The sequence below is a fragment of the Cupressus sempervirens genome, chromosome 3 (assembly GCF_028749045.1).
Source record: "Cupressus sempervirens isolate cs-2001-9-10 chromosome 3, ASM2874904v1, whole genome shotgun sequence".
In the NCBI taxonomy this organism is placed as follows: domain Eukaryota; kingdom Viridiplantae; phylum Streptophyta; class Pinopsida; order Cupressales; family Cupressaceae; genus Cupressus; species Cupressus sempervirens.
This window is the reverse complement of record NC_143120.1, coordinates 899385827-899526898: the sequence shown is the minus strand read 5'-3', so window position 1 is coordinate 899526898 and position 141072 is coordinate 899385827. Positions and strand designations below refer to the sequence as shown.

General features: G+C 35.8%; 1 protein-coding gene across 3 annotated transcripts; it reads left to right on the top strand.

The window, feature by feature from the left end:
• Positions 1-33049: 33049 nt before the first annotated feature.
• Positions 33050-111097, top strand: LOC149569699 (vacuolar cation/proton exchanger 3-like). Of its 3 annotated transcripts, none has more exons than XM_089822420.1 (14): positions 33050-33258; positions 33597-33698; positions 34609-34860; positions 35125-35192; positions 35322-35350; positions 35959-36155; positions 36283-36495; positions 56617-56745; positions 63787-63903; positions 64062-64115; positions 74256-74372; positions 96104-96197; positions 110328-110413; positions 110694-111097. In XM_089822420.1, the coding sequence occupies exons 2-13, from the start codon at positions 33600-33602 to the stop codon at positions 110348-110350; spliced, it is 1392 nt and encodes a 463-aa protein (XP_089678546.1). In that variant the 5' UTR covers positions 33050-33258; positions 33597-33599; the 3' UTR covers positions 110351-110413; positions 110694-111097. The 3 variants fall into 3 exon arrangements, with proteins under 3 accessions (XP_089678546.1, XP_089678548.1, XP_089678547.1); XM_089822422.1 differs by having other exon boundaries at positions 33563-33698; XM_089822421.1 differs by lacking the exon at positions 33050-33258 and adding an exon at positions 33276-33510.
• The last annotated feature ends 29975 nt before the right edge of the window (positions 111098-141072 follow it).

The following is a 141072-nucleotide window of genomic DNA, read 5'->3' as shown; positions in this document are numbered from 1 at the left end:
TGTTTTGTTTCTTAATGAAAATATGATAGGAACTCATAATATAACAAGAACCGTTAATAGTCTATTGAATAATGATGATAGTTTCCTAAGTGAATTCCAAATCATAAATTAACAATGTGAATCAATTTTACTGAATGAATGAAAAATATGATAAAGCATTAGTAATCATATCATCCAATAATAATGATAATGCAAATCAGATTAATTAAAACAAAATATTATGCTATTAAAACTTCAAACACACCATAATCAGATAACAAATTATAGGAAATGCACTAGATATTGCAAGAAGTGGGCCCCCTCATCACTTCATTAGGTGGCGAGATTAAAAATGTTGAACATTGGACTGATCAACACACATGATAGTTTTTCTTATTTCTTATATATAAGTAGCTTACAACAAACACAAACCAGAATAGAGATTTTGTATAACAGACAAAATAATAGCTAACATACATCCTTATTGACAGGTTGTAGGTAGTTGCAGCAGAGAATAGGAAATGTCAATTTTGGTCCTTGCCACATATGAAATCCTTCATCTTAAATCTGAGGCGGAGAGGAAATTTTTTGCATCACGATTTTCCTTAGCATCTCCAGCACGGGTTTGTCTATTCCAATAACCATAAAAATAATACACGTGACACCTTGGTCGGTAATGTATTACACTACTCTTTGTAGACTTATTATAGAAAATGGTGAAAATAGAAGAATTTTCATTTTCTCTAAAAATGGACAACTCCCTCTCCATTGAATGGTGTTATCAAATAATTACTTTGAACTCTTTCTCTTATTCTAATGACATAACCATATGCCATTGTGAAATTTGGAGCCATCGCGAAATCTAGAATAATATTCTAATATGGTGACATGAATAAATTGTAGGCCATCATCATACACAACAATTCCTATATGAAATGTGATAAGAAGAACTTGTGAAATGGGCGACAAGAACATGTGCACCCATAAATCAATCTTTTGCAGGAATAAAGATTAGTAAAAAGCAGTCAATGATGGACTTTCCATATTTTAATCCCAAACTATATTAAATAGTACTTGTAATGCCTACCCCTAGTTGACTTTTTCTTGTCGTATTCTCAGATTCTTTTGGGTATGTTTTCTAATTGGGTTTTATGATTATTGGTACCTGAGTACCATATTTTATTAGATGTACTTCATATTCAGTTAATTTATGTGATGAGTTATTTAGTTATTTCAATTATTTCAAGATTATTTTGATGATGATATATATGTTCATTTAGTGACTTTTAGTTATTTCATGATGTTAGTTAGATGAATGATTTATATGTAGTTTTTATGGTTACTTACCCCATACTTGCATGTGTATAGTGTACGTGTATATTTTACTTTATGAATGACGTTCTTGATATGGTCAAGGGAGGGAGTCGTAATCACCTGCTAGTAGGAACCTACACGATGCACCACTTCCTGCCATTTCCTTTTTAGTTTAGAATATATTTGTTTCTACATGTGTGGATTTTATGCATATTATAGATATCGAGTATTGACTTCTTTGAATTGCTAGGATGAGCGTACCCTATCGCAGTATTTCAATGGTATAAGTGGGGAGATAACTCTTGAGTCCAAATCCTAACCTAAGCCAATTGTCCTATAAAATAGGACAAGTATTTGAGTTAGTTTCACCTTTCCAAATTCATCAAGTGACGTGAATTCATGATTCTAACCTTAGAGTTTGTTTTGGTATTCTATTCTTTATGATAGATTTTCATATTTAGTCTTGTGGGTCTATGATGATTTTTTGTTTTAATTAAATCAAATTAAAAGAGTATTTAATGATTTAATTTAATGAAAATTTTATAAGAAAAAAATCAATACTTAATTAATTGAGAAGTTAATTAAATAAAAGAATTAAATTTAAAGATTTAGTTAAAGTTCTATTTTAGGCTTATTTATATTTATTTAATATTATTATTATTTAAGAGTTTTATTTTAATTATAAACTCTAAATAATATTATTATTTGAATTAATAAATATATTATTAAAATGTCTTATAATTAATTAAAGAAAGAAGTAAAATTATTTAATAAAGATAATTTAATTAAATAGAAAAAAGATTGTGCATGAATGTTAAAATATAATAACAATTAAAGATCAATGAGTCTTCTCGCGTGATTGCACAATCGAAGCCCTAAATTCAGGGGAGAACTCTTTATCAGAGATCTAGAGCTCATTTTGAAATAACATGGGTTTTGGAGGAGCAATTTCGGAGAAGAAGGGTTCTAGAAAAAAGGAATTGTTTGTGTGCTCCGTGTGTTTGTCGTCTTAGCATTAGATCCAGGTAGGATCTTGTGGGTTTATTTGTACAATGGTTTTTCATTCTTTAGATTCTTGTCTTCTTTATGTCTAGATAAATATGTTTTTAGAATTTTTAATTTGGTTGAAACCCTCGTGTTGAAATTTACTATTCTTTGTTCTTGAATACGTCTATGAACGAATGAATTAGATTGAAACCCTTGTGTGAAAGAAAATTGATTTCCGTTTTGTATTGTCTACGATTTAATTTGAAAACCTTGTATGCAAACTATTATTCTTTGACTTAGATATATTTGTATATGAATCAAAAATCCTTGTTTGGCAGATTTTATAAATTCATAATCTAATTGGTAAAAATTGGGATGTGGGGTTTGAAAAGAAATCCATATTTGTTTTACGAGTTTTAACTGTTTAAATTTCATTGCCCTATCAGATCTAGGCTAGAAAATTGTTATATATATATAATTACCACAATAATTTATAACTACTATGATAATTATTAAAATATACATTTTTATAAACTAATTGTGATATTTCATTGGGGGTTTGTTTGATTTAAAAATTTAAAAAAAAAATATATATATATATATATTTTATAATTTTGAAGGAGGGTGGGAACCCCATCCCCCACCCCTAGTTGCCATTAAGAAGCGATTGTCCCAAGGACAGTGTGCTGCCATTAAGCATGCGGCTATCCAAAGGCAGTTTGCTGCTACCAAGGCAGCGTATGTAACCTTCCCTTATGTGGGAACATGTGATTCATATCGCATTTCTTATTTTTGTGATTTGTTATATATATATATATATAATTCTTTTGTTGATATATATTAATAATATTATTAATAGTAAATAGTAATTATTAATTATTATTAATATTATTATATTAGTTAATTTAATAATAATTATTAATAATAAATAATATGTTATATATATAATTTTATTATTGATTAAATAATTATTAGTATTTTTTTATCGGCAAATGACCAAAGCCTAGATTAATTATTATTATATGTTAAGCAAAGGTAGATTCGAACCCAAGACCTCCCACATGAGAGGCTTGCAAGTTACCATTGCGTTATAGGCTTTTGTCTAAATGATTATTAGTATTAATAATTTAATAATAATTAATAATATTTTAATAATAGTATTTAATTATGAGATTTTTGTAATTATAATTAATTGAAATTCTAATTAATTCGTTATTACAATATAATTGTGAGGCAAATGGGTAATTGTAAATTGGGAAAATGGAAAATGGTTATCTTTAGCAAACTTGGGTTGTGTTGGATGGCTGAATTTAATTATGAAAATTATTTACGAGTATTAAAACATATTTGAAAAGTAAATTGATAATTGAAAGTTGGGAAATAATTATTTTAAAGTAAACTCAGATTTTACTTGATGATGTACTTATGGAAATGATTTTTATATCTTTTGATTATTTGAAAACCTTTACAAGTATAATCATTTGAAACAGAAAAAGAAAACTGAAACCCTGGTTGTTATTAAATCTTGTGTTTTGAAAATAAATTGAACTATGAAACAATGTTTAACAACTTTATATGAATTGTTGAATCGTCTGGGATTCTAGTCAACTTAAAAACCTTAGTAGGTCTAGCAACTAGAAAATGAAAATTGAAACCCTGATTAAAATCGAAAACATTATCAATTGTTATACTTGGAAATGAAAACTAAAACCTTGGTTGTTATCGAATCTTTGTGTTTTGAAAAACTTTTTTGTTATCATACTTTCAAAAGACAAAAACTGTTATGTGTATGTTTACTGAACTCTTATGTTTTGATAATGAATTGAACTATGAAAACTATGTTTAAACAACTTGTTATGTTTTGTTGAGTGTTGTGACTCGTGTGGATTTAAGAACTTTAGTGAATCTATAATACGTGAACATGAAAATGGAAACTTGGAAACCTATAGTAAAAATTAAACTTGTGTGTTTTCCAAAATCTAATGAACTATGAAAAGTTACTATTGTATGTACTGTATGCGATGTGTGGTTTATTGATGTTGGTTTCGAGGTTGACATAACTTTGGCCGGTCAGGATGTTTACCAGAGACTTGGGAGTTTTGTTCTATGATGTCATGATGATGTTATGTATTTGATCTTTTATACCTCACATGGTGATGTGTCATGTGTGTGTTATGATGAGTTTGATCAGATATTTTGATGTCTTTTCTAGTTCTTGTGTATAACTAAGGTGGATGATGTGTCTTTCTTGATATAACCTTTGAGTCTTCGATCAATTATCCTTGATTGCTTCCCAATTGCTTGTATAGGACTGAGGTGATTAAATGATTTTTTTGGTGATGTCATTTTATGATACGGTTTGGTTTATGTTTACTTGATTTTGGATCAGTCCTTTTAGGATAATCGTATTAGTGAAATCTGTGATTTGGATCAGTGATGTTTTCTATATCTTTCTAGTTTTTTGTTTAAGAACTAATGTTTGGTTTTTGTCATTTGAGATCTTTTGCTTTTGTCGAGCTTACGGTAGGTTATCTATATGTCATATTGGGAAGTGGCTTGCAATAGAAGCCGAGGTCCTAAAGAGGCTGGCATGTAACCCATTGTAGGTTATTTTAATAAGTGATAACATTTCATTAAATGGGTTAAAATAAATTAATAAGATATTGGTACCACAAAAAGTCACTAAGGGGGTTTAGAGCATTAAAAGACTACCAAAGTAACCTTAGAGCTGACTTGTTAGTATGCCTTGTCTATATGAAAGGATATCGATGCCGCATAGAGACATTAGGGGGATCTAGAGTCCGTAGTGGCTGCCAAGGTGACCTTAGAGTTGGGTCTTGCGATGACACTTTCCCACTTGCATAGTAGTTTTCCTATGTGTCTGTGTTGCCTCTGGGTTTAGTTGATACTTGTGTCTTGGTACCCTTTGAGATAGTTTGCTTTCAGGTGATTCCTTGAACCTAGATGTTGGTTTTGATTTTTGACCTTGTTGTCTGTTTGGGACTTGAGTTCATCTCCTCAGAGCGGTGGGAGTGGGCCATTTAGGTTCCATGAGGTCGAGTGGTAGTGCATTTTCTTATACCATTAAGATCCAATCGTTGGATGTCGTTGCTAGAAATGCTTTTGTAGATGTTCCATTCAATGTGATATTGTATTTCTATTGGATTATTATTCTCTCAGTGTATTGTATTTGATATCATAGATCTTACAAGATGGTGTAATCTATTTCATTATGTATATTATTTCAACCTTTCATACCTTGTAACCTGTATAATGGATGATAATGCATTCAATTTATGCCAAGTGGCATCCTGTAATTGTATATTATTTAATTGGAATTGTTCTTGTAGTTATTATTTGATGTGGATTTGTTATACTGGATTTAGCATTAATTTAACTTAAATGTGATTCAACATCACAGAACCCTAAGAGATGTAATTTGTTTATGTTAGTTGTTATGTATGTGATTTAATGCTTCCGCTATTATTTTATCTCTTGTTGTTATGCTTCTGCTATATTCTATTTGTGGTTGTTAAGTTATTATCTTAATAAAAAAAAGTTTGGCAAACTCAATGAAACTTTAGGTTAATTTATTTTCGGTTCCCTAGTGGGGCATTACAGTACTTATATATATATTAAATCATATGCAATGTAAAATAGTAGAATGGGACAAAATGGGATGGAAATGGAATAGGGAAGTAAGAATGAAAGCACATGAAATGGATTAAAATATGGCATAAAATGGATCATAAATAGCTCTCATCACATACTTCCAAACTCCAAACATCTCGATCACAACTACCATTCAACCTCTTAACACTTACAAAACTTTTAATACTAACACTCGGTCAATACTAACATTTCAAACTGATATCAACATACATATCTTTGTTCAAACATAAAATTTGTCCTTGCACATCCTTTAACATGCTAATATGGAATTCAATGCATTCAATATTAGGAATTGATGTAAGATTTATCAATTTGAAACATAGTTCCATACATACCTCTCTTTACTTAGTTTATAATAGGGGAATCACTTGATCCATTAGATTGGGTGATCTCGGCATTAATTGTACTGCTAATTTCCTCTTCCTTCTTTCTCTAGGTTTGATTCACCTGGCTTCAAGTACTTTTCAACTCCAACTAATGCTTTATAATTGTCTTGTTCATGGTTGAATACTGGTGATCGGTTTATGCAAGTCGACAATGGTAACACACTATGCCACCATTCATCTAACTTTTGGATTTACCTTTAAAATATGTTTTTGTACAATTATTTGCAATATGACTATACTTTGCACATAATTGACAATTATACCATGTATTATAATACCAATTGATCTTGTTTAATTGCCTAGCTACATTACCTTGATTCTTAGATGTCCAATTTTGCTTAGCATTAGATCTACAATATTGTGCCCTATAACCATACTTCTAACATGAATAATAGTATCCTTCAAATATAGAAGTATTTGATGCCTTGCTAATCTTTGTTCTACACTCATGTGTTTGATGACCTCTTTTGTAATTGAAACAATGACCATTGAGCTTGGGTTTAAGATTTACCAAACTTGCTCTTGTAGACATTTGTTGCGTGGCATAATTTTCCACAGTGATAACATGTAGGCTTTTTTTTCCTTTGGATTTGTATTTCTTTGTTCTCCCTTCTTAGATGACTCTCCTTGCTTGGTATATCCTAGTCCATAAGTATCACTAGGTCTTCTTTGTGCTCTCATATACTTATCAAGCATCCTTATTGCTTCTTTAGGTTGTTTATCCTTTCAGTGAACTCCCTTTCAACTTTCAACTCAATCTTCAATATGTCATTCTCAGATTTCAAATTTATGATCTCGAGCTCCTTTTCTATGATCTCTTAAGTAGCTCCTAATAGATGATTGATGATGTCAAAATGATTATGTGCCAAAGCTTGTACCTTAGAAATCTTCTCATCCAACCTTTTAGTCATATGTCTCTTATCTTCTTCAATCCTAGCTTTGTCATATTTAGCCTTTTTCTTTTGTTCATTGATTTCACATAACCTTACTGACATCATTTCATGTTCTCTCTTTAATTCTTTTACTTCCTAATTCAGATTGTTGTTCCTTTCAAATAGATTTGCTATTGTTGCAAAAGTATCACTTGATCTACCTTCATTGCATATGTCCTCAACACTTTCTTCTTTGTATTGTGTGTCATTTTGTTTGATTTCCATATCCTTCCTTTTTTTCAAGATCTTCCTCAGTTCCTTTTTAGAAACCTTGACTTGCTCCAAGGCAATCTACAAATCAATCTTCTTATTCTCAATTGTCTTTCCCAACTAATAGTCTTCCATCTTCAAGATCTTGTCTCTCAAGTGGTTAGACTTGTGATAAGAGAACCAATACTCTAATATCAATTGTTGGAAATGAAATGGAAAATAAAGATATTGAGGTGGGGTGAATCAAATTCTATAAAAAACTTTAACATTTCAAACATTAACCATATTTGATAATTTTACCTTTGACCCTTATACCAATATTACCATAAACCAAATCAAGCATTCACTACAATAAATCACTCGATCTAATATCTAATTGCATGAATAACACTCATAACACATCAACAACTCATAACATATGATGCAAAGATTTGGTAATGCAAAAACCCTCCAAGGTCAAGGTAAAACTAAGGTAGGGATGACATCCACGAAGTTTTCACTACTACAGCAATAAATTTTGTTTGTTAGGCCTACAATTTTGATCACTTATGATGGTCTACCCTATGTGAGGTATGCTTTCTTAAGAGCTTACAAGACTTGTTCAATCTAGCTTGATTAAAGAATTTTACCTCACAACTAAGTGACTACTCTATTAAGAGATTTGCAAAGGTTTGTTAAAACCACTATGTTAAGAGATTTACAATGTGAAACACTTGTTAGAATGTATTAGTACCTGATACTTCAATTTACACTAAAATGCTAATTATAGATCTCCTCTGTACAATAACTGATCACTTCTCACTTTGGACTTCATCGCTTCTCTAGATTTCTCGGCCACTCTTCTTGATTCACCTACACACTTTCATACAACACAATACTTAGTCATACAATGCTTCACACATGTGAACTAGGTCATAAACCCTTCTTAAATAGACATTAAGTGAAGCTTATAGAACATCATCAATGATCTAGATTTATTATGTTTGCCTCTTAGTCCTTGCAATTTTCTAATTGGTTACACTGATTGCATAGGGATTAATGATCCTCTTTGAAATATGTAATAGCCTCCATAAGTAACTCCTTGACCATATAAAAGTATCTCCAATACAACAAAAATGGTTTACCTCAATGATTGTGCCATAAAAAATAATCATGTAAAAATTGGTTTACTCAACACTTGAACTTGTTCATGCTCAACCATGTCTAAATCAATATGCTATCACTCAGGCACTTCAACTCTTCTCGACATACATTGTTTCACTTAGTCTCTATCAAACTTAGCATAAGAATAAACTTGTCTTATATATTGCTCCTTTGATAACTCGATTAATATTGGAGTACTCAACAACCACATAGTTTCTCAATAATAACTATTTCCTTGACATAAACTGATATATATATATATATATACACACACACACACATACACACGAGCACACACACACACACATATATGTATGTGTGTGTGTGTGTATATATACAAGTCCTTCATTACATTGCTTGGCCTGTATAGGACGACTCAGTCATAGTGATGACCAACCAACCTTGCCTAATGAATGACTAAGTATTTTGCACTAACTGACAATACCATGATTGCTTTGAGGATCAACAATTATATTTCATTGGCTCTTAATAGAGTCCATCCTTTCACCTTTTATATCAGTACATCATCTTGTGGGCATCATTCCCTCCAGGGTTTTACCTCTTATCAAGAGTTTCCCTGATTAATGTATCTCGTCTTATTATGCATGGCTATCTTTCTATGGTTGTTACATATATTTCTTATATGTTTCAAAATTAATAAAGACATATCCAGAGTTATTTTAAATGAATAACTGACTCACCCCCCCCTAGTTATCTTGGTGGAGTTTCTTTCTAACAATTGGTATCAGAGCATCAAGTCCTTGAAAGAAAAGTTTAACAACTTAAGGAGATCCATGGTCTATTTTGGTAAATAAAGTCCAAATTTTGATGAAATAAATAACAATGGATGGAAGGAGAAGATAAAGACTTGTTTGCTATGCATGGGTCTAGAATTTTGGTTGGTTACTATGAAGAAGAAGAATATGGTAGATAAAGACAAGCTTGAATCTTGTGAACAAAGCGAAAAATATATATTCATGCATAATATGCTCACTAGAGGAGCACTATTAACAACTCTTCCTAAAATTGAATATGGAGACATAAAATATTTAAATCTTACACATGCATTTTTTATTACTTTATAGAAGATATTTGAAGATGATGAACGTGCCAATAGGACTAGATTGTAGATTTGGATATGTATGTTTTAAGATGCTAAAATGAAGGAAGATGAAACTATAAGAGGATATTTCAGTAGGATATCTGAGATTGTTATAGGAATCAATAGTTGTGGTGGAACTAAGAAAGAATATCAGATTTTGAATACTTTGACACCTTCTTGGCATCAGGGGGAACAAAAGATTGAACACATTATTCCTTATGCACCTAACTTTACAAAAGAAACTCTTATTGCAAGGTTGTACTCATCTAAATTGTGGATGAAACCTAATGAATAATTTCCTAGAGTCAAAACAAATTTAAGTGCACAAAGAGACAAACCTACATTGATAAGAAGTGCTAGTACAAGTGGAGATTATGCTAGTGGAACCCAAGCAACAAGGAAAGAAGAATATAAGCAAATTGATGAAGGACTTGCCCTTATTATGAAGAGAGAACCTAAAGGTAACAAAATTATTGTTTTTTGGACACATAAAAAACTTGGCCATAATTCTTCCAAATGTTCTAAAAGAGAAAAGAAGTTTAAGCATAGAAAGCCTTACAGATCAAGAATACCTAAGGATGGCTTCTTTGTTAATGAGGATGATGAACTTGATTTTAAGATGGTGAATTTCCTAGACGATGGTGACGATGAGGATGATTGAATAGAATTTGTTGTTATTAAAGAAGAAAGTCCTCAAGAAGAAATAAAAGAAGTTAAAGAAGAATAAGCCTTAGTATCATGTATTGAGAAGAAAAAATCTGATTGGATTATAGATAGTTGTTGTTCCCATCATATGACTGGAGACATGGAAATTTTTTGTTGATTTCAATAGTTATGATGGAGGAATGGTTAGAGTGGAAATAATGCAGCATGTCATATAAAAGGAAAAATATCTATTACTCTTGAAGGAAAGAATAACATTGAGGTGTTTACATTGTAAATGGATTAAAAGATAATCCTTTGAATGTTGGACAACTTGTTGACAAGGGATATCAGTTGCAATTTATAGAGAAGACTTGCATTATCAAGGATAAGAATGGTACATTGATTGGTACTAGTACAAGAACAAGAGGTAACATATTTTAGTTGAACCCTACTAAAATGATATGTTTGGTTGCTAAAGTGGATTAGTTGGTTATGGCATGAGAGATTTTTCTATATAAATTTTGGTAACATTGTAAAGGTCATTACTACATTTGCAGTTAGAGATTTGCCTGAGATTGTGAAACCTATTAATATGATGTGCAAAGAATGTGTGTTGGCAAAATCAAAGAAAATTTCATTTCCAAGCAAGAAGTTTACTACGTTAGTGAAGTTGGAGATTATGCATACATATTTGAGTGGTCCTACAAGAATAAGAGCCTTTTATGGTGAAAGATATTTTATGTTTCTTATTGGTGATTTCACTAGAATGATGTGGGTTGCTTTACTTAGAGATAAATTTGAAGCTTTTGAGAAATCAAGATATTTTAGAGTAGAATTGAGAATGAAAATGGATTGACGATTAAATTCTTGAGATCAGATAGAGGAGGGAAATTTATTTCAAACAAGTTTAATATCTTTTATGAGGATAATGGTATAAGGAGACAACTTTCAACCCCTAAGACTTCGTAACATAATGGGATAACAAAAAGAATGAACATATCAGCAACAAAAATAGCTAGAGAAATTATGTTTGAAAATGATGTATCACATATATTTTGGAGAGAAGTAGTAAACATCACAATATACACTATGAACAAAGTGCATATTAGACAAAGTACTAGTAAGACACCTTATGAACTTTAGTTTGGGCATACACCTGCTATGAAATAATTTTGAATCTTTGGGATTACATGATAAGAGGGATGATGATATTGGAAATTTTGATTCTACAATTGATGAAGGAACATTCTTAGATATTCATTGAAAGAAAAGCATATAGATGTTTTAATCAAATATTGAAAACTATTGTTGAAAGTGCTAATGTGATAGTTGATGAAAAGTTTAGAATTTAGGACATAATATTTGATTATGATTCTAATGGATAAATTAATCAAAGAACTAAATATCAAGGAAAAGAGCAAAGAGAAGAGCCAAGTCCAAAACCTAGAGTAGAGATCATAATTGAGCAAGTGATGCCTAACATAAATGTGTCAAAGAATCACCACGTGGAACAAATCATTAGATGTGTGAACAAAGGAGTTATGAAAAGAAACAAGGTTAATGAAGAACTATGTTTAATTTTTCAAGTTGAGCCTAAAAATTCTGACGAAGCTTCTAAAGATGACTTTTGGATAAAAGCTGTGAAAAGGGAATTAGAGTAGATTAAAGAGAACAAGACTTGGGAAATGGTTCCTAGACCTAATTATGACAATGCTATTGGAATTAAATGGGTATTTAGAAACAAGGTGGATGAACAAGGTGAAGTTGTGAGAAAAAAAGTAAGACTGGTCTGTAGAGCATATTCACGACAAGAAGGAATTGATTTTGAGGAAACTTTTGCACTTTTTGAGGAAACTTCATACATAAGCTACAATAATATATCATACCTATCATTGATACACCTTGATTGCTCAATGCTACACACATTATACCACACACCATTACACTTTACTCCATACATTATCTATACAAATACAAAAGGTTCTTTTTTATTTATATCGATATTTGATCTTACATAAGTTGTCTTCACACTAAACTTATGATATCACTAATGCAACAAATATTAAAATCACACTTAATTCAAGGTATCAGTCTTAAATCTAGGACATACACAAGAGAACACACTTTAATACAACCCTTAGATAGGCTAGGATTAAGATACAATTCATGTTGCATTTGTCGAAGCCATCTAAACACCATAACCAAGGCCAAAAGTTGGATACGCAGAATAATTGTTACTGCAGATGGGATACCATCACGAACATAGTTGGCCAATGCATCGATCCATCTTTGACATACTAGGAAACATAAAATGTTTCTTTCTCAATCTTCCTTATACTCTTGGAACTATTAAGCATCCATCGATGCCACACGGTGTCAGTATGAAGGTTTTGACATCAATGACAACCAATGTCAATACTCCCTCACATATTCTAACAACAACCATCTTCATGCAATGTAGGTGTGTTGGAGACTACGATTGGAGCAATTGTTATGTTGTCATTGATGTCAAACATACTGGAGAGACATTTACTAATATAGAGTGTCATATATATTGATTGATGAAGAAGATTTGAAAAGAGAGATAACTAGATGATCTAGTGAAGTTGTTGAGTAAAAAAGAGTAAGTATGTTGGAATTACAATGAGCATTTCATCAATTAGTCTTTGACAAGATGATGTATTGTTTAATCAGTGTATATGTATAAAAGAGAAGATAAGTAATTGAGTAAATTCTTAATCTTGACTGAGTGATAGTTTTACAAGGCTAATGAAACAATTTAGATTAAGGAACTTAAGAGTTAGTCGAGTAAATAGTATCAATCGAGTGATAGTTGTGGTCGAACAAGTTGAAGAAGGAAAATGTAGTAGCGACCAAGCGTAGTGAAGACCGATTAAGCTAGTGAAGGAGAAGCATGAGCATAATCACAAGATGATAGATCTAGTATCTTCCCCAAGTTATGTTGAATTTGATGATGTGAAGGAATGCACAACTACAAAGAAAATGTGGGACAAGTTGGCAAAAATCCATGGAGGAGACAAAATTGTGTTAAGGGCTATAGCTAAAAGTTTTAGAGGTAAATTGGATGACATGAGAACAAAAGAAGGTGAAATTGTTGCCCAATATTGTGGTTGAATCAAGGAGGTTGTGAATTCTATCAAAGGATTTGGAGGAATCATATACGATGAGACTGTGATAAGTAAGATATTGATGAATATACTTCCTTTCTATGTAATTAGAGTATCTACAATTCAAGAATTGAGATGTACAACTAGTAATGATTTGACCTTGGATAGTTTAATTAGTAGACTCACTACATTCGAATTATCAAAATTTGATAATTATACGCTATCTAGTATTGAATGTGATTTCAAGTCTCAACTAACTCTTGATGGATCTAAGAGAAAGTGGAAAAGTAGGCATGTGGACAATGATAGTGAATCAAATGATGAACTTGATGAGTTATAAGCATTATTAGTAGTAAGGCTACCAAGAGGAAAAGGGAAATACAAAGGTAAAATCCCTATTATCTATTTTACATGTAACAAAGTTTTTCATATTACTACAAGATGTCCTAACAAAGATGAAAAGGAAGGACAAGAAATACTGAGAAAGGAGAGACAATAGAGACAATCGAGGTAATAAAGACTACAAAGATAAAGGTAAGAAATCTTGTTACACTATCAAAGAAGATGGTTCTGATGGTGACATTGATGAAATTACAAAGAAGTTATTTATGTAGCAAAGAAATACGAATCTGATAAAGATGAGAATACTGCATTGATTTCACATGTGAATAAGAATGACAGATGGATAATTGACAGTGGTTGTTCACATCATATGACTAGTGATACAAGTAAGTTTGAAAAGTTAGAACATTATAATGGAAGTAATGTCAAGTTTGAAAATTATGCACCATGTTATGTGAAAGGTAAATGATCAATTATACTAAATGATAAGATCATATGTGACAATGCATATTGGGTTGATGGTTTGAAATACAATATGTTAAGTGTGGCACAGTTGAATAGTTTAGGCTACCGAGTTGAATTCCAAAATAGAAAGGCAAAAATTTATGATGTTGTTGGTGAACTAATTGGAAGTGGTGATCAAACAAGAGGTAAATTGTTTTGTCTAGACTTGTATGAAGATACTTGTCTATTTGCACAACTAGAAGATATTTGGTCATGGCATAAGAGGATATGTCATGTGAAATCTGATAACTTGGTAAGCATTAGTGAGATAAAAAGAGTAGGAGGACTACCGAGATTAAGAAAACTTGGTAAGGTGATGTGCAAACAATGTCAAATGGGAAAAATGACAAGTCTAGTTTTGAGAGAAAGATTGATTGTTCTAATGATATTTTAGAGTTAGTTCATATCGACTTATGTGGTCCTACTAGAGTGCAAAGCTATTATAGTGACAAATATTTTATTCTTCTTGTTGATGACTTTTTTAGAATGATGATTGTGATATTTCTTAAAGAGAATCCAGATGCATTTCAAATATTTAAGTGGTATTTGTTGAAAAAGAAACAAGAAAGAGAATCAAGTGCTTGAGATCAGATAGAAAAGGTGAATTCACATTAGACGAGTTTAACATATTATGCAATGACAAAGGAATCAAGAGACAAATGTGTGCACCAAGGACTCCACCATTAAATGGAATAGCTAAAAGAGGGAATAGATCAATCATGGAATGTGTAAGAACATTGATGATGAAGAAGAATGTTTCACAAATGTATTAGAGAGAAGTTGTAAGTACTACAGTTTATACTCTGAACTGCAAGCTAAGAAAGGTACAAACAAAACACCTTTTGAACTTTGGTATTGCTATGCACCTAATGTATAGTATTTCAAAGTTTTTGAAAGTGAGTGTTATGTACTAAAAGATGCATGGAAAGGAAAACTAGATGAAAAGAAGGATGAAGGTATATTCCTAGGATATTCCAATAAAAGCAAGACATATAAGTGTTTGAATTCTAACACTAACAAAGTTGTGGAAAGTGTAAATGTTAGAGTTGATGAATTTGCCAAAAACAATGAAGAGAAACACAAGAAAGAACCTAAAAATTACATAAATTTTGTCTACCTCTACGAAGGAGAACCAAGTTCATTACCTAAACTAGAGAAAGAGGTTGTTGAGCATCAATAGGCAGGCACTGTTGAGGTTCAACAAAAAAATTTGTCAAGCATCAACATATTATTGACCATTAGGTTGTAGGAGTCGAGTCACAGAATGAAGAAGTCGAACATCGAAGAGAAGAAATCAAACATCAAATGAAAAATGTTGAGTTACAACCAGAGATACCTGGAGAAGATGAACAAGTTGAACCAAGTGAAATAAGAAGACTTAAACTTGTTCCAGTGAAGTATGTGAGAAGGAACCATACACTAGACCAAATCATTGGAAGCAAAGATTCAAAAGTCATGACAAGAAGTAAGTTAAAAAATGAGACATGTTTATTCTGTGAGGTAAAACCTAAATCTATTAAAGAAGCTTTGGAGAATGAAGATTGAATAAAGGCAATGAATGAGGAAATTTATCAAATAGAGAATAAAAAGACATGGACATTGGTACCTAGACCAAAGGACAAGAATTTGATTGGAACCAAGTGGGTATTCAGAAACAAGCTAAATGAAAAAGGTGAAGTCACAGGGAACAAGGAAAGATTAGTTTGCAAGGGATATGCACAAGAGGAAGGAATTGACTAAGGAGAAACGATTGCCCCAGTTCAAAGGTTCGAAGGAGTGAGAACTTTTCTTGCATATGCTTCTTACAAAGGTTTCAAAGTATACCAAATGGATGTTAAATCTTCTTTTCTAAATGGAATCTTAGAAGAAGAAGAAGTCTATATTGATCAAACTAAAGGATTTGTTGACCCTACCATGACAATATGGCACATAAATTGCACAAAGCATTATATGGTTTGAAACAAGCCCGTAGAGCATGGTATGAAAAGTTACACACTTATTTGGTGAAAACTGGTTTTGCAAAAACTAATGACAATAAAGTGAATCTAAAAATAAGATATTGCTAGCTGAAATTTTTGTTGATGATATCATGTTTGGAGGACATGATATGATGTGTAAATCATTTTCTAATGACAAGAAGAAAGAATTTGAGATGTCAATATTTGGAGAGATTAAGTTATTGTTGGTTTACAAGTCTATCATATGAAGAAATGAATCTACATTACACAATCAAAGTATATCAAGGAGATATTAAAGACTCTTGGGATGGAAGACTCAAGACCAATTGGAATACCTATGGTTATTGGTCATAGATTTTCAAAGCTCGATGATTCTATTGAGGCGAATCAAACATTATACATGTAAATAAGTGGAAAATTGTAATATGTTGTACATAAAAGACCTAATATTGCATTAGCAGCTAGTATTGTTGCTAGATTTTATGCTAATCCTAGATAAAATCACATGATGGTTGTGAAAAGAATACTGAGATATCTAAAATGTACAAAATACTATGGATTATGGTACAAGAAAAGTGACAAATTTGAGTTGAAGGTTTATATAGGTGTTGATTGGATGGGAAACATTGATGACATAAAGAGTACAAGTGGAGGCACTTTCTTTCTAGGCAAGAGATTTATTTCATAGACAAGCTAGAAACAAAGTTGGATTTCTCAATCCACAATAGAGGTTGAGTATGTTGCAATAGCAATTAATTATTCTAATATTGTATAGATCAAGCAATTATTGAAAGGTGTGAAGGAATAAATTACTAAACTTGTTGTGATATATTGTGCTAACACAAGTGCTATAAACATATCAAAGAAACCTATGATGCACACAAAGATGAAACACATTTCTCTCAATTATCATTACTCCAGAGAGTTGGTACAAGACAAAGAAGTGAGACTGGAGTATGTGAACACAAAGGAACATATAGTTGATATATTCACTATGACATTACCTAAGGATGCTTATAAGTATCTAAGAGGCAAGTTAGGGTTCCTTCCCATATTTGAGGAAAGTTGAGAAGAGATGCAAGATTGCATCTAATGTTATGATCAGAGTATCTTAAAAATTTGTGCAAGAAGTCACACTTTAAGAGCTACCTAAAGATTGTGAAAAAGATGGACAAAAGCATAAGCAAATGAGACCATAAGGAGTTAAGAGGAAGATTACAAGAGGTGATATTTCAATATCAATCAGAATAGTGACATGAAGATGATATGTATGATGAAACCAAAGAAAGTCGAACATATGTAAAGAGGGAGATATATGTTATGGATGAGGTCTTTGGCATTGTTGTCAAAGACAGAGAATATGTATGTAGTCACCATTCATATCTAGAGGGAGAGTATGTACTAAGATATAAGAGGAAGATACGACAGTTACAATCAATTGGTATCATAGAGGGGGAAGTGTAAGTGAGTGCATGGATGAGAACCATAATGAAACTAAGGATATTAATGAAGATCTGTATCAAATCAAAAAGGGATTTGATAATGATAAATCATGAGAATGTCTTTTGCATTTGCATTGGAAACTACAATTAGAATAATTGTTATGTTGTCATTGGTGTCAAACCTACTAGAGAGACATTTACTAATAGTGTAGAGTGCCATATCTATTGATTGATGAAGGGGATTTGAAAAGAGAAATAACTAGATGGACTAGTGAAGTTGTTGAGTAAAGAAGAATATGTATGTTGGAATTACAATGGAAACTTGATCATTTAGTCTTTACAGTGTCAGTATGAAGAGTTTTTACATCAATAACAACCATGTCAACAATCTCTCACATATTCTAACAACAACCATTTTTATGCTATGTAGGTGATCTTGTCAAAGATGCTCAAATTTTGGCTAAAGGTTCATCTCTTCATGTTATTTACTATTTTGAATCCAATTTTAGTACAATTATATTCTAATATACAAGATTTTTTTTTTTTTTTTTGATTTAATATATTGTAAATTTAAGTAATTTTCAACTTCTTTGCATTAAAAATACAATGAAAATATTCTACTCATAGAACTAGTTCTACACTAGCATAATGTCATGAAAAAAATTAAACTTAGAAAATAAGAAAGATTTTCGATCTAGTCACATTCATTTACATTAGCAATAATAACTTAAAATATGCCTTGATCACTCTTTTTGAAAGCTTGTCAAATCAAGGCATCTCTTATGTAGGTTTTTGTTGAATTCTAGTTTATTCCTCAACTTAATGTAGCATTCTAGGTAAAGAGCCCTAACTATACCCACCAGCTTTTTTTAATTTCTTAGATAAAATTCTTCCACGTGCTTTGATCAACATTTTCCCCCCATACCCATGTTGATTTTGTTCTACACCAAATATTTAAACCCACAACATTCATTGCATCAATACCAACACAGAAAGGGCTACCCTCTAGAATTTAATTGACAACGAATATATGTCATTTTCTATCGTTATTTTGCCCCTCCACACTTTTACTAATTACTCTTTTTTTAAAACTTGAGAATATAGATCGAGTAAGTCATACATATCTTATTAAACACATTATAAATTAATTATCTTACCATACTAAAAATAATACTCTCATATTTTCTTGACAATAATGATGATATAAATGATTTTGTGTCTAGATGAACTAAGATTTTTTTTATAAATTCACTTATAATTTATGAAAATAATTAAATCTATGAATCTAATTCAATTTATTACTCATCCTTTCATATTTCAATCTAAACCATTGCTTAATTTCATTTGGCATGTTGCATCGCCAAACACAAGTGATAATAAGTGAGATATTGTGTTGCTAACTATTTTATTTTATTTTTTAAAATAAGAACAAAACCTTTTTTTTATAGGTAGTGGGTCCAAGCCTAGATTAGTTATTATTAATTATTGAAGTTATTTATTATTATGTGTTAATCTTGAGTAGATTTGAACCAAAGACCTCCCAAGTAAGAGGCTCACAATTATTATCATTGTGTTATAGACTCTTGCCTATAATAGGGGCTTAATTTATTAATGACATTGTAAGGATAAAATCTTTCATGGTTAAAGTGAAATAGCTAGGTTTAAAAAAATATAAAAGAAGAGATGGGACATATTACAATAGCCAATTGCTATGTAAAACTAAGAATAAATGAGATTTGAGATGAATACAATTGAGCTTCATGCACTTAATTTTTTTGCAAGGCCTTGGATAAATTATGTTAAAGTTGATGAAAGATCAACCCCACAACTTCCAAGAATGACCTACATGCAAACACTTATCACAGAAAGAGAGAACCAAAAGCTATGGAGGCTAGAATTCCCAAATCCATAGATGAGACATTCTTGATGACCAAAAAAGAGATTGCTATAATCAAAAGTGAATGAATTATTGTACTTAATTATAAAGAGAGATCATCTTTATGAAGGATATCAAAACCCTGAAAGGTAAAGCCTAGGTTGCATGATAATAATTAATAAAAGAATTAGTTATTATATGCCTAAAGTTTAGCTTAAGTAAAATAATATTAATTAGAAAATATCCAATTTCTATAACACCCCCCCTTTCAATAAACTTAGGGAGTAGCCAAAATCCTAGAAACTACAACTGAAAGTAAATTTGGGTCCCGACAACAAAGCTTGTGAGGTACCCAGGCATAACCAAATCTCTGTAAAGAGGAGAAATAGAGAAAACTATATTAGAAAAATCCTACTCCATAAAGAGATGGAAAGAATGCCGAAAGAACTACTAAAGGACTGAAGAAGCCTCTAAACTAGGGAATTTCCTAGAAGATAGGAACAAAAGATGATCATGTAGAACACCACTGAAGCATGTAGAAGATGCAAAGCTATGTCAAAAGTAATTGCTGATATGAAGAACCTCCACTAAAATAGAACCTAACCTGGTAGAGAAGACAATAATTTGCATGAACTCTCTCAAAAGACACTACTCGAAACAAGAAGCACACAAAGGAAAATAATTGAACTTGAAGATACATATGGCATGAAATATCAAAGCCTAAAGAGTTGATCAATCGAACATAGAAGGCTACAACCAAAGTAGGAACAAAAAAAAGAGTGTTTATATGGTAAATGATCCATCTAATTGATATGCATAGGTACCTAGGCATTGCATCCGCCTAGTACATAGGAACACATATTGAATACATAACTCACTCTATCGAACCAAGTGTAAGATTTTGCAACCTAAAGCTACAAAATAAATTATGAATCTACTAAAAGAATGAAGCTAAATTACAAATTAAAAAAACTAGAGTAAACAGAGCTACTAAAACAAAAAAATCTCTTTCTCATGGATTTATCATAACCTTCATTCATATGCATTGATACATACAATCTTAACTATCATTTCATTTACGAAATTGATGCAAAAGCATCTTGGGTTTGCTCGGTGACCACTTTGGAGTTCATGGGAGGAGGCTCAGTAGTTGCTTTGGAGGGTGCTTGGACTGGTACTTGGTCGAAGAAGGATTGGTGCTCAACATGGTCTATGGAGCTCGGCATGCTCTTGGAGCTCAGCATGGTCTATTGTGCTCGACATGTATTGAGTTCAATGATATTTGGGAGTTTGTTGTCACTCAACAATCTATTGGTGTTGACTAGAGTTCTTGTTGCTTTAATGCATGTAGTGTGTGATCATCTCACAGATCAATCTGGGGGTTTTTGCGGACCTATTTGTGGTCTTGGTTATCTCTCCCATGTGCATTTGAATTTGTATTATAAACTTGGGGCTTGTCCTAAGTATTTTGTGTGGCTATTGCATGTTAACTACGAGTTAATGCTTCGTATTTAATGTTTGTTGTTAGCCAACTTGTGGCTTAAATATGCATTTAATGCAAGGGGTTTATTTAATTTATAATTGCTAGGCCAACTTGTGGCTTAGTTGGGTATAAGTAGGGGGTCTTGTGGAGTCTTTTAGTCATTCATTCATGGAGTGATTCATTCATTCAGAGGGAGTGGATCCTAAGTTCAGTATGGAGTAGCTGAAGGGCGAGTTTTCCCGAGTCTATGGATAGAGTGCCGAATGTGAGGCAGTTTACAATAGGATTGTGGTAGAGTTGTGAGTTTGGATTAAGGAGCTAGTGGTTGCGGTTTGGAAACAAGAAGGTTGCTTGGTGGCTTGCAATCACAAGTTGAGATCTTGGAGGTTTCTACTAGATTGCTATTATGTTACAGATTTGGACTAGCTAGGGTTTGGATTAGATCTTGCAAAACTATTATTGTAATAGTTGTTGTATTTGGCCATAACCCAGAAGGCCTTACAGCCGAGCATATTGCATGTAAACAATTATTATATGAATAAAGAGTTGTGATTGGTATAAGATCTTGCTTTGCTATTGTGTTTCTGCTGAGTGGTTATTTTTTGGGGGCTAGGAAATCTCCTTTGGGGATTCTCTTGCCTTGCACTGCATTTGAAATCTCAGTGAATAGTGGATTGATCTGTTGTTCTCAACAAAGACTTCGCATGTGGGTAACAATCCACCATTCAAGATGAATTAAACAAATTCTTATCCGTAAATTGCGGATAAGAAATTGACTTAGTGTATAGTTGGAAATATAAATCATGTAGTCGCTTGTAGTTTGAATTAGTACCAACATCCCCCCTTAATTCTAACTAAGGAGAAAAGAAAAATCTAATCAAAACAAAGAGGAAAGAGGGAAAACCCAGTGGGAATAAACACCCCCCCCCCCCCCCTTCCCTCAAAATAAATACTAATAAAGCATTAAAACTACCATACTACAATTTCTTTGACCCCAACAAGATCTCTGAGAAAGTAAAATGGAAGAGAAGATAGATCCCTCCACAATGTGTAGTGAATGGTAGATGCTTGACACTATTTGCAGAAGGTGGTCCATGATCTTTGAACAATATTCTTCCCTTTAGGAAGAAACATAACTGAAGATGTATGAATGAAGTCTCCCTAATCTTCAAAGAAGTATGTAGGAAGAAATCTCAAGATGTATGATGCCTCTGAAAACTGCTCCATGGTCTCTATGTAGTTCTTGAAATGGCTAGAATCTTTTAGAAACTATTGTAGAACATAATAAAAAGACACATTTATCTCCTCAAAATGTTGTGCAAAAGTATCCAAACTCGTATCAATATGTGAAGAATGACCATGTAGAGAAGGAAGAAGAGGGAAAGAAGGTTCCCTCACAACAACTGGAGAAGAGTCACCTTCATCAAAGAGATGTATGAAATCAATACTATCATCTAGATCTGAAATGAGGGATTCTACAAACAAAAATGATATGTTTGATAGAAATCTATCCCAATGAACCGAATTAGGAAGACACAAAAGATCCTGCTACAAAGAAACATTGGAAACCTTTGATGAAGCAACTCTAATTTCTGAAGAAACAACATGAGCACTAGGGTTATTAATAAATTGATCATCCAAGAAGGATGTGTCTATACAAGATGGGGCAACTGAAATCTCAACATCATCCATAAAAGCTTGGTTATCCAAGGAATCATCACTTTCAGAGGGAGAGTCAATGTCTCCATACAATTGTTGGATGATGGTCTTGGCAATGAAAGGGCACTTTGTATGCCCTATATGATATAAAATATCCTCATAAATAGTAAGACATATTAGTCCATAGACAATATAATTACTATTAAACCATATAATTTTCTATTCATAATCACTGGGCTCAGAAATGTGTATGAGGAGATAGGGTAAAAGATCTTGCTCAAGGTAATGATTCTCTATCCCCTTTTTCCAAGACAGCTAATTCTCTGAGGTAAGCTTGACAATGTAAGGATGAAAATAAATACTAGACATCATTGATCTTCCCCAAAAATGGAACTCTATCTTAGTTTGTGTTTACAAAAAAAATCATTAACAATCCCCAATATAATGAATGAGAAATCCACTCTAAACAAGCTTTGGTCTAAAATACTTGCAAATAACATGGATACTTCTTATTCCAACTCCCTATGCTCTGATACCATGTAAAATTTTGCAACCTAAAGCTACAAAATAAATTAAGAATCTGCTAAAAGAATGAAGCCAAATTGCAGATCAAAAAAGTAGACTAAACATAGCTACTAAAACAAAAAATCTATTTCTCATTTATTGATCATAACCTTCATTCATATGAATTAATATACACTATCTTAACTACTGTTTCATTTAAGAAATCTCAGTGAATAACACATTGATATGTTGTTCTCAACAAAGACTTACACGTGGTTAATGATCCACCATTTGAGCTAAATTTAAACAACTTCTTATCCATAAATTGTGGATAAGAAACTGACTTAATGTAGAGTTGAAAACATAAATCATGCAGTCGCTTGTAGTTTGAATTGGTCACCAACACCAAGGAAGCATAATATACAACAAAAGACCCCCCTCTAATGTAGACAAGGGTGAGGTGACAAACAAATGAAAAAGTGGGTCAAAAGAACTACATGGAAAGGAACCATGATCAAGATGCACAAAATAATATAGATGTGTGTATGAGGTGATCAATCTCAAGCATGTCATGAGGCTATCACCATAGAAGAGAAACTTGCTACAATGAAATATGGCAAACAAAGGCAAGACATAAACCTCCCATGACACTTTAATCAAAGTAGTGCATGTATAAATATGACACAAGATATAATGAATCCCAAAAATACAATAATCCACATGATTGACCTCATATGACACTACTTGAATTAGAAGGCAAAATAAGACAAAACAAGTCAAACAAAAATACAAATGAAGTATGGCACTTTATCTCAGTGTGTTTGCAAGAATGCATACAATAGATGTCTACAAAGACTAGAAGAGACACAAGGCTAATACAATAGATAGTAAAACTCATGATGAATCATCTGAAGAACTAAAATCAATCCCTAGACCTGAAACAACTAAGATATCCACCAAAATGCAAAAATACAAAAACCTAAATAGAATGTGGCTAGAGTATAATCTGGAAAAACAATTAGCATCACTGGAAAGAGCTTTGAAAAACCTTTTCAATGATATAAAGAATTCCAAAATCAAAGATTAGATGCTCAAGATATGTCTCCTAGAATGCAAAAATAAACTCTTGACTTTGATAGTAGAAAAAATCCATACAAAAGCATAAAAATTGAAAAATACATGCACCACTGTGATGGGCTTAGAACCAGTTTTGCAGCAATATTTCATTTACAAAAAATGAAGTCTATATGTTCGAGATATGAGCAAAAATGGGAAGGTGGGTCCAAACAGAACTAGAATGGGTGACATGTGTGTTGATGTAGGCATTGGTGTCAATAAGTGACAAGCCCAAATTTGATGGTCAAATGGTTGTCGAGGCAAAAAAATGCCTGAACAATGACCCCTACTGGAAAAAAAACTAGTCGTCAGAAATAGTATGACAAAAAACAAAGGGTCAATGATGAAAGAAAAATTCAGTGGCCAAAATAGACATGTCATAAAAAACATGTACATGTGCTTGGAATTTTTTTGCCAAATAAGTCTATTTCTCCAAACTGTTAATAAAATGTTGAAACCATCATTGGGCATTCCAAAAAACCACTCCAGTCAAAAAATTGCATAGAAAATCTTATGCAAACCGCCATCAAATTTGCAAAACAAGGTTGAAGACCACCTTTGAGAGATGGTATGGATGCATGAGAGGGTACGCAAAAAATGATAGGCCCTATAGGTTATGTTGCTGACCAGCTATCCAAGTTGAGGCAATAAAAAATGTGACCCGACACCAAGGATTGCACGAAAATGATTGAATTTTAGGAAAGCCGCAAAAAAATGCTCAAGTCATGATTGGTTGGATCACCCAAGTGTGACATATCCAAGTGCTGAGAAAATACATCACCGAAGTGTGAAATTTGCAGTTACAAGGGAGCCTACTGGAAAGCCACGTGGCATGAGCAAAAAACTGTGACACATTTCTCTAAAAAATCATGCTTGGCTCCCATAATTACAACATTAAAATCACTAAAAAGGGCAGGATCACATAATTAAATTCATGGACCTTTCAGAGGTGGACAAACAACTCCTTTCACAAAAAGCACATTGGACGTAGGAGGCCTATGTCGCAAGGACACCGATGGCGATAAGGTTGTATGCACTTTGGGAGTCGTTTGATGACAAGTTGGTGACCTGTATAGAGAACAAGACACACAAGGTTAAAAAACCAACTCACATAGGGGTGTAGGTCACTTGGACTCTTCCAACGAGAAGGTCTAATAACACAGGGTCCAAAAAAATGCCAGAGCCAACACAAAAGGCCAAGGATAGGGGCAGTGGGCCCTATGCTTGCGAAAGGTTGGAGTATGTGGGTGTATAGGGCTCGAGGCCAAAAAAAAATTTTCTTCTTCCTTTTCCACAAAAAAATAATGCCTCCCCATGCACTATTGAATTTAAAAAGGACAATGCCTTTTTAAATAAGGCAATCTTTACAAAAATGTTTTGATTTTTTTTAATTCAAATAAAAATCACCCCTTCGATTTTCATGCCTAGATCACTATGGCTTGGGTGATTTTTTTTTTTTGCCTCATATTTCAATAGCATCCAAACTTAACATATTTTATATGGAAATAAGGGTTTTCAAATGCTTTGAGCTCAACAATGATGTCCATTTGGGCTCAAAGTGCTCCAAAATAGACCCAAAAATAGACCCGTAGATTTGATACAAAATTCTCTGAGAGACACATATCTGAAAATCGATGCCAAATATCTCACAAACAGAACATGGACATGAAGATTTAGCGTTTTTCTACCATGTTGAAGTTGATGAAAGATCAACCCCATAGCTCCCAAGAATCACCTACATGCAAACACTTGTCACTAAAATAGAGAAGCAAAAGCTATGGAGGTTGGAATTCCCAGATCCATAGATGAGACATTCTTGATGAGCAAAAAAGAGATTGTTATAATCAAAAGTGAATGAATAAGTGTAATTAATTACAAAGAGAGATCATCCTTATAAAGGACATCAAAACCTTAAAAGGTAAAACCTAGGTTACATGATGATAATCAATAAAATAATTAATTATTATATGTCTAAAGTTTAGCTTAAGTAAAATAGAGTTAATTAGAAAATATAGAATTACTCTAACAAATTATATAGTTGAAAATTGATCTGCAAGCTTGCAAATTCAACCCCACCCCATAATTTCTTCTTCTTATGGAAGTTCAGACTTGATGTTTGTAGATCTTTCATTATTGCAAAGAAACTAGCATTTGTACTAACAATGCAAAAACCTAATGGTATTGATCAAGAATATTTATATTTTGCTATGTAGAGATATTCACCTTAATAAATCTTATTAATTTAGTTAGTAGTTTTAAACAAAAGTTGGAGAATTCTTAACAAGACATTGGTGTGGTTAGTATGATACACACAAATGAGATGCAATTTATTAAATTTGGAATAACCTAGTCCAAAAGTTTGGGTTGTCCCTTGTGTTGATGTAAGGATTGATACGATTGATATAAGAGTTAAGCAACAATATAGGTCAATTCCTTCACAACAATGAACACCATAAGCCTTTGTTATACTATTAAGACATATCCCACATGCTTTGTGAACATAATAACTCTGCAAAAATGCAATTTTATAATTATTCCAAATACATGATTTAAAAAACTTTTAATATTAGAAACAAAAAAGAAAAACTTATAAAAAAATGAATCAACTTAAAATTACTTTAAAAGAAATTTGAAAAGAAACAATAAAATAATTTCAAAATTAACTCAAATTAAAAGTATTTTGTCTAATGCAAAAAAATATCTAACAAAACTCAACTTCAATTTGTAATAAATAAGCTAACACTAGTATCAAGTGTGGAATATTAACAACTAAGAAAATTAAAGATGTGATTTGGAAATTGTTTGCATATATATTTTCCAAGAATTGTAAAGAAGACAATCTTTTAAACATTTTCAATACTCATAAAGAAGTATTTGTTACCATCACCTAGATGTAATAAATGCCAAGTGTTCCTCTAATTCTCATGAGATATGGGTTCTTGTGAACATGAAATACAAATTAACAAAGTTGACTAAAAATCTATACAATTGAATCTTTGATAGCAATATTACAAAATTCCCAATCGTATACTCTCTCACAAAGAATCCTATCAACTAATTAATGAAAATTGATTGGAAGAGAAAAAGTAAATTTTTTTGGAGGGGGAAATTACTTGAGACAACCATTGATAGATTGATTGAAAGAGAAAACTACTAAGGATAACCATTTTGATAACGTGTCTACCACAACATTGCCTTATCATTTGATATGTGTAATTTTGCATTGATCAAAGTATTGCAATTATTTCTGAATAATATTGATTTTTTTCTGCAAATGCTATATCAATATTGATCCTACCATGATTACCCCTACAATTATTAACGAATCACCTTCCAAATGTAACATTTTTATCCTCTTTTTTTTACCAAGTCTTACAACTTGTAGAGTAACTAATGCTTCTTCCACATTGTTCATCACATCCTTGACTCTTTTAGCTTCTAATCTCAATATATTTCCTCGCTCATCCCTAGTAGCAAAAACTATACCGCTTGGTCTTGGATTTCTTTTTAGACAACCATCAAATTTATTTTCAATCCGTCCATCTAGAAAAATCCAACAATTTTTTTCAATTTTCTTAAATGCAAGATCAACCCAAATTTGCCCCTTAATGTGTCCAATAAGCAATACTTTTTTGATTGACAAAACTATTATAAAATCAATTCTATTGATATTAGAAAAGATTTTCCTATCAAATTTAAAATCATTCTTTGATAGATATTAAAGTAGCCAATCTTGGCAATAGAACTTCTACATTGTTTGATTTATTAAAACTCAAGAAAATTGATATCATACACATCTTCAAATCATACAAACAATTATGAATTATTAAAAGGAATTGTGCATAATTTGTATATAGAAAGAACATTCTTGCCATTTGAATTATAATAACTAAGCCCTATAAACTATACAAGGGGACTTTACACTTCTATTACTTTAGATATGTAGATTTGTTTATTTTTCTTTTTTTATATCGCTTGGATTACTAGTTTATTTTCCTAGTTCCTTGTGTGTAGATGGGTAGTTACTTCAAGGAGACAAACAATCTTTATATTTTATGCTACAATCTTCAAATGGATGATAACTATTGCGCAAACATATGCATGCTATGCATCTAGTCTTGTCAAAGATGCCCAAACTTTGGCTAAAGGCTCATCTCTACATGCTATTTACTATTTTGAATGCAATCTCTTATAATTCTATTCTAATTTACAAATAGAAAATAATATTATTTTAATTTAATAAAATATTAGTTTTTAGTAATTTTCAACTTCTTTACATTAAAAATATAATATTTTGTTGGAATATTCAAATGGGAAGGGTAATTTTGAAGTTGGGGGGAGGGGTGAATAAGAAGTACCACACCTTTTAACCTTTTAAATCCTTTAAAAAAAATATCTGAGAGTAAATTGCATGCATGTAAACATATTAAATAATCATAAAATAAACACATGCATCAACACACATAACACTAGATTTGGTAACCCAGAAACCCTCCAGGAATAAGAAGGTAAAACTGGGGTGCGGATGATACCCACAAAATCACTGCAGCAATAATTGTTTGACCACTTCTGATGATCTGCCCTATTAAAGGCTTTACACTGTGTCAATAGTGACCTGGTTAAAGTAGTTAAAAACACTTTACATGAAGTGTCACCTTGTTAAAGGATTTAGTCACCTCTTCAAAGAATCTACAAAATAACTGTTGAGCTAACCTATCAACATAAGGTTTTCTCTATCTAATACAATTGTTAGAGAGTATTATAAATCTCTAACTTGATTCCTTACAATCTTCAATTGCTGATTTCAGGCACTTGATTTGCTCATTCTGATGTGATCCTTGCTCGATCTGATGTCTAATTGTATCCCTTGTACTGTTCTGATTAACTGGATAAGTAATAGTTGTTCAATTTACTAAGTCTGTGATGCCCTTGCTGTTTTGCTCTGTTTTGCAACTTTTCTATCTGCTTAGCAACTTCCTTAACTTCTCTTCAACAACTTAAAATCGTGGAGTCTAAGCCTTCTTATAAAGACTTCATAGACTTAGGGTTAGGTCCATACTGAATCCTGAATTCCCGCTCATTCCTTGCATTTTTCTCATTGGTTGCATGCCTTCTCCATTTTTTTGATTGGTTGCATGCTGATTGCATAGGAAATATACAAGATTGGTTCTTATCCTTATTCTCCTTCAAAATCCTTCTATGTCGGCTCCAAAAACAGTTTACATCCGAGTTTGTGAGGGCACAAACTCATATGCTAATTCTGTGTTACTTGACACATACTGGACTACTGGTGCTCGGCACATGTACTATCCTGGTTTGCTCGACACCTATTACATTATGTCTTGCTCGACATCAACTGTGACTTGGCACTTATATGTTACTCAACACCTAAATAATGCTCGACATACATAGTGTACTCGACTTCAATGTAGAAAATGGTTAAGTGTGTTGACACTCAAATGTCAAAATCATTCTAATACCAACATATTCATGTCTAATAAAAATATCACATTCATAGAACTAGTTCTACACTAGCGTAATATCACGAAAACAATTAAATTAAAAAATAAGAAATGTTTAAGATCTAGTCACTTTTGGTTACATTAGAAATAATAACTTAAATATACATTGGCCATTCTTTTTGAAAGCTTCTCAAATAAAAGCATCTCTTGTGTGGGTTTTTGTTGAATTCCAATTTCTTCCTCAACTTAATGCACCATTCTAGGTAAAGAGCCCTAACTATACTCACAATGTTTTTTCTTTATTAGCTACAATGTCTTCCACATGCTCTGATCAAATATTTTTCCCCATGCCCATATTGATTTCATTCTTTGCCAAAAATTTAAAACAATAACAATAATTGCATTTGTACCCACATAGAAAGGGCTACCCTCTAGAATTTAATTGACAATGAATATATATCATTTTCTATCACTATCTAGTCCCTCCTAAGTCTAGGTCATATATGTCTTATTAAACACACTATAAATTAATTAACATATCATATTTACAAATAATACTCTCATATTCCATTGACATTAATGAGGGGATAAATGTTCTTGGGCCTCATTGAATCAAGATTCAACTTATAAATTCACTTATCATTTATGAGAATAATTAAATTTTTGAATATAATTAAATTTATAGTTTATCCCTTTATACTTACATCTTAACCATCGTTAAATTTCATTTCACATGGTACACCATTAAATACAAGTGATAATAGGTGAAATATTGTACCATTAGATGTTTATTCTTATATTTAAAATAAGAACACATGCTTAATTTATTAATGACAAGCTAAGCATAAACTCTTTCATGGTTTAAGTGAAATGTCTAGGTTTTTATTTAAAAAAAAACGTTATGAAAGAAAAGATGGATACAATTGCAAAAGGCAATTATTATCTAAAACTAAGAAAAAATGAGATTTAGGATTCAAATGCAATTGAGTTTTTCGGACTTTATTTTTTTGCAAGACTTTGGATAAATTCTATAGTTGAAAATCAATCTCCGTAATTGCAAATTCAAGCCCACCCATCAATTTTTCTTCTTGTGCAAGTTCAATCTTGATGTTTGTATATCCTCCATACTTGCAAAGAGACTACCGCATGTTGTAACAATTAAAAAACCTAATAATTTTGACAAGCATTTTAAAAAGATTGTTATGCAACAAAATACACTTTAAATAAACCTTGTTGATTAAACCAACTATTTAAAATGATATATCTTAAATGTTTCACACACACAAGTAATTCTACAAAAGTGTACTTCCAAAAACATGACTTAAATACTTTTAATATAAGAAACAAAAAGGAAAACTCATAAAAAAAATGAATCAACTTTAAATTCAATTTTTTTGTTGAGAGAACCAATAACATAATTTCAAAATCAACTCAAATTAAAAGTTTTTTGTCTAATATGAAAAATATCTAACAAAACTCAATTTTAATTTGTAATAACAAGCAGTACTTGTATTAGGTGTATAGAATTTATTATAAGAAAATTGAATGTGATGTGGAATAATTTTGCACTAGTATTTTCCAACCGTTTTAAAAAGGACGATTTTTCCAATATTTTTTTAATGGTCATAAAGAAGTTTCTTCAAGCATCACCTTGATGTAATGAATGTGAAGTGCTTCATTTGTTCTCATGAGAGATAGATTCTCATGAACTACTACATACAAAATACATTCACAATTTTGACTCAAAAACTATACAATTCACTCTTTGATTAAAAATAACGATATTGTAAATTTTCCAATTGTAGACTCTCGCACAAAGAATTCTATTAGCTAATTAATGAAAATTGATTAGAAGAGAAAATTAATGAAAATTGCTTGGAAGATGAATCAACTTTAACTTCATTTTTTGGTGTCGAGAAAACCAATAACAAAATTTCAAAATCAACTCAAATTAAAAGTATTTTGTCTAATATAGAAAAATATCTAACAAACCCCAATTTTAAGTTGTAATAAAAACCAGTACTTGTATTAGGTGTGTAAAATTTACTACAAGAAAATTGAATGTGATGTGCAATAATTTTGCACTAGTATTTTCCAATTGCTTTAAAGAGGACAACTTTTTCAATATTTTTTAATAGTCATAAAGAAGTTTATGCAAGCATCACCTTGATGCAATGAATGTGAAGTGCTTCATTTGTTCTTATGAGAGATAGATTCTTATGAACTACTACATACAAAATACATTCATAATTTTGACTCAAAAACTATACAATTCACTCTTTGATTAAGAATAACAATATTGTAAATTTTTCAATTGTAGACTTTCTCACAAAGAATCCTATCAGCTAATTAATGAAAATTGATTGAAGGAGAAAATTAATGAAAATTGATTGGAAGGGGAAATTACTTGAGACCCCATTGATAAAATGATTGGGATGGAAAGCTACTTAAGATAGTCATTGATCCAATAAATATGAAGTATTTCATTTATTCTCATAAGAAATGGATTCTTATGAACTACTACTTAAGAAAATACAGATTTACAATTTTATTTCAAAAACTACACATTTTAAGAATAACAACAATATTGATGAAAGTTGATTAGAAGAGAAAATTAATGGAAATTGTTTGGAAGGGGAAGTTACTTGAGACCCCACTGATCGATAGATTGGTTGGGTGGGAAACTACGTAGCCATTGATAATGGTGGACAAGCAAAGGTACGACAACCCGCCTCCCAATAGTTTGACTGCGACACCCTTGGTGGGTCAAACTCAAAATTAAGTCCTCATAATTTATGCAGGCCGCTCCAATCAAATCAACTTTGTTATGGTGTTGTCCACTGCGACGAACTCGAAACAGTGGAGAAAAGAACGACAAAACAAAGCACCATTAATATCTTCGACAAGACCATTCTAAAGTTAAGCGCCCATGATTTATAATATTCACACTACAGTTCTTGCGCTGTACATTTGATGGCCGTATGCCAGTATGTGATGGGCAAATTTGACTGTCGGATTTAGGCGGTTTTGCGAAAAAAATTCTTTTCAATTGAATATAGAGTAGTATTTTGAATTTTGCGTCATACGCGCAAGTGTGGATGAATTTGATGCGGGGCTTGAAAATAATGAATCAACGAGGCGACGGCAAAGTCGTAGAATAGTATATTGTTACGATTTAATGCCTTCCTCATCGCTAATTAGTTTGTACGATGTTTTTCAAAATGTGGGTATTTCCGCGTAACTTCCTGTTTTTCCTTGGTTTTCAACCTTGCGACCTAATTCTTCTGCATGGCTTATTAGAAGACCAAATTTTGCTTGTCAAATGGAAACTCCTGGTTACTTGTCTGTACAGCGTAGTACCGATTGTTTTATGGATCTGTTAGACAGGCAAAATTCGGTTATAATTCTTCTCAGGTATGTCATGCTTCACGAGGTGCTGTTTGTATTTGTTTTTTGCTTTTCCCGACCGAATGGTTTCCGGACTTTCCAACTCCCCGTTATCGCTTGACGGTTATATTTTGCACCGAGATGTTCGGCGTACTCTGTCTTTGCGGGTGTTGGGCTATCTTTGAGTGTGTGTGGAATATGATCTCGTGGGATTCGAACCTCTGACCAATTGGTGTCATTTAGCTTCTATTTGGACAGAGGGAGCTGCTGTTGATACTTGTTGCGTGCATATTGTTTTTGATATTTGCTACTTGTCTTTCTGCTTTAGTAGGCGCTTGTTGATGTTGGTGCCACGGTTTTGGCAGAAAATGAGTGACACGTTAGACGGAGGACCAGTTGAGAATTCCATACACATGGCAAGCGCGCCGGATTTAATCTATACAAATGGAAATGAGCCTCAATTTGAAGTAAGTTCTTTTCAAAATTGGATTTGGTTTACGCCTGTAAATCAGTTAAGAGCATGAGACACTTGTCTGTACTTAGTAGACAAATTTAGGTTTAACGATTATAGGTTTTGATTTGATCCTTTTGGTGTTGAATTTAGGTAATTGTGATTTAAGTTTGAATGTTTTGATGTTTTGGGTTTAGTTGCTAGAATTTTGAGCGATTTCGAAATGTATGTGCGTTAAATTCTGTTAATTTTGGCTTCAAATTTAAGGATATTGTTGTCTGTTATCTGTAATTATTGCCTTTGGGGTGTTAGTCTTAAGGGACAGATTATATGTCACACACAGCAAACTTTGCTTTTTGTGTTTAAGCTTTTGTTTATTCTAGATTGAAGAATCGTAAGGCCCTGTTTATCCATCATAACGTTGAGAAATTTGTCTGGCCAGAGATGAATTTGGTATCCAGGTGGATATGTTGAATATTACAGGACTTGAGTTGTTTTTTAGCATTTCTATATCGTTTGCACTTGAGGTGTTTTTAAGCATTTCTATATAGTGCGGTTTAGCTTTTCAGATCATCAGTTTTAGTCAGTTGTGGATCCTAGCATTATCTGTTCTCAACATTCCTTTGATGTAGGAAGCCGGCTTGTAGTTCTGACCAAAATGAATTATTCCATCTTTCTTTTAATGTGTCGCATTGTATACTATAGTAGCAATGTCATCCAAATGCCTTCAGTCACCTTTTGCCAATATTTCTCAAGTTCATTTATTCCATTTTTCAAGTAAGCTTTATGCTTTTTAGGTGCTTTTAAAAACATATTCTGTTTGAATGCTTGTAAATTTTAACGATCGTGTTTGAACACGGTATTCTCTTTCAGCTGCAACTTCACCTTTGTTCGCATTGATTGAAAGTTTATCGTTATTTCTACAGATGGGTCGTATGGCATGTGAAGAAAGTGGATGTGAGGAAGAAAAGCTTATGGATAATGTTGCCACCAAAGCCCATAAGTCGAAGACTACGACAGACCGAACTCTGGATGATGTACACAAGCATTGGAATTTCAAACTACTAAGATGTCATCTATGGAGAAGCATAGTTGTGATTTTCTTCCAGAATAAAACCAATTTGTTGTTTCCCTTCGGTCCTGCTGCTGCCATTGCAGCTTCATGGAATATGAAACATGTAATGCAAGTTATAAACCATACGCTTACTATTTTTATCTGTCTCCAGTGCCATTGTTTTCTAAGATTTCTGTTCTAGTGTACCAAATAATAAATGATATTCAGTTGCTTTTCTACATGCATCTTTTCTATTTGTTGTCGAGTAGACATGAAAAAGAAATGCTTATTAACTACTACTGTCTTGAGGACACAAGATTAAACGTATGTCTTTGTCGCGCTTATGCTCTTTTCTATACTATTAAGCTAATATTTGTTAGCATTGCAGGGTTGGGTATTTCTTTTCAGCCTGTTGGGTATAACACCTTTGGCAGAACGACTCGGGTTTCTGACTGAGTGCGTGCTGGCGTTCCTTTTCCTGTATAATAAAACCAGTCTTGTTTCATTATTTGTTAATCTTATTAATTACAAAACAGGAAATAATTGGGATAGCGTGTCCTGACTTCTTTAACTTATGTAATGCAGGCAGTTAGCATTTTATACTGGCTCTACAGGTATATTAATCTCTTGATTACTCATTCCAGTGTTAGATGCTTGACAAAGGCACTCTGGGACAATTGATTTTTCAAAATTTCATTAATGTTCTTACTTGTATTAATTGACAGTCTGTAAACAATTCAAGTCATTTAGATTATCATAATTTTTTTATTAATAGCAGTTAATATCTCTTAATTACAATTATTTGATTAAACCGCCTAGACAACACATCGTGTATATGTTCAATTTCATTTCTCGCTCTATGCAACGACGTGGTACTTTCTTGCAGAACTCTGTTTATCTTGGTTGTATGTTTTCTTCTTAGCATAACGTTATGGTACCACATTGCATATTTCTCCATTTCCTTTTGTCAGTTGTTGCAGGAGGGTTCTTCTAGTATGTATACCATGGTCATTGACGATTCCTTGATTTTGCATATGCTATATTTTTCAATTTTTTTGATGGAAACATGTCAATTTCGGCATCTCTACCTTTTTTCAATTTCTTCTATATTATTTTTGTAAATATCTGGACAATACATATTATGATACTGGCCAGTGCCCACTATTATGTAATATGTGAAAAGTGTTCGGTGACATAGGTTCTATGATTTTTGTCGTTGCAGTTGGAGGGCTTCTGAATGCCACTTTTGGAAATGCCACTGAGATGATCATTTCTATATACGCACTAAAACATGGGATGATTCGTGTTGTACAACAATCTTTGCTCGGTTCCATACTTTCAAATATGTTACTTGTGCTTGGTTGTGCCTTTTTTAGTGGTGGCGTTGTTCACACTAGAAAAGATCAGACCTTTTGTAAGGTACATTTTGTTCTCATATGTCAGTTTATGCCATGCAAATCAAATTATGGTGGTATTTTTGCAGATTTAGCAGTTTATTTGCACTTTTACTAAGAAATCGTTGAAATGATTATCATGTTTTCTACAGGGAGCTGCTGCTGTTAACTCCGGACTATTGTTGATGGCTGTTATGGGACTACTTTTCCCTGCTGTTCTCCATTCTACACACACAGAACTCCATGCTGGACGATCAGAGTTAGCGCTTTCAAGGTTTACCAGCTGCATCATGCTCATTGCATATGCAGTCTATCTGTTCTTCCAGTTGAAGAGTCATCGAGATCTTTATGAATGCTGTAATGAGGTTCGATCTATTGTTTTACTGTTATTACTGAATATTTTATTTTTCTAGTCTTGATCTCGTGCTTTGCTTTCTTCATGTAGTCCTGTAGCTTTGCTCCCAATCTTAGCTATACAACTGAAGTCTAAAAGTATAGTTTAATATTGTATATTTTTACGCCTGATTGTCAAATGCAAATCAAGAGTGAGTTTCTGATGTTGGTAGGACTAAAGATTTTTTTCTTCTATGTAAAATCAAGAACCTATGAGCCACTTGTGGCCTAGCTAAGTTGCTTCTAAGGTACGTGAGAATACAAAGGCTCACTAAACTCAACAACTAAGTTGCACTTTGTGGGTGTGGGGGTGGGGGTGGGGGTGGGGGTGGGTGTGTTCATGTGAAGTTGAACATGGTATTCACCTAGGTAGTGTCATATTAGTCCTATTTACACTTACATAATAAGCATACTTATGTCACTTAAATTTTTGTCTCTTATCATATGATTATGAGGCATAATTTTCTCATGAAACTAGTTTCTTTTTGCATTGAATGATTTCTTCAGCATCGTTTTCTATTGCTTTTCTCTTGTGGCGAAGGTTGTTTCGGTTGTAGGTGATCCTTGGGCTAGTGTGGAGTTGAATAACAACTCTTACACTCAATTTATTTATAAGCTCAAATGATCATCACATAGAAGAGGAAAATGCAAAGCTAGAAACATGGAAATGCGAATTTGAATATTGATGAAATTTGTCATTTGTGCAACAGTTTTATTTTACTTTTTTGTAATTGCTGTTTTGTTTTAGCTATGTATGAGACATTTGTTTTACCACATGGGATGATTTACACCATTGCAAGCTACCAAAATAACCCGTCGCTTTTGATGAAATTAGTCATTTATGGAACTGCTGTTTTGTTTTAGCTGCATATAAGACATTTACTTTGCCACATGGTGTGATTATGCACCTTAAAAAAGTACCAAAATAACTCTTCAATTAAGTACAGATTATGCAACCTCTTCTTCTATGCATCATTATCTCTACTGCTACCCTCTCTTCTCTGCATCATCACCTTTGCTTTTGCTTTGTTTAGGCGTTTGCTTTTGCTTCCTATAGGCCTTGCTCCTGCCAACTAGTTTCTTATAACACCAAGTCTCAAAAAGAGGTATGCCTTTCAAAGCCTTGTGGAGAACCCAATTTTGGATATATATAGCACAATTAATGGTTACAACTCCAAATTGTGGACCAAGAGAATGAGAATAAATCATGAAGCCAGCCATTTCCTTAAGGGTCCTATTTTTCCTTTCAACAACACCTTTTTTTGTGGTGCTTATGCAATTGAATCTTAAATATCAATCCCTTCAAGAGCACACGATTGCACACCTTGCTTGTTCACATATTCCTGACCACTGTTTGTAAGGAGAATCTTGACACACTTTCCAAAGTGCTTCTCAACATAAGCCTTGAAGTTCTAAAGCTTGTCACAGACTTCATTCTTCTAGCAAAGAAGGTAGACCCAAGTGAAGTCAAGAGTAGTCATTAATGGAGGTAAATACACAACAAGCCACACTAAAAGACAAAAATAGAAATGGACCTGCTAAATTATTCTGAACCAATCAAAGAACTTCCAAAGCCCTCCAAGACTTTATCGAAACTTCTTTTCAGGATGCTTACCCATAACACAGCTTAGATTTACGCCATTTGAAAAGTTGATGCAAGGGAAACTTGTACCCATTTCCTATGAGTTGAGTTGCTGAAAATAGTGGTAGTTAAGATGACCAAACAACTCATGCCATAATTTACCAAAATTTACCATGTGAGGAATACTGTAGACATGGCAGAAAGTGGGAGAATGAATATAGCCAAGTCATGATTGGCATGTCCCATTTGCAACCAAGGCATATTTTCAAGTTCTTTGATCACAATTTTGTCGAGAGAAAACTCAACTTTTTTGTCCATCACAAGATGAGTCATTTGGTAGACTGAAAGAAGGCTGGTAAATGAGTGAGTAACATCGAGAATATTCTAAAATGATCCATCATCCATGTCAACCGATCCTTTGCTTTCAACCTCCATTTGTGTATCATCACCCCATTATCCATGTAATCAAACTTTTGTTTTCAAACTCCATTTGTCTATCACCACCCATAAGAATGTATGGTATCATGTAAGGATCCAAAAAAGAAAATTGTTCTCTACCGAACCTACACAGTGTGAAGCACCGATATAGTATCCATTGTTGTGAAGATCTTGTAGTTGCATTAAATGCTCGTCTTTTCCTTTTTCTTTGATCGTGAAGAAGTAGAAGGTGATGATTCCTTTTTGTAGGAAGGTGGCAAATTGATGTGATGCTTCTTGATGATGTTTGTTAATTCATTAATTTCCTTAATATGGCGCAACAATACTCACCATGACCAACTTTCTTGCAATATGAACATGTTGCTTCCCCATTTTCATTGAATTCTCCTTAATGAAAGAGGATGAAGAGGCTCCTTGTGAGAAAAAAAGTGCTCCATCCTAGTGTCTATCTAATGCTTCGATTGTTTTTGTTTTTTTTTTAGAATCTTTCCCATGACGAGCCCCCAATGCTTGTGACTTTAATCAAAATTTGTTGTTCAAACATCAATGTCGTTGTAAATGAATCAAATGATGGTGGAGTACAAGCACTACCCGTAGTTTCCCAATGGGTTTGGAAACAAGAAATAAAAGCTACACAACTAGAGGGAATCTTGTCTAACAAATTGAAGACAAATAGTGCATCCTTCTTATCAATGCCACAATCTTTGAGTTGGGCTCTTAGTTTATTTGGCTTAGTTACATAGTCTTGGATTGTATCAAAATATTTAGGATCTAGATAAGTGAGATCATGATCGAGTTTGTATCTGCTAACCTCAATTTTGCCATACAATTGAGAAAGTTTATTCCAAGCATCTTTAGTTGTTTTATGCTTATCAATATGAAATATAAGATCAACATAAACATATTTTCTTATATTTCTAAGATCCATAATACTTTTGATGAGCCAATCCAATTAAATTAGGATCTAATGGTTCTAGTTTGGATCAATCAATCTAGTGAATACCTTTTTCCATTTGTTTTGTCACACGTTTATTTTCCATGTTGCATAGAATGTAGAGTTAAATGATTCAACTCTTTAGATTTAGTGTGTCACTTGCAAAACAAAGGCTAAGTAGAATTTTGATTTCAATGCTTATAATTGCCCCAATTATGCAAGATTAATTCTGATCACATGCAAAAGACCAAATCTATGCAATACAATTGCCAAAATATACCAAATAAGGCTATGTTTTGAAACTACAACTTTTGCTTACAATAATGTGTTGAAAGTACAACATCTGCTTATGATAGTTATAAATAGATAGCACCACTAAGAAGTAGCAAACTACTTCAAAAATGAATTTGAAAAGGATTCTGTATGAGCCCTAATGGAGCTCAAGAACTTCCAAAAGTTGGGATTATGCAACAACACCTATGACAAATGGTTTTTAAAAAAATCCATGCATCAAAATAAAAAATGTCTTCATCGCTACAAAGAGCACAAAAAATAGCCAAATCTAAAACATTGCTTAAAAATTGGCGATTTGAGACCAAGTTACAAGCATTTGAAAATTGGCTTCAAAAGTAGATTGCCAGCCATGAGGGTGGGTAAAAAGTAGATTGCCAACCATGAGGGTGGGTTGGGGGTGTGGTGGGCTTTTGGCTAGCTGCTTGTTGATGTCAACACAAAATCTCAAGATAATATTCCTCTATTGTTACCAAAAAACTTCCCACAAAATATTTGTTGATTAAAAAAAGCACCACTTTGTTTTTTGGTAGAATCTTGTCAGAATATTCTAGATGTTTGAGGGGTTGTGCATTTTGTAGGTCATGTGAATAACAAGGTATCCTTGGGCTGGGGCACAGTGGGAGCATGTATGTAAGTATTTGGCAGTCCGTGTAGGCCATAAGGCCTTAATTTTTATAATTAAAATACTTTTTGCAACCGATAGTCTTTTTTTTGCGCTTTTTAAATTTTGTTTATTAGTAATAAATTTTTTTTTTTTGAAAGAACATGTGTCAGCTTAACCTGAAATCGATTTTCTCCAAATTTGACTAATTTGTAGTCAATTATTTTCTTGGGCCTTTGATTGCAACGACAAGGTTGTTTTTGGCCAAAATTGCTTTGAGGTGGCAACTATATCTTGTATTTGGCATCTAGCTTTCAACTTCAAGTAGACTTGGCCTCCATTGTTCAACTAGGATGAACGAAAAGGCAAATCTGACTTTCAAGCATTGTAGACACTATGGCGAGCTTAGATTTGATGCAACAAGCTTTTAAGTACACTTGCATTAAAAAGCCACAAAAGGAACCCCCCAGCTCTACTCCCACAATCTGGTATTTTTATCACATCTTTTTGATTCTCAAGTTTGCAGGAAAAAAAAGAAGAAGAGCATACTCAATGTTTTAAGAAATTACAAGATCCACACTCAAGGTTTTTCAAAAAGACTTACTAAAGGTACTTGGTAAAATTTGGCTATTGACATGGTCACCCATGATCTAGAGGCCTTATGGAAAGCACAATGAAATGAGAAGATTAATATGACAAGAATAAATTATTTTCTTATTAAGAATGCAATAGAATGCATATAAATTTATGAGGGTCCCTTGGGTATAGACCAAGCTAGACATATAATAACATAATATTATGAGAATTGTTGCAAATTGATTTATCATCCATTGAAAGTGGATAAGTGATAACTATCCACCTAAATTGGGAAGAATCCTATGTGGTCCCTATGTAAACTCATGTAACATGTGTTATTAGGACTTAGGTAGCAAACATATTACAAAGTAACTGGAAAATATTTGCTTATTATTAATAGTCATCAAGAGATTGATCTACACGAGACTAAACGATGTTTCCGTAGGAAACAATCATAAAGAATAGAAACATTCTATTCTAGAAATAGAAAACTAAATATTAGAAACATTCTAATATTTTTAGGAGATTACGATAGATAACCCTTAGATACTAAATAGAGAAATAGGAACTATCTATTATTGTAATACCCTCCCTTAATGGTTAATCTATCCAGAGTACGAAGCTGTCAAAAAGCGTATAAGGCAGATTTTGTCTGCTCAGAGTGCTTCGTATTGTTCACTATGGACTGCGAACTAGATTGTTTAGATAGGGAAACTAAGCACTTCTGACATTCAACCTTCATGTGCCCATACTTGTGGCAATTGTTGCATTGAATGTTCTTTTTCCTGGAGACTTCTGAAGTTGGAGCAAAGGACCTTTGTTGAGAAGACTGTTGTGAACTAGAACCACCTTATCGCTGTCGTGATATTTGAAGATGGTTAGCATCCGCTGTTTCCACATGGCATAATTGCAACTGTTGAACTTTGATTTCCCTTGAACAAAATATTTGTTAGAGATGCCATAGCACATTTTTCAGTAAGAAAGCATTAAAATCTGTGCAGGCTAGTACTTCGTGGCAAAAAAACAGAAGATCCCAAAAAAAATGAAGAGGTACCAAGAAGAGAGCTTGAAAAACCCAAAAGGAATATGTTGTCGAATTCTTGATTTGCTAGCCCGAAAATTGAGGCACCTAGGAAAAATGGACAACCACCCAATTGAGCTCTCGAAAAACCCATCAAGAATTTGTAAAATTTTTTTTTGATCAGGTACAAAAATTAAGGGTTTCGAAACAAAAACGACCTTGGCTGCAAAAAAAACTTCAAAAAAGCTTAGAAAAATGGCGGATTCGCAGAGAAAATTGTAGACTTTGGGCGCAAAGGAACAAGATAGGTTTTTACAAAACCTAGATGCCTCCAAATAGGCAAAAAACCACCACTTTTTTGTTTAAAATGGAAAAAAAAGCATAAATTAGGCACATGATTTTCAAAGAAATTTGGACGCGAGTGGTAGAAAAATTTGGGCATGAGTTGTAGAGAAATGGTGCACAGACCTCCACGTGACAAACAGAGAATAACCCTCAATTTTTAGAGGACTCAGTCGCACTAGTTGTAGATAGAAGGGCGCGAGTTTGGAGATTGGAAAAAATCGCATGAGTTACAAACAAAATGTCACGATTTTTTTTTTGGCAAAAAACCATAGTCAAACCATAGGTTTTGGAAGCACATATGCATGAAAATAATTTTGAAAATAAAAGGCAGATAATTTCAGCTAAGAAGTTTGTTGTGAGGTTTTCACACATCGCCCCAAATTCTTGGGGACCCCCTTTTTAATCGCCTTTAGGGCCAGTGGAGAAGGTTAGATGTATTTTTCACCCGGTTTCAACTTGATTTTCCAGAGCTATCAGTTCTATCCTTAGGCCGAATAAGTTCAAAATTGATTTCAACTTGGTAGGATAAGATTGTGAATTTTGTACTTAGACGATTTCTTTTGAAAATTTGGATTTAATTGTAAATTTGAATGATTTTCAAATAAGGAAATTTTTCGTTAGACTTAGGTTCTTGGAAAATCTTATTTTTTTTGGTGAAATAGAATTTAATTTTGTAAGATGAAGTTAAATTGCAAAATTGATTTTTACTCTAGAGGCAATTTTATTTTTTGTCATAAAATTTTAATTATTTAGCAAAATCGATTTAGAGGAAAATTGCAAAAATTGGCTTTAATAGATTAAATTTGCCTTGAAAGCTTTTGGTATTTAATGAAATTGGTAAATTAATATTAAGAAATGGCTTTTGGTTAGCCAAAATTCAACTTCAAGGATGTATTAATTAGCAAACCCTCATTAAATAGAAATTTTTAACATCCCCAAGGCACCATTCAATTTCGTTTTGCAATTTGTGGTTAATTAGTAAATTAAAAGTGCAGTTTTCATTTTAGAAAATTAAAATTTTGGCAAAGTATTTAAAGTGGGCCACTAACTTAGCTTTAATTTTGGTTTTTTTTTTCCTCTATAGGACCAAGTCGGCCAGCCTGGGAGGAAGGTGAAAGCTGCTATAAAGGGAGTCCCCTCCCATTTCATTTTCATCAATTCACTTGCTCCTCATGCTTGGGCGAATTTGAAGCAAGGGCAGATTTCCAGACTTGGGCGAAATTGGTGGAAGGCAGTTTTTTGGCGATTTTTGGGCAATTTCTCCATTGCCATTGTTGGGCGATTTGTCTAAGGGCCAGATTTTTTGCGTTTTTGGGGATTTTTGCTCCACTTTGTGGGCTGCGATTTTGTGCCCTAGGTGGCAGATTTTACAGATTTTGCTCCTTCTTTGCTTGGGCGAATTTTGTGGAAGGGCAGATTTTTTTTCATGCTTAGCCGAATTTTGTGGGAACCGAATTTTGTGGGGGCCGAAATTTGTGGAAGACAAAATTCTGATTTTCTAAAGGGCTGCAATTTTTATATCAGATTTGGGCAATTTTGTTGGGAGAAGAGATACATATGAAAGTTTGATTTTTGCATAGAAGGCAAGTGTTGGATAAGCTTAGAGGCTTTGTTTTCTAATTTGCAAAGGGATTTGTAATTCTTTGATGTCATATCCCGGGTTCCGAAAAGTTGCTGTAAGATTATTAGTTAAGGTGAAAGTCATCATCTAGAGTTGCAAGGAGTGCTTAAGCTGACATCCATTCTTTCGCTCTTTTCTAAGAATTGCACTACTTGGTTCTTCTTGCCTTTTGGTCCACCACTCTACCATCCCGTAATAGGGCGACGAGCATGGAGGATGATAGTGCAAGTAAGAATCCCAAGCGGGCAAACGCTAAGAAAGACAAAGAGGATATGACGCCCAAAACTTCCTTCTTCTCGAAAATGAAGAAAATAACCGATACTAATATCGCTACAGTGGACATGATACGGATGAGGGACAGACTAAAGGAAGGACAATCCCCCTTGGCAAAGAGGATATACAAGAGCGGAATTGTACATGCAGCAGCTTTTCCTCCTACTTTGCCTTGTCCGGAATTGATTATGGAGTGTGCATCCAGATTTGATCTAGACAGTAAATCCATCATTTTTGGCGAAGGGAAGAGAGTGTTGGCCAACATTGGCGAACAAGCAATTGAAGAAACATTTAATATTCCTCAGAGCAAGGGCATGACAGTTGTAATGGTGGATCAGGCGGCCAAATCATTTCAAGGTAACCAAGAGGCCTACTTCTCACATCTAAAGAGGAATTGGATACACGAAGGAAGGAAAGGAGTTAACAAATCAACAAGGCTTACAGTGGCAGATTTCAAGCCGGAATATGGCTATCTCATTGTTCTTCTCAGCCGGATCATGGGCCTAGCTCAAGCTATGCAATTCGAAAACTGGATGTACTTCTTCATTGATGAAATTGAAAAGGGAAAAGGAAAATTTGATTGGGCTAGGATCATAAGTGAAAATTTAGAGTTGCAACTTAGAACAGTTCAAAACCAAAGGCAATTCTACATGGGATCCTATCTGTTTTACTTAATTGCTAGATTGTATGAGAGTCCGGGACTTAGGGCCTTAGGAGAGATTGGTAATGGGCCGGGGCAATATTTGGTGCATGAATGCTATCCGCAGCTTCATTTGCACAATAACAAGGATTACAAGATGTTTTGCGATGCATTCGCCATGAAGACAGTAAGGGTATTGCAAGGGGCGCCTGCTAAGAGACTTTCATCGGAAGCAGAAGCAAGGATTAAGAAGTTTGGGAGTTGGTTCATCCAATTCCCGCAATTCACATACATTAGAGTGGCAGGAAGTACAGTTTGTCCCAAGAGGCTTCCAAGATACCCGCCCGACAAGGTAGTTTTGATGGAATTGGCTAGGCAGCTTGAGCACTATGATAGAGTAATGAGGAATGAGGGGAAAACAGGCGTTTCCTTCTCAATTATAATTGGCAATGATAGTTGCCCAAATCGGGCCGCCTTTGAGGCTGCGGAAAAGGAATTGGAGTGGTATCATCTAGGATGGTACAGAGCAAGGCAAGGATTCGACCCTGTTGGTCTTATCAAGGCATCTCATGAAAGCGAATTTAAGCATGTTCCCACTATAGAGGACTTTTGGGCCAATGCAAAGGATGATTTTCACGTGAGAAAGCTAGCTTTCTCGAGATTGTCGGTGAACATGATGAGAGATATCAGATGGAGAGGCCTTGATATTCCCGATCAATTGGAGGATGATCGTAGTGTGTTGAGAGAAGACTATGAGACAGTAGTTGGAACAGAGTTGAATCCAGTGGATTGGGACGATCATCAGGATCCTTCCTTGGAGGCAGTCACAAGGACAGTAGATTTGCATACCGAGTCGTGGTATAATGCCAAGTTGAGAAAGCTACAAAGACAAAAGGTTCTCCTTACTTATGAGATGATGAAACCGAAGGAAGGTCTAGTAGAATCAATCGGACAGAAGGGTGAAGGAAGTGGCCGGCAATCGGAGGCAGTTAGAAATAGCAAGAAGAGGGCTTTGGAGGTAGAGAAAAGCCAAGAACGTTCGGAACCTCCAGCCAAGAGACAGCGGGCAGCGCCGTCAAGGGAGAGTATAACTAAGGCTAGAAGCCAAGAGGTCAATTCGAGTGATAAAGGGGCCGCAGTGGAGGTGAGCTCTGATTCGGAATCAAGTGGCTACAGTGAAAGTACGGAGTACTCCCCTCTCTCGGAGAACCAGCAAGGAAATATGGTAGAAACTAGTAGAGAAGAAGATGGGCCGATTGATATTGAAGAGATAAGTCAGGCGTCTAAAGCCGTTGGTGATGCTTTGTTGGTCGAACCGAATCCGGAGTTGGGGAGATGCACTGCACCACTATGGTTAAGGCAAATGCTTATGCCGAGAGGCGAGGTGGTAATGGCTCACGCAGTTGATGATATCCAAGGACTAATAGAAAAGGATGATAGCGAGAACCAAAAACAGATGGCAAATACGGTGGCAAGGGTAATCAGAAGCGACAGTGATGGTCACCGAAGGGTTCAGATTGCTATACCAACAGTCAATAAGGCAGCGGATGAGATTGCAGCCCAGGAGTACGAAATAGTAGAACATAATTTGGGAAGAAATACAGATGATATGGAATGTGAGGAGGTTCAGGAAGGCATAGCATCAATCAGAGAAAGATTGAGGAAGGCAAACGAAAGGATAGTAAAGTTGGAGGCCGAAAACAAATATTGGAGAGATTGCCAACCGATCCAACAGCTGCATCAGGCAGCCCTTCCTCAAGACAGCGGGAGCAATTCAGAAGAGGTATCAGCTCAGTTACATGAAGTAAGGGGTTGGATCTATGATACAATCCAAGATGGGCGAAATTTCTTGCCCTCCTTCATCTCAACATTCCAGCCATTGGTGACTGTTAGAAACAAATTCAGATTATTTGAAGAGGAATGGAAGAATTTTCTTCCCATCAAGGATTTGGTTATTCCTAGGCTGCAGGCGTTCATTAGGCTACCGGAGGCATATTTGGAAAGAGCCCGGTTGGTTGATGAGAGAGGATTGAGCATAGTTGAATCTTGGTATGTCGCATTGACTACCAGATTCAGAACACTTGAAGAAATTCATGATGAGATTGCACAACACGGCCCAAGCGTCGACACTTCCATTTCGACCATGATGAGCGACGTTGGGGTGGCGCTTGATTTTGAGGGTATTAGAGAGGAGGATGTCAGTGAGACAGGATTTGGATCGAGATTGGATGAGTTAGGAAAGGCTGCCGTCAAAAGGAAACATCTGAACACCCTTTCCTCACTCAATGCTTTTATTGGGTTTGCAAAGGAATATGAGAAGGATCACGAAAGGATACTACAAGCAGCAAACAGCGTGGCAAAGTCAGCAGAACTCCGAGCGAAGCACACACCTTGTCCTCCTGTGGAAGAAGTTAACGAAAGGCTAGCTAAGTTCATTGCCTTAGCTAAAAGAACTAAAGAAAAAGGAAGAATTATATTAGAAGATCATCTTATGTAAGCCCAAGTGGCAACTTTCTCTTTCTTCTAGAATAGGACAAGTGTTTGTTTCTGATTGGCCACCATTTTGGTGCCTTCTCATTGGTTGCCACTTTTGCATTTTTTTTCATTGGTCCATTGATGAGGTGGCATCTTCTCATTGGCCGATGGGGTGGCAACCCTAATTAGGGTTTTTGGATCCAATTTGGATCGTCGATCTTGTTTTGATCTCTACCGTCCATTGTATTTTGGACCTCTATATAAGGCCATTGGCTCTCATTTGTAAAGAGGGGGGGGTTGGAGAAATTGTTGCGAAAATAATACCAAAGTGCTCTCTTTTTCATTGCATGTTGACTAAGAACATTGGGTGTTATTGCATGTTTTCTACTTCCACATAGTTAAATTTTCTTTTCAAGTTGAAGCAATTTCATTTCAAGTTGTTAGAGTAAGAGTAAAATAAAATGGATTGTTGTATGGTAGCTTTGGTAGATGTTTGATAGGGGTCAACAATAGGCCACTAGCATCCTAGCGGCTGGTTGGGAGGCTTTGTGTGGTGATCTAGTTTACTTTCCTTTGAAGCGTTGCATCTATGGAGGTAGGGCCGCTGGTTAGCCTTCATTAGATTCGATCCCCGTCCATCTGCTAACCTTCCATTCTTAGGAGCAGGAGTAGTTGAGTAGCCAAATTTCATGCTTAGAAGAGGTTAGTTAGAGAAGTAAACCAAAACATCGGCATTCTCACCTTCCATCGCCATTCACCCTACATTGCCATCATCGCGCCATCAACATCATCTTGCATTCACACCGAACCACCATCTCCATTTTCTCACCAAGATCCAAATTTTTCTCAAACAAGAAAACGTAAGGCCGCCTATGTGATTACCAGCAAATCACATTGATAAAACTGAGCGAGTATCCAACGGTGTAAGGAACATTGGAGTTATACTCATGTCCCATGAGAGATAACTTTTCAAGAGAGGAATTGTGTATTTGATATTCTGTATCAAGCATCCAATTACTAATATGTTATGTAGTGACACAAAACTCGCATCAACAAAGTTATAATTATTTAAGAAAATTTTAGAGTATTGGCTTTGATACCATATTATGAAGTAATTAGAAAATATTTGCTTGTTATTAACAATGATCAAGAGATCAATTTATACAAGAGACTTTATGATGTTTCCTTAGGAAACAATCGTAAAGAATAGAAACATTCTATTCTAGAAACGAAAAATTAAATATTAGAAACATTCTAATATTTATAGGAGACTACAATAAATAACCCTTAGATACTAAATAGAGATAATAGAAACTAGCTATTATCGTAATAACATAAGATATCCCTTATATAATAACATAAGATTATGAGAATTGTTGCAAATTGATTTATCATCCATTGAAGGTGGAAAAGTGATAACTATCCACCTAAAGTGGGAAGAATCTTATGTGGTCCTTAAGTAAACTTATGTAACATGTGTTATTAGGAATTAGGTATCAAAGTTACTAGGTACAACACCTTATTCATACCAACAACAATATATATATATATATATATAACATAAGATTATGAGAATTGTTGCAAATTGATTTATCATCCATTGAAGGTGGAAAAGTGATAACTATCCACCTAAAGTGCAAAGAGTCCTATGTGGTCCCTAAGTAAACTTATGTAACATGTGTTATTAGGAATTAGGTATCAAAGTTACTAGGTACAACACCTTATTCATACCAACAACAATATATGTCATATATATGTATATTTGTAATTAGAAAAAGTCAAATGACTATAACTTCATGGTGAACAAAAAATAGAATTTTACAACTAAAGAATAAAATTGAAAATGATATATATCATTGCGGTGTTAAGATTAACGACGATACATTTAATGAACTTCCTCATTCCACAAGTGCCAATGTCATTCTCAAAAGTTTAGTAGAATCATCTATTAATAGGGGGTTTAAAACCCACTATTTTTTTTCCAATTTTAAAAATTATAAAACTTTCTTCATGACCTCTTAATGCTCCAAGAGAAATTGACCTTTTTGATATTTTGGCCACATAATTCTTTCTTTCTTTTGGTTCCCGACCAAGCCCCACATTCTTGTATCTATTTATTTGGTTCGGTTCAATCATTTCCAATTAAGCCTTAGAAGAGAGAATGAAGAAGTCTTCTACAAGATGACCTACATGCTTCCCTTACCACCAACTTCCTTCACAACTAAGATATCTAGACTTGGATACCGTGCATGATAAAATGACCTGAGGCCTTGTGGATCAAATAGGTGTCTCACAAAAGGATGGAGAAGTAAGTCGATTACTATTCCCTTCTTGTATTAGCATCAAGAACTCTCGTCATAGGGGATCCATGGGTGAACAAGCAATTGCAAAGACGAGGGGGGTAGAGTACAAAATGAAAGGGTAAGATATGACATACAAATCTCTTGTATATTAATTTGCTCTAGCCTGCCCTAAAATGGAAAACAAAGAGACGTAATTAATTTACCATCTATTGTTTCATCTTTACTCAACAAATATGTAACAAAGGGCTTATTTGATGTTGTGTTATTGACTTATTTTTGAATGGAGATACAAATTTGTTGAAGACACAAAACGAGTAAATTCACTTACATATAGATATAAAATATTATGATCATTGTTTTGATAAGAAAACTTAAGTCAATTGCTTTTTTTTTTAAAACTATCACATAGAGCACAACCTTTTTGGGTTGTTTTTATTAATAATATAAAGGAATACATACCTATTACATTTGAAGAATCATGAGATATGCATATAACATTGAGCCTAATGATTGCATGCTAAGATATGGATCTACATTTTGGCACTTGCTTCCTTTTGCCTAAACACTTTTTGTTTTAGGGTTAGGGTAATAGAGTTAGTCCAACTTTGTCTCAGGTATTGATTTAAGACAATTCTGATATTGGTCCCCGATGCTTCGAGTTATCAAAATTAGGGTGAATATTAGTACTGATATCCCAACTTCCTTTTGCCTCAACACTTTTTGTTTTTGGGTCAAGGTAATAGAGTTAAGCCACCTTTGTCCGGTGTATTAAATTAAGACAATTATGATATTGATCCCTCGTGGAATTAGAATTAGGCTATCTTTGATAAGGATGCTTCAAGTTATCAAAATCAGGCTGAATATTAGTTGCAAAATCTTGGGATATTATCAAGCTTAGGCTAGTCTTGTTGGGTATGAGTGTTAGGCTAGTTGCAGTGACGACCATAGTTGGAAAACTTGCCAAAGCCAAAAACTTGCCAAGTCTTGAAAAATAAATTCAGGGAAACCTCAGCGAGTTTTTGGCAAAAATTTGGGAACTTAAAAAATTGCTTAAATTTAATTAGAAATGCATTTTTTAAAGAGAAGATGCATCCCACGAGTCAATAAATGAGAACACAAAAGAAACAAGCTTGGACTAAATGAATTTAAACACAAAGTGGGTGCAAAATCACATTCTTGTGAGGAATGTTGATGGCTAGAAGCAAAATGGTAAATAATTTATGTAAAACTAAAAGTAAATACATCATTCTAAGTACATCTTCTTCTTAGCTCTAGAAAAAACTAAGGGAGGGGTAGAACTAAAGGTTCTAGTCCTTGAAGTCTGCATTGGGAATGATTGTGCTTCTTCGCTTGGTATGTTTGATTCGATCTGTGGCTTGTCCTCCATCCTAGATGTAGCTTTGCCTCTAGCTTCTTTTGACACAAGCAATGACTACTCAATTAACTCAATGTCATCCATTGTGCAACCACATCCACTCCCTCCTCCATAGCCTTCTCTCCAAATCATTGACCTCTTCAAAATCTTCACTCCAAATTTGCTTCAAATTCGCTTCGAAACGATAGAAATTAGTCTGGAAGACTAGTTTCCCCCTCTCAGCAAAATAAAATTGAATAAATGAGAAATGAAATTAATTGGGGTCTTTATTTCCCTTTTAAGTGTTTTATAAAACTACAACCAAATTTTTAACAAAAACCTAGAAAGGACTTGATGAATTATTGCAAAATATTTGGCAAGTTTTTGGTGCTAGTATAAGTCGTAAAAACTCGCCAGGCTAGAAAGCTTGGCCAGGTTCTGCAACTTGGAGATTACTCTGCTAGTAATACATCGATGTGTTGTACTATTGCTCTTATAGGGCCTAAAGATACCCACATACATACACACATCCATATTTATACATGGACATGCATAGACACACATGCACACATTCTCACAAGATACACATTGTCACACATGCACATGCACACTCCCACATAATTATATACATGCGTGTATATGCATACATGAATATATACATAGAGATATATTACATACAGATACAATGCACATATGTATATAATAGACTTAGATGCACATATTCATCTATTAGATATATATGTTGAGTACTCATGCATTTGTAAGGTGTACATGTGTGTATATATATATACACTCACAAACACTCCCACACACGTACACATGCACATACATATACATACACACTTACACATATGCATACACACACAAATGTATCTATCAAATATATATGTTGAATATGCATGTGAAATTCTAAGGTGTATATTCTGTATTTATTTACACACACATAAAGGGGTGGAAAGTTCTATAGGGCATAAGTGCAACACCATATATTTGTTGAATGGAAATTGCATTTCATTAGGAAACATAATTTCTTTGAAATATGCACATGTATGCTCAAATGCAAATCCATATCTCATTATAATCACTAGGCCTAATTTTACGTGTGTATTATCATGATGCATCTATTGTTATAGGCAAATATTTCATTATCGTTTCAATGAAAATAACCAAAGATATGTGCTCTGTCTGTAGTTTTGATCTAAGTCACAGGGTTCGCCGGATTTCAACCATGAAGTTCGAAATTCAGCGAACTTCAAAACTCTGCTATAAAATCGCAAAAATTCGTTGCAAAATTCGAGAGGGTACAGATTATTTAAATAAAATATATTAAAAAATCATTTGCGTAGGCCCTTTCATGTCAAGCAGTGATGAAATGTTCATCGGCGAATACAACAGGTTTCAATGTTGAACAGCACAATGCAAACGGCAGGAATGAGCATATCCACCACCGACCAGAATAAATATTTCGCAACCCATTTCCATGTCGAATAAGTGTAAATGATAACCTGCACAGAAGCTCAAACTCCGTCCACGGAAATATTCAGGCATAAAACATCTGATTAATGATTCGGCTCTTTTCTGAAGTTTATAATCTTGCTCGATAGATTAAATGATCGTCGGCTTCCTTTTTGACTCTAAATATCTAAATTAAATTCAAAGTTCAAACATTTAGATTTAATTTAAATATTCAGTTTTAATTTTAAAGTTTTGTTTTCTTTTAAATTTGTTTTAAAATAAAAATTTAGCATCTTCCTATTAAATCTTTAATATATTTTAGAATTTAATATATGACCTGAATTATAATATTTAATATTTAAATATAAATTTATCTACCTTAATTATGTTTTAAATTATTAAAACATTTATTTGATTTGTATTTTATTAAATATATTAAAGTTTGATATTTTAAGTATTTAGATTATAATATATTTATATTAGTATAAAAAGTTCTAATATAACTCTTACAATATATTAGTAATATTTAAATTAAGTTTTTTAAATCTATATAATATGAATACGTTTTAATATTAACTCTTATCATTTATTAGTAATATTTAAATTAAGTTTTTAAAATCTTATAATAGGAATATGTTTTAAAACGTATTCATATTATATAGAAATTTAACATAATATTTTTTATTTTTTAGATTTAATATTTATATTTAAAAAAAAAAGAAATTTATATAAGGCGAATTTTTTTCGAAATTTTTTGGCCTCACCGAACTTTTTTCGAATTTCATCGTTGTCGAACTCGAATTCGAATTCGAACCTTGTGACATAGGTTTTGATATATAAATTGAAGATGCTCACTGCATCAATGGTCATGATATTTCAGTAGATGTTTTTTTTGTATGTAAGTGAATTTGCTTGTTTTGTGTCTTCAACGAATTTGACTCTCCATTTAGAAATAAATTTAGAAACACCATGTCAAATAAACTCTTAGCAACATATTTGTTTATTGAAGATGAACTTTATGGTAAATCAATTAAGTCCTTTTTTTCTGCATTCACGTTCTCAACCCAAGGTGAAATAAGTTCAAGTTCTCTTGGAGCATTACGAGATGAAGAAAGTCGTACAATTCGTAAAATGAAAAATAAATCATTTGTGGGTTTTGAACAGTGTAACGCCAGCATTGTGGTATGTCAGGATGGCGAGATGCTGGGACAAGTTTCCAGACTGGGGGGACAGTGGGCCTCAATTTTGGGATGGTGGGGTGATGGCTAGGGGACAATGGCAGGGGAGGGTGGGGTGCTGTATACTATACACTACATATAAAACTTGAAATGCTAGTGATGAAGTGGTGTTTCAGTATAACATACCAAATTGAAATATTGGAGTATAGCAAAACTGCAACACAAACTAGAACCATTGAACATTGAAAATAGTAACATTCAAAATTCAAAATTCAAATAGAAATTCAAGTACCCATCCCAACAGCATGGTTGCGGAAAGGCGGAGGTGGGATACTTGGGTACTCCAAGCACCCATTGTGAGGATGCCTCAGGGACAGGTGCTTTGAGGTTTGGAAGGGGGTGCGAGTCCTTGGGTTTCACTAACCTCACCATTAATAAATAGCTGGCCTTATCTTTTGATAATGGTATACATGCTTGAGTAAGCATGTTGAAGATGTGAACTGTCTACAAAGGAAGTTCATTGAATGCATCCTCGTTAGTCTTGACATCACTATAATATATATCATTTTCAGTCTTCTTTCTTTAATGCTGTATATATTGTTTTTGTTCACTTGAAGTTGTTATTTGATCCATTTTTCTCATTAATTGAGTGAGCTGTATTTTCAATACCTTATGGGTTTTGATTAATGCTGATTGTATGTTTGATGCCTCTGCTTTTTTTGTATTGTTCCCCTGTAGCATTTGCCACTTGTAGTATAGGATTTGTAGGGGCTATTAACATTTGTAGTGTCCATTGGTGACTGTCTACAAGGTGTATGAGTTGGATGGTGTTTGAAAGTATCAAGTTTTTTCTGGCTGCAGTATGCCTATTTTTCAAAGTGTATAATTAATCTTCCCTCAAATAGTCTAGATATTAGTGCTTTAATGAAGCATGTCCATGATATTTAATGATGGCTTTTATCATTTGTGCACTTTTGTAGCTGCTGTTTACTTTCACTTTATACGAGTGAATTGATTCTGAGTATTGTTGACTGTTTTGTTTTTGAGCGCATATGACATTCTTTTGGACTGGATATAAATATGTGATTTTCTTTAGAACATATAACTTCTGATAATAACTTGTCATTTGATTCTAATGTTGGACATATGAAAATTTAAACTACATTTATCACAAATGTTATGGTATTTGCAATCTACTTCACTAATTAAAATTCCTCTAGAAGTTCATAAATTGATATTTCAAAATTTAATGTAAAAGATGAGTCAAAATGTTTTGCTGGATGACTGACAGTTAACAATCTCCATTTTATAAAAGTCCTTGTTGATGTGGAGTGTATGAATTAACATCCAATTAACATACAATGTAGTTAGCTAAAAGTATGTTTATCCTAGTAAATTTAGAATAGGGAAGTGTCACTAAAAAATAGTGTTAATAATGAGTGGGTAAAATAAGGTTAGAAAAAATTGTGAAATAACAATACATACTTGTATGAGCACATCTATATATTGATATAAAGGTTAGCTTGTTTAAGAATAGGCTTACTTTCTGATTTTGATTATTCAACATTGGTTTTGAAAAGTTTCAATGTGTATACATATACATTTTTACATTTGTTTATGATATGACATGCAATGAACCCATGTATGCTTGTAGAACATTGGTTTTTATTTGAATAGACGTGGACCATACAATCTCATCGGTTGGTTTGGATGGGAGAAGGGGTTCAGCTTTGAGCACGTCTATATATTGATATAAAGCTTAGCTTGTTTAAGAACAGGCTTACTTTCTGATTTTGATTATTCAACATTGGTTTTGAAAAGTTACAATGTGTATACATATACATATTTTCATCTGTTTATAATATGACATGCAACGAACCTATGTATGCTTGTAAAACATTGGTTTTTATTTGAATAGATGTGGACCATACAATCTCATAGATTGGTTTGGATGGGAGAAGGGGTTCAGCTTCCTACAAATATGTGAACACAGTGCAGTGGGAGATGCATGGGCGATTGAAATTACCATTCATATGTCTATACCGGCTATTCTGCCAATCTATTTTAGTTTTAGTTTTTAGAATTTGGATTTTCTAGCTTCATATTGTATCAAATAGCTGCACTTTTGAGTCCCATTGATGCGCTTGGGTCATATTTAGTTGTCAATAAAATTTCCTTTTTTTCTTTTTTCTTTTTTTGTGTTTGCATACGTGTCGGTGTAATTGAGTTGCATGATCACCTTTTCACAATCACGACAAGCACTCGAGATTTCAAACCATAAGAGAAATGGATGCCTATATCCTAGTTCAAGTCCCCTTTCTTTGAAAAATGTGCATGGGTAGCATGCAGAATGGAAATCGACTTTGGACAAGGGAGTCTACTTTCAAGAAATGATATTGAGATTCTTTAAATTTAAAAAAAAACATGAGAAAAAAAGATGGTGGATAATCTTCTCTAAAGAATTGTTTTGTAATTATATTTCTTTATATGTTGGAGGATACTATAAAATAGACATCATGAATATCTATGATGATGCTAATTCTGTCGGTCAAAATAAAGTTAATTTTTTGTGCCATCTATCAAATGGGCAATTTTTTTATTATTGTGTTATTATTGTTTGGGCATTTTTTTGATTGAGATGCTTATACTGGCATTTAACTATATTATAAATACATTTTTTCATGTTTTCTAGGCCATCCATATCTACTGTGATACAAATGTAAGGGAAACATGTATGGCTTTACTGTCATCTATTTATGAAATAGGTGGCCTTTCATTTTGTTTATATTTGAACGGGTCTCAGTGTTGTTTGTTTACAGTTTGAGCAATTAGAGGCTGTGTTCACATAAATGGTTGTTGTGTTTGAATGATTTACTCAGCATATTAGTGCCCTTAAGTGCTTTCTTTCTTTTTCTAACCATCTCTGGAAATGGATGATCCGAGATTGGGGATAGACTCGATTCTTGAAGCCTTTCTAATAAAAAGCATGGGGTGTATTTACAGGGTGATGATGAAGGCAGTTCTGAGGGAATAGATTCTCCACATCTAAAATTTTGGGAAGCAATAATATGGCTTGCTATCTTGACTGCGTTTGTTTCTTTCCTTTCAGATTATCTAGTCAATGCTATTGAGGTAAACAATAATTTTCAAGTTTCAGCATATAGTTTCCAAGGAATTGAATCTAAATTAGCTGAGTTGTCGTCAACCATGTTCATGCTTGTTATTTGTTATTTGAAAATTTCATCAATAATATTTGATATGAAAAATCTCCTTTGTCACACAAAATAGAATGTGTATTCAATATGGGTATCTTAATTTTTTTCTCGTGTTGCACAATAAGCTACTGAATTTTTGATGTTTGATGTATTAACAAGGGCTTTCACCTCAATTTTCTCTGTAAACTTTAGCACTTGACTTTGCAATACTGCAACTCATTTAGCTGACATATACGCTTCTTCACGTAATTCCCTCTTGATCTTTGCTGCCTCAGAGATTGCAAATAATTTCTCTGGAACTGGACTCCCTTTGACTGTCATATCCTCCTCTTTGAAGAAACTGATCACAAGACAGTCTGAGTCTTCATTCTTTAAGCCGCATAATTTACTCATAGGTTGCGTTGAGTTCTTCCTCCCTTGAATGAAACCTCTCATAATCTAAATAGGCTTAGTGCACCATTGTTGCAGACTCAATAATGAAGAATAACCTATAGCAATGATTTGTGTCTTCATATGATAGGAAGCAATCCTCTAACCATGATGGAAATAAAGATACCTTTGAAATCACTAATATCAGGATATTTAGTCTCTGTAACTAGAAATCATTGACTTAAAAATCTGAAATATTATTAGCATGTCTGCAGTTGCAATTTGAGCACCCCAAACAGAGCAATCAGACTTTAACGAATACCTACAATACTCGCACAAAATAGTCTCAATTAAATCTGCAGCCCTTTATGTGTGATCAATTCAGTCCCATGTCTGCAAGCAGTGTCTATTTACTTGTACAGGGTAAAAGGATACTTATTGCATGTAGTGTAGTAAGATATAACATAGAACAGATACTTTATTCATATACGCAATATGCACTTCAATGCTTACAATAGGATTTAGATGATTACAATGATGATCCAAAGCCTCTTCCGGACTGTGTAAATATACTTTCTCGAAAGGGTAACTCAATTGTCACGCGCCCGTTCGGATACTATTTTATTGGTCGGCTGCAATATAGAATCTATCGACAACATTATCCCCCCAAAAAGTAAAGTTGTCTCCGGATGACAATACAACAAAATTCAAAATAAACAACTAATTACATCAATGTATAGATACTAAGCAGAGGGATGCGTACTTGGCGTAGTGGCCGTTCGCGCCTTTTGTTCGTTCAGCTATGCTCGTAGCTTGTAGACTTGCTCCTTTCGAACTTTCAATTTTGCTTTTGCCTCCATTTGAAGCTCCAAAGCTGATTGCATCATCCGAACAATCTCTCCCAGCTCTTTCTCCTTCTCATCTCCTACTCACTCTTTCTCTGCTGCTAATCGTTTCTTCTCCCCTGCCAATTTCTGTAACTGACTCTATTTAGCTAACAAGGCTGCCCTCTCAGATTCCTAGGCTGCCCTCTCTGTGGCTAGCCTGGGAGTTGACTCCTCTCGAGCCCTCTGAGCTGCTACCTAGTCTGCCTGACTCCTTTGAAGGGTGTAATATGCCTCCCTGTGTATCTCCACTATCTCCTGAGTCAAAGTCTCTACTCGGCTCTCCATAACAGGACCTCTCGTCGTGGTCCAATCATGTCGCATCTCTGCAGTCTCCATACTCGGCCATCCCCGTTCTTCAAAATAGATTGTAAAGGCAGCTAGGTATCCTAATTTCATGAAGGATACTACTCTATCCAGCTCCTTTGCTACTGAATCCAAAGCCTGTATCTTTGCAGAGGCCACTACCTGGCGAGCCTGAGTTGCTAGAGCTGCTACATTAGTGAAGAATGCCCTTCTCATCCCTAATTTTGGCGCTACTAGATGCTGCTACACACCCATAGCCCTCTCTACTACTTCCGCCATTCGCTCAACAATGCTATGTAGTAGTCCCTCATCCTGTGTCGGCTCCTCCACCTATGCCTGCAAAGGGTCTTCCTCCGGAATTGCTTCTCGCATAGGTGTCTGCAGGTATGCCACTCGAGGTGTTGGGGTATGATGGAACCACGTACTCAAATATGTACTCAACTTCTAGGTTATGCTCTCTCTGTTTCGCTTAAGTGATGCTAACAATACCATATCCACTGTAACCATTGCATCTAAACCATCTATGTCCAATTGGACACTCGATGCCCTCAAACCCTTGCCTGTTGGTATCTGCATTACTCCTACCTCAGTGTCCATCTTTGTATCAGGTACAAGTACCTCGGCCCAAGCCTTTGGTAAAGCCTCACGAGTAGGCTCCATCGTTACCTTCGGAATGACTATCTCCGTTGGTGGTGGATGTGCCTCTGCTAATGCCTCAGGAATAGCTTGTGTCTCCGCTCATGCTTCCGCAACAAGCTGAATCGCAACTGAAGTTGGCGTCATCACTATTGTCTGCCTAAGCTGACTAAAATCCGGAATGTCATGTATACCAATGGAAGCCAAGTGTGCCGTTGCTGAAAGTGTAGGCCGTGGGAATCTCAACGGTGTAGTTGTAATTACTTCTACTTCCTTGTTCTCTTCCTCCTCCCCATCGGTCCCACTTTCCTCAGAAGAAGTTTCCTCTCGACCACTGTCAGTATTTCCACCATTTGGTCTCGGTAGTTTCTGTCCGACCATGGTCTTGGTGCACAGTGTATTCAGATGTCTCCACTGCATAATTGGGGGTTCGCCTGGTGTGAGTGGTCCCAGTTTGGCCTCCAGTGCATCGTTGGGGATCATTCGTGTTGTTGCCTCCAAGAATAGGCCGATGGCATAATGCGACATGTAGAATGTCTTGTGCTGTAATGTCATGAATTCATACATTCGTTCGGCCAACAATATAGCCCAGTCATACACCCTACCATGCAAAATCCCGTTCATCATCGCCACATGTGGAAATGAAATATCTGAGGTGCGGCTAGAGCCTGTGAGGCTACTCTTCACAATGTCCATCAGACAACGCCGGTGACCTACCTGCACATTGGATTTCTTCAACCCTCTACCCCTTGACATGTTTGTGAGAGCTTCCTGTTCCGCCTGCATCAGATTCGCACATACGAGTTGTATCAACTGTGTTTTTACTTCTTGACTCAACTTTCTAGGTTTGCTATCTATCTTCCTTCCTCCCTGTGCATGGCCAGGTATCCTGAATACTCGTGTGAAGTCAGCTAGTTTGAATGATATCACCAAGTTGCAATCAAGGTAATCAAACGTACTGGTTCGAGAGAACCCATCATACGTTTCTACCATGATGCGTAAAAACCCTTCATAATCTCTGATATAGAACACAGGCATTTGTATCACCCATTCAACCTGTGCTTTCCAAATGCTGGCCTTCCTGCCACCACTTCCGGCATTCTGCACTATTCAATCCTTCAAATGCAACATTCTGTGCTGTGGGAATCTTCGTCGCAGCCGATTGTGTTGGTTGCTTCACTTTCTTTTTGCTTGGTCCTGTACTGGTTCCTCTTGCTACATGGACTCCGTATGGCAAAGTTTTTACATTCCTGTTCATGGCTGCTGAATCCTCGTCCAATTTCTTTTTCCAGGCTCTCTTGTCGGCTGAATTTATAACTGTCACCTTTTTGTCAGTTTCTTCCAATAAAAAAAACAAAAAATCCGTTAGGTCGGTTACTTCTCTCCGTACAATGTTATCTCCAAAGTTCCTTTTTACTTCTGATGGCGTCTGTATAAATCCGTATGGCCCTCAATCTTGTTTAATACTACAGCCTGCATAACTTTCTAACAAGATGCATAAAGCCCTCACTTCCTTGAATTCCTTATGTAGTCTCTCATCATCTTGTTGCTTCTTGATCCGTCCTGCGATCACGAGGGATTAATAATAATTCATAGAAACAAACTATCCTGAAGAGAAGTATATAGACCAATGCAAAAAGACTACATGGATATCTATTCTAAAGTTTGAACTAATAAAAACATACACAACATTATTTAAGAGAATTAAGTACTTATCTCATTTTTGACTAAGTTGAGATGGCAATAGCTTCCTCTTTGATCAAAGAATAAAGATCTCATGCTCCTACAAGATTTTTAAGACATGTTCAACACCTTTAATGAACAGATATAGGTCTGCAACTAAAATATAGGAATTTTTGTAGCAGACTTTGCACTTAATCATGGCACCCAAGTCTCTTGGCTAAACACAATGCCCTCAAAATTCACTCAAATAGTTTAAGTCAAAATAGAAGACCTCAACAATGTGAAATTCTCTGCAAAGTAAGATCAAGCTCTAAACAACATTTAATATGGAGCCCATCACTAAACAACTAGAGATCATAAAAAAAGGTTTCTTTCAATCTCTTTCAAAATATTAAAATATAATTATCCACTGAAACAATGTAGCTTCCCTTCACACTGAAGACTGAGTATCCAACAAAAATAGGCAACTAGCTTGCTGATCATTTCAGAATACCTGAACCAGACTGAGGTCAACCACGTTCTATCAATTTCATATGAATCAGCAAAAATGAATTCTTGAATCTTGCTGACTGTCTCTCCAGCCATAAAATTAAAACACAGTTAAACCAATCAGCACAAAACCCAAATAAGGAATTTGAAGATGGAAAATCTATATAGAAGAACCCTTCTTAGAATGAAAAACAGATGCAGAATCAACTATAAAAATGACACCTTTAATTTGAGCAGCGCCTGCTCTGCATTTACAATCTATATGATCTTCTTATATCCTAGAGACACTTAAGAATTGATCAACATCAACCAAATACAAAGAGTATAACTGATACAGAGATCACTGTAGCTATCACAAAATGACCTTCAGACCTTCAGACACCATCCAAAAGATACTAGAAAAATTCTCAACTTGCCTTCACATCAATAATACTATCACATACTAATGATATCTCAATTAGGCATCGTCAATAATGTCCATATCGGGGCTAATGAAAACTCATGGCAAGTGGGATACCAAAAGCTCCATGGCAGTTACTGTTTATGCTATTTCGAGTTCCATCTACATGAGTAGACATAAAGACTTCTTCAAGAATTGCTTTCTGATAGAATAAGTTCCGATAAAGAGAGAAGATACTCTTGTCAGAACTGATGCCAGCCAGTGCAGGATTCTACATGGCATTACAAAACAATGAAAATGAATGGTGACTGTTAACATTTGAAACCAGTCTATTTTCTATCATCTTTGTAGCAACAAAGACAAATTTGAATGAAATAATTGTGATGAATTAAATTCTGGAACAATTAAACAGCTGCTTGCATATCCAAATGAACAGAGAAAAGGACACCACGGTGAAGTGAAGAGAGCATAGAGTCTTATGATCAGAACAGCAACTTAACTGAAAGCACCATAGAATAATAATAGACTCGATCGCCACGACACAGAAGGAAGAAAGAATGTAAGACATAGCATGGTCAAACCCATAAGTTTGAGAACAAGGTGATTATTATTGAAGATTTTTCAGCTGCACAACCATCTCAGGTAAGTGATATCTCCTGCAGCCATAAAAACATTAACAATTGACTCATCCAATTCCTCGTTTAAATGTACTGATTATTGGAATCAAATGTTTCAAGCAGAAGAGGAAAAATTATGTATTTGATGTCAAGTCATTTGGTTTTTGGTTTCCCAATGGAGGAAAATATTTTTTTTTCCCTCGCAGGTTATAAATGTGTTGAAAGAGTTTTGACCTTGCTAAACCTTGTTACAGAGTTCTTCATATAGGTGTAGTTAGGTGTCAGAGAGGCCTCAATTTCCAAAGGCAAAATATTTCAAACATGTTTATAGGGTTTCATGTTAAAATGAGGAATGCCATGATAAAAATGTTTCAAAGAGGCTGAAAGACATTTTGATTTTACTTGTAGGCATTGCTGAATTTCTAGAGGAAATTGTACTTGCAGAACATTCTTACTTGTGGTTTTTAACAATTCACCATATCAATCTGGCTATCGGTCTGACTGTCTGATGGGGAAATGCATTAGAAAGTTTAGTCGAGTTTTCAAGCACAACCAAGGGAAGATAAGATGTCTTGATGGTGATTTTCTTTTGGTTGCATGGATAACTTACGGCAATTCCAAATGCTATTGAAGAAAATCTTGTGAAAGAAGAGTATGAAATGTTGTCATACAAGGAATTTGGCTGGTTTTTGTTTTGATCTTCTCTGCCTCATTAGTATGCTATTTCAAACCTGATGGAAGTTACCCATGGAATCCTTAGAGAGATGATCCTTAGAAAATCAACTCTGAAACACGATTGATAGGTTTTAGAAACAATAGATTGTTAAGCTGTCTAACAATATTTTTTGAATCTTTGGGGACTTGTATATGCAGACTAGAGCTATTCTATAAGTCAGTTTGACAGCTTCGCATGTTCATTTGGTTTCTTGGAATTCATAACTATATTGGAGATTTTGAAGTCTACTTCATTTTCATTTTTGTATGTTGTCCTTATATGTTTTCCTCGTTCACTTTTGCAACATAATATATAATACTATAAATTGATTTCAGTGTTTAAGGGCACTGATATTTCAATTTCAACTTGGAAACCATATTAATTTGTTGAAATGATCTTATTTACTGGTTGATGGTCACTTCAATGTACTGATATTGTTTGTAAGTTCGTGAATGCTGTTTTTTTCTCTCCAATAGAATAGTATTGTGTACTCAAATGCTGAAATGGACAGCATAAAGCTTCATTTGCCGCAGCTAGGGATGCATTATAGTTGAATTTATGGTCATGTGATAATATAGTGTCAGAGATGTGAATCGAGCCCTTATGTTTAGCGAAACAGCTAATTTGTAAGTATTTGTGCTTTATACAGGGAGCATCATCTGGTAATCTTAAACTAAATATTTCTGTGATATTATATTATTTAGTTAAGGGACTTGGATTGAGCCCATATCTTTAGTGAAATGGTTAATTTGAAGGGCATGTGCCTAAGATTTATATTAAATAATGTTGTATGAGAGACATGAATCGAGCCCTGGATTTTAGTGAAATTGCTAATATGAAATGCCCTTATTTTATATAGGGGGCATCTAAGAGCTGGAATATGCCAGTTGCATTTATGAGTGTCATCTTACTCCCAATAGTTGGGAATGCTGCTGAACATGCAAGTGCAATAATGTTTGCCATGAAAGATAAGCTGGTTAGCGAAAATTCTCTATTTCTATATATTGTCAATAATATCATTTGATTTAATTTTTTCATTTTTTTCAATCTCTTATCATTTATTGTATATAACTATGACACCGTTACAAGACATTACATTATATATGATTGACTTAAACTATAACACCTTTACAGGACATTACATTAGGTGTTGCAATTGGATCTTCAACACAAATATCAATGTTTGTGGTAAGTCTTCTAATAATCTCAAATTACTATTTATGCATGTGTGCTAATGTGATTATTAGAGTATTCAATTATTATTTAATGGTCATTTAGTTGTACTTAGTTCCTTTCAAGTTAGTTGTGTTATTTTAGATAGTTTCTATTTTTGTCTTCAGTTTATGATTGTTTCTTATGGAAATGTCTTGTAATTGTCTATATATTGTAACTTCATTTTTATAATCAATCAAGCAATTGTCATTACATGGTATTAGAGTAGGGGCTTTAATTTTAGGTGATTCTGATAAATATTTTTAAAAGTCTTTTTGAACTGATTCTAAAAAATAAAAGTCATGGAATTATCATGGACATTTTTGCTCGTTTGCAAGTGGTTTGAAAGATTTGTTTTTTGGACGATTCTTGCATTTTCGAGGGTTTTTTAGGTCATTTTTTGGCTGAAGTTTAGTTGGAAGTTTTTTCTTTTTCTTCTGCTCATGCATCTTTGTGCATGTGTATTTGTGTGCCAGCTACGACGTCTAGTTCATCTCTTTCTGTGTGCAAAGGCATGGCTCGCATTTACTTATGTTTTTTGTAGGCTCTCTATGTTATGTCCTAGTTTTTTTGTTGATCCTGCATGACATTCTTTGCACGCTGCTAGAATTTTTTTGGCTTCTTGAACTTTGTGTGGGACAAGAAAAAATAGACTCAGGCACAATTTTTTTCTACATGTTTTGATGGTTCACATCAACTTTTTTCATTGTGTTTCTTTTGTACCAAACATTACATGCCAGATCTAGAGCTTTTTGTGCCATTGTTTTTTGGATTGCCACAAAGCTATAACATGTGGGTGGGGTTTGTGGTAGATTGTTTTTTGCTATACACTCTAGGAATTCTATGGTGGGTTTTTTTTTCTAGGCATTATTATTTTCAGCATCTAGGGTTTTATTTTATGTGTAAAACTTAGTTTGTTTTGCAATTATCTGAGTAATGGGATTTTTGCCTCAAAATATGTTTTGTTGTTTTGTCTTGGGATGTGTCGACTCTTTCTCTGACTTAATCAACTTCTTTTGCCTCAATTCATATGCCTTCACATGGTTGACTCATGTTGACCTTAGTGTTTTCAATGACATTTTTGCCAATGTTATGCTGGAAAACAATCAAAAGTTCAATGACTACAAGTACAACATGTGGAAATGACACTTGGTGACATCTTTGAGTATAAGTGTCTTGACATAGTTGTTCTGTGTACTAAGTCTCGACATACGACGACAATATAATTTCACAGCCAATATGTTGAACATAAATGTTAAGTGGTGGTGTTCATTAAATTATTGGTCACTGATGATCAGTTGCCACAAGTGTCGTCTGATAAGACAACTATAGAGATTTGGAAACACTTAGGAAGATCTCCATGAAACTCAAATAAAAGTAGAGCGTACTTTCTTAAGTACCAGTTGTTTTCGATATGATGGACAATAAAGTATCCCTATAGAAGCATCTTCAAAGATCAAGGATATTCATGATCAGCTAGACCCTGTCGGCCGTGGGATGGAAGAGGACATGGTAATCATTACTGTTTACCGCATGGGTAAATAGATTAATGCACACAGATAATGAACAAGAACAACAATAGCAATACTCCTTTTATTATTTGCATATGCCAAGAGATTAGATAATGCTGATGATGATTTACAATGATTCCAAATGGGGTATAAATACTTCCCGCCGAACCTTCCCGAAGGGGTCCGTTGTCTACATTACAATACTAATCTACCTGTCGGCTACAAAATCTTTACCGACGACATGAACCCATCGGCTACACAATTTTTACCAATGACATCATCCCTCCCAAAAGAAAAGTCGTCTCCTGGCAACTTCAAAACTAACAAAAATAGGAGACCACAAAATACAATATAGAAAGAGTATATGCTAGAGAGGAGGCTGTGATCCTGAAGAATGCTACTGTCGGTGCAATTCATATACTTGATCCATCTAGATGCTCAAATCCTTTTGAATCCGTGTATTAACCTCTACGGCTTCCTTTAGAAGAAGCATTGCATCCATAGCTTGGGTCTTTGCCAACTGCAATTCCTGCTCAGCCGCTTCCTTATCCCGCAGAAGTGTTGCATGCTTAGCTGCCCATGCTGCTTGCTGGCTGGCCAAATCCGCATTTACCTTTTCTGTAGCCTCCCTCTCTATTGCCAGAGACCTCTCAGTTGTGACCTTGTCTGCTGACTTGTCTGCCTCCGCACGCCTGCGAGCATAATAGACTTTTTTGTACGATCCTACTATCTTGTGCGCCAATTTCTCCATTGGAGTAGTGCACGGCCCCAACTCAGGTTCAGTGGCCCAATCCGCCAACATCTCAGGTTTCAACTGCTGGCCATCCCTTGTCCTCAAAACACGAACGAAACTGTTTTGGACAAACCCCTCTGATAAAAGCTTGGACCAAATGCAACTCTTTACGCTGAGTCAAAGCCTGCAAGGCAATGGTGTGTCCCTTCTTCAGTGCAACTCGCATGGCTCTGAGGTAGTCCCTGCACCTATCCTCATCTAATCCATAATCCTCCTTTGTCACATCGTCCATGGTCCACTCCCCATCACTACTCGTCTCCGCCACTGCTGCGGTAACCATGTCCACATCTGGTGTTGCCTCCTCCTTCTTGGGCGCATCCTCGGACTGTAAAACTGCCACCTCTTGTGGGTCCGATACGGCTACTGGTCCTGGGGAGACTCCTCCATGTCTTGGGGACTGAATGGACAGTCCAACCTCTGCAGGAATGAGTCGGAGCTGCTGTCGCAGAAATGCGCTCACTCTATCCATCACCTCCATTCTCTCGGGCTGCTATGATTGTGTTGGTTGTGTTGACTGTGCCTCCGTCAACAAGAAAGATGAAATAGTGACCACCGCATCTGAACCAATGACATCCAAACGAACCTGGGGTTCAAGCTTTGGTGCTGGCAACTCTATGAACTCTGGCTCTGTTGGTGCAATAGGTCTAACATACGATCCTGTGAAGGCATGCCCTCGGTCATAGCTATAGGAGACACAACATCCGTCAGGGCCATCGAGAAAGCAACATTTGTAGTAGCCGCCAGTGCAACATCTGTCGTCTATGGGACACCATCAGCCCCTGCCTGCGGGACATTTGCTACTATCCGTGGGACAACATCTGCCATTGTCGGTGGGGTCATAACGATCGGTGCATCACGCTGACCAAAAGGAGGAATGTGTGAAGTGGTGGTGGACAAGTGTGCCGAAGTTAGCAACTGTGGCGAGGTAAAAAATGTGGACTCGCTAACTACTAGTTCGCTATCAACTTTCGTAGAAGTACTCTCTTCCTTGTACTTAGCCCCACTGCTCTTTGAAGTGTCTTCCCGTCCGCTATCCGTGTCCTCGTAAGCCTCCAGTCCTCAGAATACCTTCTTCTGCTCCGCTGTTGTTCCACTCGTGTCCAAACATCTCCAATAGAATATTGGAGGCTCTCCTTGTGCCAACTTTCCCCGCAGTGGAGCCTCAAAATCATCCATTGGTATTTGATTAACGGTTGCCTCCAGAAACAGTCCAATGGCATTGTGCGACATAAAGAACGTCTGGTGCTAGAGTGTTATGAACTCCTCCATCCGGTCGGCGAGGACTGTGGCCCAATCGTACACTATGCCATTCATGAATACAATCTGTGACAACACTATATCCAAAGCCCGACTTGCCCCTGTCAACATGCTTTTGATGACATCCATGATGCATCTCCAGTGGCCCTCTCGAATAAGATCTCGGCGAAGCCTTCTGCATTTAGACCTCTTTACCATTGACTCCATCTCCTCAGGTGTAAGATTGCGGCCTACTAATCTTATCCAATATTCTTTCCATTCTTGAGACAGCTTGTGGTTCTTGATTTCCACCTTCTGACCTCCTGGGCTAGGGATGCCGAAAACCCTAGTGAAATCCTTTGGTTTAAAAGAAATCGTCATCTGATGCTTCTTGTACAAAAATGTGCTAGTTCTACTGTGCTGATTATATGCTTCTATTATGGTTCGCAAAACTGATTCAAACAATCGAATGGAAAAAACTGGAAGCTGGATGGCCCAATGCACTTGTGCCAGTATCAAAATCTGCTTAATTACCTCTGTGTCCGGAGTCTCTTGCCACCATTTCTGGCACTCGCTGCCATTGAGTCCCCTCAAACTGAACTTTAAGATGTGTGAGTTCGGCTCTTACTTTTTGCTTCTAACTGCTGGAAGTAGATGGCCCTGCAACTTGGATTCCAGAAGCTAAAACTTTGGTGTTCTTCTCCATATTTGTCTTTAGCTGGTTCTTTCACTGCTTCATTTTCCTGCTGATTCCATAATAACGGCTTCTTTCCTACCTTTATAATGTAGCGTTCCTAACGCTTTTGCTTTCCGTGGCAAGGTTCTGTTCAGAACTCCTCGAGATTTTCTTTTTCTCAAATGAAGATTTACCCAAGTGAAGTTGTGAACATTCAACCATCCGCCATTGGAAAAAGATTTTTGCTACCGAGAGGAAAATGTAAGCCGCTTGCCCTTTCCTTCACGTCATTTGACCTCGCTCATTGCTCTCGATGTTTAATTCCTTTTGCCGCTTCCAGTATTCTTTCTACACCTCCACGCACATTTTTTATTTATTTATTCCGAAACACCAGGATTCCACATGTCAAATAACTTTTGTGCCTCTCAAACAGACGGATCCTACATGATTGAAATGGATCGATTGTTGCGGCCTGGAGGCTATTTTGTGAGCTCAGGACCTCCTCCTATATGTGATGAGTACAATGATCCTGATGTGGCATGGTACACACCATTGAAAGATTCCATCAATCGGTTTCCATCGTTGAAGAGAGAGAAGTCTCCGTGGGGGAATGAAAAGTGCTAGATTTATGCCACGGAAGGAGAGACAAGTTGAACACTGTTAATGAAGACAAACCAACGTTGCGGGAATAAAAGGCAACCCGTTCAAGCTGTGGAGGATACAGGAAACCCGCAGAAGAGGAGTTCAAGCCACGGGGAAACAAAGGAGACCCAGTAACATAAATCTCTGTGGGCAAACACTTTATGACCTCTCTGAGAGTGAAGACACTTTCTCTGGGGGGATGAAAAGTATGAACATTTGCGGAAGAATAGAAACTTCAAGCCGTGGGGAATGAAAAGGTTGGCCGTAGAAAACACTGCGTGTGGGACAACACCAAATGTTTACTGCATGGGTAAATAGATTAATGCACACAGATAATGAACAACAACAACAACAACAATACTCCTTTTATTATTCGCATATGCCAAGAGATTACATAGTGCTGATGGTGATTTACAATGATCCCAAATGGGGTCTAAATACTTCCTGCCAAACCTTCTCGAAGGGGTCCGTCGGCTACATAACAATACTAATCTACTCGTCCGCTACAAAATCTTTACTGATGACATGAACCCGTTGGCTACACAGTTTCTACCGACGATAATTACAATAAAGAGTTTTCTATGTTCATATGATCTTTTTATGATACGCTCAATATCACTTGCACTAATCTTGATCTCAAATTTCTTGATCTTTGGAACAAGCTTCTACAATAGGATCGATGGAAACTATAGTTCAAGTCCAACTCCAACACTTTGATTGAATAGATTTTCACAGCAAAAGCCTCAGATGAGGACAAAGGTAAAGGCAAGTCTTGTCAACAAAAGGGACAGGGCAAACCTCTAGAGGATCCTAAGAAGAATATTTAGTGCAACTATTGTCATAAGTATGGCCATATGAAGAAGGATGGCAAGAAATGATTGGCGTTTGAACACTCTAGACTATGAGGGTCTCAATAGAAGGTCCATGTTGACATGCATTGTGAACATAAGAAGTTTGTCTTTTATTTGTTCATGGCCAAAAAAATATTTAATCGTGTGAGATCAATTGCTTGGTACATTGACTTTGGCACCTCTTGACACTTCACGCATTGTTAAGATTGATTTATAGAATACACGTCTTTCACCGATTCATTGATCTTTGGAGGAGACGAGGAGTATATAGTTGTCAAAAAGGGCAACACTTAGATCATGTCTAGTGGGAGAAATGCAATAGTTCTTAATGCATACTTTGTGTCAGGTATAGAGCTCAATCTTTTGTCCGCTAGTTAGATTATACGCTATTTGCCATAGTTGGATGTTGTCTTTAGTTCACACAAGTGCGATATTGTTGACCACAATACTTACACCATAGTTGTTGGTCTAGAGGATCATTGCCTTTATAGGTTTGTTGATACTAGTTCATGGCAGCCAAAAGTTCTTCCATCACCAAGCTTTGTTATCAATGTATAAGCACCTGAATGTTCACTATCTCTCTTAGTTACTTCGGGAGGGTCTAGTTGCTTGGTTACTTGCAATTTCAATTCATAATCCTTGTAGATCCTGTTAGGGTGGAAACTAGCATTGGCCTTCATTTTTAGATGGCGAGACTTGGAAGGCATCCAAAGTCTTGTAGTTGGTTCATCCAGATGTCTGTGGACCGATGAATACTCCACCAGTTACTGGATCCAAGCATTTTTCATTATTTGTCGATTCTTTTAGGGAAGAATGTGGGTTTATTTTCTTAAAAACAAATTAGAGGTGTTTAACATGTTTAAGATTTTCAAGGCCTTCACGGAAAAAGAGTTAGGTTGCCAGATAGTCACTCTTAGGTTAGACAATGGGGGGAATGTTGTTTTTGAGATCTCCAAGTTTCATGCAACACATAGCATTTCAGCTTACGACACCTTACAAACCTCAATAGAATGGTGTTGTTGTGCGAAGAATCTTTGTTAAAGCAGAATCATTGAGTTGGCCCGATCTATGTTGGAACACAAAAATGTTTCGAAGAAATTTTGGACAGAAGTAATCTCCATTGTTGTTTACCTTCTGAATTGGTTTCCCGCACAAGCTGTTAAGAAGATGACTAAAGAGGAAAGCTTGGTTGGACGAAAGCCCGAGATTAGTCATTTAAGGTCTTTGGCTCTATTGCACATGTTTGGATTCTAGATGCCAAGTGCACAAAATGGGATTTCAAGACCCAGAAACTAATGTTCACGGGCTACAGTGATAACCATAAGGCTTATCAATCGATTGATGTATACATTGATCGTCTCATATTCAATTGTGATGTTATATTTGATGAAGAATAAGGGCCCTTTCAGCTCGCTTCTCCTATTTGGAGCCTTGAGGATCAGCCTTTTAAGGTAAAGAATCTAGGCATTCATCTTCCCTTAGGTCTACTTGATGGGAGTGATTGAGGTGACTTACTTTGAAGATGTCGAGTCTCCCGTGATATTGCATCGCTCGACTTTCCTTAGGAAAATTTTGATTAGCATCCATATGACTTTGTTTTAAGGTGATATTAATACTTTTGACTTGGATGTAGCTCTTCTACTCTCTGGCCTAAGTGGTGAGCCAAGGCTATTGGCGATCTTCATGATAATGAACTTATTGAGGGCAGATCCACATGGCGCAAGATAAAGCATCAAAGCTTAGTTAGCTTTGTTCTTATGACCAACATACATAGTGTTCATGAACCTTAGACATATTCAAAGGCGAAAGGAATACTTCAATGGGAACATGCTATGGAAGCTGAACACCACAGCCTTTTGAAGAATAACACTTGGGTCATGTTTGATCTTCCATCTACGAAGAAACCCATTGGTTGCAAATGAGTGTATAAAGTCAAGTCTAAGGTTGATGGAACTCATAATAAGTACAAGGCTCAATTGGTAGCCAAAGGGTTCTCATATAAAGAGTGCATCAACCATGAGGAGCCATTTGCTTCTACAACCAAAATGAGCACTAGTTGGCTTGTCCTCACTATTTCAGCTCACTTTGGATGGAAAGTCTATCAAATGGATGCCAAGAGTACATTCCTTAAGTGTGAGTTGCAGGAAGGAGTCTATATGACGTAGCCTCTAGGTTTTATGGTTGTCGGTAAAGAACACTAGGTAAAGCATTGTATGGCCTTAAGCAGGCTCCTAGAGCTTGCTACATAAAAAATGATAAGTACTTAGTTGATAAAGGCTTTCAAAGGAGTCGATTCCAATCTATATGTTAAGAATATAGGTGTTGATATCCTTTTTTTTTGTCATCTATGTTGATATTTGGTCATCACTTGTAGTGCAACACTCTTGATTGACTAGATCAAACAAAATTTGTGCTATTCACTTGATATGACAGACTTGAGGCTTCTGCATTATTTTCTTGGTGTAGAGGTTTGGCAAACTGATGGCCAAATTCTTATTTCATGGTTGAAGTATGCCAACAGTTTGCTTGATAAGTTTTGAATGCACGGTTGCAAACCTGCATCTACACTTGTGAAAAAAGGGCTGAAACTATCAGAAAAATTGGATTCACCTATAGTGAATGAATTAGCGTTCAGGCAAGTAGTTGGTAACCTCATATATCTCATCACCACTAGACCTTACCTCAGTTATGCTGTGGGCTGCATCTTGTTTCATGACAACCCCCAAAAGTTGAACATTGCATTGCAGTGAAGTATGTGCTGAGATATGTGAAGGGCACTGACCAATAGAAGCAGACATCCTAGGCTTATCAGTTTTACAAACTCAGATTGGGCAGGTTTTGTTGATGACATGAAGTATACTTCTAGTCTTCTAGGTATGTATTCAGTTTGGGCCTAGGTGCCGTGATATGGACTAACACGGAGTAGTAGGTAGTAGCTCTTTCCTTGACCAAAACAAAATATAGGGGAACTGTTGACTCAACTTGTGAGGCAGTTTGACTTCGAAGAATGCTTTCTAACATGCTAATGTCTCAAGTAGGTCCTTCACCCTTCTACTGTGACAATCAAGGGGTGCTGAAGCTTGCCAATTATCTAGTCTTCCATGTGCACACCAAACATTTTGAGCTTCACTGTCATTTCATCTGCAAGCTTATAGAAGATGGAGCAATACAGTTGTTGTACGTTCTAACTGAGGATCAGATTGCAGACTTCCTCCCCAATTCTCTCTTAGCCTACATTTTGTAAGATTTTGGGCCAACCCAGTGTAGTTGATAGAATGGCCTTTAAGGGAGGGTATTAGAGTTTTAATTATTATTTAATGGCCATTTAGTTGTATTTAGTTGCTTTCAGCTTAGTATAGTTGTTTTAGATAGTTTCTATTTTCGTCTTCAGTTTACTACTGTTTCTCATGGAAACTTCCTCTTGTAATTACCTATATATTGTAGCTTTGTCTTCATAATCAATCAAGCATTTGCCATTGTTTTGATGTTTTCTATGCTGAACCTTATGACAGAACTGCCTTATCAATTGAGATTTTACATCAAATATTCAACAATTCTTCATATTTCCGTCATTTAGGGTAGCACTAGCTACATTCACAAAATACTCAAATGAAATTTTATTTGTGCTTTTTTGCCAGGGATCCTGTGATCCACATTATATCCAAGAAGTAATATATGAAATAGAGACAAATTCAAATGATATTACAAAGATCATTGTGGATGACTTATGAACAAGAATTAAACCGTAGGGTGATTTGTCCAGTAACATGTTTTTCTTTCAGTGATTTTGGATTTCTATTGGCCAAGCAATAGGAAACGTCAAATCAACTGCTGCTCTTTAATATTCTTATGTCATTTGAGCTTGGCCTCTAGTGTGGCATACCTCCAACGTGGTAAAAGGGTGTGGCATATGGTAGAATCCTTGACAAGAATAATTGTTAATAAATGTTTGGTTAGTACTTGATGACTGATATTGTTCATTGTGCTGAATGCTGACTCATAATGATATTATCCTTGTTGAAAAGATAGGAACGTAGAATGTATGGTTATAACTTATTCTGGGCACGTATAGCTTTTTTTTGACAAATTTTCATTGTATTTCTGACTATTTAAGTTTGTGCTTAGTAATATTCTTCTGAATACAATGATCCTTTGGGAATTTCAAATGTCTTTATGGTATTTTCCTACTTGATGTTTTTTCTAAATTTTATGTGTTAGCTTGTTGCATTCTTATTTGATGTATCAAGTTCATGAAAATTCAATTTCGTTGTCTCATTTGTACTGTGATTAAAGAAATGTCATTTTGGAAAAATTCAACAGTTAATCAATCCTTTATAAGAAAATCTATAATTTTTCTTCTCTAATTATGTATATTCCATTAAAATAGAAATTGTGTTTTTGATTCAGATCCCTTTCTGCGTGATGGTTGGCTGGGTCATGGGAAAGCCCATGGATTTGAACTTTCATGTTTTTGAGACCGCAACACTTTTTATCACTGTTATTGTGGTGGCATTTCTACTTCAGGTTAATTGCACGACTCTATGAAATTTGATTTATGTTTGCATTTCATATTCATCAATATTTATTGATATGCTCCTTGATGCATCAACATGTTACAGTCCTTAGATTTATGATATATATTTTTGATCATTGTGGACGCTAAATTGTTTTCACTTGTTTTCTACTCTAGGATGGCTGGTTTGAACACAAGTTTTGGTTTTATGCTTATTGCTTTTTGGTTTTAGATCAATGTTTTTTTAGCAACTCAAAGATATATACATGAAAGTTATGAAATTAAAGAGCAAACAATTACTTAACATACAACTCTCTCTTACATAAACACATGCAGTCAAATAGGCTTGATATTGTTTTGAGAAGTCTAGTTTGAAGAATTTCCTGGATGCTGTATAGAAGGCTAGGCTAGTGCTTGATGCATATGATCCTTTAGTTACAAAGGCACTTGTATGATCATAGGTATTGTTAATTTCTATTTCATATGGAGTGCTTATATTTAATGTTGTTAATATTTACAAGGCATGCCTTCAACTCAATCATTCTTTATAATTTTTTGATAGGTAAGTGAGGCATCAATTGAAATCCTCATCCATGGAAACAGAATTGAACAACAACAAAGTACAAACGAAATTGCACATGTTAGAAAAGAAAATGTTACTGACTAAAGGTTAAAGGGACAAAACCAACACCCACAAAACAAGGGGCCAAATGAGAATACAACTCAAAAGGCATTATGAAACCACACACTAAGAAATTGAGAAGAGAAGCCAACCACTATTCAACAACTTGTGAATTGAGACTTCTTCCTATAGGAGGATCTCTTGGTTGCAAATGTAGACTATTGCATATATTCATCCAAAGTTGAGGAATTGCTATAGGGGATCACTCCCATGATTGGTTGAAAAGCTTGAAGAATATGGTCCTTTTCTTCAGAAGGATTCTTCCTTCCAATAGTAATAAAGCTCTTCTATTAGTTAGAGAATCTTGTACTAGGAGGGATCCAACACTAATGCTCAACAAGAAGGGGTGATTCTTATGTTAGTGAAGAAGCTGTAAGGAACCCATAACTGATGTTATAGAAAGTATTAATACTTGTATACTTATTTTATTATATATAGTATCTACCATATAAATTATATACATACAAATGCTCAAAAGAATTTATTTATGAGACTTAACCAATTAGCCCACTAAACTATTAATATGAAAAACAACAATTCAATAATATTCAAGAACTAATTTTATAACTAATTAAAAAAAATCATGATCGATGATTATTGATAAGATAATAAAACATAAAAAATAATAATTATGACATGAATAACTATTTAAACAAATTCTTAAGTATAATATTATTATTGATAGAATAAATTAAGATAACTAAAACTTTAAATTAAGCGAAAGTAAATAATCAAATTGCCAATATAATAAACTGATCCAAACTTTAAATTAAATTGAAGTAAGCCATGTAAAGGGTCACGGCCTAAAAAGGCACGATAAACACATATAAAAGATAATAAAGGCAAAGTTGTGAGGGATATCATATAAGATGGAAAATTGAAAGTTTTATAAATCACACATATGACATGGAAAGTAAGAAGTTTACGAACGGATATGATGAAAAAGCAAAAAGCAAAATGGAAATATTCAAAAGATTACTGCCATATTAGCTAGGTACAAATCCCTATCCTTATTATTATTAAAGTTGAAAAAATTTACTATAGCATATTACAGGAAGAGAATATTGGGTGTGAAATATAGGGAAAAGCAATTTGAAAGGTGATAAAAACTAATAATAGATAAGTTGAAATTTAGGATAAAGCATCCATAAATTAAGGGAGGAAAGATTACAAGAATTCCAAAATTGTAAGGAAGGTCGAATTCATGGGAAGGCCTAAATAATAGATAGTAAATATGAGTTACCTAGTTTAAATGCAATTAATTAAATTTTATATCAAGAGTATCATAAATAAAATATTGATTAGAATATATATCTGTATTTATAAATGCATTTGTGATAATAATTTGAGTTTAAATAAATAAATTGATAAATATATATTTTAATTATATATATATTATATATATGTAGAGAGAAATTATAATGTTACTAATGTTAAGGAATGTTAGATCAGTGGTAGAGTTCTATCTTTCAATCAGTCTCCAGATAATAATAGACCTGAATGTATCTGAATGCTTCAATTCTATTATTAATTAACAGCAGAGATATAGATGTAAATTCTGATATCTTGTGCTTGAATCCTCCAATGAACAATATTAATCCTTTCTATTTACGGCAGGTGAATATATATATTATATGCAGACCGCTGGTAATAACATGAGATGTTTGATGTGTTTCCAAGCGATCATAGTATTTAACATATATATGAATTGGAACAATCATGTCTCATGTAGAGACATGACTCTATGTGCCCTTTTGGCACGCAGGGTCATGTCTCTATATGAGATGACTCTTAATAATATTAGTTATCAAATACTAGCTCAACCAACACTCGGTGATTACATGCTTTGATGGCCCGATCATAATTGGTGTTTAATATTTCATGAATATCCGATCTCAGTGGGTGGATGGAAAATAGCAATGTAACTCATGATAGTGAGGAGTAGATAGATCGAATCATCATAGTATGATAATACTTCAGTGACATCCATAATCTATACAAACTGTTATCACAGTATGATTGCTATATCATAACAAGGATTTAGATAGATCGAATTATCTTGAATAGTCGAGTATAACACTCTCAATATGTATATGTTGTTTCCTCTGAGCAATTATTGACAAATGCTACAAGTTCAACACTCCCTCTTAGCAAGGGAGGATATGTCTATCTCAAAATTATGATCTAGCTTTTATCAATCTTAGATTAAATGCTTATCAACACAAATATCCTAAAAGGATATTAGTTATTTGATCTCCAACACATTCTGGGACAATAATTGGGTATAGTCTATCAAAAGTCCATCTTGATCTTAAGGTGATATAGAATCATGATCTCTGGCTCATTTCAGGACTAAGACAGTCTATCATGATTATTTTCATTGTCACGAAATCTGGCACAATCTAGGATAACAAGTTCTCATCCTCTTATTATGACAATGGGTCAAGAGCTCAGAGAACAACAAAAGTAGTACCATGATTTCTGGCTCATTCTGGGGCAACAATAGAAGTCAATCATGATACTTTTGTTGTCATATTATCCGACATATTTCGGGACAACAACTCAATGAAGTCTACGGCAATAGATCAATCTATTGTTAAGCTTGTCACCTTACAATAGAAACCTAACATCTCATAAAATGAAAGATTGTCACCTTTCATAAACAACCACATGTGCACAATAGTAACTCTTTAACCAACAATTTAAAATAAATTCAAAAATAAATATATAAAACACAAAATTGAGAGATTGTCTTAGGAGTTACAATTATAGTTTTGTCATACCAAGTTTTCCTTTGAAGTTTTCCACGTTCAACTTTGCAAGAGGTTTGGTGAATATGTTGGCAGACTGCTTTCCGTGCTAATGTATTCCAAGTTGATGACACCTCTATCTACCATATCTCTGATATAGTGGATTGGTATCTCTATATGCTTTGATCTATTATGGAAGACTGGATTCACTGAGAGTTTGACACGACTTTGATTATCACAATGTATAACTGTAGGTTTTGAAGGCTTCCCAAATAACCCAACCAATAACTTCCATTCACCGCATTGCTTCTTGAGCTGCCATGGATGTGGCTATGTACTCTTGTTCGATGGAACTTAGAGCAACAAAAGATTACTTCTTGCTAAACTAGGATATCATAGTAGAACCAAGACTAAAACAACATCCTGTAGTGCTCTTTCGATCAGTAGAACATTTGACCCAATCAGAATCTGAATATCCATGAAGTTGTAACTCAACTTTTTCATATTTCAGACCAAGTCCAATAGTGCCTTGCAAGTACCTCAAAATGTGTTTTGCTGCCATGATGTGAATCTTCTTAGGCTCGCACATAAACTGACTTAGTGCGTTTGTGGCATAACAAATATCAGGACCAGTGTTTACTAAGTACATTAATGATCTATTTATCTGTCTATAATATGTAGGATTAATGGTCTCATACTCATGTGCCTCAGTTTAAGTTTATGGAGATTTGTCTCCATAGGTGTGGATAGCGGTTTGCAGTGCGTCATGCCAAATCTATTCAATATGTCAATGGTATACTTCCCTTGGTTTAGGAAAATGTATTCTTCCTTTTGTCTCACTTCTAATCCCAAGAAGTAGTGTAGAAGATCTAAATCTTTCATTTCGAATTCAGCTACGAGGTCTTGCTTACATTTAACAATAAGATGGTATTCGCTTGTTATTAGAAGATCATCAACATATAGAACTAGTATTAACATATCTCCCTCTGATTTCTTGAAGTATATGTTAGGATCTACTTCATTTCTTGAGTACCCTAATTTGATAATGTAGCTATCTATTCTCTCATACCATGCCTTGGTAGCTTGTTTAAGACCATAGAGAGCTTTCTTCAGTTTGCATACATGTGACTCTTTGTTATGGATAACAAACCCTTCTAGTTTTTCCTAGTATACTTCTTCATTAATGACTCTATTCAGGAATGCCGTCTTTACATCCATTTGATGTACCTTCCAACCTTTAGATGCAACTATTGCAAGTATGATTCTGACAGATGTGTAACGGGTAATAGTATTGAAAATGTTATTCAATACTATCATCAGGTGCCTGATTGATTTTGAATAACCATCTAAAAGATGTTTACTGTACTGGGTAAATGAATCGATGTACACAGATAATAGATGAAAACAACAGAACTCCTTATATTATTCACATATGTTAGAGATATTACAATATGCTTATGATGATGAATACAATGATCCCGAAGGGGGCATATATACATCTCGAGGAACCTTCCCAAAGGTGTTCGTTGACCACATACAACATGTCGGCTACAGAATAAGAACCTTCTTGATATCGATGACATACATCCTGACACTAACCTTCCTGATACCGACGACATACATCTTGACACGAACCTTCCCGATACCGACAACATACATCCTGACACGAACCTTCTCGATACTGAGGACATACATCCGGACATGCACCTTGTCGGCTACACAATATTTATCGACGACATCATCCCCCCCAAAAAGAAAAGTTGTCTCCGGACGACTACACAACAAAACTCAACAACTAACTACATTTATTGATAAAAAATAACATAAACATAGACATCATGAACCAGAAGGCTGTGTCTCAGACTATGAAGACTGGCTGCGTCGAAACTGATACACTTGTTCCGTTTGGACCTTCAAATCAGCTTTGATCTGAGAGTTCTCCTCCACTACTTCTTTCAGCATCAAAGCAACCTCCTGGCACTCGACTTCTTTTTGATCATGAGCCCTCTTTGTTGAGTCCTTCTCTTGAAGTGCTGCTACCAAATGCTGCTCCGTTGCTACTAGCTGCTGTTCTGCCTGCTGCTTCCCTCATGCACTTTCCTCGAGTTGTGCCAACAGGGCTGCCTGCTTTGCTTCCCATGCAATCTGCTGGGTGGCAAGTCGGTCGACCATCTCCTTTCGAGCCTTCTTCGCCGTCTCTCGAGCTTCCTGCCCAACCTCTGCCCTTCTCTCTGCAAGCACCAACTCTGCTAGGGACTTGCTCTGCTCTGTGATGACAGCCAGGCGAGAACGAACATCCTTATCCTTTTCCTTCGCTATTGGTAGAGGGTCTGACACTTGCACTCCTTCATCTATTTTCTTTGTTGTTGTTGCACTTTGATCCTCCACCCTCGATACACAAACACTACATGCCTGTAGCAGGTCCAGGTCTCATCAACTAGTCAAACTTTCAACGACTGATAACCGTAATGACTGGGGGTCTAGGGGGCAACGCTCCCAGCAGGGTCGAGGGGTAGTGCCCTCGTGGGGTTTTGGGGCGTGACCAAATTAGCTCTCCGAAACCCACCCAAAATTGCATGGAACACTATTTTTTTGATTTTCTTCTGATCCCACACTCTTTCTGGCAACTGCTAATGTTTTACTACCTGCTTATGTCTTTCCCTTCCCTTAAGCATTGTTCGTTATGCATTCTGAACATTTTTGATTTGTCGACTTTATTTATTTATTTATTTAAAGAAAACCTCCTTCCTCCATTTCTTTCTGCTGTACAGCTACACCAAAAAATGTTTGCAAAACCCAAGTGCCTGAGTATGCCTGTACAGCAGTACTCTGTGTCCTGTTGAATACGGTCTTTGCTTCACCTTCACCGTACTGTCATGCCTTTATAAGCCTGCTTTGCAATGGCGGTGTAGGGAAGATAACCATGCTTGGCCGTACAGTTGTTATTAGCAATGCCGTACTGTGTCAGTATTCTATCCTTTCTGGCCGTACGTTGCACGATAATTTTCTGGCTACGTACTGCAATGAATATTGCCATACGGTGAACTCATCTCCTGCCTTTTATTGATTCTCCGGACGGTACTTAATATATCTTGCATTGAACACCGACGACTATGATGCTATACGAAATGAGGCTGTCAGAATACACTTAACGTTAATGCTACTTTTCCTTCCCTTGCTCTGGCTGCATACGATATATCTGTACTTGCTTTTTTCGTACGGTGGATTTTATGTATGGTGGTGCTTGATATCGTACAGTACTTCCAAAATGCCGTACCATGAGATTTTGAAAAGTCTGTATGGTCTTATTGAAGGCACGGGGATACTTAAACTACCGATAGGTTATACCGTACGGTGGACACTTAAAACACCGTACGGTGTTTACCACTTCACCGTATGATTCCTTTAGTTGCCGTACGGTGATCCCTTTTTTTTTGTCCTCTTTTTCTCTCTCTTTTTTTGATCAACTCTGTCCTTACTTATCTTACATATGTACAATATATACATATATACAATATTTACAGTCGTTCTTTTCTCAGTTGTTCATTCATGGAGGTGCGTTATTTCTTTCATTGTAGACATTCAATTTTGACCTATTCATTGCGTCGGCCACTTCCTTTCCATCTAGCATCCATAGTTTTATTGCTCCGTTATTACCCACTTCCCGAATTTGGTACGACCCGACCCATTTCACTTGAAACTTGCTTGGTTTGATCTCGTTCCGTCCATCATACTTCAACACCAACTGTCTCGGTTGGAACTTGTTCAATTTCAAGTGTCTATCATGCCATGCTTTGCGCTTGTTCTATGTCACCTCCGTGGCCCCTTGTGCCTGCAATCGTCGCTCATCAAGTTTATTTAAGGTACATGATCTCTCCATTCGGTTTTCCATATCGCCCAATTTGTTCTCGAAGCTCGGTACCATGGACTTCGTCAACTGTCCCTTCTTGCCGTCAATAACACCTCCACTCTGTACTTCAGCAACTTTTATTAAACCCTTCCTCTTTGTTTCCTGTGCAGACTGTATGATGTGTCTTCCATGCTGCCGACACCTTTCTGTTATATCCGTGGTTCAATGTAACATTTTCTTTTTGCGCAGTCGTACGGTGGGATCTTTCCTTTTTCTGGGTTCGTACTGTATGTTTTTCCCCCCAGCTTCAGTCGTAACCACCTTTCCTTCTTCCACTTTTCTGTATTCCTTCGGACGTTCATTTTCCTCTTCTTTCATACCTTCGTCCACCCTTAACATATTACAGCTCGGAAAGAGTTCGTAGTCCTCTATCTGCCAGTGGTAAAGATTGTTGATAGAATCCAAATCGTCGTCCGTTGATCCTCCTTCCAACTGCAGGACTCCCTCTTGATCTGGTTCCATATGCTGCCTCCCTTCATCATCCTCTTCGAAATCTGATGACAGAGCTTCTTCTCCTACCATTTGGGTGTGTAAATCAATGACTTATTTCCACCCTTTGCTTTCAAGTGATAGAGTATTTTTCTTCCGGTCGTGTTTAACTTTGGCTTGTATCAGCCACCCCCGGCCTAGAATGGCATCGTATCCTTTCGTCTTCAGCGGGATCACGACGAAGTCAAGAAGGAATGGCTGTGTTCCAATCGTCACCGGTTGTGTTGTTAGAACTCCCAATGGTTTGATTCCGTGTTGGTCGGCCGTTAGCAACTAGAATGTAGGTGACCACAATGTCGGTTGTCCCAACCTTTTCTAGGTATCCTTTGGTAACACATTGACACTGGACCCTCTGTCTACAATCTTGTTCGTCAACATAGTCCCAAGAATTCCCATTTCGACGATTGCCGGATGGCGTCCGGATGAGAGAGCTAACAACATCGGATCTTTTGCACTTGCGCCACCTTCTTTCTCCCTTGCTCTGCTCGTAACTTAGTAGTTGGAGCTATGTTTGTGAGTGCCGTACAGAGTTGAGGCATAGTGAGCAACATATCATTTATTTTCACAGGTACCTCGGTTTGTAATATTTGCCGTACTAATGCAGGAGTATCTTGCATGGGAAAATTATTGAAAAAAAAAAAAAAATTTGAAAAAAAAAATTGGGAAAAAAAAAAAAACTGGAGGAGAGAGAAAGTGACGAAAATTAGAGGAGAAATAAAAAAATAAAAATAAAGGGGAAAAAGGAGAAAAGAAAGGAAAAGGGGATTTCTATTTTCGAGGTGCATAGGTGGCATAATGAAAAAAATAAAAAATAAATGGTTGTCATTCCATTTATCGAGGTGTGTGGGTAGAATTCTAGAAAGTTATGAATATTGTAGAACGTTGTGTAGGTGGAATTCTAGAAGGTGGTGGATAAGTCATGTATTGGGTGGTAAGTGCCTATTTAAGCAAGGCATATGAGCATTTTTAATCAAGCTCAAGGAGAAGCTTGAGAAGTAGAAGCTTGAGAAGTGGAAGCTTGAGAAGAAGGTGAAAGCTTGAGAAGTGGAAGCTCAAGAAGGAGAAGCTCAGGAATTAGAAGTTTTGGAAGGAAAACTTGGAAAGGTGAAAGTTGTGGAAGGTGAAGCTTGGAAAGCTTGGAAGGCTTCAAGGTGTGAAAGAGAGGAAAAAGTGAAGAGTGAGTTTTCCTGAGTCTGTGGACAGAGCGCTGAACGTGAGGCAGTTTACAGCAGGATTGTGATGGAGTTGTGAGTGTGTAGACAGAGTGCCGAATGTGAGGCAGTTTACACTTGGATCTTGGATTAGGTTTGTGAGAAGAGCTAGTAGCTGCGGTTTAGAAACAACAAGGTTGCTTAGTGGCTTGCGAGCACAAGTTGAGATCTCGGAGCTTTCTACCAGGGTGTAGATCTGGACTAGCTTGGGTTTGGATTGGATCTTGAGAGATCTTGTAGAGATGTTATTGTAATTGCGATTGGATTGTCAAGTATAATAAAATTGCTTGGGAAGTATTTTGTCATCTCTTTGTTTTCATATTGTTGTATTCTTGGTTGTGATTTGGTAAGGGTGGTGTGGCCCTTCGTCAGTGGTATTAGAGCGTACCTTCATCAGTGGTATCAGAGCAGACCTTCATTAGTGGTATCAGAGCCATACTTCATTACGTACAATGTTCTGTTCTGTGCAGTTTCGTGTAGAGGTACCAGTAGTGTCCTTCAGGTGTGCTTTCTCTACCTGCGTTGCTTTCTGGATCTCTACGCGTGCTTCCTCTAGTTGCTTCTTTTCTTCCGTCGGGTCGGGGTATACTTTCGCTTCCTTTTGCATGATGGCCAGAACCTCCTCTTTGTCTATCCTGATGGTGATCAAATTTACTCTCGACTTCGGGCACTTGGCATCTTTGTGATCGCCGGGTCCGCACCATCTGCATAATAATTTTGGTCCTCTTGTTGTTGTACAGTCTCGAGCAAAGAGGCCCCACAAATTGTATGTGCGGCATTGAACGATCGGCCGTCCGTTTGCATCGTATTGAATTCGACTTCGGCTGCCATTGTTATTGTTGCCAGTGCTGTTTTGTCCTCGCCGATTATTTTTGTACCTTCCCAACGTGGCATCTTCCGTACTGGTGTTCCCGCTCCCTTTTGGCGCGGAAGCCTCCTGTGTCAGAAACACTTGTTGAGGACCTCGTGTTTTTAGATTGAAAGGGCATTCCTTTGTGGAATGTTCCATGATCTGGCAAATCTCGCAAAATTGGTCCTTCGGACAAGATCCCTTTGTATTGCCTTCTTTCTTATATTTGGTGCACCATAACTCATTTCCCTTGGTCTCCTTATGCATGTTCTTGAATTCTTTCATCATCTGAATCATATCCTTTTGGAGGGCATGAACCTTCTTGTTGTCCTTTTCGTCATCACTGCTTTCCTCTGCTGAAGATGCGTCGTCATTTGAATCAGAGGAACTACTCTTCTTTTTTTGTCTTCTGCTCACTTTCGAGGTTCATTGCCCAGTTGTACGCTACAGTGTATGACGATGGCGGCACGATCTTCATCTTCTTTTGCAGCTTCGGGTGTAGGCCTTCAATGGACCATCTTTTCTGTAACCCATTAGCCGGCTTATTCTCCATTTTATTGATTAAGTCCTTCAACTTCTTGGCATAGACTTGGACTGTTTCATTCTTCCCCTGTTTTCTGTTGTATATCTCTGCTACAATTTCGTTGTCATCGCGCAACAGTTGAAATTCCGTAATGAACTCCTTTTTGATGTTGTCCCAACTGATTAACTTTTGGGGATTTGTATCGGTGAACCAATCAATCGCAACACCCCATAGGGTGGCCGAAAACTGCTGGACCCATTCGTTTGTATTTGTTATGCCATTTGCCCTCAAAATTGTTTCGCATGTTTTACAATGTCGGATCGGATCGGCTGCTCCATCACCATCAAATTTAGGCAACTTCTCCTTCGGTCCTGCCATTCCGGCATGAACGCTTTGTATCCTGACACCAACACTTGGTATCCTGATACTAGTGGTTTGCACTCCTGCACCAACGCTTTGTATCCCGATACCAACGCTTTGTATCCCGACAGCTATGCTTTTTGGTGAAGAAGGGTCCCCGTTAAGTGAATCTGTCTGTTTTGGAAGTGTATCGCGAACGAAGAGTTCACTTCACACTCTTGCTCCCTCGACACTCCGAGCTGTGCGAGTCGATTCTCTTCCGTCTGGATTCTCTTCCCTCGGCGAATACAAATTCAAAAACTCCTCCCTTGCTTCTTCCACCAACTCCACCTGCTGTCGAGTCTCCTCCAACAATTCCTTCGCGCTTCTGTGTCCGTTGGCAATCTTCTGGAACCTCCTCTTGTGCTCGGCTTGTTGTGCCAAAATTAGATTTCCTTGTGCTGTGCGTATTTCGTCCTTTTCCTTCAGCTTGTTCTTATTCTTGTTCGGCTGATTTGGCATTAGTCGTCATTCTCCTACCTTTCCAGGTCCATTGGCAACGACACCAAATGTTTACCGTACTGGGTAAATGAATCGATGCACACAGATAATAGATGAAAATAGCAGAACTCCTTATATTATTCGCATATGTTAGAGATATTACAATATGCTTACGATGATGAATACAATGATCCCGAAGGGGGTATATATACATCTCGAGGAACCTTCTCGAAGGTGTCTGTCAGCCACATACAACATGTCGGCTACAGTATAAGAACCTTCTCGATATCGATGACATACATCCTGACACGAACCTTCTCGAACCGACGACATACATCTTGACATGAACCTTCCCGATACCGACGACATACATCCTGACACGACATACATCCTGACACAAACCTTCCCGATACAGATGACATACATCTTGACACGAACCTTCTCGATACTGACAACATACATTCTAACACGCACTCTGTCGGCTACACAATATTTACCGACGACAGGGGAGACAATTGATTTACCTTTGGGTCTTGGTACAATATCTCACATTTTTTTTAATATAGATTGATACTCCTCAATCATGGCATCTTTCCAAGCTTGAGATTTTGGAGCTTCTTCAACATCAGAAGGTTCTGTCTTAGTGGACTCATTTAGGCGAGTAACATAACATGAATGATTTCTTATCCTCTTGGTTTCTCTAAGCATTTCATCAGGGGCCACACTGTTTTCTTCAAACATTTTTCTTGCCCATAAGAGTTTTCTTATTGAGTGGATTTGGGTTATCCTTAGGATTAGGTGTAGTGGGTCCATTATCTACTATACCACTCTCCCTCTCAATCATAGAACTTTCGTCATTCTTAGGAATGGGATCACCATTATGTTCTTCTATATCTTAAGAAGTTTTTTATGCAATATCTTCGTCAAACTTTACATCTCTATTGATTTCAATTGTCCTTGATCCTGACACATATACTTGGTAGGCTTTGGAAGAATTACTATAGCAAATGAATATGCCTTTCTTTCCTAAGGGCTCTAGTTTAGTTCTTTTCTCCTTATGAATATGGTTATATAAAGGACAACCAAAGATTTGTAAATGACTTAGATTAGGTTTATTTCTTGAGAAGACCCCTTGAGGGGTTATATTTTCTAGAATTGCATGAGGGCATCTGTTTTGAATATATACAACAATATTAGATGCTTTAACCCAGAATGTTGTTTGTAGATTTTGATCGAGCATCATTGCCTTAGTTGCTTCAATGATAGTTCTATTTTTCTTTTCTATCACTCTATTTTGTTGAGGATTATATGGTATAGTGTACTCCCTCTTAATCCCAACAGATACACAAAATTCTTTAAAGTTCTCAAAGATATATTCTCCTCTATTATCAAATCTTAAAATTTTGATCTTCTTTCTAGTTTGGTTTTCAACTAAAGCTTTGAATTCTTTAAATTTGGATAGAACCTCGTTTGATTCTTTCAGTTTGAGGAAATATATCCAAGTTTTCTTAGAATAGTCATCCACAAAGATGATGTAGTATGAATATCCTCCTAATGAAGGTATTGACATAGGTTCACATAGGTTAGCACGAATGTGTTCAAGGATGTTCTTAGATTTATGTTCACTGGGATGAAATGGGGCTTTGGGGTTCTTTCCTAATGCACACCCTTTACATATTCCTTCACGTTCAGGTTTAAGATTAGGTAAGCCTTTTACAATTTTCTCTATAGAGGGTAATGCTCTAAAATTTAGATGCCCTAGTCTTCTATGCCAAATCTCATTCATCTTCCCAATTTCATGATTTAGGGCTAGATTTGTGGAATTACAAAGTTTGTATAGGCTCCCTTCTCTAGCTCCAATAGAAATAACATTTTTAAGGTTTGAATTTTTTGACCAGCACAAACTTTATTTTCTTGAAAAGCAATCCAATATCATTTATTTGCTAGACCGGATATAGAGATAACGTTTCTTTTGATTCTAGGAACAAATAGGACATTTTTTAGGTGCAAGTTAACTCCGATACTTAGTTGTATTGAACATGTCCCAATTCCTTTCACAGGGTAAGTGGAGTTGTCGCCTATTGCCACTTCTTCAGTTGAATATTCTTCAAGAAACGCAAATTTATCTCTAGATCCAGTTATATGTCTAGATTCTCCACTATCAATCATCTAGGTATTTTTATTGGTGTTTAACTCATTAGATAAGGCAAGTAGAATAGTGAATATTTTTCATCCTTGTCTTCTGCTTCCTTGACTTCAGCCATGTTGACAAAATTTTTCTTCGTTTCTGGACAATACATGTATGTCCAAATTTGTCACATTTATAACATTGGACTTTTGACAGATTTCTTTTCTTATAGGTTTTCTTTCCTCTCTTCCTTTTGAATTTTCCCTTTTTATTACTTGATTTTGTATCTAATGCTAGAACCTTTTCCTCCTTGTTAAGAGATGATACCTCTTGAGATAAGTCGAGCCTCTTCTTGAGTACATTCATTTTTGAGTTAATCAGATTTGGGTATAGAGGGACAAGTGATGCATTGAATAAATGATTCCTATGATATTGGTAGTCCTCTAAGGGCTATTAGGGATAATTCGACATCATCAATATTGTTTCCAATGGTAGAGAGTTGATCTCTTAATTCAGAGATTTTGGAGAAGTAGGATGTGATTGTATCTCCTTTGTCCATCTTGATGTTTAAGAGTTGTTTTAATGTGAGCAATCTGCTTGCATTGTTTATCTCAAATGTATCCTGAATGGATTTGAACACTTTATAAGCAGTTGTTAGTTTTGATATTGATGGAAGAATGTGATCTTTAACTCCGTCAATAATTAATTTCTTAGTTTTATTATTCCATCTTTTCCATGTTATTATTTCTGATTCATCTTTAGGTATTTCTTTGTTTTCCTCTATAAGTGCCTCCAATTCAAATTCTTGAAGTATGGTGTGATTCAAATTTTCCATGAGACAAAGTTAGAGGCGCCTTCTAGTCTATTTTCAACTCTTATATTGTTTACCATGGTTGATATGATGAATAAAATTTCAGTGGTATTGAATCAGTCACAGTCAGTTTAATACTTGTTCTACCAACTGGGCTCTGATACCATGTTAAGGAATGATAGATCAGAGTTTTATCTTTTAATCAGTCTTCAGATAATAATAGACCTGAATGTATCTGAGTGTTTCAATTCTATTATTAATTAACTGCAGAGATATAGATGTAAATCCTGATATCTTACTTGTGCTTGAATCCTCCAATGAACAATATTAATCCTTTTTATTGACGGTAGGTGAATATATATTATATGCAGATTGCTGGTAATAACATGAAATGTTTGATGTGTTTCCAAGCGATCATAGTATTTAACATATATATGAATTGGAACAGTCATGTCTTATGTAGAGACATGACTCTATGCCCAACCTTTGGGCAGGTAGGGTCATGTCTCTATATGAGACAACTCTTAATAATATTAGTTATCAAATACTAACTCAACCAACACTCGGTGATTACATGCTTTGATGGCCTGATCATAATCGGTGTTTAATGTTTCATGAATATTCGATCTTAGTGGGTGGATGGAATATAGCAATGTAACTCACGATAGTAAGTAGTAGACAGATCGAATCATCATAGTATGATAATACTTCAGTCACATCCATAATCTATACAAATTGTTATCATAGTATGATCGCTACATCATATCAAGGATTTAGACAGATCGAATCATCTTGAATAGTCAACACTCTCAATATGTATATGTTGTTTCCTCTGAGCAATAATCAGATATTAGATATCTGCTACAAGTTCAACAACTAAATAATTAAAAAATAAATCAATATTATTTAGTCACAAGGTATATATATATATATATATATATATATATATATATATATATATATATATATATATATATATATATATATATATATGTATATTTTTAGAATTTTAAATCATAAAGTAACAAATTATAATATTTCAAATATGAAAATTCCATCCCTTACTCTGTATTCAGGCATTTTTAAGATAGGGAGTCTGTGGAAGGTAAAGGCGGAGTAATTTCGGGCACATGGCAGATTATCTTAATACTAGGGTTAGGCCTTGAGGGATGCTGCATGTAGTCTGTTTCACACGACCTTTGCACAATAAATCTGCCATCTAAAAATGACCTTAGTATTAGAGAAGATAATGAGATTTTAACATAAGAAATAAAATTAAACTGAATCTGTCATAATTCAAATTTGATAATATGTTTAATGATCCTATAGTATAAATAGCCCAAATTGGCAATCATTATGACCTATAAAAAGGGATCATTACAAAAGCTCACTTAATAAGAGAAGAAACCCGCATATCGGGAGAGACCACATAAGGAGCCTTCCCTAGGGCAATTGAAGCCTGTCAGGTGGAACCTTGAGGAGACAAAAATATTGGAAGACAACCTAAATCTTTGATGTTGAGGCCTTGCCCCTTTCCACTATGAAGCAACGTTGGAACTCTCTATCCTTTTCAAAACACAAAGTTTTGGCATGTGACAATAATCAAACTTGAGTCAAATCTTTTTTGGAATGTATTGTAAGAACTCCATTTCAATTTAAAGATGAGAAAACTAGGATGAGATAGCGAGAATATATCTTGGGAAATGGAAATGGGCTTCCTCAAATAAGTAAACTTGGGAGAGCCAAACATGGCAAAGGGATATATGAAGCCTATTCCAAATTGGATTGGTGAACATAATTCAAAAGCATTGAGCTTGGGATAGATTTAAATAGAGAGGAGCCTTATCTCAAGCCCAGGGACATACCTTGAGAAGAAACTTTTGATTGATATTCATTGCACAGAGAAATGAAAAAAAACCTTGTGCATAGGGACAAATGAATAAATAATGAATGATAAGGAAGAAATGGCTTCCAATACTTAGAGATCTAGGCGTAGAGATCAACATGAGGCCAAAAACTGTGAAACATGCAAATAATTCCTAATTTAGTAAAGCAATTCTATAAGGGGAATATAATAACAATTTAATTTCTAGAATCAAGTTGAATACCCTAGAGCCATCATGTTGGCTAGAGAAGCATAAACAACATTGTTCACAACATCCTTTTGGACTTGACACAAGCAACAACCACAAATGAAATCAAAGAGAAGAGGAGAACCTTGCACAAATTTGACACTATATTCAAGAGGACATACAAAAAGAACTGACTGTCAAAGGAAAGACAAATTGGGAGAGTAAAGAGAAAAATCCTCATTCTTGTAGATCGATGAGGAAGGAGTGGAAGGTTGGGCAAGGGGAAGAGAGCTACAAAAAAATTGAGCCATAGTGCTTTGTGACGTCAAGCGCAAACAACAGTGTTCACAACATCCATTTGGACCTAACCTGACCAACTGCCATAGATGAAATCAAGGGGAAGAGAACTTTAAACAATTTTGACACTCTTGTTAAGAGGACATGCAAAAGGACTGATTGACAAAAGAAACACAAACAAGGAAGAGGAGAATGTTGAACGATTTTGACACTCCTATTGAGAGGACATGCAAAAAGGATTGATTAACAAAGGAAACATAAATTGGGATAGTAAAGAGGAAAATGTTCATTCTCGTAAATCAATGAGGAAGGATTGCAAGGCTGAGTGAGTTGCAAGAAGATAAAAAAATGTGAGCTACAACACTTTGTGGTGAGTGCCACTCAAGAGAGCATGTAATTGCGTGGAAGAGCTAAATCATTGGCAACTAGATTGTCGGTAACTTATCAATCTTTATATTATTATTGCAACATAAAATTTGAATTCCTTTCACGTGCCTCCAAATTTAATTCCCATTTGAATTTTGTGTTGTCAACAATAAGTATTGAAGTTTTGGCAATAATCTTTTTCGAATGTTAAATATAACAACTAATAATTTGAGATCTTTATCTAAAATTCTTTAGTCATTTGAAGATTTTCTCAAAGGTTCCTTAGACATATAGAGAATATTGAAGCACTATTTGTTATCAAACATTTATTCTTTCACATATGCTTTCAGATTAGTTGTAATTTAGCTGATAGGCTATGTCTATTGGGAAAAGCTCTTGACGACTTCCAATTCCTCACCTCGGGATAATTGAAAAACTAGTGACAGAAAAATGGGTGTTGGTGCCCAAAAAATATTGTTGTCTGAAACAATTTTTTCGAAAGATGCCTATGTCAGCATTGGGGGACACCAAAGCAATGGTTTGAGGGCCGTAAAGCAGTCGATGAAAAGGCCACACACTGTGTTGAGCACTAACTCTCAGGGCTTCCAACCAATGTGTATGACACAACTCTCACCATAAACCAAGTCGACATGGGAGCCACAAGAGCTCCAACAAAATCTCTCCACAACATCTGCTAACATAAGTATTGTAATGTCCCCACTCCTTGGGACAATTTTACCTATAGAAATCATTAGCAACATAGACTATTAAGTCCATTTCTAGTGATTAATATCTCATAATTCTAACTAGGAATGTCACTACTTGTACACATCCATCAGGATTCCTTTAATCAAGCTTCCTAACCCTTTGGGAGGATCCCTATGTCCCAAGGAACGATCCTCAATTAGTCGACCTTCCTCCCTGAGACTACTTTTCAAGTCAAGCTTCATAATCGTCTAGGAGGACCCTCTGTGTTCCGTAGGACGACCCTTGATTAGTTAGCCATCTTCTTAAAGTGTTACCTTTAATGTTTACGAGATTTGTCTATCCAATCTTCTACATTTATACCATAATCAACCATTAATCCTTGATATTAATAATCTAATATAAATATATTTATTTCTATGATCTTAGTTTATTAATACAACATGATCATTATTAATTATTAGGAATTCTAATTAATACCTTTAATACATTGTAATATTTATTTTGATAATTATTTATCACATAAGAAATTATATTGATATTTTATAACCAATTAATCATTCTTATAGTATCAAATATTTAATTATCACTCCTTAATTAAAAATCATTTTAAAAATATTATTAAGATAAAATAAATATATTTTGCAAACTTTCATATATGAGTTCATACATATAAAAATAATAATATCAAGAAAAAGGTATATTAAAAACTTATTTAACAAATAAAAAATAAAGAAAACCATTCTAATTAATTAAATACACTTACCTTTTTATTACATACCTTCCATCTTTTACTCCTAAAATATTGGCTATTATTTCTCTTCCTTCCTTATTTGGTGGACCTTCTTTTATTTATGCATTTCTTTATTAAATTTATTTCACATACTTCTGCAATTCTGGGGCTTCTTGTATTTTGTTTTTTTCTTTCCATTGAATGCTTTTTTGCATGCCATAATGCTATTTAAATACCATCCCTATGTTGTTTTCAAGGTTCGTGACTTTTGAGTGGTGTTTCCCATTAATCCAAATATTAGTTTGTTATAAGTGTCATTTTCTACTTTATAATTTATTATTTTATATGTTTGTGTTTTATATATGTTTGTTGTTATTTAATAATATGGAATTTAAGCAATTAATAAGTATAGATTTAATATTGCTTATCTAATCAATTAATAATTATTAATGTTAATTGATAATATTTAATTATTAGTATAGTTACTAATATTATTTATTTTTCTATTATATAGATTTATCAATCAATTAGCTTTATTTATTAAATGATTATTATTAGAGGGGATATTACAGTCCTACCTTCCCAAAATTGCTTGTCCTCAAGCAGTTACAATTTTTCATTTCATTGACTATATAAAAAATCCATGACCTATTCAATTTTGAATTTAAAATAATCGATAATTTGAAATGTGCACTTACGTATGAATGATATGAGTGATTGTGATATATTGTTTCAATGTCTTATTGTTGTAGCTGATTCATTTATTGGTCTTTTTGAGGATCAATTTTCTTAGTCATTTTCGCTTCTCACATGACATCTTAGAGGATGGAAATTTCATTGTTGCAAGATGCTAGATACTTATCTACGAGTAGGCTCCCGCAAGGTATTTTGATTGCATGTTCGTACCTTTCTTGGACATTTTTTCCTCAAGGATTTTAGCATCATTTTCTTACCCATCGTGGACTCTTTCCTCAGGGCATTCAAAACCATGTCCTCACCTATCTTGGAATCTTTCCTCAAGGCATTGGAACTCATGTCCTTACCCATCTTGTAATCTACCTATCTCGAATGGATTTACTCTGCCTCTCCCATCTTGTCAATAATTCACTTATATAATGATAATTTGTTTAATCATTTTTCCAAACTTCTTTATCAATTGCATTCAATAATTTGATATGTTTATAACTATATTAACCCTAGTAGGATGGCAAAATCATGCTCTGATACCACTGTAATGTCCCCACTCACTGGGACAAATTTACCTATAGAAATCATTAGCAACATAGACTATTAAGTCCATTTCTAGTGATTAATATCTCATAATTCTAATTAGGAATGTCACTACTTGTACACATCCATAAGGATTCCTTTAATCAAGCATCCTAACCCTTTGGGAGGATCCCCTATGTCCCAAGGAACGATCCTCGATTAGTTGACCTTCCTCCTTGAGACTACCTTTCAAGTCAAGCTTCATAATTCTCTGGGAGAACCCTCTGTGTTCTATAGGATGACCTTCGATTAGTTAGCTATCTTCTTAAAGGGTTACCCTTAAGGTCTACGAGATTTGTCTATCCAATCTTCTACATTTATATCATAATCAACCATTAATCCTTGATACTAATAATCCAATATAAATATATTTATTTCTGTGATCTTAGTTTATTAATACAACATGATCATTATTAATTATTAGGAATCCTAATTAATACCTTTAATTCATTGTAATATTTATTTTGATAATCATTTATCTCATAAGAAATTATATTGATATTTTATAACCAATTAATTATTCTTATAGTATCAAATATTTAATTATCACTCCTTGAATTAAAAATCATTTTAAAAATATTATTAAGATAAAATAAATATATTTTGCAAACTTTCATATATGCGTTCATATATATATATATATTTATATAATAATATCAAGAAAAAGGTATATTAAAAACTTATCTAACAAATAAAAACAAGTCACCAATGACTAACGGCGTAAATGATGCACCGGCCGCTCGCCGACTTCCATGTCATATTATGTTATGATATGCCCAACCGTTACACCCACTAACCCCTACTATTATAAGGGACTAGGGCCACCCACCCCTAGGTCTCTATCTGTTCAATAATATGATAAAGGTAGATTGGTAGAGGAAACTCTGACCGGTTGCCCCACCAACTGCGAGCAGGCTTTCATCAAAACACCATCATCTTCTCCATTACAATCACAAAACTTAAACTAAAACTAAACTTAATCTAAATGTGGGAATTTAAGGGAACAGACAAGCACCAAGACACATTGAGTATTCACCAAACTTAAATGAAAAGTCTATCATCTTAGTAGCTCATGGCTTTGATGATCTCTTCTGTGCCAGATTTATCTCAAGGTCACTATTTGTAAGAAATAGTGTGTTTGCCATCTTTGCCTACCATTGAGCTACAGTGCTTAAGCCTTAGACTACTAAGAGAAATGTCAGATCCTCTGATCTTCAAGCACTTTCAGTCTCCGCTTATTCATGTTCCTTGTATGTCTTGGTAACATTGAAGACTGTTTGTTTTTGTACTGGTAAATGAATGGTTTTGATGCTCTCTTAAGTGCAAGATTATTGTTGGAGTCACCGATGTGACTTGTATTTGTAACCAACAATGTGTATGCAATTTTTGCCTACCATTGAGAAACAGCGTTTAAGCCTTAAACTGAATGCTAGTAAGAGAAAAAATACTTTTCTGCAGAGATGGAAGATAACGTACTAATTACTCTTTTGTTGCCTATAAAAACTAAGGAAAAGGAAACTAATCTTTAGAAGAAATGAAAATCTTAATGATTTACAAAGTACTAAAGGGCCATGAAAAAGGTGATTCAAGTATATCTTGAGAATTCATGTGGCTAACTATATATATTATGCATAATAGTTTACTGATAAAAAGTACACTTTTTCTCTTAAATATATGTAATGAATGACGCAACGTAGTATTGCCCTTGATTACTACTTTTAGGTGTATTGGTAGGTGTTTCTGTAATATCTCTGCATACTAAGATGATAAGTGATTTACCAGTAATTATTAAATATAGCCATCAATTTGTGATACTCGACCTTTGTAGAAACAGTTCCTTTTTATTATCATAGGGCATATATCATCACACTTTCTTGTAATTGAAATCCAATTTAAGATGCAACTCTAATTAACAACAGAAATCACAGATGGTCTGCTATATTGTTCACTTTTTTATATTGTTGTTTAATCTCACCTTTTAATAAGATTTTTGAAAGCAGCATATCGTGATTTTTCAATGTCAAAATTTTCATTCTTATAAAAAGCACATTTTCCATTGGTGCATGTGGAGAAAGTATAATCTTTGATAAACTTTTTGTGTTGCAGGATGGCACGTCAAACTATTTCAAAGGGCTGATGTTAATATTATGCTATCTGATAGTTGCTGCAAGCTTCTTTGTGCACATTGATTCCAAAAGTGGTGAGTATCTTGGTTTTCAATGCCATTATTTTATTATTATTTTATGTTTTGGGCACTAAAGGAATCATGAAACCCAATGAGAATCATGTTGGTGAACTTTGGACCCTAGCAAGAACAAATGCATTAAAACATAAAACTTTGATTGAAACTACTATATCTCCTCTAGAGCGAGGGTACAAAACAATAAGAAATTGCAGCACTACACAATAGCATTATACCTCCATGACTTTAAGATATGCTCCTAGACAACAAATTGCAATGGCAATGTAACTTCCTTTGTGGGGAGTCGACTTAATGCTTGAAGACATGGAGCATACACAAAGTACACACATAATACACACATTGTTAGGTGTGTTTTTTTTTTTACTAGAATGATTAATTTATTCATGATTACCCTACAAGATGGTAGGATCATAGCTCTGATACCATTTGTAATGTCTCTTGTTGGGGCTATACTTAATTTATCCTAATTTCTCAATTAGGGTGTTCCCTGATAGGATTATTCATTTGTCTTATGAAATATTAGCTATCTTTAACAGTCATATCCAATCTTATTAGGATTTCAACTTAAGGATGAAATGTTTAGGTGTTATCCAAGTTGCCTAGAAACCAACAATGGATTCCCTCAAAGTTTATAGGTCCAAGTCTATATCATGAAGGCTTAAGGAGCACTGACCCCTGCCTTATTTGGATAAGATCCATTTGCTTGGATTTATATAAGCCCCTCCTTGGTAACATCACAAACTTCCCTTCTATTAATCAAATAGTAATAGGATTGAAATATAACACTTGGACAGAATTGTAAATATTTAATTTATATATCTTGGCACAAATAGAGATCTCTTATCCTAATAGAATGCAAATATTCTGCAATTCATCATTGATTTATTGATAAATTACAACATATTACTATGCTGTCATATGATATTTGCCAGCCATTTAATAAAATGAATTCTCTTTTAATAGGCACTGTTAATATGTATTCTGAATATCTGATGTAAATAATTATTTTCCTTTCCTATTCCATGCTGAATTGAATGATGTAGAACATCTTCTTATATCTGGCTATTAGAAAGGATTGCAACCCCTCATAATAGATGGGACAACTCTTGCTAACTGATCCTCTTCATAAAAATGATTCAATTTTATTAGTCACTAATTACACCATTTAATATATTTGTTATTTTATTATTATAAAAATATTTTTATAAAATTCTTCTTATTATTTAATAATATATTATTGAATTCTATTTTTGAGGGGGAGCATCACTTCCCCAAAATTGCTTGTCCTCAAGCAATTATGTCTTTCTCCTTATAATTTGATAGTAACATTTGGTGACTTAAGTTGAATCTCTCATTTTTCAGAGAGAGAGTCTTAGACCATCTTATAATGTGCCATTCAAATTTAGCCAAGATCTTATTTGCATGATAGAATGTCTCAGATTCATCCCTCTCTAGTGATTCTATTATGCTAGACAAACCAAAGTAGAACAACACATGGATATGCGCTTGAAAAGATGAATGAATGAAAACACAAAGCATACATAGAGTATACATATTAATGCATCAAGACACAGAGCATACACAAAGTATACACATAACACACACATTGTTAGATTTTTTCTCCTTTACTATAATGATTCATTTATTCATGTTCACCTTGCAGGATGGCAGGATCATAACTTTGATACCATTTGTAATGTCCCTTGTTGGGATTGGACTTAATTTATCTTAAATTTCACAATTAGGGTTTGAATTGGGTTGTTCCCTAATAGGATAAGTTATTTATCTTATTAGATTTGAGCTATCTTAAACTCTCATAGCCAACTTTATTACTATTTCACCTTCATGATGGAAGGTGTAGGTGTTATCTAAGTTGCCTAGAAACCAACAATTGATTCCCTCCAAGACCGTTTCACAAAGACTCACAAAGCACTGACCCCTACCCAAAGCCACTTTGATCTTGGCTTTATAGACCTCTTTGTCCACCCGTGTTGGCCACCAAAGAAACCCGAACCTTCCAAGTTTCCTGCCATCCTTTATGTTCTCATAGTGTTTGCTATAATCGAACCCTTTTCCTGGCCATGGCCACTCTAATAGGGAATCAATTTCCACAATTAAGTCCGCCGGAAACAAACTCTTCATAACCCATTCCACCTCTTCCACAGGACATGCTATCTCCAATCCCCATGCCATTACTATTGCCGCTATAATAGCATTTATCTTCTAGTGGTGAGAGGAGTTTTGAAACAGCTCCTCCACTGTCTCCTTCACAACATCAATCTTTCCTGGCGATGGGCACTTTAGCAATAGTTTCAACCGCTTGTCCAGTACTGGTCCGAATAAAGCTTTCTGCTACTTGTTTGTTTTAAAGGTAAATGTGGCTTCCATTCTTCCTTTCAATTCAACTACTTTCAATTTTGTAAGATTTTATCGCTTAGACTGTTAGAAAAGGCCTTTTTATACTCTGCTATATAAAGCCTAGCGATATTCTCCTAACTTGTAAAATGTCCCATCATCACTCCCCAAAAATCGTGCTTTTTCTGCTTTCGCATCCTCTCATGATGAAACCATTTATTACAGATTTTCCAAATCTGTTCTTCTTGCTTTATTGACAGTCCTTTTTGACGTCAATCACCTTACAATCACCTATATGCTAAAAAACTCAATAAAAACACAACTAATAAATGCCTAAATCATATTCGCCAATTCCATCCCAACGGCTACACATTTTAAAAATTGACCTTCTGTCCTCCCTTAAACCTACCGCCCATTTTGAAAGGGCGTTTGCTTCTTTGTTTGCTTCTCTAAAGACATGACAAATTTGAAATTCCTCAAAGGTACTTAACACTTCATTTATACACCAACAAATTTTCTAAATGCTATGTAGAGATCAAATTGTTTCTAACAGCTTGCACTAAAACCATCGAATCCCCTTCTAAAATTACTTTACCTCCTCCAAATCTTTTCGCACATTTTACTGCCAATAGTGCAACCTGGAACTCTGCTTCATTATTTGTTCCATTTGGTAACCTTAAAGCTCCAAAGGCCATAGCCACCCCTAAATGATCCCTAATAATGCAACCTGCACCTGATTTTCCAGGGTTTCCCTTCGACACCCCATCAAAATTTACTTTTATCCAACCTTTTGTTGGAGCTTCCCACTTCGCATCTTCCTTCTTATTTGCCTTAGAAGTAGATTTTTCTTTTGCTCCTGCCATTCCTATTTTTATCCCAAGCCACATTTTCTGAATAGCTCTGTCATAATTCATAAACACACATTTTGACATATTTTTCCTAAACACTGCAACATTAACAACTTCTTGAATTGAATGATCTATCCTTTTCAATAGCTGGTCAATTGTCTTTGTCTTGAAAAATCCTTCTATTCCTTTCCTTCTAGACTTTCCAAATGACAATTGAGGGGCTCACTCGCCATATACATTCAAATAAATTTCTCCTTCCCAATCTTGGCCATGAAATAATGAACGCCTTACGAGAGGGGCTCCAAGGTCGAGACTAAACCAATTTTCCTTGAAGAGATCTCCAACATTTAGTTGCAATGTCGCAATTTAACAACAAATGATCAACACTTTCCTCTTCCCTTACACACATAACACATTTTGTAGGATCCTAGAAGCCCAATTTCCTTCTTCTATCCCCTGTTAGGATTCGGCCTTGTATTGCTAGCCATGAGAAAGTTCCCACCTTTGGAAGTATTTCTGTACTCTAACACAAATCCCCAACTTCAAAACACTCTTCCTCCTTATTGCCTATAATTTCATAGCCAAGCTTAATTGAAAACTTACCAGATGCAGCCGCACACCAACTTATCCTATATTCTCTATTAATTATGCATACCTTTCTTCTGTTAAAGATCTCCCATAGAGATTGTTGCTGTCCTTCAGAGAGCCCCTCCACTCTCCAATCTTTCCACTCCCACCTTTTCCCCAAGATTCCCTCAATTTCCACAACATAGTTTCTAACATTCCTACCCCTTAAATCACAAAGTTTCTATTTCAGTTCTCTATCCACTACCTCATCATCTAAAGATTTATTACAATTCCATGAGTCCTCCCAAAACTTTCCCCTATTACCATCCCTTATCACCCATGAAATATGGTTTGTTATTACATGTCTGCATGAAAGAATAAAGTTCCAGATTGCTGAACCTCTAATTGGATTTTGAATTGTTAAAATCCTTATATTCTCATCGGAGTCCAAATATTTGGCCTTGAGGATCCTAATCCACAATTGATCTCCATCATTTGTCATTTGCCATACCAACTTTACCCCTAGGGCAGTGTTCATAGTGTTCCAGTCTCTAATTCCAGCACCTCCAAACTTTTTTGGTCTACAGATTTTTTCCCATTTAAGTAATGGCCATTTTTTCTCTTCCCTCGCACCACTCCAAAATAATTTCCTCATTTGCTTTTACACTAAATTAATTGCCTTCTTCGGGATTTTTAAACACATCATAGAGAAAATAGGCACCGCTAAGACCACTGATTTTAACGTCAAAATTCTTCCTGCTGAAGACAGCCATTTACCCTTCCATCCATCCATCTTCCTAAAGTATTTTTTTGCCAGACTCTTCCATAATTCACTTCTATTTTGTCCTTGAAATAAAGGGATCCCCAAATACCTGCTTGGAAGACATCCCTATTTACTATTCAGAATTCTTCCAATTTCTATTCTCCTATTAAAAGGAGTGTTGAAAAAGAAAATTTCAGACTTTGCCCAATTTATCTTTTGTCCTGAAACTTTCCTATAGATTCCAGAGTCTTTTTCATCATTCTGGTTTCCTGCTTTGAAGCTTCACTAGTTAAAAACGTGTCATCCACAAATTGTAGATGCGAAATTGGATCCACTCCCCTTGTTACTTTTACCCCTTTCCACAAACCTCTCACTCTTTTTATTCTAATCAACCTCCCTAAAACTTCGGTCAGAATAATAAAGAGGAATGGAGATAAAGGGTCCCCTTGCCTTATTCCTTTTTCTAATTCAAAAAAACCTTGGGGACTTCCATAAACCAACACAGAGAATCTTACAGAGCTTAAGCAACCCTTAACCCACCTTATCCATTCCTCATTAAAACCCATTTTTTTTAGAACTTTAAACAAAAAAATTCTATTTACCTCATCATATGCTCACTTAATATCCAATTTTACCATCATTTTGCTAAGTTTATTTGTTCTTATTGAGTGGATCATTTCATGGGCAATAATCACACCTTCAAAAATGGATCTTCCTAGAACAATTCCACTTTGTTCCTTTGATATGGCATCATTAAGAACCCTCTTTAACCTATCGGCAATCACCTTTGAATGATTTTATACAGAATGTTGCATAAAGAAATTGGTCTGAAATCTTCAAAGGTTTTGCACTCATCTCTTTTTGGAACTAACACAATAAAAGTATTATTCAAATCTTTTAGAACAAACCCCCCACACCTGGATTCTTCAACCATCCCCCATATCTCCTCTTCTATACAATCCCATATTAGTCTTAAAAGACTACTTGTAGAGCCATCTGGCTTTGGACTTTTGTCTTTACCTAAACCCCATAAGGCTTTTTTAACCTCATCTTTTGAGACTTCAGCATTTAACATTACATTCTGCCTTTCTATAATACACCCCCGAATGCATTCCAAAACCTCCTCTGCTAAAGCCTCCTTCCCTTCCTCCATTCTTCATCTTTCTTTGAAAACATCCACCGCTTCTTTTTTAATCATCTTTGGATCAATTATCACCACTCTTTCACATTCTTAATAGAGAAAATCTTATTCTGAGCTCTTCTTATTTTAACTGAATTATGGAATTTTTTTGTATTCCTATCTCCTTTCAACCATGTTTCTCTTGATTTCTGTCCCCAAAATACTTCTTCTCTTAGAAGGATTTCATCATACTCTTTTTTTAGCCGCTTTTCTTCTTTGAAATCCTCCTCCTTCATCCCTTGTTGAATTATACCTTCATTCAAAGTTTTAAGTGCTTCTAGTTCACCTTTTCTTTTAAAAATATTTTGGAGGGACTCTATTCCAAACATTCAACTTCCCCTTTATATGCTGAAGCTTCTTAAAAATTTTGAAAGCCTTATTTCCTTCCTAGTTTGGGGCCTCAACCCACCATTTTTCCACCATCTCCTTAAAAACCATCCGCCCTAAGCCACATAGTTTCAAATTTGGAAGGACATCGGTCAGGAGCACATTCTTCCTAAATTCTCAAGTTAATAGGGAAGTGATTTGAGCCATAAATAGGCAAAATTTCAGCTTCCACAGACCAATCCACTTTTGTCCAATCCCCCCCTAAAAGGAACTGGTCAAGTTTTTCAGCAATGTTAACAAACCGTTGCCTCCTATTGTTCCAAGTAAAATCTCCCTGTTTAAAGGGAATATTAATGAGATCATTTTTCATTACAAAGGTCGAGAAGTCCTCCTGTTTGGTCGACCTCCATCCTTTTCCTCCGGGTAGAGGATAGCTTTGAAATCTCCCCCTAAAATAGTAATTTCATCTTGTAGAATTTCCAAAATCTCTGTTAACGTCTTCCATAATTCTCTCTTCTCTCTGCTTTGAATTGGAACATATACATAAAGAACATTAAATTCATATCCTAACTGTTTTGAAGAACCCTGCATCCACTACCAATTCTTACGCATCTGCATTACAGTTCTAGCCACTGTCTCTTGATTCCATAAAACACCCCCCCTGCTGCCACACACTCACTATTCCAGCTACTAAACTTTTGCTTCATTCCATCTAAAGCTTCCATCTTTATCTTTGTTTCTTGCACTAGTACCATGTCCGATTTTGCTTGATCAAGGCCCCTCCTGATCATGTGCATTTTGTCAGGGGCATTACATCCCCTGACATTTCACGAAAGGATCTTCATCCTTTCCGGGAGGGGTTTTTTCCCCTTCCCATTCTTAATTTACTCTGACCCCTTGGATCAATGCATTAATAGTTCTTCTTCCCTTTTTTGGTTCTCCCCAATATGGGATTTATGTTTTTTACTTTCTGTTTTTTCTATGTTTCTTTTTTCTTTAAGGGCCATAGTCTCCTCCACCCTGACAAAATCTTCTTCCCCTTCATCCTTATCATCATCTTCCTCATTCAAGCTTTCCTTCGAGCTTGACTCCCCTAATCTTCTTTTCAATTGGAGAGATTTCAATGTCCTTAAAACACTCTCCCATCCCACTTTCTATCTCTCCTTCTAGACCAGTAATATATCCTTCATTTTCCTCCCACTCCCTTTGTGTTTCTTTCGGCCTTTTAGACGTCACTACCTCCCTAATCCCTTCTTCATGGGACATTTGAGGTCCTTCGAGGTCCTTACATCCCCTTTGTTCACCCCCATCAGGAATCATGTAAACAACACCATCCTTTATAATTGGCCCTTGCCTTTGTTCTACCTTGATTTCGTAATTATCATTTAAAACCCTCCTCTGCTGAACCTCACCCCCATCCTTTTCTTGTTGTTGTGCCTTTCGTGAGCCACTACATATTCCCTCAACAAGAGCTTTCTCCTGTGCCATTTCTCGACTCTCAAATAACCCATTCCCTTTTTCTTGAGAGTTATTTGCTCTCGTTTTTAACATCATTTCATTTTCCACCTTTGCATTATCCCTTTTCAAAAGATTTGCAGTCCCCTCCTCCTCTTCTTCCCTTATCCTAGCCATCTTTATAACCCTCTGGAGTAACCTTTCCTCTTCTTTGCCCTTATGACGTCCTTTTTGCTTACAGCTTTCTGAGTCATGTTCCTCACATAGATAGTACTCGCAGACCTTCAAACCTTGCTCCAAAGACACTGGTTGTCTCCAGACTTCTTCAATGAAGATCTCAATCATTTTAGGAATTGGATGTCAATCATTCCACATTATGCAAATTCTTGGGAACATTTGAAGAGTTTCTCTATCCACCATTTCAATCGCCTTAATAATTGTTCCTAGCTTATTTCCAATCGCTTTATAATAGTGTTCCTGCCAGTATTCCTGGGGCAAATTTCTCAACCCTACCCATAGAGGAAGTTCTTTTATTAATTTTTTTGTTGGATCAAAGTTCGGGACCCATTTTTTCATATAAAACCCAAATCCATTCAGAAAATAGGGCTTACTATTCAAGATCTAATCCCTATCTTGTGCTATTTCCATTGTAGCCATACAAAAGTCATTTTCTAAAGTTTTAAAATCTTTCACCTCAGCCCATTTCTCATCACACCAGGTGTTAATTTTACCTAGTGCTGGCCTTGGTCCTCCCCACTTCAAAAAAGAAAACATTTTTCTCCAAAAAGTGTTTCTTCTCCTTCATCGAGCTGCTATCAAGCACCACCCTTTCTACTGTACATCTAGTCATTTGCTGTTTTTCAATCAGTAGCTTCTCTTGGTTTTCCACAATCTGAGGTTTTCTCAATCTTTTGACTATATTTTCAAAAACCACTTTCCCTCCAAGATTTACTGATGTTATTCTTTGCATAGGGTGGCTTCTCAAGCCATTTAAATTCTGTCTCGCTCTTCCATTTTGTCATTTATTGCTTGTGCTGTCCCACTTTTTTCCATTGTAAGCTTTCTTGGTAGTTTCTGCTCCCATCCTGCCATTTCCAATTCCTGTTCCCCCAGTAGAACCTTCCTTCATGTCTTCTGAACGGTTCTATGCCCCTTCCAAACCGACCAAACCTCTCATTTTTTCTGTAATCCTCATTAAACCCTCTCTGAAATCCATTCCTCCAGCGTTCCACCATACCCAGAGCTTCAACTGTTGTTTTGAATATGTACATTCTTATTAATAGATATATATATCTAATATAGATCCGCATAAATAAGGATCTGTGATCCTAATAGAATGCAGATATAATATTCTTCTATTTATCATTGATTTTTAGATAAATTACAGCATATCACTATGCTGTCATATGATACTTGTCAGCCATTTAATAAAATGCATCCTCTTTTAATAGACACTGTCAATATTTATTCTGAATATCAGGTATAAATAATTATTTTCCTTTCCTATTCTGTGCTGAATTGAATGATGGATAACACTTTCTTATATCTTGCTATTAGAAAAGATTGCAACCCTTCATAATAGATGGGACACAACTCGTGCTAACTGATCCTCTCTTTAACAACGATTAGATTTTATTAGTCACTAATTACACCATCTTATATATATTTTATTTTATTATTTTAATAATAATATTAATTTCTTATAGAATTCTTCTTGATTGGGCAATGCATGCATACTTCCAAATGTGTTTGTTGTCTTTTGGATAGGGATGTTTATATCAAAGTAACGAGAATCGGAATCGTATCGGAATCGGCACGGCCGAATCGAATCGTGAATCGGGGGTGAATTGTCGGTGAATCGGCGATGAATCGGCAAATTTGAAAAAACCCTTTAAATGTAGAGATTTTAACAATTTAAGACTTATTTCATGCACCCTTTATTGAATATAACTTAAACACACTATAACATCATCAAATAGAAGTTGAAACTTAACATATATAAACATGGAAGTTTGTGTTTACCACATGGGGTAAAGAGTTTTTATAAGACAGCTTCACATCCAACACATACTCCAAGTGCTTCAAAGCATATCACCCCTCTCGAAAGGCTTGCTCTATTGTTCTCTCCACCACAGACACTCCATGCCTACAACAGCTTCAGGTCTCATCAACTGGTGAGACTTCCCACGACTGATAACTGCAGCGACTGGGGGTCTAGGGGGCAATGCCCCCAGCGGGGTCGAGGGGCAGCGCCCCCGTCGCCAAAACCAAATTTGCACTCTGAAACCCACACAAAACTATATGGAACACAGTGTTTTTGTGATTTTCTTCTGATCCCACACTCTTTCTGGGAACCGCTGATGTTTTACTACCTGATTATGTCTTTCCCTTCCCTTGGGCATCATCCGTTATGCATTCTAAACATTTTTTATTTGTCGTCGTTTTTTTTTTTTTTTTAAATTTTTATAACCTATGGTTCTTCTTTTCTCTTCTCCTCTCTTCTAGTCATGCTTAACAATTAGAAGGCCCTTTAGGGTTATAACAAAGAGGAAAGGTATAAAAGAAAGCAAAAAACATAAGTGATTTTTTTATTATTTCCAACTAAACATGCATGCTGTTGCCAGCTGATTTTTGGCGATTTCTAATGGCGATTTAGGCGATTTTTTGAGTGAATCGCTGATACATTTGATTCAGCCGATTCACCCGATGAAATCGCCGATCACGATTTCCGACTCCAAAAAAATCGGGGTGCATGAATCTGATTGCTGGATTCACGCGATTTCAGCGCGATTCTCGTTACTCTGGTTTATATAGATTTTCAGACATGGGCACAAAAAGGTTGAGATTTGATCACAAGATGGATGGATAGAGTTGCTTTGCATGGAGGAGCAAGATAGGCTTGAGACAAGTGCAGTGCTAGAATAAGATCAAGTTGATGCAGGGTTGAGGCATTCTTAAATTGCATAGAGGTGGGAGATCTGCACAAGTGGATGTATGGAAGGAGTGCAAGTGGATGTAATGGATCAAATCATGAGATGGAGGATGTAGATCAATTTGTCTTGCATGGAGTTGTGACATTCGCATATGTGGAGGCTTGAAATTAGAGCAAGTGGAAGATGGGGCATGAGTTAAAATGGATGGCTAGGATATTGTCAGAGTTGAATGAAGGGTTGAAATTAGAAGGGTATGTTTTTGGATGGTAGTGGTGACATGGAAATGTTCCTATTTATTTTTAAGTGGAGAAATAAAACAAATGTGCATTAACCTAATTAATCAAATAACTGTCATAGTTGATTATTTAGATGGTTGGACTGGGTTGATTAAATTAGAACAAGTGGAAGATGGGGCATGAGTTAAAATGGATGGCTAGGATATTGTCAGAGTTGAATGAAGGGTTGAAATTAAAAGGGTATGTTTTTGGATGGTAGTGGTGACATGGAAATGTTCCTATTTATTTTTAAGTGGAGAAATAAAACAAATGTGCATTAACCTAATTAATCAAATAACTATGTCATAAAAGGGTATGTTTTTGGATGGTAGTGGTGACATGGAAATGTTCCTATTTATTTTTAAGTGGAGAAATAAAACAAATGTGCATTAACCTAATTAATCAAATAACTGTGTCATAATTTATTTAGATGGTTGGATTGGGTTGATTAAAAGTGACGTGTGAAGATCTGGAACAGATTCGGAGTGTATGTACTAAGTTCTAACCAATGGCAAATCTATTTTTGTTTATTTTTCTTACTTTGATTTTCATCATTCAAACTTTACTTCTTCTAAAGAGAGTTTGATGCCCATGACCTCATATGGATTACCTACTGACTTTTTTTTACCATTCACCAATGTAGAACCATGGCCAAAGATTTCTTCATCCAAAACAAAATGACATAATTCCCAAAATTAAAACTAGTAGAAGTTTAAAGATAACAACAAATAAAAAATAAATATGATGAATCTACGAGTCCGTAAAAGTAATGGAGTTTATTAGTATTGTTACGTTGTAGGATTGTAATTGTTAAGTTTAAAGTCATCTTGATAATCTGTTTAGTGCTCCTCACACACAAAAAACTGTTTGCATGATGCCTTTGACTCTCTTTGAGTATAGGGAATTCAATCGTTGAGTCCTCGCAAACGTTGATGTCAGGAATTGCTGTAGCCTTTCCTCATTGCTCAAGGCTTAGTGGCTGTTGATGTCTCAAGATGAAGGGTATGTGCTCCTTCCAAATTTCTAAGGGAGATGGTAGAAAGAGTGAGTGTGCTATCGGAGGAAATGAAGTGTCATGGCAATAAGAGGGCTCAAAGTAAATGAATGATCCAAATGCTCACTAGTTATATATATGAGCGGAGGCTTTAAATGTTTGGGCCACATCTGAAAGGAAAAATCCATGTAGTTAAAGCTTTGATTTTCAAGGACAAGACACATGAAAGAAAGCCTGATGTAAAATCAAAATGAGGTAACAGGTTAAAAATACTAACTTTGGTATTAATATTAGTAGGCAATATGATGCTTGTGGATAAAATTATAAAGAACATTTTAATAGAGATGAATTCCGGCATGGATATTTACTTGGCGTCAGTGAGGTATGGAAATATCAAACATTGGCCACTGGTCATAATAGACTACGCCATATTAGAGGGCTTCCTGGAGAGAATATTGAGAACCAACGAGCACACATCTCAACATCTACAATAGTAGAGACGCAGAATTATGGGTATTTCATATCCATTTTTTTCGGGAAGATAGTCTGCAGATCGAGTTGGTGGACATTTATTTTCTGTTCTTTTTATTTGTCTTGCTTCTCTACTATAAATGAGCTTTCTTGAATAAATAGGATGAGTTTTTGCAGACCCATGTTTCTCTAAAGACTTGTATGCAGGAGTTGTCTTCTTTGGCTTTCTCATATGTATTTCTATAATAGCCTTGATGCACATGTCTGAAAAATTGCCGATCTTTTGCAGGCATGTAATCATGCAAATATAGTTTACTTGCCTCTTATATTGTTGTAATTGTGTCTATTTCATTTCTGTTGACTTTTAGATTGAGTGCCTGCAATCTCTGAATACATGAAAGCTCTTCTATACTCGTGCGTCACCCTTGCATTAGCTTTCTGTCCTATCTTATTTTCCTTGTTTCTCTGTTAGCATCAGGTTTAGTGCCAAAAAATGAGTAGAGAAGGGGCAAGCATTTCAATCCTAGAGGTCATCCTGCACATTTTGATATTGTCTATAAGGCATTGATGTTTAGAACATCTTTGAGCATCAACAGTAACTTGCAAGGTTATAGTTGGGCATCCCTTTGGTGTTTACAGTGGGCTCATAAGCGGATCTGGGTTTGTGTATCCTACTATCCTGTTGATGATAGGTTTTCTTGGAATAAGCTTCCATATGGTTTCTCTGCTCACCAGTAGTTTTTGATGAACTCCATCGCATTATTTGAAAGTTAAAAACCTTTTCATGGGATCCTTGCACGCTTATTTGTACCAATTGCTGCACTCCAACTTGATTATCAAAACATTCGTTTGGTTACTCAAACAAACTTGCTAGTTAAGATTATGACCACATATCAGCCTGAATCATTGATCTGATGCTCATTTGAGCTCGCGGACTTATTTGCCTAAATCATGGTCAAATCTGATTTACAGACTAATAAATACTTAATGCTCCATTCTATTTGTATATACATCATCTTCTTTCCTGCAGAATTTCCTGAATTCTAATGTCTGTTTCCTCATAGTCGTTGGAGATGTTTCCCAATTTTTATTTCTGTGCTTCTCTCTCTATGCATCACCAAATCCAAATGTAGCTTTTTCTAGTTCTTCTCAGAGCTTCCTTGTTAGCTAAGCAATCCCTAAGTGAGGGCCATGCTGGTTGTACCAAGAATCTGGTTACTTCTGTAAGTTATGAGGTGGTGGGGAACGCATATGTAAGAAGGGAGAACTTCTCTGTCACGATAAGAATTGGGAGCATAGTTAATCCATATAAATTTTAGGTCATTCTAATTGCAGCTTCTGCTCTGAGACTGATTTATTTTTAGGATGGTGAATGTTATGTTGTTTCTTGCTGTTCCTCGCCACTAGTGAGTCAAGAACCTATCAGAATAAAAAAATTTCTCTGGCTGTGGCAAGCGATTCTTTTACAAGTACGATGCAACATTTGAAATTTCCCATGTATACAAATTTGAAGGCCACATTTATGCCATTTGGGTGTGAACACAATGAAGAGTCTCCATCCAATAGTTCACCATCTTTTTTGCCATTCCCTACTCTAAATTAAGAGACCAGGAATGTCTGGCCCGATTTGTTTTTGGTTAGTTTCTGTTAATACATATCATCTCTTGTTCCATTTGATTGGTTTTATTTCTAAACTGCTGATTTTTTTCTAGGTGCTCTAATTTCCAATGCATTCATCTGCCAGTTTTTAAAAATGTAAAAGCTGTCAGAAATTGCTGTAATAGTTAAAAAAAACATAATGTTATGTTAAACAATTTATACTATTCAAGGTTTATTGTTATATACAACATATCTGCAAGCAGTTTTACATAAATCTTCTACAATAGTGTGGTCTTTGATGGTTAAAAAGAATTTACATAATTATTTATAGCCAACTCCAATTCTGATGCGAATTTGCAGATGGCGATTCAGGAGATGTTTAAAATGATCTGGCACTTGAGGCAATAGTGTACGTAGGGGCATTCAAGTTGCATAAGTTACTTTGGGTAAGATTGATCATACCTTTACATAAACATTAGTGTGTTATCTCTGGTGGCTCTTGGTTCACGGGAAGCTTCACATATCCGTGCAAATTATTTTCTATAATTGACTGGCAGGCCCAATTTTATTATTTTGAAGATTCGGTAGTCAGATTTTACTTTGGTTGAAATTTATCTCATTTAAAAAAAAATGGTAGCGTACTACATATTTGCTGTGAAGATGGGTTTCTTGAATAGTTAATAATCCACTTTTTTTCATACTAACGGATAAGCTGCTACCATGCAGCTTACCAGACTGCAAAGTTGCCGGAATTGGAGCCGGAGGAGGTTGAGGTTTAGAACTATTAGTAAGTAGATTGTAGATTCTATTGTATAGGATAAGAAGCAATTTTTTTGGGTCCTCAATGAGAGAAAAATGGATGCTTATAAAGATGGAAAATCATTTTGAAATTGTCATTATTTGTTAAAGGCCATTTGGGAGTTTTTGGAGCACCCTCCAGCCTTTAAGCTATAAATTTGTTACAAATGTGTATACACACGGGTACGCACATGCATGTACATGTGGACAATCGTACGTACATCCTTTCATTAGGCAGATTTGCAAATACATGGAAGGACTTAACTATAAGGATGCTCAACAGTGTATTAATTTCATTTAATACCAATAAGCATGTATTTATTTGGTGCCAATTAGCATGTATTTGGTGGTGCCAATTAGCATGTATTTGGTGGGTACATTTAAAAATTACATTGTCTATAAGATTACATTTATAACCTTTTTTTGAATACATGGAGGACTTAATTATAAAAAAGAATGTTGAACATTGGTGAGTACATTTAAGAATTACATTGTCTATAAGATTACATTTCCCAACCTTTTTTAACTATAGGAAAGAATGTTCAACATTGTATGAATTGCATTTAATACCAATAAGCATGTATTTGATGGGTACATTTAAGAATTACAATATATAAGATTCTATTTTCCAACAAAATCAAGGGCAAAGTTGAGAGCTGGTGGTTACATGGTCAAGAAGATTAGGCTCATTCCGAGTATTAATTAATTATAATGTGGAGGTAAAAACTGTAACTATGGCAAGGTTTTTCAACGTCCATTTTGTCATTGGAGTTAAATATTAAAGTTTGCCTTGGGGATGAGAGGCATAGTGCATTGTACACATTAGACCCCAAGGTCCAAGAATTTGTGATTGGGTCCTTCATTTTAAGGATTTTAGAAACACGGTGTCAATTTGACTATTTTTCACGACGCATGGGTTCAAGTCCTTGTTCGTACAAACCTTATTCATGTCTAAGAATTTGCAATCAAGTCCTTCATAATAAGGATTTTAGAAACAGTGTCAGTTTGACTATTTTGACAATGCACGGGTTCGAGTTCTTGTTAGTAACGACCTTATTCATGTCTCGAACTGACCCCTATATCATCCTTGTAGACAACAATGAACACAATTTAAAATGTTGATGATGGCGCTGATATTATTTAAGGTAAATAAAAGCAGATTGGTAATTAATGCTTTTGTGGAAACTGGGACATAGCCATAATTAGGGGAATGGATCTAATAATTGCATACCTCAACATTGTTTATCTACGAATACATAAACTAAATTGTGTGTCGGACCTCTTGTGATATTCCATTATATTATTAATCAATAGAAATCTTACTCATTCTTAATGTATATTGATTGGTCTTGCACAATCTTAATACGTAAGTCAAGTAGAAAAAATAAATTTCTTTTAGTTCGATGTCATTGAATCCAAATAGCATGAAAATAAATACAATCATAATAAACATAGAACATATATCAAAATAAATAAAATATATAATAATAATTTATCTAAGAAATACAAAATGAGAGAGAATTGAAGGAGGGAGATCTCCTCCTCGAGCTACAATCTCATTAGCTTTACTACCTTTTAAAAGGCCTTTATGAACTTTTTGTACAATTAATGTCCAGACATGATACACACATGCAACTTCACATTTACATAATTGTATATGTTTCATTTGGGATTCATAGTTGAAGAAACAAAAGCTAGTAGTTACAAAATTGGCTTCACGTTCTCATAAGTCAGGACCAAAATGTAAATTTTGATGGTCTTTGGTTTCTTGGGCTGTTTTCCCTCTGTAGGGAACTTGGGTGTGTCCCTCTAGTTTGTCGGGTGGTTTTCCACAGTTGTGTTATGGTCCTCATTGTTATATCTTTCTTCTCCCTTTGTATAAGGTTTCAGGTCCTTTCAAAACCTATTTTTACTTAATCAAAACAAAAGCTAGTAGTTACAAAATTGCTAAGAAGAACAAAAGGTTATCTTGAAAGTATTATACCGTGTAAGAAGAAATGACTATCACTGTTCATTATCTTCGCTCTTTGTAGTTTGATGCAGATCATCCTAGAGAAATTTATTGTGTTTTATCTTATAACTTAAACTGGGTTTGTTGTAGAGAACTAGAGTTCAATAATATCACATCAATAATATATCTATACTTTGGGGGCTATAAATCATTCTACAAGAAATTATTGACACCATAAGTTCACAATACAAAACTATCAATACTCACATTACCTATGATGATTTAGTTTAAAAATAGTAGTTGTGATAAAGTTCAGTTTACCTATGATGATTAGAGTTCTTTCCACAGAGGTTAGAGTTTGACATTAATAAATCCGTTTTCACTCTCCTAAGACTCCTTTAAATTAATGTTTTCCATTCCTTTGAGAACTTTTGGGACTATTTTTTCCTTTAGATTAACATTTAAATCACATTTGGATTAAGAATAAGTTAGCATAAGTTGGTCGATTTCAGATTTGTTCAAAAGTGTTGGCTAGTATGCACATATGTCATTCTTCTTGTTGGGCTCTGTCAAGAGCTTATTATAGAAAGCTTTAAAAACTCTTGCGAGATTTTCTTTGGGCTTCTGGAGATGACCATCATTGTTTTCATAGAGTCATCTCAAAGTATTGTTGTCTCCCTAGGGAATCTAAAGGCCTTGGCCTTCTTTCTACCCATAAGCAAGGGTTGGATTTATGTGCTAAGTGGGTTATCAAATCCATTTCTAGTGATGAGTCCTCAAATATTCTTCTTAGGCATTGCATTTCATCTAGTTTTCTAATCAACAAACCTTCTTGGAAGAGATTTGGCTTTGAAATCTTTAAGACATCATGACCAAAAACGTATGTTGCTCCTAGGAGGCTCTCAAACCCTAGCTTAAATAGGACGAGGATAGTTTTCGTGAAGAACTTTCATTTAGCTAGCACAATCTTTGGTGATCTATGCTTATAAAATCTCAGGTGCTTCCTCTTGCTAAAGTCTCAAAAATTTGTGCTCTCCATTTTCATAATCAACATTCACATTGCTAATGATATTTTTACCAGACCTACAATGAATCTTCGTGATGGGGACACAACCCAAGCACATAATGGACACAACAGGAAAAGAGAAATTGTATTAACTGTGAAAATAAGCTAGTACATTCAGTACAGAGAAAATAGACTTCATAACATGCCCTATGGGCTTACAATAACATAAATCTGGAGATAATTTCTGCTTTTAGTACCTCCCCTCAAACTCCACTCCGAACTGCCCTTTACAATGCCAGAAATGTCCTTAAATAGACCCCGGAGGGTTAAGGAATAGGAATACATTCTAGAAAGTGCTAGTAGGCATCCACCGACCAAGTAGAAGGCTCCAGAAGCCGCGTTAGAAGTTGGTGCAAATCTAGAAGAATCCAAAAACGGTAACCGAACTTTCGGGAGGCATAACTTTTGAACTGTAGCTCTGATTGACGAACCGTTTACATTTTTTAAAAACTCTCGAAACGCTCTATAGCCCTATGGACCAGCTCCGCTTGTCCCCAATTTTTGGCCCTTTTCGAAGTCATTTAATGCCCCTAACCTGACTTTGATGCATTCTTAGGAGGTCTCCAAAACTCAAAAAACTGCGATAACATTCAAATCGTGGGGCCTTTTGACCTGATTCTTTTTCTGGAATCCTCTAAATTACAATTACATTCATCTGGCCAATTTACACCTCTTAGTTCACCAAAATGATGACACAATTACATACTCCTATTTTTTCGACATTTACACGTATCCCAAGGTGTTCAAATACTCTATCCTAGAACACTGATAGTGGAACTGTGAGAGTTGGAACCTTTATTTGACCCAAATGGGTATCCATAAGTGAAAACACATGAAACAGAAACTAAGTCTAAGTACATTTTTTTTTGGGTGACACAGGATTGCCCTTATACCTCTGGATGCTCCTGCATTAGACACCCAGGGTAGATTGAAAAGTGACCCTGTCACTTTATGAATCGTAGAGGAAATCCCAAAAGGGAAACCTTAGCTGCTGAAATCCAGGTTGAGTCCTCTATCGAACGTCCTTTCCACTTGACCAAATACTCTTCATATTGCCTGTTTCTGGTACTTCTACCCACACGATGATCTAGAATGTCTTCTATCTCCTCCTCCTTAGAAGCAGGAATTGGACATTGTTCTAACACCAGCTCCTCATCTGCACCATCATCATGATACTCTGTTAAGTCTGCAATGTTGAAAATAGGAGAAATGTGAACACCATCTGACAACACCACCTCATATGTATTTCCTGAGTCATATTTCTTCAGAATTTTGCAGGGGCCAAATTTCTTCACTTTTAGCTTGTTGTAAGTACTGGCTGAAAATCTTTCTTTTCGTAAGTGTACCATGACTAGATCCCCTACTTGGAATTCCTTATGTCTTCTCCTTTGATCAGCCCTAGCTTTATACTCTTGATTCATCTTGGTAATGTGTGCTTGAACCTCCTCATGTAGACACTTGATATGTTTAGCAAATTCTTCAGCTTCAGCACTTGTCCTCTCCCCTTGCTCTATCTTCCTCAATTCTGGTGCAGTCCTTGGGCTACTTCCATATACAATTTGGAATGGTGATTTTTCAATACTCCTATTTATAGAGTTATTGTAAGCAAACTTTGCTTGTGCTAGAATCAAATCCCATCCCTTGGGCTTATCCCCAACTAACATCTCAGCAAATTACCCAGACTTCTGTTTACCACTTCTGTTTGGCTGTCAGTCTGTGGGTGATGTGTGGAACTGAATTTCAAGTCTGTTCTCAACTTTTTCCACAACGTCCTCCAGAAATACCCCACAAATTTAGTATCTCTGTTAGAAACTATACTCCTTGGAAGACCATGTAGTCTTACCACCTCTCTGAAAAACAAGTCTGCAATATGGACAACATCATGAGTTTTGTGGCATTGAATGAAATGTGCCATTTTGGAGAACCTATCAACCACCACAAATATTGAGTCATTACCGCGTTGTGTCCTTGGCAATCCAAGAAAAAAATCCATACTTATGTCCTCCCATGGCCTTGATGGAACAAGCAATGGCTGATATAGTCCAGTATTGTGACTAAATCCCTTGGTAACTTGACAAATCTGGCAACTCTGTACAAACTTCTTCACTTCCTGTGAAATCTGAGGCCAAAAATAATGTTCTCTAAGAATGGCAATGGTCTTATCTCGACCAAAATGTCCTGCCATCCCTTCGCTGTGTTTCTCCTTAATCAGATTTTCCCTCATGGAACTCCTTGGAATGCACAATTGACTACCCTTGAACAACATGCCATCCCGAATCAAATAGTCTAACCACTTGGTTCTATCTATAGCAACAGGCTCTTTACAAGCTTTCCATGCTTCAGCAAAATTAGGATCCTCAGGGTAAAAATTCTTGAGTTCATCAAACCCAACTACTTCAACTTGCATTACTGTAAGCAACAACTGTCTCCTACTTAGTGCATCTGCAACCCTGTTAGATTTTCCACTTCTATGCTTCAACACAAATGTATAACTCTGCAAGAACTCTACCCACTTCATATGCCTCTGATTCAATTTACTTTGGCTATTTAGGTATTGTAATGCCTGATGATCAGTATACAAAACAAATTCCTTTGGCAATAAATAATGCCTCCATTTCTTTAAGGCCTGAACTATTGCATAGAACTCTTGATCATAAACATAATACTTTTTCTTTGCATCATTCAATTTTTCACTAAAATATGCAATAGGCTTACCTTCTTGGCTTAATACAGCCCCAATAGCACTGCCACTAGCATCACAATCCACCTGGAACACCTTTCTAAAATCTGGAAGTGCCAACACAGGTTGTTCTGTCATCTTCTTCTTCAGCAATTCAAAACTTCTCGCAGCTGCTGCAGTCCATTTGAACTCTTTTCTATCCCCTTTGATTGTGTCAATTAGGGGTGCACATATGCCACTAAAATTCTTAATAAACTTCCTGTAAAAACTAACTAGACCATGAAATGATCTTACCTCAGTAGCAGACCTTGGAGAAGGCCATTCCAAGATGGCTTTTACCTTCTCTGGATCCATTTTGAGACCTTCAGGTGATATAACAAACCCCAAATAGACTAACTCCCTTTTTGCAAAGATACACTTTTTCAAATTAATTAACAGTTTCTCTTCCCTTAACCTTTCAAGGACACTACGAATATGCAATAAACGTTCTTCCAAAGTCTTGCTGAAAATTAAAATATCATCCAAATAGACATTAACAAATTTTCCCAAGAACTTGTTAAGTACCTCATTCATAAGCCGCATGAAGGTGCTTGGGGCATTTGTCAATCCAAAGGGCATGACTAACCACTCATAAAGACCCTCCTTGGTCTTGAAGGCTGTTTTCCACTCATCTCCTTCTCGTATCCGTATCTGATGATAGCCACTCTTGAGATCCATCTTTGTGAAGTACTGAGCTCCACTCAAGCAGTCCATAAGATCATCCATCCTTGGCAAAGGAAACTGGTATTTGATGGTTATCCTATTTATAGGTCGAGAATCTATACACATCCTACACTCTCCATCCTTCTTTGGTGCCAATACTGCAAGTACTGCACATGGACTTAGGCTCTCTTGAATCAAGCCCTTCCTCAACAGCTCCTGAACCTGTCTGTTTAGCTCCTCTGTTTCAGTAGGAGTCATCCTGTGAGCAACCGTTTTAGGCAAACTTGCTCCTGGAATCAGATCTATCTGATGACTGGTTTTCCTTACTGGTGGTAATCCTTCTAGAACATTATTAGAGATAATATCTCCAAATTCACCTAGTAAATCTGAAACTTCAAGTGGTATTTCACTACTACCTTCTTTATCTTTCCTAGGAATCAAAGCATAGCACATACGCTGATGTTTCATTCTATCTAAAAACTTCCTTCCATCAACAAGACAAATCCTAGCACTGGTACATACCTTTTCACCTTCCTTTTTCATGGGCTTCAGTTTCTGGCGAACTCCATCCTTTGTTAGAGAATATGTGTTTGCATGACCATCATGTACTGCATGTCTAGCAAATTGCCATGGTCTACCCAACAATAGATGGCAAACATCCATTGGAATAACATCACAGAGAACTTCATCATGGTAACTCCCAATTTTCAATTTCACGAGACATTGTTCACTTACTAGGACCTTATGATCATCTTTCACCCAAGCAATCCGATAGGGCTGAGGATGTCTCTCCCTCTTGAGCTTCGACTTAGAGACCATCTCTTTTGATGCCAAGTTATCAGTGCTACCACCATCAATGATCATGTCACAACATTTATCCTCACACTTGCATCTGGTACAAAACAAACTCCTGCTTTGTCCTGGTTCAATCTCACCACTTAGTTGGACCCTTTCATTCACCAATGTCTCTCCTCTTTCTACATCCTCTAAATGTGATGATTGTGCATCCTCATTCACATGAGAAACCCTAGCTTGGCCCTTAGCTCTCCTGTCTATCCTTCCTTGTCATTGAGGGCATTCAAAGTCACAATGACCTTCTTCGTTACAATGGAAACAGGTACCACGAAAGCCTCCTCTTCCTTGTCCACGTCCTCTACCTCTTCCTCTCTGATTTCCAAAGTATTGATCACGGGAGTAGTTGAAACCCTCATTCCTCTGGTTCCTGCTAGTACCCACATCTTCATTTTTATTTTGGGTTTCATTTCGACCTCCAGATGACCTACCACTTCGCCTTCCTCCTTGACCACTCCCTCTTTGTCTCCTTTCAAACCTCTTATTCAGCTTCTCTTCAACTCGTAGGACAAACTGGTATGCATCTTCAATGCTGGTCATTCTTACCAGACTTAATTCCTCCTGGATGCTAGGTCGCAACCCACTGATATAACGAGCAACCTTCTCCTTATTTGCTTCTGCATGCCCTGCTCTAATTAAAAGTCGATAAAACTCCTCTATATATTCTTGGACTAATTTTCCTGCTTGCTTTAGCCCATGCATCTTCTTAAACAAATCAAGCTCGTAGTCCACAGGAATGAACTGCTTCTTCAATTTGTCCACCATGCGATCCCACCTTGTGATCTTCTCCTTTCCTCTCCTGTTTCTTTCCAATTGAATTTCTTGCCACCAGATTTTGGCATGGCCTTTCAGTTTGGCCTTTGCAAACTTAACCCTATCTGGGTCCTTGATATCCTCATACTCAAAGTATTCTTCCAGTTCATTGATCCAGTCGATCAACTCATCTGGTTTCAAATTTCCTGAAAATACACCCACATCAATTGTAGGTCTTTATCCAAATTTATTAATGGCCATAAAAAGCCTTTCCTCTACCTGATTCAGAACTTCGTCGTCAAATTCCCCTTCTGGTCCAATTTCTTCTTCTTCATTGTCATCCTCACTGTCGTCACCTACGACAACATTTGTTCCTCTACGGAGCTCCTCCTGCAATGCTTGTACCTGCCTTTGGAGGGCTCTAACCTCCTTAGGATTAACAGCTCCGACCCTTCCACCACGCTCTCTTCGTGGAGGCATCTTCTTAACTCAAACCCACAACCACACAGTCTTGGTGCAAACTGCCTCACAGTCGGCGCTCTGTCTACACACTCAGGAAAACCAGCTCTGATACCTCTTGATGGGGACACAACCCAAGCACAGAATGGATACAACAGGAAAAGGGAAATTGTATTAACTGTGAAAATAAGCTAGTACATTCAGTACAGAGAAAATAGACTTCATAACATGCCCTATGGGCTTACAATAACATAAGTCTGGAGATAATTTCTCCTTTTAGTACCTCCTCTCAAACTCCACTCCGAACTGCCTTTTACAATGCTAGAAATGTCCTTAAATAGACCCCTAAGGGTTAAGGACTAGGAATACATTCTAGAAAGTGCTAGTAGGCATCCACCGACCAAGTAGAAGGCTCCAGAAGCCGCGTTAGAAGTTGGTGCAAATCTAGAAAAATCCAAAAATGGTAACCGAACTTTCGGGAGGCATAACTTTTGAACCGTAGTTCTGATTGACGAGCCATTTACATTTTTTGAAAGCTCTTGAAGCTCTCTATAGCCCTATGGACCAGCTTCGCTCGTCCCCCATTTTTGGCCCTTTTGGAGGTCATTTAATGCCCCTAACCTAAATTTGACGCATTCTTAGGAGGTCTCCAAAACTCGAAAAACTGCGATAACTTTCAACCCGTGGGGCCTTTTGACCTGATTCTTTTTCAAGAATGCTCTAAATTACAATTACATTCATCTGGCCAATTTACACCTCCTAGTTCACCAAAATGATGGCTCAGTTACATACTCCTATTTTTTTGGCATTTACACGTATCCCAAGGTGTTCAAATACTCTATCCTAGAACACTGATAGTGGAACTATGAGAGTTGGAACCTTTATTTGACCCAAATGGGTATCGATAAATGAAAACACATGAAACATAAACTAAGTCTAAGTACATTTTTTTTTGGGTGACACAGGATTGCCCTTATACCTTTGGATGCTCCTACATCAGACACCTAGGGTAGATTGAAAAGTGACCCTGTCACTTTATGAATGGTAGAGGAAATCCCAAATGGGAAACCTCAGCTTCTGAAATCCAGGTTGAGTCCTCTATCGGCCGTCCTTTCCACTTGACCAAATACTCTTCATACTGCCTGTTTCTGGTACTTCTACCCACACGATGATCTAGAATGTCTTCTATCTCCTCCTCCTTAGAAGTAGGAATTGGACATTGTTCTAACACCAGCTCCTCATCTGCACCATCATCATGATACTCTGTTAAGTCTGCAATGTTGAAAATAGGAGAAATGTGAACACCATCTGGCTGCTCCACCTCATATGCATTTCCTGAGTCATATTTCTTCAAAATTTTGTAGGGGCCAAATTTCTTCATTTTCAGCTTGTTGTAAGTACCGGCTGGAAATCTTTCTTTTCGTAAGTGTACCGTGACTAGATCCCCTAGTTGAAATTCCTTATGTCTTCTCCTTTGATCAGCCCTAGCTTTATACTCTTGATTCATCTTGGTAATGTGTGCTTGAACCTCCTCATGTAGATGCTTGATATGTTCAGCAAATTCTTCAGCTTCAGCACTTGTCGTCTCCCCTTGCTCTATCTTCCTCAATTCTGGTGCAGTCCTTGGGCTACTTCCATATACAATTTGGAATGGTGATTTTCTAGTACTCCTATTTATAGAGTTATTGTAAGAAAACTCTACTTGTGGTAGAATAAAATCCCATCCCTTGGGCTTATCCCCAACTAAACATCTCAGCAAATTGCCCAGACTTCTGTTTACCACTTCTGTTTGGCCGTCAGTCTGTGGGTGATGTGTGGAACTTAATTTCAAGTCTGTTCTCAACTTTTTCCACAATGTCTTCCAGAAATACCTCACAAATTTAGTATCTCTGTCAGAAACTATACTCCATAGAAGACCATGTAGTCTTACCACCTCTCTGAAAAACAAGTCTGCAATATGGACAACATCATGAGTTGTGTGGCATGGAATTAAATGTGCCATTTTGGAGAACCTATCAACCACCACAAATACTGAGTCATTATCGCGTTGTGTCCTTGGCAATCCAAGAAAAAAATCCATACTTATGTCCTCCCATCGCCTTGATGGAACAGGCAATGGCTGATAGAGTCCAGTATTGTAACTAAATCCCTTGGCAACTTGACAAACCTGACAAATCTATACAAACTTCTTCACTTCCTGTGAAATCTGAGGCCAAAAATAATTTTCTCTAAGAAAGGAAATGGTCTTATCTCGACCAAAATGTCTTGCCATCCCTCCGCTGTGTTTCTCCTTAATCAGATTTTCCGTCATGGAACTCCTTGGAATGCACAATTGACTATCCTTGAACAGCATGCCATCCTGAATCAAATAGTCTAACCACTTGGTTCTATCTACAACAACATGTTCTTTACAAGCTTTCCATGCTTCAGCAAAATCAAGATCCTCAGGGTACAAATTCTTGAGTTCAACAAACCCAACTACTTCAACCTGCATTACTGTAAGCAACAACTGTCTCCCACTTAGTGCATCTGCGAACCTGTTAGATTTTCCACTTCTATGCTTCAACACAAATGTATAACTCTACAAGAACTCTACCCACTTCATATGCCTCTGATTCAGTTTACCTTGTCTATTTAGGTATTGTAATGCCTGATGATCAGTATACAAAACAAATTCCTTTGGTAATAAATAATGCCTCCATTTCTTTAAGGCCTGAACTATTGCATAGAACTCGATCATAAACATAATACTTTTTCTTTGCATCATTCAATTTTTCACTAAAATATGCAATAGGCTTACCTTCTTGGCTTAATACAACCCCAATAGCATTGCCACTAGCATCACAAGCTACCTGGAACACCTTTCTAAAATCTGGAAGTGCCAACACATGTTGTTTTGTCACCTTCTTCTTCAGCAATTCAAAACTTCTCGCAACTGCTGCAGTCCATTTGACTTCTTTTCTATCCCCTTTGACTGTGTCAGGTAGAGATGCACATATGCCACTAAAATTCTTAATGAACTTCCTGTAAAAGCTAACCAGACCATGAAATGATCTTACCTCAGTAGCAGACTTTGGAGTAGGCCATTCCAAGATGGCTTTTACCTTCTCTGGATCCATTTTGAGACCTTTAGGTGATATAACAAACCCTAAATAGACTAACTCCCTTTTTGCAAAGATACACTTCTTCAAATTAATTAACAGTTTCTCTTCCCTTAACCTTTCAAGGACACTACGAATATGCAATAAATGTTCTTCCAAAGTCTTACTGGAAATTAAAATATCATCCAAATAGACATTAACAAATTTTCCCAAGAACTTATTAAGTACCTCATTCATAAGCCGCATGAAGGTGCTTGGGGCGTTTGTCAATCCAAAGGGCATGACTAACCACTCATAAAGACCATCCTTGGTCTTGAAGGCTGTTTTCCACTCATCTCCTTCTCGTATGCATATCTGATGATAACCACTCTTGAGATCTATCTTTGTGAAGTACTGAGCTCCACTCAAGCAGTCCATAAGATCATCCATCCTTGGCAAAGGAAACCGGTACTTGATGGTTATCCTATTTATAGCTCGAGAATCTGTACACATCCTCCACTCTCCATCCTTCTTTGGTGCCAATACTGCAGGTACTGCACATGGACTTAGGCTCTCCCAAATCAAGCCCTTCCTCAACAGCTCCTGAACATGTTTGTTTAGCTCCTCTATTTCAGTAGGAGTCATCTTGTGAGCAGCCTTGTTAGGCAAACTTGCACCTAGAATCGGATCTATCTGATGACTGATTTTCCTTACTGGTTGTAATCCTTCTGGAACATTATCAGAGATAATATCTCCAAATTCGCCTAGTAAATCTGAAACTTCAAGTGTTATTTCACTACTACCTTCTTTATCTTTCTTAGGAATCAAAGCATAGCACATATGCTGATGTTTCATTCCATCTAAAAACTTCCTTCCATCAACAAGACAAATCCTAGCACTGGTACATACCTTTTCACCTTCCTTGTTCATGGGCTTCAGTTTCTGGCGAACTCCATCCTTTGTTAGAGAATGTGTTTGCATGACCATCATGTACTGCATGTCTATCAAACTGCCATGGTCTACCCAACAATAGATGGAAACATCGATTGGAATAACATCATAGAGAACTTCATCATGGTAACTCCTAATTTTGAATTTCACGAGACATTGTTCACTTACCAGAACCTTATGATCATCTTTCACCCAAGCAATCCGATAGGGCTGAGGATGTCCCTCCCTCTTGAGCTTAAGCTTAGAGACCATCTCTTCTAATACTAAGTTATCAGTGCTACCACCATCAATGATCACGTCACAACATTTATCCTCACACTTGCATCTGGTACGGAACAAACTCCTCCTTTGTCTTGGTTCAATCTCACCACTTAGTAGAACCCTTTCATTCACCAAGGTCTCTCCTCTTTTTGCATCCTCTGAATGTGATGATTGTGCATCCTCATCCACATGAGCAACCCTAGCTTGGCCCTCAGCTCTCCTATCTTTCCTTCCTTGTCGTTGAGGGCATTCAAAGGCACGATGACCTTCTTCCTTACAATGGAAACATGTACCACAGACCTCCTCTTCCTTGTCCACGTCCTCTACCTCTTCCTCTCTGATTTCCAAAGTCTTGATCACGGGAGCGATTAAAACCCTCATTCCTCTGGTTCCTACTAGTACCCACATCTTCATTTTTCTTTTGGGTTTCATTTCGACCTCTAGATGACCTACCGCTTCCCCTTCCTCCTTGACCATGCCCTCTTTGTCTCCCTTCAAACCTCTTATTCAGCTTCTCTTCAACTCGTAGGACAAACTGGTATGCCTCTTCAACATTGGTCATTCTTACCAGACTTAATTCCTCCTGCATGGTAGGTCGCAACCCACTGATATAATGAGCAACCTTCTCCTTATTTGTTTCTGCATGCCCTGCTCTAATCAAAAAGCGATAAAACTCCTCTGTATATTCTTGGACTGATCTTCCTGCTTGCTTTAGCCCATGCATCTTCTTAAACAAATCAAGCTCATAGTCCACAGGAATGAACTGCTTCTTCAATTTGTCCACCATGTGATCCCACCTTGTGATCTTCTCCTTTGCTCTTCTGTTTCTTTCCAATTGAACCTCTTGCCACCAAATTTTGGCATGGCCTTTGCAAACTTAACCCTATTTGGGTCCCTGATATCGTCATACTTAAAGTATTCTTCCAGTTCATTGATCCAGTCGATCAACTCATATGGTTTCAGATTTCCTGAAAATACACGCACATCAATTGTAGGTCTTTTCCCAAATTTAGTAATGGCCCTAAAAAGCCTTTCCTCTACCTGATTCAGAACTTCCCTGTCAAATTCCTCTTCTGGTCCAATTTCTTCTTCTTCATTGTCATCCTCACTGTCGTCACCTGCGACAACATTTGTTCCTCTATAGAGCTCCTCCTGCAATGCTTGTACCTGCCTTTGGAGGGCTCTAAGCTCCTCAGGATTAACAGCTCCGACCCTTCCCCCACGCTCTCTTCGTGGAGGCATCTTCTTAACTCAAACCCACAACCACACAGTCCTGGTGCAAACTGCCTCACAGTCGGCGCTTTGTCTACACACTCAGGAAAACCAGCTCTGATACTAGTTGATGGGAACACAACCCAAGCACAAAATGGACACAACAAGAAAAGGGAAATTGTATTAACTGTGAAAATAAGCTAGTACATTCAGTACAGAGAAAATAGACTTCATAACATGCCCTATGGGCTTACAATAACATAAATCTGGAGATAATTTCTCCTTTTAGTACCTCCTCTCAAACTCCACTCCGAATTGCCTTTTACAATGCCAGAAATGTCTTTAAATAGACCTCAGAGGGTTAAGGACTAGGAATACATTCTAGAAAGTGCTAGTAGGCATCCACCGACCAAGTAGAAGGCTCCATAAGCCGCATTAGAAGTTGGTGCAAATCTAAACGAATCCAAAAATGGTAACCGAACTTTCGGGAGGCATAACTTTTGAACCGTAGCTTCGATTGACGAATGGTTTATATTTTTGAAAAGCGCTCGAAGTGCTCTATAGCTAATAGACCAGCTCTGCTCGTCTCCCATTTTTGGCCCTTTTTGAGGTCATTTAATGCTCCTAACCTGACTTTGAAGCATTCTTAGGAGGTCTCCAAAACTCAAAAAACTGCGATAACATTCAAACCGTGGGGGCGTTTTGACCTGATTCTTTTTCTAGAATGCTCTAAATTACAACTACATTCATCTGGCCAATTTACACCTCCTAGTTCACCAAAATGATGGCTCAATTACATACTCCTATTTTTTTGGCATTTACACGTATCCCAAGGTGTTCAAATACTCTATCCTAAAACACTAATAGTGGAACTGTGAGAGTTGGAACCTTTATTTGACCCAAATGGGTATCCATAAATGAAAACACATGAAACAAAAACTAAGTCTAAGTACATTTTTTTTTGGGTGACATAGGATTGCCCTTATACCTCTGGATGCTCCTGCATCAGACACCCAGGGTAGATTGAAAAGTGACCCTGTCACTTTATGAATGGTAGAAGAAATTCCAAATGGGAAACCTCAGCTGCTGAAGTCCGGGTTGAGGCCTCTATCGGCCATCCTTTCCACTTGACCAAATACTCTTCATACTGCCTATTTCTGGTACTTCTACCCACACGATGATCTAGAATGTCTTCTATCTCCTCCTCCTTAGAAGCAGGAATTGGACATTGTTCTAACACCAACTCCTCATCTGCACCATCATCATGATACTCTGTTAAGTCTGCAATGTTGAAAATAGGAGAAATGTGAACACCATCTGATAGCTCCACCTCATATGCATTTCCTGAGTCATATTTCTTCAGAATTTTGCAGGGGCCAAATGTTTTCATTTTCAGCTTGTTGTAAGTACCGGCTGGAAATCTTTCTTTTCGTAAGTGTACCATGACTAGATCCCCTACTTGGAATTCCTTATGTCTTCTCCTTTGATCAGCCCTAGCTTTATACTCTTGATTCATCTTGGTAATGTGTGCTTGAACCTCCTCATGTAGACGCTTGATATGTTCAGCAAATTCTTCAGCTTCAGCACTTGTCCTATCCCCTTGCTCTATCTTCCTCAATTCTGATGCAGTCCTTGGGCTACTTCCATATACAATTTGGAATGGTGATTTTCCAGTACTCCTATTTATAGAGTTATTGTAAGAAAACTCTGCTTGTGGTAGAATCAAATCCCATCCCTTGGGCTTATCCCCAACTAAACATCTCAGTAAATTGCCCAAACTTCTATTTACCACTTCTGTTTGGCCGTCAGTTTGTGGGTGATGTGTGGAACTGAATTTCAAGTCTGTTCTCAACTTTTTCCACAATGTCCTCCAAAAAAACCCCACAAATTTAGTATGTCTATCAGAAACTATACTCCTTGGAAGACCATGTAGTCTTACCATCTCTCTGAAAAACAAGTCTGCAATATGGACAACATCATGAGTTTTGTGGCATGGAATGAAATGTGCCATTTTGGAGAACCTATCAACTACGACAAATACTGAGTCATTACCGCGTTGTGTCCTTGGCAATCCAAGAAAAAAATCCATACTTATGTCCTCCCATGGCCTTGATGGAACAGGCAATGGCTGATATAGTCTAGTATTGTGACTAAATCCCTTGGCAACTTGACAAACCTGGCAACTCTGTACAAACTTCTTCACATCATGTGAAATCTGAGGCCAAAAATAATGTTCTCTAAGAATGGCAATGGTCTTATCTCGACCAAAATGTCCTGCCATCCCTCCGCTGTGTTTCTCATTAATCAAATTTTCCCTCATGGAACTCCTTGGAATGCACAATTGACTACCCTTGAACAACATGCCATCCTGAATCTAATAGTCTAACCACTTGGTTCTATCTACAGCAACAGGCTCTTTACAAGATTTCCATGCTTCAGCAAAATCAGGATCCTCAGGGTACAAATTCTTGAGTTCATCAAACCCAACTACTTCAACCTGCATTACTGTAAGAAACAACAGTCTCCCACTTAGTGCATCTGCAACCCTGTTAGATTTTCCACTTCTATACTTCAACACAAATGTATCAGCCTTGTTAGGAAAACTTGCTCTTGGAATCAGTTCTATCTGATGACTGATTTGCCTTACTGGTGGTAATCCTTCTGGAACATTATCAGAGATAATATCTCCAAATTCACCTAGTAAATCTGAAACTTCAAGTGGTATTTCACTACTACCTTCTTTATCTTTCCTAGGAATCAAAGCATAGCGCATACGCTGATGTTTCATTCCATCTAAAAACTTCCTTCCATCAACAAGACAAATCCTAACACTGGTACATACCTTTTCACCTTCCTTTTTTATGGGCTTCAGTTTGTGGCAAACTCCATCCTTTGTTAGAGAATATGTGTTTGCATGACCATCATGTACTGCATGTCTATCAAACTGCCATGGTCTACCCAACAATAAATGGAAAACATCCATTGGAATAACATCATAGAGAACTTCATCATGGTAACTCCCAATTTTGAATTTCACGAGACATTGTTCACTTACCAGGACCTTATGATCATCTTTCACCCAAGCAATCCAATAGGGCTGAGGATGTCTCTCCCTCTTGAGCTTAAGCTTAGAGACCATCTCTTCTGATACCAAGTTATCAGTGCTACCACCATCAATGATCACGTCACAACATTTATCCTCACACTTGCATCTGGTAGGGAACAAACTCCTCCTTTGTCCTGGTTCAATCTCACCACTTAGTAGGACCCTTTCATTCACCAAGGTCTCTCCTCTTTCTGCATTCTCTGAATGTGATGATTGTGCATCCTCATCCACATGAGCAACCCTAGCTTGGCCCTCAGCTCTCCTATCTGTCCTTCCTTTTCGTTGAGGGCATTCAAAGGCACGATGACCTTCTTCATTACAATGGAAATAGGTACCACGAAATCCTCCTCTTCCTTGTCCACGTCCTCTACCTCTTCCTCTCTGATTTCCAAAGTCTTGATCATGGGAGCGGTTGAAACCCTCATTCCTCTAGTTCCTGCTAGTACCCACATCTTCATTTTTCTTTTGGGTTTCATTTCAACCTTCAGATGACCTATTGCTTCCTCTTCCTCCTTGACCACACCCTCTTTGTCTCCCTTCAAACCTCTTATTCAGCTTCTCTTCAACTCGTAGGACAAACTGGTATGCCTCTTCAATGCTGGTCATTCTTAGCAGACTTAATTCCTCCTGGATGCTAGGTCGCAACCCACTGATATAACGAGCAACCTTCTCCTTATTTATTTTTGCATGCCTTGCTCTAATTAAAATTCGATAAAACTCCTCTGAATATTATTGGACTGATCTTCATGCTTGCTTTAGCCCATGCATCTTCTTAAACAAATCAAGCTCGTAGTCCACAAGAATGAACTGCTTCTTCAATTTGTCCACCATGCGATCCCACCTTGTGATCTTCTCCTTTCCTCTTCTGTTTCTTTCCAACTGAACCTCTTGCCACCAGATTTTGGCATGGCCTTTCAGTTTGGCCTTTGCAAACTTAACCCTATCTGGGTCCCTGATATCCTCATACTCAAAGTATTCTTCTAGTTCATTGATCCAGTCGATCAACTCATCTGGTTTCAAATTTCCTGAAAATACACCCACATCAATTGTAGGTCTTTTCCCAAATTTAGTAATGGCCCTAAAAAGCCTTTCCACTTCTTTATTCAGAACTTCCCCATCAAATTCCCCTTCTGGTCCAATTTCTTCTTCTTCATTGTCATCTTCATTGTCGTCACCTGTGACAACATTTGTTCCTTGACGAAGCTCCTCCTGCAATGCTTGTACCTGCCTTTGGAGGGCTCTAACCTCCTCAGGATTAATAGCTCCGACCCTTCCGCCACGCTCTCTTCGTGGAGGCATCTTCTTAACTCAAACCCACAACCACACAGTCATGATGCAAACTGCCTCACAGTTGGCACTCTGTCTACACACTCAAGAAAACTAGCTCTGATACCACTTGATGGGGACACAACCCAAGCACATAATGGACACAACAGGAAAAGGGAAATTGTATTAACTGTGAAAATAAGCTAGTACATTTAGTACAGAGAAAAGAGACTTCATAACATGCCCTATGGGCTTACAATAACATAAATCTGGGGATAATTTCTCCTTTTAGTATCTCCTCTCAAACTCCACTCCGAACTGCCTTTTACAATGCTAGAAATGTCATTAAATAGACCCCGGAGGGTTAAGGACTAGGAATACATTCTAGAAAGTGCTAGTAGGCATCCATCGACCAAGTAGAAGGCTCCAGAAGCCGTGTTAGAAGTTGGTGCAAATCTAGAAGAATCCAAAAACGATAACCGAACTTCCAAGAGGCATAAGTTTTGAACCGTAGCTCCGATTGACGAATCGTTTACAGTTTTGGAAAGCTCTCGAAGTGCTCTATAGCCCTATGGACTAGCTTCGCTTGTCCCCCATTTTCGGCCCTTTTCAAGGTCATTTAATGCCCCTAACCTAACTTTGAAGCATTCTTAGGAGGTCTCCAATACTCGAAAAACTATGATAACTTTCAAACTGTGGGGCCTTTTGACCTGATTCTTTTTCTGGAATGCTCTAAATTAAAATTACATTCATCTGGCCAATTTACACCTCCTAGTTCACCAAAATGATTGCTCAATTACATACTCGTATTTTTTTGGCATTTACACGTATCCCAAGGTGTGCAAATAATCTATCCTAGAACATTGATAGTGGAACTGTGAGTGTTGGAACCTTTATTTGACCCAAATGGGTATCCAGAAATGAAAACACATGAAACAAAAACTAAGTCTAAGTACATTTTTTTTTGGGTGACACATGATTGCCCTTATACCTCTGGATGCTCCTGCATCACTTCGGCCATGGGATAATCTTTTGGTCCAGTTCCATCTTTCTCATCTAGATTAATAAAATTTTCACCTAGTTGTCTTAGTATTGCTTCTAAATATGCTTTATAAGCTTAAAATACATTCTATCAAGCCTTGGTAAGAAGACTAGAAGTGGTATCCTTGTACTAGTCTTTGTACATACAAGCCAAAAATGATCTACTACCAAATAGTTCACCATTTTCCCATGGTCTCCATTCCCAACCAATGGTGGCATTTGTAATACTCTCAAAAACCCTAGCGACTCATATTTCTTATAGTCTGGTCTTCTGTTGTAGAGCTCAAGAAGACACACTTTTCCTGGTGTATTCTTTTTCAAGGCTTTCCCTTGGGTTCTAGGCTTTGATAACAAAGCATGTCAAATCCTTGGTGCCCTTTCTATGGGCAACCAGGGCCTTTTAACTATATTTGTTGGTTTTACAGAATAAATCAACAATATTAGAGCTAGATTCATGTTTGAACATTTAAATGTTAGAACTCTAACCTCAATGGCAAAAGTTGTTGTTAGTCTTCCTAAAATAAATGAATATCATGAAGGAGTTTGCAAATGTTTCAAAATAGCAGTTGTGAGAGAGATAGTTTACCTATGATGATTGTTGTTGATTATATTTTAGTGAAGTTGCCTCCAAATTTTGATATGCTTCTACAAGTATTTTCCATTGATTAATCTCCTGGGTATTATATTCATCTCTGACATCCTTCATGACTTGTTGTCCTACTTGTTTCTATTTGTGCCTTTGTGTTTTGTTCATATATGCATATGCTCATTCGTGCCTCTCTTCGTCAATTCTTTTGTTTGTGTTTCTCGTGGCTATGTTTTGATGACATGTATTATGATGCCTCAAATGTGGAAGTTTCTATTTGTCTTATTTATAATTTGACACTATTGCTATACACCTCAACATTTTCAACATTTCTCTTGTATCGTCATGCTTTGCTTGATGTATTCTGTAATGACAGCGAGTTCATATTTTTATTCAACACTAAAGTAATATTCTTTGGATGCGGCTAAGCTCAAGACAAAATGCACCTTTGACCAAAATTCTAAAAATAAAAAACACAATAAATGTTGCTGGATTTTCAACATTTGTTCTTCATGATTGCATATTTTGTGGTCGAAAACACCAAAAATTTGAGAAAAAATCATTGTGTTTTCGTGAATTTGAAAAAAAAAGGTTTGATTGCTTTTTTGGTCTTTGGTGCATTCTGTCTTGAGGTTAGCCAATGCCATAATCTTTGTGTCTATTTTGCTATCCAAATTGTCAGAGGTTGTGTCTGAAAAAATTTTTCTAACTCGTATCAAAGTATATGTGTGAGACTTTTAAGTGTTGTGTGTGAGAGTTAATGAGATTATTATTTTTGACATTCTGTTCATTGGTAGGAGTGAAGTAGTATTGCGAGTGTGCATATCATCTTTGTCGAGAAAGGAGTTTATAAAAGGATACATGTTGGAATTTCCCAATTTCGAATTTCATAAGTGTGCAGGTGATCAAGCCTTTGATTTTTCTCAAAATTTATGAACATAAGGTTTGTTTTTGTAGATACACATTCTACATTTAGTGGTGTGTGAGCACCAATATTTCTATTGTGATTTGAGTTATTTAGCTTATCTATATATTAAGAGTAATATATATGATTATTTATGATAAGGACACAATTTTGCAATTGATTTTAAGATCATAATAAATGATTAATTTTTGTTGGCATATGTTGTTGTCCTCGTTAAAGAGAGTTTTTCCCAAGGCACTTTTGTTGTCCTCTATTGGTGTCATGTTTTATACTACATATATTGTATTTATGTACACTTTTGTTTGCAAATTTAACATGGTATCAAAGCCAAATTTGAAATAACTTGATTTAGAACTAGAAGTATTTTTCACTATGATGTTGTAGAGCCATCTGATGATGCTAAGAAAATGAAGTGGAAGAAGAACATGACTATGGCTAGAAAGATCATGATTGATTCAATCAAGGATCATTTGGTTCCTATCATCTCAAAATGGAAATCAAATAAGGATATGCTCAAGACTGTCGAGGATTTATACGAGTTTAATGATACCAATTGAGTTCTTGCTCTAAGGCATCAAAAGTTGCATGTTAAGATGGAAAGAGGTGAATATGTGTTTTTATATTTTGTGAAAATTATAGAATTGAGGGACCTACTTAGTACAATTGCTGAAACATTTTTCAGGTAAAGATCTAGTTATGCTTAATATGAATGGACTTCCCCATTCTTGGGAATCCTTCATTCAGGGTCTCAGTAGAAGAGATGAGCTTCCTAAATTTGATAGATTAAGGGCATATTACATTCAAGAAGAGTGCAACTTAGAAGCATGATGAAATGGTCAAAGAAACCATCATGAAAAGACCATGTACTTGGAGCCCACACTTTTAGAGAAAAGGGGAAGAAACGAAACTTAAGAGATTTAGAGTCAAGTGTTTCAAATCAAGCTCCAACTTTAGAAAAAAGAAGAGAGGCCTCTCTCAAGTTCAATGTTTGAGGTGTGATAAATTTTATCATTTTGCAATAGATCGCACCACAACACCAATGCCTTACGTTGTTACTATTGTAAAGGTTGATAATTCATCTCCTTAAAGAGAGTCTAGCTACAACTCTGAGGGTTTCTTATTTATCTATGCACCTTATAACAATGTTCCCACAAATAGTGATACATGGTTGATTGACGATGGTGCTTCTAGTCACATCAGTGGGTTCAAATAACATCAATTTAATTTGAAGGAAAATGATTCACAATACAAGTCATTATTGGTGATGATGCAAGTTACTTAGTTAAAAGTGTCAGTTCTACATCTTTCGAATTGGATTATGATATTCCTTTATACCTTAGTGATGTGTATTTGTTCCTGCCATAAAAAAATAAATCTAATTTCTATATCAACCTTGGAAGACAAAGGATGTCATGTTGCCCTTGTTGATGGTAAAGTCTTGGCATGGAAAATAAATTCAGATTTTCGAACAACTTGTAAGATTAGAACACATCATAATAGCCTCTACAAGCTTTTAACTCATCCTATTCATGCATTTTACTACGATATTTCAAATCCAAATGAATAATGGCACAAGAGGTTTGGGCTCTTAAATTTAAGAGCTTTAGCCTCTATGGAGAAGTCTATAATTGGTCTTCAAAAGCTAAATCAAAATAATGAAGGAATTTGCAAGGGATAAACTATAGGTAAGAATATTGAGAACACTTTTCATAGTTACAAATCTAGAGCTAAAGATATTCTTGAATTAATTAATTTTGATTTGTGTTCCCTTATTTATTGCATCTTTTAGTGACTTTTGGTATTATATTACATTCATAGTTGATTTTTCTTTTAAGTGTTGGATCTGTTTTCTTAAATGAAAGTAATATGATGAAGTGTTGTCTCATTTAAAAGAATTCAAAGCTTTAGTTGAGAATTTTTCTAACAAAAGGAGTAAGATCTTAAGGTTATCTAATAGACGAGAATATGTTTATGGTATTTTCCATTTTTTTTTGTGTGTTGAAGATGGGTTTAAGAGAGAGTTCCATGTTCCCTATAATCCTCAACAAAAAAGACGTGTTTGAGAGAAGGACCATTACAATTGTTGAGGCTGCCAAAGCAATGATTCATGATCAAATCCTCTAAACTTTCCTATGGGTTGAAGCTTGTAGGACAACAATTCATATTCAGAATCATAGTTCTCATCAAATTCTTGACAACATGACACAAAAGAAGCACTATTAAGCCATACATTAATTATTTCAGAGTTTTTGGCTGTCCAATTTATATTCACATTCCAAAAGAGAAAAGATCAGCATTGAAACCTTCATGAAACCAAGGTATTTTTGTTGGTAATAGTGATTCTTCAAAATGATATAGGATATATATTCTAGGACAAAAAAAATTGAAATAAGAAGGGATGTTACATTTCATGAAGATGTAGCTTGCAAGTCTTCCACAAAGACATTGAAAATAATGAAGAAAATTTTGTGCATCCTCAAGATTTAGTCATCTCTAATCCAGATTCACCTTTAGCAATTAAGAGGAAAAACGTAGATTCAAATAATCTTGCTAATCCTATCAATCGAGTTGATTCTATAGACACTTCAATAGGTCTCATTATTTCTCCAACCAATAAGAAAAGACCCTTATGGGCCAAAAACATCATGGAAGAAGTTGAAAATTATGCAACCCCTCATGGTACTTTCATAGAAAGTAAAAGGCCTAAAAGGGTTTTAGTCATGCTGCATAAATGAGTCACATAATTGCTTCAGAATCATCAACTGTCGAAGAAGCTTCCAATATACAAGCATGGAAGGTTGCAATGATGGAGGAATATCAATCTATTCTTAAAAATGATGTATGGGATATAGTTCCAAGATCAAAAGGTAAATTTGTGGTTTCTTCTAAATGGTTATTTAAAATTAAAAATGCCATTGATGGCAGTATAGATAAATATAAGGGCAAATTTGTAGCTAGAGTCTTCTTACAAAAAGAAGATATATATTATGAAGAAACCTTTTTTCTTATAGCTCGTTATATTTCCATTAAGACTATCATTGTTATTGTAGCTTGCAAGGGTGGGAAACTACATCAAATGGATGTTAAAACAACATTCTTAAATGAAGTAATTGAAGATAAAGTTTACATCAAGCATCTTAAAGGGTTCTTGATTCATGATAGAGAGATGTACATGTATGCAAGCTAAAATAGGTGTTGTATGGCCTTAAGCAAGCCTTTCATGCTTGGTATGAGATAATTGATAATTATGTTCTAAGTTTGGGCTTTCAAAAGAATGAGATCCAAATTTGTACTTTAAGGCAAATGATAACAAAGTGTTTATTCTTGTGCTTTATGTTGATGACTTATTCCTAACCGGTGATGATGATCTTATTGTTAAAGTATAAAAATGAACTTCTAAATTTAAAACGAAGGATCTTAATTGTTGCATTATTTTCTTGGGTTTGAGGTAAGACACAAACCACATGAAAATATTTTATGTTAAGAAAAATATGCAATAGATGTCTTGAAAAAAGGTGGTATGCTAGATTGTAAATTTGTAGTTACTCTTATTGAAGAACATATGAAAAAATTACATGAGGATGTAGCCATTATAGATTTGGTTGATCCCACTATGTATAGGAAACTAATTGGTTCCTTAATGAATTTAGTTAACACAAGGCCTAATATATATTAAGTTGTAACTACATCACAAAGTCAATTTATGTGTGAGCCAACGTAGACTCATCTTGTGGGAGCTAAACTATTTTGAGATATGTCCATGGTACAATAGGACATGGTTTAAATTACTCTTCAAATGTTGAACTGAGTTTGCATGGATTTTTTGATTCAGATTGGGCATGCTGTGTGCCTAATGGGAAGAGTGCTTCAGGATATTATTTCAGTTTGCGTCCAACAATGATTTTTTGGTGTAGAAGGAAACAATATTGTGTGGTTGCAAGAGAAGTTGTGTCACTTTAAAAATTACTTTCTGGTTTATTTGGACAACTATTTGAAGTACTATGATTTTATGTGATAATCAAAGCTCTATGAAACTTCCACTTAATCCAATTTTCCATGAATGGAAAAAACATGTGGAAATTAGATATCATTACTTAAGGGACATGGTCCAAAGAAAATCCATTGAGCTCAAGTACATTTCTACAAAGGAGATGATTGTAGAAATTCTCACCAAGCCACTTCCAAGAGTGGAGTTTTGTTAATTTCGAGACAACCTTGATATTGTGCAGAATGATGCTATTGATGAGACATAATCTCAACTCCAATAATTTAGTTCTTGTTCTTCTCTACAAGAGAAATTCAAGGTGAGATTTATTGTTCTACCTTCTGCAAGTAGGTATGGTGGATCCATCCTCTAAGTAGGCATGGTGGAAATGCATTCTTCTCTAGGAGAAGTTTGAGGTGAAAGCCCTTGTTCCACCCTTGAGTAGGCATGGTGGGTCCAACCTTTATGAGTAGGCATGGTGAAACTCATGTGTGTGACTCCAAGACTTGTTTTTTTAATTCAACCTCTAAGATTAGCTACGGTGAATAATTATATTTTTATGGTTCACCCTCTAGGAGTAGCTATGGTGAATATTGTTATGCTAAGATAATTTTTTATTAAGAATATCTATGATGAGACTTGTGTTGAAATCTTCTTTGGTTGTAGCTATGTGTATTTTTCATGAGAAGATGCTTTAAAGAACTATCTTTGTAAAGTGTTTCAAAACTAGTAACTGTGATATATATCAATTTACTTATGATGATTTTTGTTGATTTTATCTTAAGTTGCCTCCAAATTTTGATGTGCTTCTACAAGTATTCTTCATTGAATAATCTTATGGTTATCATATTTATCTTTGGCATCCTTCATGAATTGTCACGTTCCTTATTTCTATTTGTGCCTTTGTGTTTTGTACAAATATACATTTGTTCATTCATGCCTTTCTTTGCCAGTTCTTCTATTTGTATTTCTTGTGATTATGTTTTGATGACATGTATCAGAATGATCTAATGCAGAAGTTTATATTTATCTTATTAATGACTCGGCACAACTACTATACACTTCAATATCTTTTTGTAGCTCCATATTTCTCTTGTTTTGTCATGTGTTAATTGATATAGTATAACGACAAGGTGTTGATGTTTATTATTCAATGCTGAAGCAATACTATTTTTATGTGTCTATTTTGGTATCCAAATCAACAATGGTTGTGTCCAAAAAAGAAGGTTCTAATTCTTATCAAATTATATGTTGAGTGAGAGAGATAATAGGGTAAATGCACAAAGTTGGGTTGCAATTTCACAGAATGAGACCTCTTTAGAAAAGGTTACCCGATTTGTTAGAATCGGGTACCCGTTATGGTTCAGGTACCTGATTCGTATTAAAAAATCAGACACTCAACTTTTGAATATGGATCAGGTATCTGAACCATGAATTTAAAATTGGGTGCCCAATTTTAAACAAATCGGGTACCTGATTTTGAAAAAGCATATAACCCATTTTTTGTGGATTTTTATTCATTTTTATCCTCATTGTGAAAAGAAGCCTGATTTAAGCTTGGAAATGGGAGCTCATTTTTTGATTTCTATTGACCTCCGGTTGTTTTTTTCACTCTACTAGGTTTTTTTTTTTTTTTTTTTTTTTTGCTATTATTATTTTTCATTGTTTTCAATTTTTCGCTTTATAATTTCGTCAATTTATTGCTTTCTTTCATGTTTAATAGTTTTGAATACATAAAATTCTACATTTCCATTGTTAATAGTTTTATATTTAGATTATCGTATCTGTTCATTTAAATAATTTTGTATTTGTTCATTTAATTTTTTTTTTTGTAGGTGATCATTTAAAAAATATTATTTTAGATGTTTCAATGTTCATTTAAAAATTAAAAGTTCCAGTTGAGGAACCATTTGTTGTTGGTGGTGAAGGGCTGCCTAGAAGAAAAAGCAGGAGTAGGAGCAGTGAGAGCAGCTACAAGGGACCAACCAGACCCCATGCCGTGGAGGTGAGGTAGAGTGATGGAGTCACCCATCCCCACCTCCACCTAAAGAGTAGGAGGGGGCTTGAGACCATAGGGTTAGTAGCTGACAGACATAGTAGCTGTGACTGCGACAATATCCATGCAGAGGAAGAATACAATTAGTAGAGGAACCAGTTGGCTATTCCCACGCCAACATATATGAGGCATTTCCCCAATGCTTAAGAAGCTCTTGAAGGTGGGCCACCTCCAAGGAAATTATATTTTCCCACACTTGAATTCGTAACATCACATTATTACAAATACTTGCTTTAGTGTACATAGAAACATGAACATCCATAATAACGTGATTGAAAATGAATGCATTTCTATCTTTCCATATAGTGAAAAGGATCTCCATCTTGAAAGCATACAAAACTTGAGCATATTTATGGGGAAGCTTGGTTGGATCCCCCAAAAAGGACACATGCCAAGTAAATTGTTTCATTCTAAAAGGTAATAAAAAACTCATGTATCTAGCTCCAAAAATGTTGATCTAGTTGGAAAAACTAGAAAATATGCATGAAAGCCTTTGGATGATTGCAAAAAGGACATTTAGGATTAGGAATCCTCAGATGCCTAAGTTTGGAACCCATAGGAAAACCATGGTACGAAATACACTAAGCAAAATGGGCAATTTTAGATTCCATGGTAGAAGACCACACATAAATGAACCTAAGTCGCCAAGCTTTTAGAGAAGAATTTAAATGCCATCGCAGATTAAGGGTGGAAATCATAAGCAAATGAGGAACCAAACAATTATAACCTAGCTTGGGTTTTTAATTGGAGAGAGGAGTACACATATACCATTTCCAATCCTTCCACCAAGGCTTATCAAAAGCAACACCAAGCTTATGAATTATCTGCAGAGGTAAGGCATAGACTAGTTAGTCAAAATTCTGTTGGTTTGGATGAGATGGATGAAATTCGACTTGCATATCATCCCAAGAACAAAGACTCATAGTAGCTCTAGAGAAAATATCCTAGGGAGTTTGAATGCCACATTTGTGAAAATGAATAGCACTGACCCCTAGAAGCTTGACAAGAGGAAAACATTGCATATGAAAAAGAGGGGACCCATGCCTATCACTAGAGGCCTAGAGAATATCTCTGAGAAGACACTCAAGCCTTAGGTAGGAGGCTTTTGATGGAGCTTGAAACGAAGAATTAAAAATATGAGTAGATGAAAGAACTGTGGAGAAAATTTGGAATTTACCTGCTAAGTACAAAAGCAACTTCATGATCTGGTATTCAAGCTTCTTCTCTATCCAAGAAAGAACTGGATTCTAGAGATTCACAAGATTTTCTTGAAAGGAAAAAGGAATGCAAAGAAATCAAAAGATTTCACCATGTTGAATGCATTTCCATCCAAACTGGAAAAGCCAGGGAGGATCCTGAAGAAAGTATTGGTGGTAACAAAGGGTTTTGTGCCATTGAACAACTAACCTAGAAGAAAGTTCAAAAATGTTGAGGCACTGAAGAGAAGCTTTCACATTCTCCTCATCTTCTAAAAGAGTAGGGAAGGAATCATTTGCAAAATGACCATTAACCAATTGGGCAGGTGACTCAGGTAGGGAAATTCCTTTGACAAAACTAGCTAGGATAGCATTAGCAAATTAGTGCCAAAACTCTTTTGCAACAATGAGATAAAGAGCATGAGCTAAGGGGAACCCCTAATGAATAGATTTTAAAATCCTAAAAGCTTGATATTTCCTTCCACGAATGGTAATGCAAGTAGAGATATCACCAAAAAGGAATTTGCATATACTGAATAAAATTAGGGCCAAAGCCAAGGGCTTTGAGCATAGCAAGAATGAAAGGCCATTCAAGGCAATCATAAGCTTTAGCATAGTCTATTTTGAGAAAAATAGTTGGTTGATTGGATTTCCTATCCCACTCCATACCTTCCTATACATCAATAATATTGCCAAGGATGTAAAGAGACTTGAAAAACCTAGTCTTCTCAAGACGGATCAAAGAAGACATGATGTTGAGGGATAAGGCCTTAACAATGATGTTTTAGGACACATTAATTAAGGTAACAGGTCTCTAATTATAGACATCTTCAAGATCTCCTACTTTCATAATAAATTTGATATTGCTTCTCTTGATAAGCGCCCCCAAAGACTGGGCATGACATGGCTCCAAATAGACTTTGTGTAGGTTAGGACCAACAAGATCCCTGTAATGCCCCGCTAAGGGATCCAAAGAATTAACCTACAATTTTCACTAAGTTTAGAAACATTTTTTTTTCTCATGATAGTAAACATCACATATAACTTATGCACAATAATGGAAGCAATAGTAATGTCCATCTGAAATTAAACATAACATAAATAATGTATTACATTCTTTAAGATCCATTTACGTTGAATTACATACATGAATCTATCTAGTACAACATCCTCATGAAATGATAAGTCCAATGCTTATACATTACATTTCAAATGCTCATTCATCCACTGTACATGTCACAGGGTATGACAAGCTCAAAAATATACATACATAGAATAAGGTGCATCATCCTATTCTAATCCATGATACATCAAAGTAGAGATAATCACATGATACAACATCATAGAGAACATATACATCCATCATAAAGATCAAACATAATAATATAAGTGCACGGTTCCTCCCAACTGTCAATAGCATCATTAGACCATCGTGGATCCTAGCCATCCATCCGTTCGTAACATTCCAAATCACCGAAGAGATCATCGGTATTACATAGTAGGAATGTCACTCCTAATAAATACAACATCATATGTAGAAGTAATCTAACATGCAAATAAAAGCATAAGATAACATCATCTAACATATGCTAATCATCAATGAAAAAGGATACATATCCACCATCATGAAGGACGCATCAGCCACGATGTCTCAATGAATCTCAAATGATAACAGTGGAAAATACACTACCACCCGACTGCGTGGTACCTAAGTGGTCCACTCCCACCATGCTGAGGAGATAATCTCAAGTCCCAAACAAGCTATCAAAATCACATAACACATATCTCTATAAGTCCAGGAATCCTAAAAGTATACTAACTCAAAGGTTCCAAACACAAAATTTGACATCTAATCCCAGAGGCACACAATGACATGTAGGAACCTACTATGCAAGCAGGAAAGTGTCATCGCAATTATCACGTACAAGTTACCCTGGCAGTTAGTTAAACTCCATGGGTCCATACTGATTTCATGCGGCCACTAGTATCCTCTCATACTGACGAGGCATACTACGGAATAAAAGGTCGCAACCATGCGTCTCACTACGCCCATCCTAGCCTGTACAAGCACTCAAGGCATGGGCGAGAACAAAATACTTATCTTTTTAGGTTCATTCAGTTAGTATTAGGTGTGAATGTTATCACTTATTAATCCAACTTACAATGAGTTACCCTGGCA

Excerpts from the sequence above, each read along its gene's own strand:
- LOC149569699 (XM_089822422.1), top strand. The coding sequence starts at position 33,167 with ATGGAAACTCCTGGTTACTTGTCTGTACAGCGTAGTACCGATTGTTTT. Across the intron at positions 35,193-35,321 it reads CGACTCGGGTTTCTGACTGA|GCAGTTAGCATTTTATACTG; the intron begins GTGCGTGCTGGC and ends TATGTAATGCAG. Across the intron at positions 63,904-64,061 it reads TTGCCATGAAAGATAAGCTG|GACATTACATTAGGTGTTGC; the intron begins GTTAGCGAAAAT and ends ACACCTTTACAG.